We start from the raw sequence: 144,179 nt of genomic DNA, 5'->3' as shown, positions 1-144,179 counted from the left end.
GGGTGAAGTGAAGATTACTTTTCATTTATTATTTTAACTCATTTGGATTCGCTCAGCACCTGCCTCAGACACAACACAGCAATTAGGATTCAAGAGCCGTGGATAACCAGAGAAATTGTGGATCTTATCAGAAAGTCAAAAAAAGAGGCATACATAAGGTCCAGGCAGCTAAAACAGAGGAATACAGAGAAAAAAACAACTAGAAAAGAACTCAAACAGGGAGTTAGAAGGGCAAAAAGGGGTCACAAAATGTTTTTGGCAGACAGGATAAAGGAGAATCCCAAGGTATTTTAAAGATATGTTAAGAAGAAGAGGGTTGTCAGAGTAAGAGTGGGAACTCTCAAGAACAAAGGAAGGAATTAGGCTTAGAACCCAAGGAAGTGAGATCCTCCAAAGTAAACGAATACTTTGTATCAGTATTCACAACGGAGAGAGACACGTTGATTAGTAATGTCTCAGAGAGATGTGTAAACCCGTTAGAACAAATCACAATTGCAAGGGAGGTGGTGTTAGGTGTTTTAGGAAGCATTAACATAGACACATTCCCAGGGCCAGATAGCATCTGTCCTAGATTACTGAGGGGATCAAGAGATGAAATTGCTGGACCTCTAACAGAAATCTTTGTTTCTTCATTGGGCACAGGTGAATTCCCAGAGAGTTAGAGGATAACAAACGTGGTTCTGTTATTTAAGAACGACAGCAAGGATAACTCGGGTAATTATAGGCCAGTCCACTTGATGGCCATAGGGAAATTGTCGGAGAAGATTCTTAGAGATAGGATCTATTCTTAGAACTGAATATTCTCATTAGCGATAGACAACATGGTTTTATACAATGGAGTTCATGCCTCACAAATTTGGTTGAGTTTTTTGAGGTGTCAAAATGATTGACAAGGGAAGGGCCGTGGATGTTGTCTACATGGATTTTAGTAAAGTGTTTGATATGGTCCCTCATGGCCGGCTGGTGCAAAAGGTTAAATCTCACGGGATCAAAGGTGAATTAGCTAGATGGGTACTGAACTGGCTCAGCCATAGAAGACAGAGGGTAGCAGTGGAGGGGTCTTTTTCTAATGGGAGGTTTGTGAATAGTGGTGTTCCGCAGGGGTCTGTACTGGGACCTCTGTTGTTTGTGATACATATAAACGATTTGGAAGAAGATGTAGCTGATCTGATTAGTAAGATTGTGGACGACACAAAGATTGTTGGAGTTGTAGATAGTGATGAACATTGTCAGAGATTACAGCAGGATATAGATAGGCTGGAAAATTGGGTGGAGAAATTGCAGATAGAATTTAATCCAGATAAATGTGAAGTGATGCATTTTAGTAGATCTAATGAAGGAGGAAGCTATACAATAAATGGCAGGATAATCAGGAGTATAGAAACACAGAGGGATCTGGGTGTGCAAGTCCACAGATCCTTAGAGGTGGCAACGCAGGTGGAGATGGTCGTGAAGAAGGCATATGGCGCACTTACCTTTATTGGACAGGGCAGAGTATAAAAGTTGGCAGATGATGTTGCAGTTGTATAGAAGGTTGGTTAGGCCACATTTGGAATTCTGCGTCCTGTTCTGGTCGCTGCACTACCAGAAGAACGTGGAGGCTTTGGAGAGAGTGCAGTAAAGGTTTACCAAAATGTTGCCTAGTATGGAGGGTCTTAGCTACGAGGAGAGATTGAGTAAGCGAGAGTTGTTCTCCCTGGAAAGATGGAGGTTGAGGGGCGACTTAATAGAAGTTTATAAATTTATGTAGGGCACAGACAGGGTGAATAGAAAAAAGCATTTTCCTAGGTCGGAAATGACAAACACAAGGGGTCACAAGTTCAAGGTAACATGAGGCAAGGTTCAATATGGATATGTGGGGTATGTATTTTATAAAGAGGATGGTGGGGGCCTGGAATGCACTACCAAGCACGATGTTTGAGGCAGACACACTAGGATCATTTAAGACTTATCTGGATAGCCACATGAACAGACTGGGAATGGAGGGATACAAGCGGAATATCTAGTTGGGAACACATGGTCGGTGCAGGCTTGGAGGGCCGAAGGGTTTGTTCCTGTGCTGTATTTCTGTCCTTTGTTCAATTATGTTCTATTGGATCCTGGCAGCTCCTTCCCTGCTGATGCTACGCAAACATACTGGGCAATGGAAACTATAAAAATAATATAAAGACTTTTTTGCGACGAGTATTTAACACAAACATAGGCATTTTATGTTTCAGTGGTGCAGGGCACTGGATGGCACCACATCAAGAGTTCACTGTACAGAATCTGTCTCTTTCAGTGAAAACGGTTATATTTGTATTAATCATGCAGATAACATTTACCAGAAGGTTTATTTAACACTGGAACACTGGCATGTGCTGTTTCAAACACTGAGACCACTGGGGGTTCTCCTCGCTTTTAAACAATGTTCCTCCCACCTCTCATATTTCATATAATGTGCATCGTGGCTTCCTTTTCACGCTGCCTGCATTCCGACATTCTCGACTATTTTTTTGCAAGAGTAAAATTCTAACAGGACTAGGCAGGGTAGGTGCAAGAAGAATGTTCCTGAACACAGGACAGTGCAGAAACATGGGCAACCTTCTATATTTATGGAGTGAAACATATAAACCCGAGATGAGGAGGAATCTATTTAAACAGAGAGTGATGAGCCCTTGGAATTCTGACAGCAGAAAACAGCTTAGTCCAAACAGATTTTTTTCCAAGAAGAACAGCAAGCAAGAACAGATAATTTTATTGGATGATCATCCATGATAATAATGAATGGCAAGTCGGCTTGAAGAGCAGAACACTCGACTCCTGCTTCTTCTTTTTCTACATTTTTATATAACCCATCCACAAAAATACACAGTGACTTGCAAAATCAACCTCATCCCACATACCCTCACAGACTCACTGAATCAAACAAACTCCATCAGTTACAAAAGGTTTTCTCGGTCGCAAGCACTCACTCACACCGAATCCTTCCTTCACACGCAGCTAATCTGAATTGAAAAAGACTCACACAGTCTCACAGACTCGCACAACTCCACAGGGCAACTCAGACAGCATGTTTCACTCACTCCATTATTCACACTGCCTCATACAGATCTATTCGTCCACAGACTCAAACACACGTGCACAATGCAGGGCAACATATTATTTCCTTCTTTTCACTGCCTGCTGTACGTGAATGCTTAATTTTAGCATCTGTTGTACAAGACACCCATGTTGTTTTACCCTTTCCCCACTCCCAGTCTATAGCTCTCCAAACACTAATCTGCCTTAAACAACAACACAAACTGAAGCCAATTCTCAGCAGGTCTGGTCACATCGCTGGAGAGAGAACAGAGCTAATGTTTCACATTTGGATGACTTTGCCTCATAGTTGAAGACAATTGAACATAGGAGGAGATGAAACTCATTTTTGCCTTCCTGTTTTTGTGAGAAAAGTGAATACTCTCCCAATTATTCACATCATGTTGCAGTTGTCAAGCATTTGTGCAATATCTGAACGTGTCCCAGTCACAGTAAAACACCTCAGCTCAACTTTCGATCCAGGTTAGCGCAATCTGTAAATCTGAAGCTGCTGGGTCAGATTCTCCAGCCTCACTCTACCTAAAACCGAAGAAACACACCCGCTGTCAACCAGCTTTTCCCTGGTCCACTCCCTGCCCACTTCGATTCCCATAGAACATAGAACATAGAACATAGAACATTACAGCGCAGAACAGGCCCTTCGGCCCACGATGTTGCGCCGACCAGTTACAAAAACAATGACCCACTAGCCTATACCAATCCCTTTTCGTCCATAAACCTATCCAGAGATCTCTTAAACGCCCCCAAACTAGACGCATTTACAACTGCAGCAGGCAGTGCATTCCAATCCCTCACCACCCGCTGGGTAAAGAACCTACCCCTGACATCCGTCCTGTAGCTACCCCCCCTTAATTTAAAGCCATGCCCCCTCATGCTAGCTTTCTCCATCCGAGGAAAAAGGCTATCACTATCCACCCTATCTAAACCTCTAATCATCTTATATGTTTCAATAAGATCCCCTCTTAGCCGCCTTCTTTCCAACGAAAACAACCCTAGATCCCTCAGTCTCTCCTCATAGGACCTCCCCACCATACCAGGCAACATCCTAGTAAACCTCCTCTGCACCCTCTCCAACGCCTCCACATCCTTCTTGTAATGCGGGGACCAGAACTGCACACAGTACTCCAAGTGCGGCCGCACTAGAGTAGTGTACAGTTGCAACATTACACTGCGACTCCTAAATTCAATCCCCCTACCAATAAACGCCAAGACACCGTACGCCTTCTTGACAACCTTATCTACTTGATTCCCAACTTTCAGGGATCTATGTACACACACACCTAGATCCCTCTGTTCATCCACACTATTCAAAGTCCTCCCGTTAGCCCTATACTCGACACATCTGTTGCTCCTACCAAAGTGAATTACCTCACACTTCTCCGCATTAAATTCCATCCGCCACCTCTCGGCCCAGCTCTGCAACCTATCTAAGTCTCCCTGCAGACTATGACACCCTTCCTCACAATCTACCACACCTCCAACTTTGGTGTCATCAGCAAATTTACTAATCCACCCAACTATACCCTCATCCAGATCATTAATAAAAATTACAAACAACAGTGGCCCCAAAACAGATCCCTGAGGCACACCACTCGTAACTGCACTCCATGATGAATATTTACCATCCACCACCACCCTCTGTCTCCTATCTGATAGCCAATTCCTGATCCAACTTCCTAGATTACCCACAATCCCATACATCTGCATTTTCTGCAGAAGCCTACCATGGTGAACCTTATCGAACGCCTTACTAAAATCCATGTATACCACGTCAACTGCCTTACCCCTATCCACCTCTTTGGTCACCTTCTCAAAAAACTCAATAAGGTTAGTAAGGCACGACCTACCTGCTACAAAACCATGCTGACTATTTCTAATCAATTCATTACACTCCAAATAACTATAAATCCTATCCCTAATAATTTTTTCTAAAACCTTGCCCACAACAGAAGTAAGACTCACCGGTCTATAATTCCCGGCAAAGTCTCTGTTCCCCTTCTTAAACAATGGGACAACATTCGCTATCCTCCAATCCTCCGGGACAATCCCATGGCATGTGGAACAGGAGAATTCCGCTGTTTCACTTTGTTCTCTCTATTAAATCATTAATATATATTTCTGGGGTCCGAGCGCTCATCCTGCCGGTACACCACAAGTCACTGTCTGCCATTTGGAAAAGGAACGTTTTCCAAATGTGTATATGATACACATTTATGCGTATTTACTCATGATTACTCTGTCCACATCATTGCAAAGGCTCCCTGTATTAAGGCAAAAATCCTTCACGATCATCCTTTTTACGATCCTACCTTTTTTCTTCCATTTTTATGTAACCCTGTTGAATTTTGGCTCTTGTTTTCTCTGGCTATCCAGTTTTCTTTTTCCATCTCGTATCTTTTGAACTTATCATTGCACTGCCATCTCTGGCTTATTTCATGGGTTCCCATCAACATGCCAATAGAGTATAAACACTCCCCAATAACCCTAGCAAATACCTCCAGTGCAGCATAACTGACAGTTTGCACTGATGCTATTTCCCCCCAGAACAGGTCCCAGGAATCTGAAACCCTCCCACTATCACCATCTCTTCAGATATGTATTCATCTGATATATCCTGCTATATCTGTTGTGATGTGCAAGTGACACTTGCAGTAACCTGGAGACCATTGAGTTTAGGTTCTTCAAACGTCCTATCATAACGCTTTATATTCCAGTTTAATGAGCTAATCATTTATTTAAACACCCAGGCCAGATGTACAAAGGAATATCGGGAACACTGGTGTCTTTCACCAATTAGCTGGTTGGAAACATTACAATATAAATGTAAACAAGTGATTCAAATTACACTATTCCGTTCATCCCAGCAATAGATTAATTTGTGATGCAGGTGAATTTCGATGGCAAACATTCCAAGTAAATTACAAAATCTGCCCAAAATCAATACCTTGATTTTTGCCAACAGATCATTGCATTTGTCACACTGTGAGCCCACTGTGTCATTAAAATCATTTGTTTCATCATTGTTTCTTCCTCCATATCTGAAGATATCGCCCTGAAATTCTCTGCAACTGTTACTATCACCCTCCTGACTTCAATAACTGACCACCTTACTGATGTTAATAATTGACACTCTCTGCTTGTTCGCTGTGCTCAATACATCTGTGTCTCAGTGACAAGTGGCTCCCAAACAGATCACACTTCAGTGAAAAAAAGTAAAGGTCGCATATGCATAGACTCTGAATCATATTTTCGGACTGAAAGATTAAACTGTAAATTAGGCATAGCAGTGCACCATTAATTAATCTCAGTTAATCAATAAAGAATATTAATATTGAGCAATGGGCAGGATACAAATCTCTGCAGATGCACAGATTCTCACTGCAACAGCTGAGGGAAGGGAAGTGACCTGAACCAGAACAAATAGATTGTTTACATTAACCATATACAAGATAAATCTTGATTATTTTGCCAAGGGGTGGATATAATTCATTTAAGAAGTGAAGGGGGGATTTTTCTCCTCTGGAATTATTGACCTCAAATTGTGGAAGCTAAGTTTTTGAGTTTATTTAAGAAAACGCTCGGTAGATTCTTGGTGGAAAAGGCAATGGAAGTTTATCAGTAACAGTGGTGGAGTTCTCGTTTCAATCAGACCAGTCATGCTGTTATTAAATGGCAGAGAAGGTTCGAGGAGTAGCTCCTGTTACTAATTCCTCATTTTGTGTGTATAAATGTACTCCCTTGCTGTCTGATGAATTAGCACATGTTTCTGTTCCTACAATTTATGAAAAATATTGTTTTTTTTAAACTCACATAAACCTTTCCATTAAGTTGCCGAGAATGAACCTGCTATGTAACATACAGTGATTAGTTCACCTGAATAAATCACCCTTAATTTGAATAAGCTTCATTCATTCCGGTTCTTGACTCAAACTCAGCACAATTTTAAACTGGCAGAGATCACCACTAATATATAACCACAGGGTTCAATTCTACACTGTCAGGTATGACCAGTTATATATAGTTACCAGATCAGGTATTCCAGCCTGGAGACTGACCCACATTCAGTACAAAGCTTCATTCAAAAAAAAAACCCTGTACATGTCTCCACAATATTCTCCAGCCCTTAATCCTGAGTGAGATGAGATCACTTGGCAATGCATGTGGAATATTAACTTAGCAAGCTTAAAAAGAAACAATTGCTTTGGTCAGAAGAGTTTGGAACAACATTGAACTTTTGCACAATGCTGTTTAATGAAATGTTATTACTGACAAGTATCTGTGCAACTGTAATCAACAGACCAGCTTGTGACATTATCAGTCAGAGTGGAAACACAGCAGCTCATAAGTATCACTTACCAGGCACGCCAATAACTGCAAGGATCATGTAAAATATTTTCTGTGCCAAAAAAATTGGTTCCATTATTTCAAATGTGAGATGATTTTGTTCTCTCCAAACTGCAGGCAATCTCTCTGTCTTAAACTCTGAGGTGATACATTCCCAATGCTTTTCTTTTATACCCCGTAGAATCACCTCGGGGCCATGGAGGTTGCAACACTGCTCAGTGAAAAAAAAGTCGAACAATTAATCATCCAGAATTCATTGAGTCACTGTTGTGGAAAGAAAAAAACTAGCAAATTATTTTCAGAGATAGGTAAAACATGCAGAGACACTTACTGAAAGGGGATGATTCAGAAAGCACAGCAGAGATGCATTCTGATGGGTATTAAGTTTTCAAAAGTCAGGGACCTCCGTCCCTGGTAATCTAGAATTCTGAATGACAGTATCAATCTAAAAAAATAATCATGTGAATGCGCAAAGAGGCAGGTCAGAATATAAAACAGAATGAAAGGATCACCAAAATATAATGAGTAGGGAAGGAGAAATGGATTTGAGAATAAAAAGGCCAGGGATATATCAGCAGAAAGTAAAAAGTTTTTATAAACATTTGTCAAAAAACAAATAAAACTGGTTATAAATACAGCATTGGCCCTCTGAAATGTGATCTTGAGAATTTATGTTTGAAAATAATGGAGGTGCAGGTGAATTGTACAGATTTTTAAGACTTTTTAATGAGGATGCCAGTGGCATCCCTCAGGCAGCGAAAGATCTACCGATGCAAGAAAGGGAGCATCAAGTGAAACATACATCACAGGTGAAGTGGTCGTGAGAGAAAAAAAGTAGTTGGGGAGCTGATAAGAGGATAAGCATTAATAGTCTTCATCTAGGTTTCAACAGTGTTTGTGATTATTAATGGTGGAATATCTGTGGTGATCATCCACCGAGTTCCGATGCTAAGACACATTACGATCATGAGGTGATCGGTGCAGAATGATGAAACCACTGATTTTGCCACTAGGTTTACTGATGCATCCTATCGCTACCAATAGATAAGTAAATGCAAGTCGGCGTCTCAGAAGTTAGCGCAACACTCAATAGATTTGGGAAATAAAATTCAGAAGGAAGTGAGAGAATGCGTTTCTATTTATGTTTAGCATTTGTTCACAATTAGATGTTATTCCCTTTTGCAGAATTTGCAGGAGTGGCTTTAGAAGGGAGTCCAGTTGAACAAGGGAAAGCAAGAAAAGTGGGCAGGAAGTGCAGGAATCCCTTCTGTTTGGTTCCCTACAAAGCAGATATGCCATTTGGATACAATTGAGGAGGATGGCCATTTAGCGGAAAAGGACAGCAACCAAATCTGTTACAGAAGTGCTGATTCTGTTACAGAAGGGCGAGTAAGAAAGTGTGCCAGTGCAAGAGTTGTAAGGAATGAAGGGGAATCGATTGGCATTTCTGTGGCCACAGGAGAGACTCCAGGATGATGTGTTCCCTCCCTGTTGCCCGCATCAGTGATACCTCAGAACGGCTGTAGGACATTCTGAAGGCGGAGGGGTGGGGGGATTTCAGAAATTAGAAGTGCAGAGATAGTTGCGAGTTAGTTCAGGATTCTCTCAAGGTTTAATTCCAGGTTGAATTGCTAGTTAAAAAAAACAATTTTCATTCAGTTCGAGAGGACTACAATACAAAAGCAGGGATGTATAGCTGAGTGGAACACATTTAGAATTGGGTGAGCAACACTGGGATTCATATCTAAGGAAGGATGTGTTTGCCTTGGATAGGGTCCAGTACATTGTGATGAGAATGACCCTAGCAGTGAAAAGCCTGATGTATGAGGAGCATCTGAGTAATCTCATTCTGTACTCAATGTATCATGGACCGATAAGGGAAGGATCTGATTGAAACTTGCAGAATAATGAAAGGCCTGGATAGAGTGGAGATTGGGGCGATGTTTCAATTAAACTGGAGGTTAGGATTGGAGGACACAGCCTCAGTTTAAAAAGGACAACATCCTTGAACTGCAATGAGGAGGAAATTCTTCAGACAGATGGTGGTAAATCTGTGTCATTTCACTGCCAGGAAAGGTTGTGGAGGCAGAGTTATTGAGAACATTAAAGAAAAAGATAGATAAAATTATCAAGTTTTACTGGGAGAAAGTGGTCACAGCCGTATTTAAATTGTTAGGTTCAGCTGAAAGTTCCTTCCGGAATTTCTAAGAAAAACCCAAACATTCTGGTTTTTGAGCATTTCCTTTGTCATCGGCAATTTTTGGGTGACAATAAAAACATTGAGAGTTCTTGTGCTAAATTCAAAATAATTAATCGCAAGAACTGGACAACAACACTAATGTTTTATAATACAAAATCTTTACAGTCAACAAATGCACTTACCAACTTTAAACTGCAAGTTTCAAATCAATTTAGCAGATTTACATTACAAAATACAAACCGACAGCAGAATATGATTATTGTAAACACAAGCTAGCAAGGTCCCTAAGTCTGCCAGGAATGGAAAGGAATGAATCAATAAATTTCATATGATGTTCATGGTCAGATCTAATCTGATCGTTATCCTTTCTGGCCCTGAGGAATGGAAAATCGATTAGCCTGCAATGAGATACAGACACAGAGTTGAAATGTTATGAGGGGCGAACCACATCCTACAGCACAGAGTATTTACTTTCAGACAACTTGTTCTCCCCAGAGGCAGCCCCATCTCCAGCTCATTCACTCCAAGGGATGCAGACGTTAATGTCTATGGCTGGTCGAGTGGATGAAACAGGACAAGTTCAGTGAGTGCCACTCGCTACACAATTAAGCCATACTCACTGCTGCTTGAAACTGCTTACTATGCAATGTTTATCCAAGAATGCTATGATAATCCCGGATTCCCTTCTGTATGACAGTTTCTGAGAAGACAGCTTGCAGCCCACCAATACCACGCCTGCTCCTCATTACTCCCAGACAGTCTGAGGATATTCCATTATCTTCGTGTCAGAAGCAGATAAAACAATTTAACAGTTTGGATTTGCTGCTTTTCTTCCTTACCAATACATTCGCCTGACTGCTTTGAACATCCAACCATATCTTTCTCCACATTCATGTCAAAGGATTTGAAATCTCATTCAGCCATGAAGCTTACTTTCCAGTTTATTCTTTTGTTAACCAACATTTTTCTGGGAAAAAAATCATAACTATGTACATATTCAGAGTTCAGTATCAAAGTTGAGTATGACTCCATCTGAGCATTTACCTTTCTGTGTCCATGTCTCGGTTTTGATGAGGATATTGTGATTCTGCAACTGGATATAGGTGGATTGAGTGAAATCCTGGCAAATGGAGTTTAATTTGGGGAGGGATGATGTCATATATATTGGCATATTGGCAGGGGGGGTCAAGAGGCAGAATAGTATCTAAATGGAGAGGGGCTGCAGGTGAGTGAAGTGCAAAGGTATCTGTGTAACCTAGTGCATGAAACACAAAAACAAGTTAAGACAGTTCCAAAAATTAGTTAAGAATGCAAGCTAAGAGGTGTTCAGGCCTTCATTGGAAAATGGTTGAAGATTAAACAAATTTCAGAAGTTTCAGACTGAACGATTGAGGAAGTTAATTGGAAAATAAAGGAACGTCAAAGTTTCAGCACTCTGATCATCCACTGGGCCAAGTTATCAACCAATAGAGAGAATTCGAGAGTAGAGTAGGTGATGTGGAAATGGGGGTGCCAGAGATTGGGGAGTGGGAAGAGTGTCAGAGGGAGTGGAAGATAAATTAGTGCGGAACAGGGTCAGGGAGATGTTCCATTAGATGGCGGAGGTTCGGGAGAATGGGAGATTATCACTGAGAAGGGATTCCTGGGCAGACGATGAGTATAAATATATTGGCAGATGGATTGGGAGCAGGGAAGTGTTTCAGTGGGAATGGGATTACCTGGTAGGATCAGTGAGTGGGGACTTGGTTTGGGAGAGGGAAGTGTTTGAGGGGGATGAGGGGCTACGATGAGTTCAGTTGGGTGTGGAGTTAGGTTATGAGCGGGGAAGTGTTTCTGTGGGAGAGGGATCAGGGCTGGAATGAGTATAAACGGGTGGGGAGGGAATTATCGGAAGTGGAAGGTTGGAATGGCAGGCGGATGAATCAATGGTTGGAGAATGAAATGTCAAATTGTGTCTGAAACTCTTTTTTTTGATTAAATGCGAGTGAGAATAAACGGCACTGATTAGAAAACAGGACGTAATGGAACTGTGTCAGGAAACCAGGGTTCAATTTAACATTCTTTAATTGTTTAAGAAGGGGAACAGAGACGTTGCCGGGAATTATAGACCGGTGAGTCTTACTTCTGTTGTGGGCAAGGTTTTAGAAAAAATTATTAGGGATAGGATTTATAGTTATTTGGAGAGTAATGAATTGATTGGAGATAGTCAGCATGGTTTTGTAGCGGGTAGGTCGTGCCTTACTAACCTTATTGAGTTTTTTGAGAAAGTGACCAAAGAGGTGGATGGGGGTAAGGCAGTAGACGTGGTATACATGGATTTTAGTAAGGCGTTCGATAAGGTTCACCATGGTAGGCTTCTGCAGAAAATGCAGATGTATGGGATTGGGGGTAATCTAGGAAGTTGGATCAGGAATTGGCTAGCAGATAGGAGACAGAGGGTGGTGGTGGATGGTAAATATTCATCATGGAGTACAGTTACGAGTGGTGTGCCTCAGGGATCTGTTTTGGGGCCACTGTTGTTTGTAATTTTTATTAATGATCTGGATGAGGGTATAGTTGGGTGGATTAGTAAATTTGCTGATGACACCAAAGTTGGAGGTGTGGTAGATTGTGAGGAAGGGTGTCATAGTCTGCAGGGAGACTTAGATAGGTTGCAGAGCTGGGCCGAGAGGTGGCGGATGGAGTTTAATGTGGAGAAGTGTGAGGTAATTCACTTTGGTAGGAATAACAGATGTGTTGAGTATAGGGCTAACGGGAGGACTTTGAATAGTGTGGATGAACAGAGGGATCTAGGTGTGTGTGTACATAGATCCCTGAAAGTTGGGAATCAAGTAGATAAGGTTGTTAAGAAGGCGTACGGTGTCTTGGCGTTTATTGGTAGGGGGATTGAATTTAGGAGTCGCAGTGTAATGTTGCAACTGTACACTACTCTAGTGCGGCCGCACTTGGAGTACTGTGTGCAGTTCTGGTCCCCGCATTACAAGAAGGATGTGGAGGCGTTGGAGAGGGTGCAGAGGAGGTTTACTAGGATGTTGCCTGGTATGGTGGGGAGGTCCTATGAGGAGAGACTGAGGGATTTAGGGTTGTTTTCGTTGGAAAGAAGGCGGCTAAGAGGGGATCTTATTGAAACATATAAGATGATTAGAGGTTTAGATAGGGTGGATAGTGATAGCCTTTTTCCTCGGATGGAGAAAGCTAGCACGAGGGGGCATGGCTTTAAATTAAGGGGGGGTAGCTACAGGACGGATGTCAGGGGTAGGTTCTTTACCCAGAGGGTGGTGAGGGATTGGAATGCCCTGCCTGCTGCAGTTGTAAATGCGTCTAGTTTGGGGGCGTTTAAGAGATCTCTGGATAGGTTTATGGACGAAAAGGGATTGGTATAGGCTAGTGGGTCATTGTTTGTGTAACTGGTCGGCGCAACATCGTGGGCCGAAGGGCCTGTTCTGCGCTGTAATGTTCTATGTTCTATGTTCTATGTTCTTTGTAACTCCCCAAATCTTTTTCACTGTCATTCTGTTTTTCTCAAGTTTTGCTCACTCTCTCCTCCCTCCTAATTGCTGATCACTCATTCTTGCTGACACAATCTCTTTCTTTCCCTTCATTCACCTTGTCCTTTCTCCCTCTTTTCACTCATTGTCTCTAAACCACAATTGCTTCCAAATTTATTTGACTCTCCCGCTATCCCTCTCTCTTCCCCAGTTTCTCAGTCCACTTCTCTCTCCGGTTCTTCTCTCACTGATTCTCCACTCTCTCACTCACTCTTACACACACAGATATGGGCACATACACACGCACACACAAACCCACACATACACACACACTCACTTACACTACCTTTTTAGCTCTCTTCACTCTGTAACTCTGCATATCTTTCCTCAGTCTGACTTCCCTCTCTCTCTCAAACTGATTATCTCTCTTTACCATTTCTCTCCGCATTCCTCTGAATATCCCCATTTCGAGTAATATCTCTCCCTCTCTTACAGTTCATTTTTCTCTAACACCCTTGCATTTCCCACTTCCCCTCTATACCCACCCTCCTCTCTCTGTGTGCCTTCAATTCCAGCATCTGACTTTCAATTCCTCACTCTCGGAAACTCTGATTTCCTCTCTCTCCTCCCCATCTCTCTCTGTGACACCTCACTCGCCCCTACCTCTTTCGTTGACTGTCCCCTTTCTCACTCATCTCTCCTTGACTCTCTCCCTTACTCTGTGCATCTCTTTTCAACTCTCAGTCTATTCCATGCTCCTGCTCCTGTCTCTCTGTCACTCTTTCCTTCTCTTTCCCTCCAATTTGTAAGTGCGCCTAATTTGGGGGCGTTTAAGAGATCTGTGGATAGGTTTATGGACGAAAAGGGATTGGTATAGGCTAGTGGGTCACTGTTTTTGTAACTGGTCGGCGCAACATGGTGGGCCGAAGGGCCTGTTCTGCGCTGTAATGTTCTATGTTCTATGTTCTATCTGGCTGCCTACTATTTTCCATGAAAGATTATTGTCTTCACATTGATTCCAGTGCAGTGTCTGAATGTTTTCTATCCCACTTGCACACTCCCAATATTCCTCCTCATTTAATTCCCAATGACTTTGACCCATGTCTTGGCAAATCTATCGGGATATGTTTCTCTCATTCTATTTCACAACCCCCCTCTCCCATTCTGAAGGGTTTTTTTCATTTGGTGTTCAATATCATATTGAAAATGTTGAGTATTTGGCAGTAACAGAGGAAGATCAACATTCCTGAGTTAGACTGATATGTCAGCTGAGTAGAGTAATGCCAGCCCCTGAAAATCATGCAAATTTAACAGACCACCTAGAAGTTGGACAGAGGTGATTAAGGTATTCACTAAAAGCTTTGAATTAATTACAACACTAGGCCTGATAATTACCGCAGATTCAAACTCCCCAATTCCAGCACATTCTGACAGCTGCACATAAACAGACCTGAAGATCTGGGGGAAGAAATAGGGATGATAGTATTCTATATCTATCAGTGAACCCCCACCCCTCATCCGGTTTCAGAAGTACTGGAAGAATGGATCTCTGTTCAATCTTCCATTGGAAATCAAGAATGCTCGGTAACAAGAGCAGAATTAGGTGGAAATGTAACGGAAGTTGATAAGATTACAGAAATGTTTCAGATATTAAATGGTGATGTCAATGTAATCGACCCCCCTGACCTGCCATGCCACTCAGTAACGTCATTGCTGATTGGACTGTAAGGTCAAGCTCACATTGCCACCAGCTCCAAGAACTTTTTATCTCTTTGAGATTCAAGAATCTCTCGAGCTCCGAATTTAAAATATACAAACTCTGCTTTCACCCACTTTTGGGGAAATGTGTTTCAGAGGCTCATTGCCCTCTGAGAGAAAATACGATACTCAGTTTTTCCTTCTGCAAACGACTGACAATATATTTGCAAACTGCAATTCCTGGTTCTAAACCCTGTGAGAAGAGGAAACAATCCCCTTGCTCACATCCCGCAAACTCACACACACAAGATGTGGGCCAGAAAAATTTCTGTGATTGTGCATAACAATTTGGTATCAATGGGTATCAATGGGTGCTATTCCGGTTGGCGGTTGGTGACTAGTGGAGTGCCACAGGGATCGGTGCTGGGGCCTCAACTATTTACCATTTATATAGATGATCTGGAGGAGGGAGCTGAGTGTGGGGTGACGAAATTTGCTGATGACACGAAGATGAGTGGAAAAGCAAATTGTGCGGAGGGTGTGGAAAGTCTGCAGAGGGTTCTAGATAGGCTGAGCGAGTGGGCGAGGACCTGGCAGATGGAGTACAATGTTAGCAAGTGTGAGGTTATCCACTTTGGTAGAAATAATAGTAGGAGGGATTATTATTTAAAGGGCGGAAAGGTGCAGCATGCTACGGTGCAGAGGGACCTGGGGGTCCTTGTGCATGAGTCGCAAAAACCCAGTCTGCAGGTGCAGCAGGTGATCAAGAAGGCGAATGGGATGTTGGCCTTTATAGTGAGGGGGATAGAATATAAAAGCAGGAAGGTCTTGCTGCAACTGTACAGGGCACTGGTGAGGCTGCAGCTGGAGTACTGTGTGCAGTTTTGGTCGCCGCACTTGCGAAAGGATATATTGGCCTTGGAGGGAGTGCAGAGGAGGTTCATAGAACATAGAACATAGGACATAGAACATTACAGCGCGGAACAGGCCCTTCGGCCCACAATGTTGCGCCGACCAGTCTTATTTTTAAAAAAAAACATTGACCCACTAATCTAAACCAATCCCTTTTCGTCCATAAACCTATCCACCAATCTCTTAAACGCCCCCAAACTAGGCGCATTTACAACTGCAGCAGGCAGGGCATTCCAGTCCCTCACCACCCTCTGGGTAAAGAACCTGCCCCTGACATCCGTCCTATAACTACCCCCCCTTAATTTAAAGCCATGCCCCCTCGTGCTAGCTTTCTCCATCCGAGGAAACAGGCTATCACCATCCACCCTATCTAAACCTCTAATCATCTTATATGTTTCTATAAGATCCCCTCTTAGCCACCTTCTTTCCAGTGAAAACAACCCCAAATCCCTCAGTCTCTCCTCATAGGACCTCCCCTGCATACCAGGCAACATCCTGGTAAACCTCCTCTGCACCCTCTCCAAAGCCTCCACATCCTTCCTGTAATGTGGGGACCAGAACTGCACACAGTACTCCAAGTGCGGCCGCACCAGAGTTGTGTACAGTTGCAACATGACGCTGCGACTCCTAAATTCAATCCCCCTACCAATAAACGCCAAGACACCGTACGCCTTCTTAACAACCTTATCTACTTGATTCCCAACTTTCAGGGATCTATGTACACATACACCTAGATCCCTCTGCTCCTCCACTCTATTCAAAGTCCTCCCGTTAGCCCTATACTCAACACATCTGTTATTCCTACCGAAATGGATTACCTCACACTTCTCCGCATTAAACTCCATCCGCCACCTCGCGGCCCAGCTCTGCAACCTGTCCAAGTCACCCTGCAAACTTCGACACCCTTCCTCACAATCTACCACACCTCCAACTTTGGTGTCATCAGCAAACTTACTAATCCACCCAACTATACCCTCATCCAGATCATTAATAAAGATTACAAACAGCAGTGGCCCCAAAACAGATCCCTGAGGCACACCACTCGTAACCAAACTCCATGATGAATAATTACCATCAACCACCACCCTCTGTCTCCTATCTGCTAACCAATTCCTGATCCAAGTACCTAAATTACCACCAATCCCATACACCTGCATTTTCTGCAGAAGCATACCATGGTGAACCTTATCAAACGCCTTACTAAAATCCATATATACCACGTCTACTGCCTTACCCCTATCCACCTCTTTGGTCACCTTCTCAAAGAACTCAATAAGGTTAGTAAGGCACGACCTTCCCGCTACAAAACCATGCTGACTATCTCTAATCAATTCATTACTCTCCAAATAACTATAAATCCTATCCCTAATAATTCTTTCTAAAACCTTGCCCACTACAGGAGTAAGACTCACTGGTCTATAATTCCCAGGGAAGTCTCTGTTCCCCTTCTTAAACAATGGGACAACATTCGCTGTCCTCCAATCTTCCGGCACTATACCAGAGACCAACGACGACCTGAAGATCAGAGCCAGTGGCTCTGCAATCACCTCTCTTGCCTCCCATAAAATCCTAGGGTAAATCCCGTCTGGACCAGGGGACTTATCTATTTTCAACCCTTCTAGAATATCCAACACATCCTCTGTATCAACTGCAATACTTTCTATTTTACACCCCTTCACCCCATTGACCTCCTCAGCTACATTCATATCGTCCTGCGTGAACACCGAAGAGAAATAATGGTTCAATGCCTCTCCAATCTCTTCCGGTTCCACACACAACTTCCCCCTACTGTCTGTAACTGGCCCTAATCTTGCCCTAACCAACCTTCTGTTCTTGACATACCTATAGAACGCCTTAGGATTCTCCTTAATCCTATCAGCCAAAGTCATCTCATGCCCTCTTCTAGCCCTTCTTAACTCCCTCTTCAACTCCCTCCTAGCCAATCTAAAGCTTTCTACTGCACTACCCGAGCCCTCAAGCCTCATCCGAACATAAGCCTCCTTCTTCTTCCTAACCAACAAATCAACTTTTTTTGTGCACCACGGTTCCCTAGCCCTACCAATTCCTCCTTGCCTGACAGGGACATACCTATCACAGACCCACAGTAGCTGCTCCTTGAAAAAACTCCACATTTCAGACGTTCCTAGTCCCTGTAATCTCCTAGTCCAACCAATGCTTCCTAATTCTCTCCTAATGGCCTCATAATTACCCTTCCCCCAGCTAAAACTACTGACCCGAGGTTCATGCCTATCCCTTTCCATCACTAAGGTGAACGTAACCGAATTGTGGTCACTATCACCAAAATGCACACCAACTTCCAAGTCTAGCACCTGGTCTGGCTCATTTCCCAGCACCAAGTCCAATATAGAACATAGAACATAGAACATTACAGTGCGGAACAGGCCCTTCGGCCCACAATGTTGCGCCGACCAGTCTTATTTTTAAAAAAAAACATTGACCCACTAATCTAAACCACTCCTTTTTCGTCCATAAACCTATCCACCAATCTCTTAAATCTCTTATAGCCTCACCTCTAGTTGGCCTATCTACATATTGAGTCAAAAAACCTTCCTGCACACTTTGAACAAAAACTGACCCCTCTAACGAGCTAGAGCTATAGCAATTCCAATCAATATTAGTAAAGTTAAAGTCCCCCATAACAATTACCCTATTACTTTCACTCCTAACCAGGATCGTCTCTGCAATCCTTTCCTCAACCTCTCTAGAACTTTTTGGAGGTCTATAAAAGACTCCCAACAGGGTGACCTCTCCTCTCCTATTTCTAATTTCTGCCCATACTACCTCAACAGACAAGTCCTCATTAAACTTAATTCACTTAATTAAACTTAGTTCACCAGGCTGATACCAGAGATGAGGGGGTTGGACTATGAAGAGAGACTAAATAGACTGGGTCTGTACTCGTTGGAGTTTAGAAGGATGAGGGGGGATCTTATAGAGATGTATAAGATAATGAAGGGGATGAATAGGGTAGAGGTGGAGAGATTCTTCCCACTTAGAAAGGACAGCAGGACTAGAGGGCACAGCCTCAAGATAAGAGGGATGCAGTTTAGATTGGAGTTGAGGAGGAACTTCTTCACTCAAAGGGTGGTGAATCTCTGGAATTCTCTGCCCGTTGAAGTGGTGGAGGCTGCCTCGCTAAATATATTTAAGTCACGGGTAGATAGGTTTTTGACAGACAAGGGAATTAAGGGTTATGGGGAGAAAGCAGGAAAGTGGAACTGATCCACTTCAGATCAGCCATGATCTTATTGAATGGCGGGGCAGGCTCGAAGGGCTAGATGGCCTACTCCTGCTCCTATTTCTTATGTTCTCATGTTCTTATTTAACAAAATAATTAATTTCAACGGCAAACAGTGATGTAGATAATAAATGGGGATATCTTCAAATGTGGTTACTTGAGCCGAAAGATGGCATGCCAATAATACCAAAAGTCGAATTTTAAAACGAGCGTAGAATATAAAAGCACACATGATGCAGTGGGAACAGGAAAAGTCTAAACCTGAAGGAAAGGGAGTCTGAATGAGATGAAGCAGGTGTTGAAGTGTACAGTGAAGAATTGCCAATGTATACAGTTAATGGGAAACAGCAATAGATGCTGTTTCAGAATAAGGATGCACCGCTAACAATTAAACTGTACATTCACTGAGAGAAATAAGATGTGCCGGGACTGAGAATCAGTTGGTAGGCTTAACATTGGTGATAGAAAACTCCAGCTTGTGAAGAAATACAAAACAATCTGCAAATATAAACAATAAAGACGACCAAAAACAGATTTCAAAATGATTTCACTTTTGACTCAAGCCCATCGAAATATTTGAAGAGTTCTCGGAAAGTATAAAGGTTAAAAAAAATGTTGAAATGAAGCCAAATTCTGAAGTAACAGATGAAGGGTTGCAGTGATGAATTGGTCCTTTGTATACCTGGCGGCCCACACTCAGCAGGTGGGCAAATTGTCTCTGCGTCAGAAGGTTATTCGAAGACTGATAACATAATGTCAAGACAGGCCAGCAAATTCGAGGAGTTTTTTTGGAGATAGCCTAGACCCTAATGGACACACACTTCTAATTTGGTACAGCTGAGCAGAAGGTGTATTACTCCAGGTGTGATTCAAATGGTCCAAAAGGGAACTTTGTTTAAGAACACAGATAAAATATGACATAAAGAATTAGCATTTACCAATTAGAAGAATTAAGCACAATACGGTTTAATTTGTAATTATTATCTGTCTATGTTGTTCCACGTCAGCAACAGCCCACAACTTTCTTCAGACTTGCACTTGGAATGTTTCAGGAACAATAACAATCAGAAGACACCGGCAACAGACTGACAGCGCTGACAAGATCCAGCAAAAGCACACGATTAAAATGTATTCCTTAAACAAATCGTCACAATAAAAAACACCAAACATCACACTCCACTTCAGTGTAACTTGAGGAGGGTGATCAGTGGCAGTGATCTTATCTGTCATGTAAACTATTGGGTGAATACTGGATGTTTCTGTCGTGTACATTCAAGGTACAACAATATCTTCAATATTGAAGATTAAAGTTCATCGTTACTGTCCTAGCAACATAAGAAAAATAAAGATAAGCAGTAGGTGTCAGAACTGCTATCGGTAGTTATGACACTAGCATGGGTTTAAATGTGTTGAAATGTCTTGAGGGAATAGAAAAGAAAAACTGCAATGACATTACTTATAACGTCCAATTTTCTTTAGTGTGCAGTTTTGGGCGCCGCACCTGCGCAAGGATATTTTGGCCCTGGAGGGAGTGCAGAGGAGGTTTACTAGGCTGATACCGGAGTTGAGGGGGTTGAGCTATGAGGAGAGGCTGAATAAACTAGGCTTGTACTCGTTAGAGTTTAGAAGAATGAGGGGAGATCTCATTGAGACGTATAAGATGATGAATGGGATGGATAGGATAGAGGTGGAGAGACTCTTCCCACTCAAAAAAGACAGTAGGACTAGGGGGCACAGCCTCAAGATAAAGGGGGGGGGGGCGGTTTAGATCGGAGTTGAGGAGGAACTTCTTCACTCAAAGGGTGGTGAATCTCTGGAATTCTCTGCCCGTTGAGGTGGTGGAGGCTGCCTCGCTGAATATTTTTAAGACGCGGGTTGATGGGTTTTTGATAAGAGAGGGGATTAAGGGTTATGGGGAGAGGGCGGGAAAGTGGAACTGAGCCACGACAGATCAGCCATGATCTTATTGAATGGTGGGGCAGGCTCGAAGGGCCAGATGGCCTACTCCTGCTCCTATTTCTTATGTTCTTATGTTCTTATGTTCTTTAGGCAGTGGTGAATTTGGCACTGTTAAAATTTTGGGGTTGCCATTGACTGGAAACTGAAGTGGGCCAGCAGAAATATTTTTCTCTCTTCTTCAACAGGATATAAGTTTATAGGAATTCTTAACTAGAGGAGCAGCAGAATAAAAAAAAATAGTGCCTCCCCATCAGTTCTGAACGACAAATCGTGATGGACAATAAAGGCAGAACTGAGCAGCGATATAAATATTTTTGTAACTGGAACCTATGTGAGGCTGGCAGCTTGTGAATGAATGAATGAATCGCTGCGTTGTTATTCTGCAGTATAATAAGGATCACTAATAGTGAGGTGTTCAGCATGATGATATGAATGTGATGCATTCCGAATGGAGCATGTTTTCAACTCTTCCTGAGGGGGAGAAAAATCTGTGAAGTATTTGTGAACTGCATAGTGCCTTGTGCTGAAGTGTGCCATCACTGCCTGAGTGATGACACCTTTGCTATCAGAAGACATCACAAGAGTATTTTGCACAAGAACTCACCTGAAAATTAGTTTGAAAATAAACTGTGTGCAAATTTGCAACTTATATTTTATTACCAGTAGTTATGTGTACTAAAGTCCACTTTCGTTTTCAGTATCACTCGTAGCGATTTTAAAATGTTAATTGAAACATTACTTTGAAAAGGAAAATTAAACAAATACACAAAAAAAATTGTATTTGCACATTTAAATAAAATTTCAGCAAACATTTATCAAAAGGTATCCACAAATGAAACACAGAAACAAATCCTACTTTTACAAAACACTTTCTATAGATGTTAAATATAAATGAAATCAGATCATACGACCTCTCCTGGTGCAATAGGAAAGGTTTTCACCCGGTTATCCCTCTCCCATTCGTTAATGAAAAGCTAAGGCTTGTTATTGAACTTTGCATCCTGAAAATGGCGAGTGCTTTTCGATGAGTGCCTGGAGGTTACATTGTTTATATCATGGTTATCTCTTCACACACAATATTTTCTTGGTCACCATATGAATGGTGTCTCCTAAAACAGCTTTCATTCTTTTAGCATTTTCCCCTCTTTTTTAATCATTGGACACATTTTTCTTCTCCCACTTGGACGTTCCATTTCCCACAATATAAAAACATTCCTGTTGTGTTATGGCTGCCACGTTTAGATATAATGGAAGCGTAACTGTATGGAATGTTTTTATTCGTGGGAAAGGGTTGTTTATTTCCAGATTAAATCATATATTGATGGAACCGCAAAGCGATGGTAAGGAGAAGCATCTGGAATGTTTCTGAAGTTACAGGAGACACGGAATCACCTGTTTTTAACCAAAAAAAATGCACTTTTTAAAAAGATGCCAACGTTTAGAAACTGCAGCTGTGAGAAAGTTTGGTAGGCTAAGGGTGATCCTCTTTGAAACAGGGGAGACTGAAGTGGTTTCATTCAATACAACATGGTACAATATGCTGAGAGGCCAAAGTAGAGGAGGCAGGAAATTCCCCTACTGACAGCCCATGTGCCAGTGAGTACATACTTGAAGTGATTGGTAGAAGGATATAGGAGATGTAAAGAAATTATGTTCCACCCAGCGGATGTTTGGTGTTTAGAATTGGCTGACTGGATTGGTGGTGTAGACAAAAACTATCAACTCATTAACAGACTAGCTGGATAAGCACAGAAAGTGCCGAAAGCTGTGAGTCTACGGACATTTCCAGAAAATGTTATTAGCATGGACACCTGGACATTTATTTAATTATTGATTCATTCATTCATGCATTCATTCAATCATTTATTTATTTGTTTTCTGTGTTATATATTTATTCATTTATTTATTTGTTATATTTCTGCCAACCTTAACGTTATGTGCTGAAAGACTATGTTTGTGTCAAGACTTTTCAATGCTTCCGCAGTCCGATATCCTAGTTTTGACAAGTAGAGTAAAAGGATATTTGAATACATTTTTAAACTGCTCTCTGAACTTAGTCTGGGTAATGGCATAAATACAGGTGTTTGCACAACAACTCAGGAGTTGCAACATGTATCCCAATTCCACCATAAAAACCGGAATATATACAGACCTATACCCAAACCAGTACATTCGTAACCATATAGTATATACCATAATCGATGTCCATAACAGTATGAAATTCCAGGAGATTACAAACAGTAAAATAATGGATTTCCTTCGACTTTCCATCTCTGGGTCTCTAAGACTCTCGCCACTGCTGTTAGTCCTTAGTCGCCGACGGGCTCTGCTAGTCACTAAAATGTGTCTGATAGTTAGCACATTGAGGAGCAGAATCAGGATGAATGGGATTCCTGGTGTTAGGATGTAGTGAAGAAATTCAATTTTAACCAGACCCACGACATCATAACATCCATTTTCACAGAACAAAACCAAGGGTCGTTCACGAGCCAGTATTTCCCCGTGAACATGAAATACCAAAAAGTGTTCTTCAGACAGCTTAGCGCAGTCACTGTCCCCAGAACCACAGCTAAAATCTTCTCAGTGCAATATTTAAATTTCAACTTCTGGCACGAAATGGCCACAAATCGATCAAATGTGAAAAAGACGGTGAACCAGACTGAACAGTCAGTGGCTGCATAAAGCAGCACGGCGTGGATATTACAAATAGGGAGAAAACTGCGCAGGAAACGAAAATGTACACGATATACAATTGGAATCTGCCGGAATCTCAGGTCAAAGATAATTACCAGGAGATCAGCTGCTGCCATTGCCACCAGGTAACAGGAAACATATTTAGAAAGTCCACACTTCCCACGATAAAGGATCATAATTGTCACTGTGTTAACTGGAGGAAGTGTAAAAGAGAAAAAAGATCAGCTTGAGTGTAAGATTACAAAGTTACTTAAGAGGCAATTGAGGTTTGGAAAAAAAATTGAAAAAAATTGTTTAATCCAGAACAATGATTTCAACAATGCATTGGAATAAAAAAATCAACATAAGGTCACATGCAGAGCGAAGTAACTCAATGATAAAATTAATTGTTCGACCAATGTACTTAACAGCAAACAGTAATCCTGCAAAATGGAATTTTCACAAGTAATAACTTGATGATAATGACAAAAAGGAGGCTTACCAGGAACAGCAACAAGAGCAAGGAGAGGGTAGTAAATCTTTTCTACTTTAGTGAGGAAATTGTGTATGCTCCACTCCTCCACTGGGTCCCACTTTCTCATGGTGGTGATCATTGTTAATGCCGCTCACACTCTGTGCTAACACCATGAAGAAAGATCCATATTAATACAGGAGGATAATCCTCCAATGGCATTATTCCAATCCATGGAGATTGAAATTAATTAACTGTAAAAAAAACAGGTTGAATTAAATCTTCAAACAGAACGTTTCAGTATCATAACATATATTTCATCACGTGAATTTTCAACAACTGCCATTTCTTCAAATATCCATTAGACTTATCCTTCAAAATAACGGCAGAGAATTCCATTTAAAACTGGCCGTAGATTTTACATAATTTTTCTTTTAATATTTTTGGTTATAATAATTAAATTTACCAGCATGCATATTATTTACAATGAACATCTCCACATGAATTTAGTTTCCTCTGGCAATTGCTACTTTTATCCAATACCCCAGCCTCCCGAGATATGATAATGTGTTGGTGCCACATTGCAAGGCTCCTGTTCCTGAGATGAAATTAATACACAGGAAGCAAACTGATGAAAAAGAGACAAAGGGATTTACAGGAAAAAAATGCAGTTTTTTTCATGTTAGGCAGGGGCTAAGCAAACAGCAAACCTTAGTTTTATAAACACAATTTTATAAAAACACGTTACATAATGTTAAATTGATACAATCCGGATCAAACTTTATTACATGCAAATCGAAAAAGCAAAACACAAACAGAATTTCAGTTCATAAAAACAGAATAAACACGATCTGAACCAAAGTGCAGTTGCTATGACCAGAGTAAAAACAACCCAAATCAAACATGAAACACATTCTGGTGTTAACACGAGGTTCCGATCAGAGAAAAAGAAATACGATTGTTGTTAAATGCAGCTTTTCCAGAAACAATAAGCTCCAGGTCTTCTGTGGAGTTTTTTTTGTTTTCATTCCAAGATTGAGGGCTGCTCTTGGATGTTTCGAGAGTAGCCTAGTGCTTCACATTGTTAGTGTACGCTTAAACTGGACCAGCTGATGGGCAACACAACAGCTCAGTGACTAGCACTGCTGGCTGTGCAGATACATGGATTTGGGCCGGTGTCTGTGGGAGTTTGCGCATTCTCCCCGTGCTTACGTGGGTTTCCTCCGGGCGCTCCGGTTTCCTCCCACACCCCAAAGATGTGCTGTTAGGCTGATTGGTGTAACAAATTGTCCCTAAATTAGTGTCCCCTTAATCTGGTTTCCAACGTGGAGTGCCATAAACGTAGACAAAGGTCATAGGTAGAAGAAAGAACTCACAATGTTAAAATGGCGGCGCGGGCTCGTTGGGCCGAAGGGCCTGTTTCCCGGGCTGTATTATATATATTTCGGTAGGAATAACAGATGTGTTGAGTATAGGGCTAACGGGAGGACTTTGAATAGAGTGGAGGAGCAGAGGGATCTAGGTGTATGTGTACATAGATCCCTGAAAGTTGGGAATCAAGTAGATAAGGTTGTTAAGAAGGCATACGGTGTCTTGGCGTTTATTGGTAGGGGGATTGAATTTAGGAGTCGCAGCGTCATGTTGCAACTGTACACAACTCTGGTGCGGCCGCACTTGGAGTACTGTGTGCAGTTCTGGTCCCCACATTACAGGAAGGATGTGGAGGCTTTGGAGAGGGTGCAGAGGAGGTTTACCAGGATGTTGCCTGGTATGGAGGGGAGGTCCTATGAGGAGAGACTGAGGGATTTGGGGTTGTTTTCACTGGAAAGAAGGTGGCTAAGAGGGGATCTTATAGAAACATATAAGATGATTAGAGGTTTAGATAGGGTGGATGGTGATAGCCTGTTTCCTCGGATGGAGAAAGCTAGCACGAGGGGGCATGGCTTTAAATTAAGGGGGGGTAGTTATAGGACGGATGTCAGGGGTAGGTTCTTTACCCAGAGGGTGGTGAGGGACTGGAATGCCCTGCCTGCTGCAGTTGTAAATGCGTCTAGTTTGGGGGCGTTTAAGAGATTGGTGGATAGGTTTATGGACGAAAAGGGATTGGTTTAGATTAGTGGGTCAATGTTTTTTTTTTAAAAATAAGACTGGTCGGCGCAACATTGTGGGCCGAAGGGCCTGTTCCGCGCTGTAATGTTCTATGTCCTATGTTCTATGTTCTATTATTCTTTGTTCTTTGTAACGGTAAAATGTTCCAAATCATTTGTTGTGCTTGGATGGAGGTTTTGCCTCTCCTACGCCACACCCGCCCTCACCGTGCCCCCCCCCCCCCCCGTCCTGGGCTCTCAGTGATTGACCTCCTGGGATTCTCTGCTCCAGTCTTTCATTCCAATCTTTGAAAAAAAAGAATCCTAAAGCGTTCTATAGGTATGTCAAGAACAGAAGGTTGGTTAGGGCAAGATTAGGGCCAGTTACAGACAGCAGAGGGAAGTTGTGTGTGGAACCGGAAGAGATTGGAGAGGCATTGAACCAATATTTCTCTTCGGTGTTCACGCAGGGGGACATGAATATTGCTGAGGAGGACACTGGGTTGCAGGGGAGTAGAATAGACAGTACTACAGTTGATAAGGGGGATGTGCTGGATATTCTCGAGGGTTTGAAAATAGATAAGTCCCCTGGTCCAGATGGGATTTACCCTAGGATTCTCTGGGAGGCAAGAGAGGTGATTGCAGAGCCTCTGGCTCTGATCTTCAGGTTGTCGTTGGCCTCTGGTATAGTACCGGAAGATTGGAGGACAGCGAATGTCGTCCCATTGTTTAAGAAGGGGAACAGAGACTTCCCCGGGAATTATAGACCGGTGAGTCTTACTTCTGTTGTGGGCAAGGTTTTAGAAAAAATTATTCGGGATAGGATTTATAGTTATTTGGAGAGTAATGAATTGATTAGAGATAGTCAGCATGGTTTTGTAGCGGGTAGGTCGTGCCTTACTAACCTCATTGAGTTTTTTGAGAAAGTGACCAAAGAGGTGGATGGGGGTAAGGCAGTTGACGTGGTATATATGGATTTTAGTAAGGCGTTTGATAAGGTTCACCACGGTAGGCTTCTGCAGAAAATGCAGATGTATGGGATTGTGGGTAATCTAGGAAATTGGATCAGGAATTGGCTATCAGATAGGAGACAGAGGGTGGTGGTTGATGGTAAATATTCATCATGGAGTTCGGTTACGAGTGGTGTGCCTCAGGGATCTGTTTTGGGGCCACTGCTGTTTGTAATTTTTATTAATGATCTGGATGAGGGTGTAGTTGGGTGGATCAGTAAATTTGCTGATGACACCAAAGTCGGAGGTGTGGTAGATTGTGAGGAAGGGTGTCATAGTTTGCAGGAAGACTTGGACAGGTTGCAGAGCTGGGCCGAGAGGTGGCGGATGGAATTTAATGCAGAGAAGTGTGAGGTAATTCACTTTGGCAGGAATAACAGATGTGTTGAGTATAGGGCTAACGGGAGGACTTTGAATAGTGTGGATGAGCAGAGGGATCTAGGTGTATGTGTACATAGATCCCTGAAAGTTGGGAATCAAGTAGATAAGGTTGTTAAGAAGGCATACGGTGTCTTGGCGTTTATTGGTAAGGGGATTGAATTTAGGAGTCGCAGCGTCATGTTGCAACTGTACACAACTCTGGTGCGGCCGCACTTGGAGTACTGTGTGCAGTTCTGGTCCCCACATTACAGGAAGGATGTGGAGGCTTTGGAGAGGGTGCAGAGGAGGTTTACCAGGATGTTGCCTGGTATGGAGGGGAGGTCCTATGAGGAGAGACTGAAGGATTTGTGGTTGTTTTCGCTCGAAAGAAGGCGGCTAAGAGGGGATCTTATTGAAACATATAAGATGATTAGAGGTTTAGATAGGGTGGACAGTGATAGCCTTTTTCCTCGGATGGAGAAATCTAGCACGAGGGGGCATGGCTTTAATTTAAGGGGGGGTAGTTATAGGACGGATGTCAGGGGTAGGTTCTTTACTCAGAGGGTGGTGATGGATTAGAATGCCCTGCCTGCCGCAGTTGTAAATGCGCCTAGTTGGGGGGTGTTTAAGAGATCCGTGGATAGGTTTATGGATGGAAAGGGTTTGGTTTAGGTTAGAGGGTCATTGTTTTTTAACTGGTCGGTGCAACATCGTGGGCCGAAGGGCCTGTTCTGCGCTGTAATGTTCTATGTTCTATGTTCTAATCGCTGCCCACTCCTGTTTCTGTTGTCCCAGGCCATTTAACTGAATCCATTTTACAAACAGGCTCAAAACAGCTGGTCAGCTGCCTTCCCTTTGGCAGCAATATGTTACTTGATATTATTGGCCACACATTTTGTGAAATCACCACCTGTAGCTAACACTCACCATAACAAATGGTAATGTAGCCCTGACAACACACAGGAATTTCCAAAAGAGTGCAGTGTGCCACCCACTCTCTTTATTGATTCTCTATCTACTGCACTCTCCCGTTTCCATCTCTATGTACGGTATGTTGTATCTGTATAGTACACAGTAAACAATACTTTTCACTAGTATACTAATACATGTGAAAGTAATAAATCAAATCAAATCAAATCTATTATCCTTTAGCTGTTACTTCTGGATCACTTAACTCAATCTCTAAGGCATGGAGCACTCCTTATCATTACTCTATCTGTTTCTAGCCCATCCAGTTATCCTTCCTCACTCAATTTCGATCTGCCATTAACTTTGTCTCCTATAGACTGTTTCCTTTTGGTTCCGATTCATCCTTCCATTTTACTATACCTCTGTTCTCCGATTTTCCTGTAATCTCTTCCCTTTCAGTCACACTCATTCAATCTTTATCACTATTCATAACCTGGGAGCATCGGTCAAACTCTCTCCCTCGCTCCCGACTCCCCACCCTGGTGCAGGTTATACAGTCTTGTTATCAAGACCACCCGTTTTACAAATGGCCTCTAAGGAACAAACGGCGATGTGGAATGCATGCTGGCTGATCCGGCTGTGAGCAAATCCCATGAATGAATGAACAAGTGAAAAACAAACGAGTGTTCTCCTATGTTCTGGTGTCACTGCGATTCCAGAATACCTCTATTGTGGAAGACAATTCACCATTAGTCACACATCCTCATATCAGTTGCACATCCCCGCCTGCATTTCATCAAGAAGACAGAGGGACTAATTGACATCAACCAATGGAAAGCAGATCTCCGCTGCAAAACACTTCCCAGTATCATTCTGGGATCTCAGGTCAAAGTCAGGAGAACAGGTATGTTGATGAGAAAACAAGAATCTGACATCACCTTACTCAGCGAATCGTGCATCTGTATGACAAACCAAACCCCTCCATCACAGTCTGCGTGCCTGCTTTCAGAGCCACAGGACTGTCCCTGGAGAGTTGGTAGCACAGATGTACACAGTAGGATGGAAGTTGTCTTTTGGCGTTTCCAAATAGAAGTGAGGCCACAGAAAGTCTCTTCGGATCGGCACAAATAACATAGACAGGACAAGCGGAAGAGCTTCTGCCAATTTAATTCAGGGAGTTAGGAAAGGAGCTAAAATCAGGTCCCGAAAGGTAGTAATCTCAGGATTACTCCCCGTGCCAAGGGCTAGTGAGGCTTAGAACGGAGAGATTGTAGAGTAAACACGTGGATAAAGAAATGGTGTAAGAGTGAGGGTTTTGGATATATGGATCACTGGGTTGTCTTCTGGAGAATGTAGGATCTGTACAACAAGTAAGTGCTGCACCTGTATTGGAGGGGGAGCGACATGCTGGGCAGGAGGGGTGGGACAGAAACAGCAGGACTGTAATGTGGTGGGGGGGGGAAGCATGGGGAGGGAGGCAGTGGGGATCTGTCCAAGACAATGAGACTGAAATAAACACGGTGTAAGAGCAGGTTAAGGGACATCACACGGAACTGCAGGGATGAATGTCTGGAGAGCATTTGTTTGAATGCACAAAGTATCAGATGCAAAACAGATGAACTGAGAACCTGAATTATTGCATGGATTTAAGATGTTTTTGCCGTTACAGAGATATGGTTAAAAGAGGGACAGGACTGACAGCTGAATACTCTACGATATTCCTGCTTTGGACAGGACAGAATGAGAAGCAAAGAAGGGGTGGGGGAGCTGTATTGCTGACTGGGAGCATATTGCATCTGTGTATGAGGAGGATATATTGCAGTGACCTTGCAGTGGCATTATGTGTGGAGCTGAGGAAAAGGTAGGCAAAATCACAACATTGGGAGTGCACTATAGAATCTCTCGTGGCCCCAGGATACAGGGTAGCAGATGTGTAGTCAGATAATGGAATGGTATAAAAAAAAGGGTAGTTGTGGAGGGTGACTATGATTTCCCCCCACATTCACCAGGCTGCCCTTTGAGTCAGGACTCGATAGATTACAGAATATAGGGCTGATGGAAGGACTCTTAGTAGTGTTGATGAGCAGAGAGATCTCAGTGTACATGTGCATAGATCCCTGAAAGTTGGCACCCAGGTTGTTAAGAAGGCATACGGTGTGTTAGCTTTTATTGGTCGAGGGATTGAATTTCAGTGCCGTGAGGTCATGTTACAACTGTACAAAACTCTGGTGCGGCCGCACTTGGAGTATTGTGTGCAGTTCTGGTCACCGCATTATAAGATGTGGAGGCATTGGAAAGGGTGCAGAGGAGGTTTACCAGGATGTTGCCTGGTATGGTGGGAAAGTCTTATGAGGAAAGGCTGAGGGACTTGAGGTTGTTTTAGTTAGAGAGAAGAAGGTTAAGAGGTGACCTGATTGAGGCATACAAGATGATCAGAGGGTTAGATAGGGTGGACAGTGAGAGCCTTTTTCCTCGGATGGTGATGGCTAACACGAGGGGACATAGCTTTAAATTAAGGGGTGGTAGTTATAGGACAGATGTCAGAGGTAGGTTCTTTACTCAGAGGGTAGTAAGGGCGTGGAATGCCCTGCCTGCAGCAGTTGTGGACTTGCCAACTTTAAGGGCGTTCAAATGGTCAGTGGATAGGCATATGGATAACATTGGAATAGTTTAGGTTAGAGGGTCATTAGATTGGTTCCACTGGTCGGCGCAACATCGAGGGCCGAAGGGCCTGTACTGCGCTGTAATGTTCTATGTTCTATGTGCAATTTGTTATGTGTCCAGGGGTGGTTTTTGATGCAGTACGTTGACTATCCAACCAGGAAGGGGGCCAGACGTGGCTTGGGATTGGAGAAGGAGCCAGGCCAGGTGATCGGTGTTTCAGTGGGGAAGTGTTTTTTGCTTAGTGACCATAATTCCATAAGATATCGGGGAGTCATGGATAAAGACAGAAGTGACCCTCAGATCAGGGTTCTAAATTGGGCGAGAGTGAAATACATCCAAATGAGACAGGAACTGAAACCATTGCCCTTAATGTACAAGGTGAAGCCTCGCAATCAGGCAGCAATGAGAGCTTTGGATAAAGATGAATCAATACATCAACATTTAGAAAGTATTTTTGACATTCTTTACAATATCTCACTCTCAGTTATCCAATACCATGACTGTTTCACACACTGTAAATTGTGTTTAAACAATTTAACTCGGGTGGAACGAATATACCATAATAATTTACTATTCCAAGAAAGTACCTCATTCGTGTCACATTCTTTGGTCAGGGTGCTTCTAAAATAACATGCACCTTTTCTGATGCTTTATGTAATGATTATAAATAATGTGACACAAGTACTAAACTGCTGGCAGGGAAAGGTCACAATTGTCTTTCTGGGCAGACAGGCCGTGTGCTGAGGACGTTCCAAATTTGCTTCTAAATTATTCAAATTCTCCCCTTCACATGGCCCTATGATTATAAAGTCACACAAAATGACATGGTGCACTGTGCACGACCTCAACAGTCTCAGCAATCTGCACAATCTTTGGAATCGGCCTATTGTGGATGTGATTCCAAAATGTAACCATTTCTAACAGGAGTGACAATGATCGAGATTCAGTGGCGACATTCATCTGCATTTCTACTGAATTCTGCTTCACCTGATAACCAAGAAAATAAATCTTCAATTAAAGGAAGGAGTTATTGATCAGCACTCAACACTGAATATGTGTTTGCTTTCAGACCACTGCAGTTATGGAATGAACAAACTGGTTTCATAAAGGCAATGATCAGGGTGTCCCAGACAGTGTGTTACTGGGTCAGACACACCAATTCTAACAAGACAAACTAAGTCTCATTCCATCTTGGGGAGAATTGCATGTGGCACAGCTGCTGCTTTGAGATATTCGACTATTCGACTTTATCTTGAGTGTCACTTGAACTCACTTGTTTAGCCAAGTGTCTCTTTGAATGCATTGTTTTATTTATCCAGGAGATATTTTGACATCGCCCAATCTGTTGATATGACGCAAACACAGCTTTATCTTCTCCAACCATAATTTCCCAAACAGTGCTGCAAAACTATCACAGGCTCCCTGGAGAGGTAACTCCTCTGTTTGCCCAGTAAATGCGATGTTGACCATGATGTACCAGTTTAATGGCAAAATCTCTTCCGTGCATGCCTTAAAAGCATATAGGCTTGTTTTAAAGCAGATGCTTCAACCTGTGATGGTATTTAGTCTCATGAGTTAAAACTGCTCAGAATTAACATACATGTTAAAAAAATGTCCCCTGAACTCACCCAGGTCTTTAGTGATCCAACCTGAATAACGCTAGGATGTTTGGTCGGAACTCTTCACCATGTGTCTGAACATTATCTTCTTCACGTGGTAATTATTTCCTTCCATGTTGGAAACGCTCCTTGTAAAAAGCAACTTGGTCTTCTTTGTGGATGCACCCAGATTCTTCACCTGAATATTCTTCAGAAAAGAATCTGGCTTCACCAAACACGCTTTTAAAATTTGACACATTTTTGCCACAATTTTTGCATTGAACACACCTGCTCCAGCATTTACTAGCTGAATGCATCATTTTGGTGCAGCCATGACAGGCTGGTGCCTTTTCTTAAAACTTTTGTGCAAGGTTCCCAGCTTCCGTATCTTCATTTCTGCACTGAACTGTGAAAACTACTTAGCAGTCAGTTCGACTGACCCTGCAAGTTATATTGCTTTGAAGTTAAAGTATGGTTAGTAAACGATCTTCTCTGGAGATCACAGCCTAGACAATCTCAAATTTTATTTTCTAATGACTTCCCAAACTCACAATGTTTAAGGTTGTCTCAGACTCTGCCATGTTTTCACCATCCAATTTATGCCATCGATAGAAGGTGAACAATTCCATGATGATACGTATTGTTCCACGTACATCTCTTCAAGGATCTTTGACAACAGGTTGCATCTTTTGGTTCCTGACTTTGCTGAATGAACCAAGTTCTGTGGAAATTCAAGGTTTTCCATCCCACTGCAGTGAGAAAAGCTGGTCCGAGCAACTCGTTTACAGTTTCATTCACTTGTACAAATAACAGAAACAGTGCATTGGAAATTCCATGATTCATTTTCTACATTGAAATGACCTGTGGATCCTGATGGACATTTCTGCAGGCATTGAGGAGTTGAGACAGCTCAGCATATTCTTGACTACTGTCTTCACTGTCCTTCCCTATGTTATACTGGAAGACAATGATTTTATATGTTCTTTCTTTTCTTTCAAACCACCACAGCCATAAAGGAAAGCTAGTTTCTTTTTCTTCAAATGTGCCATATGCAGCCTGGAATGTCACTCTTCCCTGATTGGAAAAGAACCCCTCTGTTAAATCACAGAGATAATGTTATTATTGCCTGCCTACACTGGCACTTCATGCTTCAATGCTGCTTCTCGCCATACCGACTAATATTCAAAGTGTGATGCCCCAAAATGTTTTATCTCCTACTCAGCATCTTGAGGTTGTCGACGGAAGAACATCTCGACTCGTGGCCAGTTTTATTTTTGTAATGGCCTCTCTATGTTAGGTGCTGAGGACTGCACATAAAATAAATGCATTATTTAGCAAACAGCAGCAGGAATTCATGCTGCTGGTAATTATTTCCATGGCGTTTGATAAGGTTCACCATGGTAGGCTTCTGCAGAAAATGCAGATGTATGGGATTGGTGGTAATTTAGGTACTTGGATCAGGAATTGGCTATCAGATAGGAGACAGAGGGTGGTGGTTGATGGTAAATATTCATCATGGAGTTCGGTTACGAGTGGTGTGCCTCAGGGATCTGTTTTGGGGCCACTGTTGTTTGTAATTTTTATTAATGATCTGGATGAGGGTATAGTTGGGTGGATTAGTAAATTTGCTGATGACACCAAAATTGGAGGTGTGGTAGATTGTGAGGAAGGGTGTCATAGTCTGCAGGGAGACTTAGACAGGTTGCAGAGCTGGGCCGAGAGGTGGCGGATGGAATTTAATGCGGAGAAGTGTGAGGTAATTCACTTTGGTAGGAGCAACAGATGTGTTGAGTATAGGGCTAACGGGAGGACTTTGAATAGTGTGGATGAACAGAGGGATCTAGGTGTATGTGTACATAGATCCCTGAAAGTTGGGAATCAAGTAGATAAGGTTGTCAAGAAGGCGTACGGTGTCTTGGCGTTTATTGGTAGGGGGATTGAATTTAGGAGTCGCAGTGTAATGTTGCAACTGTACACTACTCTAGTGCGGCCGCACTTGGAGTACTGTGTGCAGTTCTGGTCCCCGCATTACAAGAAGGATGTGGAGGCGTTGGAGAGGGTGCAGAGGAGGTTTACTAGGATGTTGCCTGGTATGGTGGGGAGGTCCTATGAGGAGAGACTGAGGGATTTGTGGTTGTTTTCGTTGGAAAGAAGGCGGCTAAGAGGGGATCTTATTGAAACATATAAGATGATTAGAGGTTTAGATAGGGTGGATAGTGATAGCCTTTTTCCTCGGATGGAGAAAGCTAGCACGAGGGGGCATGGCTTTAAATTAAGGGGGGGTAGCTACAGGACGGATGTCAGGGGTAGGTTCTTTACCCAGCGGGTGGTGAGGGATTGGAATGCCCTGCCTGCTGCAGTTGTAAATGCGTCTAGTTTGGGGGCGTTTAAGAGATCTCTGGATAGGTTTATGGACGAAAAGGGATTGGTATAGGCTAGCGGGTCATTGTTTTTGTAACTGGTCGGCGCAACATCGTGGGCCGAAGGGCCTGTTCTGCGCTGTAATGTTCTATGTTCTATGTTCTATGTTCTATGGTAGGGGGATAGAATTTAGGAGTCGCAGCGTCATGTTGCAACTGTACACTACTCTGGTGCGGCCGCACTTGGAGTACTGTGTGCAGTTCTGGTCCTCACATTACAGGAAGGATGTGGAGGCTTTGGAGAGGGTGCAGAGGAGGTTTACCAGGATGTTGCCTGGTATGGAGGGGAGGTCCTATGAGGAGAGGCTGAGGGATTTAGGGTTGTTTTCGCTGGAAAGAAGGCGGTTAAGAGGGGATCTTATTGAAACATATAAGATGATTAGAGGTTTAGATAGGGTGGATAGTGATAGCCTTTTTCCTCAGATGGAGAAAGCTAGCACGAGGGGGCGTGGCTTTAAATTAAGGGGGGGTAGTTATAGGACAGATGTCAGGGGTAGGTTCTTTACCCAGAGGGTGGTGAGGGACTGGAATGCCCTGCCTGCTGCAGTTGTAAATGCGCCTAGTTTGGGGGCGTTTAAGAGATCTGTGGATAGGTTTATGGACGAAAAGGGATTGGTTTAGATTAGTGGGTCAGTGTTTTTTTTTAAAAAACTGGTCGGCGCAACATCGTGGGCCGAAGGGCCTGTTCTGCGCTGTAATGTTCTATGTTCTATGTTCTATGCCTGCACAGAATACAAACTGAAACTAAATCAAGAGTCTGTCAAACATCTGTGGCATCACCATTTAAACATGTGACCTGGTCTTAAATCAATCAAATAACACACTCTCTCACACTCTCCCTCAAACACTCTCCCAGTTTCAATCACATAAAAACCCTTCCTCAAACTCTCTCATTCGGTCTTATACTCCCTCTAAAACTTTCTCTCACAGACCATCGCATGAAATATCTCACAATCTCTGACATTTTCACTATTTGTCAGACACTGTTTCACATATTTTATCACAATCTCTGACTATTTGTCTCACTATTCTCTCACTATCTGTCAGACACTTCCTCACACTATCTCACATATTTTATCACAATCTCTCATTTTGCTTCTCTTACACCCCCACACGCTCTCTCACACACTACCTTATGCTCACATTTTATTTCACTCACAAAATTTCACACATTGTTTCACATACTTTCTCACTCTGTCACACAGAATCCTTCTCACAATCTCTCACAGTTCCTCTCAAGATTTCTCGGACTCTATCATGCACTCTTTCAATGGCAATCTCACGCAATCAAGCTCTCCCTTCCTCCACAGTCTCTGAATCTCTCAATCACTCCCTCTCTCACACTATCTGTTAGGCTCTGCCACACAGACTCTCTCTCGCACCCTCTCTCCCACTTTCTCTCGCTCTCTCTTACACTTACTCTCTAAAAGTATCTCCCCACAATCTTTCTTATTCATTTTATCGCACACTTCCCCATTCTCTTTGTCCCACTCTGACACATACCATTACAATCTTGCTCTCTCGGTCACTCTCTCTCTTTCAGAGACTCTCAGACTCGCTCTTGCCTTTTCTTTCAAGCTTTCACGCACACGTTATCACACACTCAGTCCCTCTCTATCCTACATGCTCGCCCTCTCTCAGACACGCTCTTCTCTCATCGCAAAATCTATTTCGTTCAATCGCTCACACGTTCACAATTCATCACACTCTCACAAACTCTCACACACTCTCTGACACATTTTTCTCACACTTCCTCTCACAGGTTCTCTCGCACTCCCCCTTACACTCAATCACTCCTTCAAGATCTCTCCCTAAACTCTCTCATTCTCCCTCACACAATCTCCAATTCTCTGTCACTTTCACTTACATATCCATATACTCTCTCAGTCTGTTGCACAAGCTCACACACACACATTATTTCAGTGTCCCTCACATTCCCTTTGAAGCTCACTCACACATCTACCCCACACTTTCACAATCTCCCTCTCTGAGACACTGGCCTGTGTCGCTCATACTTAATTCCACACTCTCTCACACACCCTCACAATCTCTGGCGCAATATCTTAACTTCTCTCTCAATCTTTCACATTGTCTCTCTGACATTTCCTCATGCTGTCTCACACTCTCTCATAGTCATGCTCTCAAAATCTCTCTCACGCACTCTCCATCTCACCCATACTTTCTCACAAACTCTCCACCTTTCAAACACTCACTCACACTTGATCACACAAACAAAATTTCACAATCTCTGTCACGTACTGTCTTACAAAATCGCTCAAAATCTCTCTCTCACATGCTCTCTTCATCTCGTCCATGCTTTCTCACGTACTTTCCAATCTCAATCTCTCACACATTCTCACTTCCACTCACACTCCACACATGGTGAGATTTTGGGTCAATCCCTGCTACACAGTCTCTCTCCCACAGTCTCTCACATTCTCCTTCAAGCTCTCTCACACTGTATTGTAAAGTGTCCTTTAGCTCTCACTCACTCAATCACATTCTCCTTCCCTCACACACCTAGTTTGGGGGCGTTTAAGAGATTGGTGGATAGGTTTATGGACAAAAAGGGAGTGGTTTAGATTAGTGGGTCAATGTTTTTTTTAAAAAATAAGACTGGTCGGCGCAACATTGTGGGCCGAAGGGCCTGTTCCGCACTGTAATGTTCTATGTTCTATCTCCTTTGATAACTCAGTCTATCATCATCCATGGCAGGCTTTGCCACGCCGTCTCACACTCCCTCCTTTGTCTCACACGCCATCTCATGCTTTCACTCACAGTCCTTCTTACACTAACAGAGATGCAGAAACTGTGCAAGGGAGGGAGATGTTGATTGTGTGAGATTGACATTGAAATAGCGCGTGATAGAGTCCGAGAAATCTTGAGAGAGATGAAAAGGCCCCAGTGTGTCATATGGTCTCAATCTGATGTCTCTCTGCCTCAGAATGATTCAATACTCGGCTCGGAGTGTGTACATCACCAGAATCAAACACACGCCGCTGTTCTTTACATCCAACTCTGTAGCTGGGCCTGGTGTCCCCTTCACCACATCAGGGTGTGGGGGCTGAGTTTGGATCTCTCCATCACACTGGGACTCACCGGCAATGTCCAATTTCAGGAGAATCCAATGATGTTTAACCTTGGACTGCACCCGTTGTTTGAATGTAGACCTGGTCACTGTGAGAAACGCAGCTCACAGACAAACAATTTAGTTGAGTCACGTTCCGAAGGAGCAAGATATTTTATTTAACGTTCTTGCAAGACCGGGTGTCCAAAAGATAGGCACACCTTACATCGAGTTTAAGCAGGGGTTTTATACTATTTCTACAAGCATGTTAATCAGTTACACAATACATTGTTCTCCCCTAACTGGTGGTCCCTGTCTCATTTATGTGTTGTCATTCCCCTATTGGCTTAAGGTACCCCTAGTTACAGGTTGTGCTGTGTGTTGGCTCATGTCCCAAGCCCCTCTGCTCCCCTCTAACCATCTTTTTCTGTTATTGCAAGAGTGCATATTGTAGGGTTGTTTCAATATCCTTACTTGATTAGTTCTTATGAGATTCATCCGTCTTATCAATGTTCCCCGGAGAACTGTTAACAAGTCCAGTTCAGACCGGCTGTATCCAGTCTTCTGCTAACTTAATCGCTGATGTCCCTACTATCTCAGTGACCTTTTATCCCCCTGTAGCTAGAAGATATACTCAGTTGCAGTAACAACACATCTTGCTTACTATTTGTTTCACAATCTGGACATTTTACATTCCTACAAGATGTGATGTACATGTTTTACTTCACTCTGCACGTCTGGTGTTATCCCGACACAATAGGCAGTTTTCTTCACTGTCCTTGACTGTAGTTCTGTCTAGCTTCAGCAACTTTCATCCCCTGTATTAGTGATTAAAACCACAGTTGTTCCCATAATGTGGGTTGGCAATATGCCGAATCGTAGGTTTCTGTCCTGCTTAGTTTGTTCTTATGAGATAACATTCATTCCCCCTCATCCTTGCCCTGTGTTGTTTAAACTATGTCTGTTTGCTGTTGTACAGTTACAAGATCCTAGTTCTATTTCTCAGTCATAATTTTATGTTTACCACATATTCATCTCTAACATCACTGACCATCACTGAGATTGACCTGAACATGTCAGTAAATGTCCCATTGTTTTATAAATAAACATTGGGACATTTGCAGCGTCTCTGCCTCTGGTTTGTGTCTCTGTTGGTTTGTTCACATTTGGCGATGGGTCCAATGTTAAATGGACAGTTTAATGGGATTGGATAAACATTTAGATTTAGAAAAGTGTTGCTGGGCAGACGGCCCTCCACCATCTTGCCGTTGCCAAGGGAGACGGCCCTCCGCCATCTTGCCGTTGCCAGGGGAGACGGCCCTCCGCCATCTTGCCGTTGCCAGGGGTTTCAATGCGGCGGCGGTCCGCGCGCAGCCCTCTGGGAGAATCCCCCTCCCGCACATGCGCACCGGCAGGTAGATGTTAATCTTCTTTTAAATGTTGATGATTTTTATTCCTAATCCGCTCCCGGCAGAATTTCTGTTCCTGCTCTATTCGGGAAGGTCGCTTCTTGTTTTTTAATTTTTTTTAATCCTGATCCGCGCGGTGCAGTCTGGGAGAACACAGCGCGCAGGCGCGGTCCCGCCCCGGCCTCTGGATATAAATATGGATTTGATTTAATTTTGATTGGGTTCCTGGCGGGGTTTCCGGCTCGGAATTTCTTTCCGAGTCTCTGGTGGTCTCTGGTGTAGTCCCGGAGGATTGGAGGATAGCGAATGTTGTCCCATTGTTTAAGAAGGGGAACAGAGACTTTGCCGGGAATTATAGACCGGTGAGTCTTACTTCTGTTGTGGGCAAGGTTTTAGAAAAAATTATTAGGGATAGGATTTATAGTTATTTGGAGTGTAATGAATTGATTGGAGATAGTCAGCATGGTTTTGTAGCGGGTAGGTCGTGCCTTACTAACCTTATTGAGTTTTTTGAGAAGGTGACCAAAGAGGTGGATGGGGGTAAGGCAGTTGACGTGGTATACATGGATTTTAGTAAGGCGTTCGATAAGGTTCACCATGGTAGGCTTCTGCAGAAAATGCAGATGTATGGGATTGTGGGTAATCTAGGAAGTTGGATCAGGAATTGGCTATCAGATAGGAGACAGAGGGTGGTGGTGGATGGTAAATATTCATCATGGAGTGCAGTTACGAGTGGTGTGCCTCAGGGATCTGTTTTGGGGCCACTGTTGTTTGTAATTTTTATTAATGATCTGGATGAGGGTATAGTTGGGTGGATTAGTAAATTTGCTGATGACACCAAAATTGGAGGTGTGGTAGATTGTGAGGAAGGGTGTCATAGTCTGCAGGGAGACTTAGATAGGTTGCAGAGCTGGGCCGAGAGGTGGCGGATGGAATTTAATGCGGAGAAGTGTGAGGTAATTCACTTTGGTAGGAGCAACAGATGTGTCGAGTATAGGGCTAACGGGAGGACTTTGAATAGTGTGGATGAGCAGAGGGATCTAGGTGTATGTGTACATAGATCCCTGAAAGTTGGGAATCAAGTAGATAAGGTTGTTAAGAAGGCGTACGGTGTCTTGGCGTTTATTGGTAGGGGGACTGAATTTAGGAGTCGCAGTGTAATGTTGCAACTGTACACTACTCTAGTGCGGCCGCACTTGGAGTACTGTGTGCAGTTCTGGTCCCCGCATTACAAGAAGGATGTGGAGGCGTTGGAGAGGGTGCAGAGGAGGTTTACTAGGATGTTGCCTGGTATGGTGGGGAGGTCCTATGAGGAGAGACTGAGGGATCTAGGGTTGTTTTCGTTGGGAAGAAGGCGGCTAAGAGGGGATCTTATTGAAACATATAAGATGATTAGAGGTTTAGATAGGGTGGATAGTGATAGCCTTTTTCCTCGGATGGAGAAAGCTAGCACGAGGGGGCATGACTTTAAATTAAGGGGGGGTAGCTACAGGACGGATGTCAGGGGTAGGTTCTTTACCCAGCGGGTGGTGAGGGATTGGAATGCCCTGCCTGCTGCAGTTGTAAATGCGCCTAGTTTGGGGGTGTTTAAGAGATCTGTGGATAGGTTTATGGACGAAAAGGGATTGGTATAGGCTAGTGGGTCATTGTTTTTGTAACTGGTCGGCGCAACATCGTGGGCCGAAGGGCCTGTTCTGCGCTGTAATGTTCTATGTTCTATGTTCTATGTTCACTTTCCCCATTGCTCAACACTCACTTCTTCCTTTTTATTTAAAAAGAAACGGCGGGGGAGGGGGCGGGGCCTCACCGTGACATCACGGCAGCATGGCAGAGGCCCCGCCCCCTCCACAGGCCCCGGATGTTCCGCCAATGAGCAGCAGCCTGGCCAGATGCGGCAGGAGGTGACACTGGGAGGAACAGCAGCTGCAGCACCAGCCGGGATGGTTACAGCGACCCCTGGTGACCGGGAGGGGAAACAGCAGCAGCACCATCTCTGCCCAAAGGCTTCCCGTGTTCAGCTGCTCAGGGACACTGGGAACCTCTTCAAAGAAGAGGTGGTGGAGTGGCTCTGTTGATCAGGGACAGTGTCATGGCTGCAGAGGAAGAGGATGCCGTGGAGGGACTTTCTACAGAGTCTCTGTGGGTGGAAGTTAGGAACAGCAAAGGGTCGAAAACTTTGCTGGGTGTATTCTATAGGCCGCCCAATAGTGACAGGGAAGTTGAGGTTCAGATAGGGAAACAGATTCTGGAGAAATGTATTAATAACAGAGTTGTCGTGATGGGAGACTTCAATTTCCCAAACATCGACTGGAATATCCCTAGGGGAAGGGGTTTGGATGGGGAGGAGTTTGTTGGGTGTGTTCAGGAAGGTTTCCTGACACAGTACATGGATAAGCCTACGAGAGGAGAGGCTGTACTTGACCTGGTGCTGGCGAATGAACCAGGACAGGTGATGGATCTTTCGGTAGGGGAGCATCTTGGAAATGGTGATCATAATTCTATCTCCTTCACAATTGCATTGGAACGAGATAGGATCAGGCAGGCTAGGAAGGTGTTTGTCTGGAGTAAGGGGAGATACGAAGAAGTCAGGAAGTTACTTGGACAAATAAACTGGAAGGAGGCATTCTTAGGGAAAAGTACCGAAGGAAGGTGGCGGATATTCAAGGAATGTTTGTCTGGCTCTCTGCATGACAACGTTCCGATGAGACAAGGAGGTTTTGGTAGGTCGCGGGAACCGTGGTGCACGAAGGCTGTGGTGAACCTAGTCAGGAGGAAAAGGAAGGTGTACAAAAGGTTTAGGGAACTAGGAGAGGTTAAGGATCTTGAGGAGTATAAGGACTGTAGAAAGGAGGTTAAAAGGGAAATTAGGAGAGCCAGAAGGGGTCACGAGAAGACCTTGGCGGGTAAGATTAAGGAAAATCCCAAGGCCTTCTATAAATATGTGAAAGGTAAAAGGATGAGAAGGGATAGGACCTATAAAAAGTGAAGGGGGAAAGGTCTGTGTGGAACCAGAAGAAATGGCAGAGGTGCTTAATGAGTACTTTGCCTCAGTATTCACAGTGGAAGCTGATCTGGGAGATTTTAAGAACATAAGAACATAAGAAATAGGAGCAGGAGTAGGCCATCTGGCCCTTCGAGCCTGCCCCGCCATTCAATAAGATCATGGCTGATCTGTCGTGGCTCAGTTCCACTTTCCCGCCCTCTCCCCATAACCCTTAATCCCCTCTCTTATCAAAAACCCATCAACCCGCTTCTTAAAAATATTTAGCGAGGCAGCCTCCACCACTTCAACGGGCAGAGAATTCCAGAGATTCACCACCCTTTGAGTGAAGAAGTTCCTCCTCAACTCCGTTCTGAACTGCCCCCCCTTTATCTTGAGGCTGTGCCCCCTAGTCCTACTGTCTTTTTTGAGCGGGAAGAGTCTTTCCACCTCTATCCTATCCATCCCATTCATCATCTTATACGTCTCAATGAGATCTCCCCTCATTCTTCTAAACTCTAACGAGTACAAGCCTAGTTTATTCAGCCTCTCCTCATAGCTCAACCCCCTCAACTCCGGTATCAGCCTAGTAAACCTCCTCTGCACTCCCTCCAAGGCCAAAATATCCTTGCGCAGGTGCGGCGCCCAAAACTGCACACAGTACTCCAGCTGCGGCCTTTTGCTATGGATTTGCAGCAGATGGAAAAGATTGAGTACGTGGATATTAAGGAGGAGGATGTGTTAGAACTTTTGAATTCTATCAAGATAGATAAGTCGCCGGGACCAGATGGGATGTACCCCAGGATACTGTGGGAGGCGAGGGAAGTGATTGCAGAGCCCCTGGCGATGATCTTTGCATCGTCAATGGAGACGGGAGAGGTTCCGGAAGATTAGAGGATTGCGGATGTAGTCCCTATTTTCAAGAAAGGGAACAGAGATAGCCCGGGAAATTACCGACCGGTGAGTCTGACCTCAGTGGTTGGTAAGCTGATGGAGAGGCTTCTGAGGGACAAGATTTACGAGCATTTGGAGAGGTTTGACATGATCAGAAATAGTCAGCATGGATTTGTCAAGGGCAGGTCGTGCCTTACGAGCCTAGTTGAGTTCTTCGATAATGTGACTGAACACATTGACGAAGGAAGTGCCGTGGACGTAGTGTACATGGACTTCAGCAAGGCGTTTGATAAGGTCCCCCATGCAAGACTTCTTGAGAAAGTGAGAGGGCATGGGATCCAAGGGGCTTTGGCCTTGTGGATCCAGAACTGGCTTGCCTGCAGAAGGCAGAGTGTGGTTGTGGATGGGTCTTTTTCGGAATGGAGGTCAGTCACCAGTGGAGTGCCCCAGGGATCTGTTCTAGGACCCTTGCTGTTTGTCATTTTCATAAATGACCTGGATGAGGAAGTGGAGGGATGGGTTAGCAAGTTCACTGATGACACGAAGGTCGGTGGTGTTGTGGATGGTCTGGAAGGATGTCAAAAGTTGCAGCAGGACATAGATAGGATGCAGGAATGGGCAGAGAAGTGGCAGATGGACTTCAACGCAGATAAATGTGTAGTCGTCCATTTTGGCAGAACCAACGGGATTAACGAGTACACTATCAAGGGCAGGAGTCTTAGTAGCGTTGAAGAGCAGAAGGATCTCGGGGTCCGGGTCCACAGGACTCTTAAATCGGCCTCGCAGGTGGAGGAGGTGGTCAAGAAGGCGTATGGTGTACAGGCCTTCATTAATCGAGGGATTGAGTTTAGGAGCCGGGAGGTAATGCTGCAACTTTACAGGACCCTTGTCAGGCCTCATTTGGAGTATTGTGCGCAGTTCTGGTCGCCTCACTATAGGAAAGACGTAGAAGCTATTGAAAGGGTACAGAGGAGATTTACAAGGATGTTGCCTGGACTGGGAGGCATGCCTTATGAAGATAGGTTGAGGGAGCTGGGACCCTTTTCCCTGGAGAGGCGAAGGTTGAGAGGTGACCTGATGGAAGTTTATAAAATGTTGAGAGGAATAGAAAGGGTGGACTCTCAGAGGCTATTTCCCCGGGTTGAAATGGTTGCTACGAGAGGACACAGGTTTAAGGTGCGGGGAGGCAAGTACAGAAGTGATGTTAGGGGTAAGTTTTTCACTCAGAGGGTGGTGAGTGAGTGGAATCGGCTGCCGTTAGTGGTGGTGGAGGCGAACTCGCTGGGGTCTTTTAAAAGACTTCTGGATGAGTATATGGGGTTTAATGGGATTGGGGGTTATAGATAGGTCTATAGATTGGTGGGGTTGATGTGATCGGCGCAACTCGAGGGCCGAAGGGCCTGTTTGTGCTGTAGTGTTCTATGTTCTAAATGTAAACTGCAGCTCTCAAATTCTCCATCCATCCACCTCACCCTCCCCACATCGCCTTCACCCTCCCTCTGCCCACCTCACTCTCCTTCCCTCTCATGCTCCATCCCTCTCCTACAACAAGAACCATTCATTCGCAACATCTTCCCGCTCATTCCCCCAGTCTGTATTCCAGCCTTTATCAAATCCACTCTGCTCCCAGATACTTTACACCATCAGATACTACAATTCAAACATTATCAGCTCTCCAATTTAATATGTCCAAGGCGATCACAGACAGACTAAGGAAATTTGGCATGCCCACTATGACTCTCAGGGACTTTGACAGATGCACCATAGAAAGCATTCTTTCTGTTTGTCTCACAGTTTGGTCTGGCTCCTGCTCGCCGTCTGAGGTCCCGATTCAAGAACAGCTTCTTTCCAGCTGCCATCAGAGTTTTGAATGAACCTATCTTGCGATAGTTCACCGTAGTGCATTGCTACACCCGAGCTGTGACTGTAAAACTACATTTTGCACTCTCTCCTTCTCTATGAACGTTGTGCTCTGCTTGTCTAGTGCACAAGAAACAATACTTTACACTGTAAATACATGTGACAAATAAATCAAAAGATAAATCATCAATTAAAATCCCAGTAGATGAGAAAGCGACTGGAAGCTGTATCTGAATCTCCTGTTAGATCAACCATGACAGACCAATCTGGGACATTGACATGCAATAAATGATTTTATCAGCTGAGTTTTATTGTTAACTTCAAGGTCTTTGCCACATTTAGAAATTAAAATAATTTGTGCCACCAAAACCAGGGATGTACTGCTGAAGCTTTATCAGGCTCTGGTCAGACAACCTTTGGATTATTGTGAGCAAATTTGGGCCTGTATTAAAGAGAGAATGTGCTGGTCCTGGAGAAGGTCCAGAAGACGTTCACAAGAATAATCCTGGGAATGAAAAGCTGGGTGTAGGAGGAGTGTTTGAGGACTCTGGGTCTGTACTCAGAGTTTAGAAAGATGAGGGAGTCCTCACTGAGACTTACAGAATACTGAAAGGCCTGGATAGAGTAGACGTGAGGAAGATGCTCCCATTTGTAGGAGAGACTATGATCCAAGGGCACAGCCTCAGAATAAAAGGAACGACTGTTTTGCACCGATATGAGGAGGACTTTCTTCAGCCAGAGGGTGGTGAATCTGTGGAATTCATTGCCATAGAAGGCTGTGCATGGCCAGTTCACTGAGTGTATTTAAGACAAAGATAGATAGGTTCTTGATTGGTTAGGGAATCAAATATTATGGGGGAAAAAATGGGAGATGGGGTTGGAAACTTATCAGCCATGATTAAATGGTGGAGTAGACTTGATGAGCAGAATAGCTGAATTCTGCTCCTGTATCTTATGGTCTTTTCAGTTTCATGCTCACTGTTAGTTACAGTATTTATACTAGTCCCCCACTCTTTATTAGCTTGTGTACATATTAGTTTCAGCATTCCAATGATTCCCAATTACAATTTGATAAATTAACCAACTAGCATTTGATTTCAAATACCAACAGTGATACAGATGATAAAATTAGGAATATCCATTACAATTACAGAGCAGCAGCATTAACCCTTTCTCTTTCAAAACTCAATAACACAGATCATGTCACATACTGAGCAGTGTTCAGTTAAAACTAGCACAGACCAGACAACACAATAAAGTTAGTTTAAATTGCAATAATAGATGATATGAATAGTTTGTTCTGAAGAAATGATACTAATTTGAAAGTGATTAATTCATAGGCTTTGAAGAATTTCCCTGATTCAATGTGATGTTTTTAAAGGTATAGAATATCTCTCCACTTTTCAACGCTGACATCTGAAACTGCAGATGGATGAAAAACAACAATCTGACAAACCCCATCTGTCATGGTAAAATAAACAGTTTGATAAATAATGGTAATATCTGACATCATGCATCTGTCCTGAGATCTTTGGGATAATCCAAAATAAATCATTCATTCAGAAATTAAATAAAGCTGAGGTGAGTGTGCAGGGACAGAGTGAAATTGTGAATTCTAGCTTTCTGTGCTATAGCTCTGCATCTGCTCAGTGAGATATAAGGAACACGGAAAGAGGAAACTGTATTTCCCAGGCTCCAATCCTGTGCGATGCTGCACCAGTGTTCCTTTTTTTGCTTTTGTTCCAGGGATGTCGGTTTCAGAGGAAATGTTATCACTTGTTGTCCATTTTAATTTTCATTTGGCAACGCAGTGATTAACCACTGTAGTCCAAGTGTTTGTTGCTTGTTGTGGATTGTGATGTGTTTCTGTGGGTATATGGCTACATGTTGTGTGTCTTTGAGAGATTCTCTGTTTTCTCTCTCTGTAAGTCTCTCTGTGTGTCAGTATGTGGATTTGTATGTGTGTGTTCAAGAGGGTGTGGGTGTCTTTTTCTGCCCCTCTGAGCAGATGTATGTATGTCGGTGTGTGAATGAGTGTGTAGGTGTCAGTTTGTATGTGTGTCTGTGTTTGTATGTCTGAAGGGATGTGTAGAGGATGTGAATATGTGTTTGATGTGTGTATGTCTCTGTGAGACAGTTTCCATGATTGTGTGTGACTCTGTGTGAGATTATGCTTGTGATTGTGTGTTTTTATGTGGAGATGTCAGTGCCTGTGTGAGATTGAGATTATAAAACAGAAACACATTCCACCTTTGGAATGGAATCACTTTAACCAACCTGTGCATTCGAGATGTTAACAGTTCCAGAAATAGTGTGGATGAACAGAGGGATCTAGGTGTATGTGTACATAGATCCCTGAAAGTTGGGAATCAAGTAGATAAGGTTGTTAAGAAGGCATACGGTGTCTTGGCGTTTATTGGTAGGGGGATTGAATTTAGGAGTCGCAGCGTCATGTTGCAACTGTACACAACTCTGGTGCGGCCGCACTTGGAGTATTGTGTGCAGTTCTGGTCCCCACATTATAGGAAGGATGTGGAGGCTTTGGAGAGGGTGCAGAGGAGGTTTACCAGGATGTTACCTGGTATGGAGGGGAGGTCCTATGAGGAGAGACTGAGGGATTTGGGGTTGTTTTCGCGAGAAAGAAGGCGGCTAAGAGGGGATCTTATTGAAACATATAAGATGATTAGAGGTTTAGATAGGGTGGATAGTGATAGCCTTTTTCCTCTGATGGAGAAAGCTAGCACGAGGGGGCATGGCTTTAAATTAAGGGGGGGTAGTTATAGGATGGATGTCAGGGGTAGGTTCTTTACCCAGAGGGTGGTGAGGGATTGGAATGCCCTGCCTGCTGCAGTTGTAAATGCGCCTAGTTTGGGGGCATTTAAGAGATCCGTGGATAGGTTTATGGATGAAAAGGGATTAGTTTAGGTTAGAGGGTCATTGTTTTTTAACTGGTCGGCGCAACATCGTAGGCCGAAGGGCCTGTTCTGCGCTGTAATGTTCTATGTATAATTTACCATGTGAATGTGTGTTGTGGGTTAAGGAATGGTCACCCTGCTTCAACACAAAAACTTTCCCTAATAAATATGTGGGAACTTTTGTTGAGGTTGATAATTGGCAGGGTAAACGGGAGGGGGTGAGAGGGGAATGAGGACATTTAGATTCCAGCTGCTCTCTGTATCACCGAAACCTGTGGAATTGTAAAGCAAGAACTTTCCTTCAATGTGGAGACTAAAACTACAACAGTTTTCCAGCTGGGAAACCAGGTAAGCAGGGAAATCACTGCCAGGCTGGAGGGGCTGATGGAATAGGGAGGGAGAGGGGCAGGAATGAAGGGTTTGGAAGGAGCTGTCGAAGATCTTCACAATTCAGGATTTCACTGCAACAGTGAAGCAACATTGTTCATCGAAGGGGGAACAGTTTGTTTAGAACTTTTCTGTTCAATTACGGATAATATGCGATTAAAGGTTGCAATTGTGTCTTAAAATGTTTGTGTTTCTAATTTTCAAAGAATCAGTCTGTGAAATTGAGACAATTATCTTGGAAACATTAAAAGAACCATTAGCAAGATCCACTGTAGAAGATTAAACACTGAATGTCTGACACAGGAATTACAGAGTGCAGCACAGTTTACCCACTCCCATTCTGAATGGGATTAGTGTCTAATAACTGCACCAAATGTACACATTACAGTCTGAGATCATCCCTAACGACAATCTCCAGACAATATCTCCCATAGGGAATGAGGGCACAGAGTTCATGTACAGTGTCTGGTGATAAAAGGGTTAATTCACCAGCCGAGGTTCCTGCTGTAAACTCCAATCCCTGTCAATATTGTTCAATATTCACACTGCAGTAACCGGTTCCCAGATGCAGACATGGGACTGACTGAACTTGTCTGAGGCTCACACAGAGCAGGACCTGCAGTAGGTGTGAGCCGCCAGCAGATGGTGGCATTGTGTGACTTTAATCCCCAGATAGTGAAAGAGGTTTTGAGGAGAGGCTGGTGGAGCCTTTAATTCATTCACAGAGACAGAGAGGAAACTCTGACAAGATTGACCAATCTGTCCTCTGCTGGGGACTGTCAGAATCACACACACTGTTCCCTCTCTCTGGAGAATGATCTCTGCTGCTCCATTTTGAAAGGAGGATGAAGACTCTGTTGCTGAGAACACTGACAACACATTGCTGCTTAAACAATGGTTTGCAGCAATCTTTCCTTCAATGTGGAGACTAAAACTACATCAGTTTTCCAGCTGGGAAACCAGGTAAGCAGGGAAATCACTGCCAGGCCGGAGGGACTGATGGAATAGGGAGGGAGAGGGGCAGGAATGAAGGGTTTGGAAGGAGCTGTCGAAGATCTTCACAATTCAGGATTTCACTGCAACAGTGAAGCAACATTGTTCATCGAAATTCAAATGTTGACACTAACACTGCCAGTCCCGATCTGGATTCCTGCAGAGACTCCAGCTGTCTCTCTCCATTTGGACTGAACTGATTATCCCACAGCCTGAAACAGATTAAAGATGAAACAGGAAATAAACAGATTGAACAACAGGGTAAATAACAGGAGACTGGAGTTAGTGGGACAAATCTTCTGGTCTCTGGATCACCAGAGACCCAGACACACAACTGAAGATGAGCATCGGGACCCTGTGGATGTCCTGACACACTGATCTACCTGGGAATTGTCCCAGAGGTAGTAACTACTATTGGGGAATTCCCCTGCTGCAGTTAGAGTCAGAGACTTGGGACAGATCCACAAAATTTACCTGGATAGTTACTCAGGTAATGTTAGACAGCTCACCACCTGGGCTAATACCTGAATAGCACAACCGAGTCCCCCAATCACTTCCCACTGATCCCCCATACTACACCTCCCACAATCTGACTAGACCCACTCATCCCTACCTCCCCTCCAGCCTGGCCACCTCCCATAAGCCCTTAAACTAATCGGATTAACCCTCCCAACTTGGCCTCATCCTGAGCCAACCTCTCCTCACTTGACATAGAAACATAGAAGATCGGAGCAGGAGGAGGCCATTTGGCCCTTCGAACCTGCTCCACCATCCATCACGTCTGATCGTCCAACTCAATAGCCTCATCCTGCTTTCTCCCCATAACCTTTGATCCCATTCACCCCAAGTGCTCTATCCAGCTGCCTCTTGAATACATTCTTGACTGAACCTCTGACTGAAACTCATTACCCCAGAACCAACCCCACCCCACTGCCCTCTTCAAAGCTATTAACCAACCCCAACCCCCCACCACACAACCACATCTGTTTAGACCCCAACAACATGACCAACTCCCAGCCACCATCCAAACTCCCGATTAACCCTCCAACACAACACAATACAACTCGTCCACTCCCCCGACACCCAGAACTAATCCTCCAACCTCTCCCCAGCTCCCTGACAAACCATTCATCCAGCTACACACTAACCCATTCACTCCCCCCATTAACTAACACTTATGGAGCTCCCCGGGGTCACTGTGCTGTAAATAGGGTGTGTGCTCTCTCTTCCCAGACTCTGCTCTGATGGAGCTCCCCGGGGTCACTGTGCTGTAAATAGGGTGTGTGCTCTCTCTTCCCCGACTCTGCTCTGATGGAGCTCCCCGGGGTCACTGTGCTGTAAATAGGGTGTGTGCTCTCTCTTCCCCGACTCTGCTCTGACGGAGCTCCCCGGGGTCACTGTGCTGTAAATAGGGTGTGTGCTCTCTCTTCCCAGACTCTGCTCTGATGGAGCTCCCCGGGGTCACTGTGCTGTAAATAGGGTGTGTGCTCTCTCTTCCCCGACTCTGCTCTGATGGAGTTCCCGGTGTCGCAATGCTGAAGATTCTGGGAGAAATATGCAGCAGTTTCAGGTTGGGGGAATTTTCACACATTCCGGCAATCTGCTTACCATTGCTGCTGCTTGGAAGATTCCGGCCCATTTACATTTTAAATCCATTTATACTTTAATTATTACACTGAAAATTAACACAAACACTCACTCTATCCTCTCCAGACTCCTGCAGGTCTGTATGAGGCGGCGGAGAGCAGGGACAGATTGATCTGTGAAGGAGTTTAATTCCAGGTTCAGAACCCTCAGTGACTGGTTTGTACAGAGAGCGGAGGCGAGATCCTCAGCGCAAGAATCTGAGAGAGCGTTCTCACTGAGACTGGAGACCAGAGAGAGAAATAACAGGAATCAGGCTCAATCCCCAGTGTTTTATATAATACTGTTAATAACAATAATAATGTATTGTAGGAGACATTCCAAAAACAACTTGCATTTCTGTAGAATGAGGAAATACTCAATGCTGAAAATGAAATATAAATAAAGTGGAAATGTTCAGCAGGTTAGGGAAATATTTGTGAAGAGAGAAACAGGGGTAAAGTTTGAGCTTCCATTGGAACTGGGAACTGGCAGTGAATTGACAGGTTTGAAGGGACAGCGGTGGGTGGCTGGGGATGAAACAAAGAAAGGACAAACTGGAATGACAGGAGTGATTAAATGGTAAAAGTGATGATGGGACAGGACCATAATCACAGGATCCCCATGTCCTTACTCGGAGTGGCTCGGGAGGGACATGGGATGGTCAGTGGTTTGGGAATGCAGTTTGTGGTGAGGGTGAAGATAATGGCTGTGATTTTACCAGAAGCTCTGAATTCCCAACATGGGGATTGGAAATGGGTGGTGTGTCCGTGTGGGCAGGATAGGCAGAGTTATGAAGGTGATATTGTCAGAGGCGGACAATTAACGGCTGGCAGGCAGGGGGAGCTGCCCACTGAGGCAGCCTGGGCAGGGGGCAGTCCCGGTTCAGGCAATTCTGGCACCATCTCCAAAGGCAGCCAGCAGGACTTTCAAACACAGCAGCTCTGGGGGGAGCAGCGAGGGAGCTCTGCTTACTGAATGAGGGGCTGAAATGTCAGAAAGCAGAGCAAGGGTTACCCCCCCAATCACTAATTCCTCCCTGGAGGGACTCCTCCCGGCTGCTCAGGCTCAGAGGGAGGTCCTGTTCCTTCAGGATGGGAGGAGGTTATCCCATCATTACAAGCCAGTCTGGATGGAGATTGCTGGGAGGTGAGCAGGTTTCAGACACGTGGTTACAGTGTGGAAAAGGATCAATGTCCTGATGTGTTCTGACACGGTGAGTGCAGCACAGCCTGATATGTGAATAAGGATGAGAGTGAAATTGGAGAAAGAACATCTCCACCCAGACACTGGCAATGCAAAGGCAGCAGCATTGACTGTCAGAGACATGTCCGTTAGGCTGGCACCAGCATAGGCTAGAGCAGGGTTCACCAACATATTCACTGGGCAAACACACAGCAATGTTTTTCTCACTCAAGGGGCCGATGAGTAAATTTCAGAATGATCAAGTTTGGCACAGCAGAAATTTCAATTAAAAACTAAACTGAGATATGAAAAGAAACAACTTGCTGAGCACAATAATGAGGAATAAATAAAGATGATGATTAGAGTTTAATCCTCATCAATCACAAATTGTTTCTCTCCCACATTTGCTGCAGTTTGGCTCAAAAACCCATCAGCAGCAAACATGGGAAATATTGTGATTGGAGGAGCAGCTCCATACAGATTCTTCCATTCAAACTGAACTGTGTGACTGAGATTCTGGAAACTCGCTCCGGGGGTCGCATTGAGGGGCTTCGAGGGTCACGTTCACTCCTTGGTCCACACGTTGGACAACTCTGGGCTAGTGCATGTGTTTGATGAGTGAGGAACAATTTGTGTGTTTGGAAAGAGAGCAAACATCATCAGGGAATGAGTGAAGAAGAGTGGAGACATCCAGGTCTTGCCATCCTTACACCAATGGAAGATGAAGTGCTGGATCAGGAAGGCCTGGGGGCAGAGTGGGTCATTACTGCTGGTGAGATGGGTTGAGTGGGTGGCCCAATGAATAGGCACAGGAGAGAGTCTGGTGAGGACAAAACATAGAGCTTGTGTATCCATCACTGGTCACAGAGAGCAGTCTGAAGGACGTATTGGGATAAGAACAAAATAACTAGGAGCAGCAGAAGGCCATTCAGCCCCTCGAGCAGACTCCATCACGGCTGATCTCATTGTAGTCACAATTATTTTCCCGCTCGCTCCTCTGTAACCCTTGATTCACTTCTGAATCCAAAATCATTCTTAACTCAGCCTTGAATAAATTCAATGACTCTGCCTCCACTAGTCTCCAGGGAAGAGAATTCCACTGACCAGCAACCATCAAAAAAATAAATTTCTCCTCCTCTCAGTCTTAAGGGACTGACAATTACATTTGAAAATCTGTCCCCTTGTTCTGGTCTCTCTTACAAGAAGAAACAGCCTCTCAGCAACCACCCTGTCTCATCCCCTCAATACGATCACCTTTTAATCTTCTGAACTTTCACAGATATTGCTCCAATCTGCTCAAATTTTCCTCATAAAATAAACCTCTCCATCCCAGGAATCGGCCAAGTGAATCAGTGTTTGGGTCTCAGCTATGCAGGATCTGTATCAATGATATCGATGTGAGGATCAAATATAATATTTCCAAATTTGTGATGAATAGAAAACCATGTGGAAATCTGAATTGTGAGGTGGATGCAGTGACATTTGAAGGGGATGTGGAGAGGCTCAGGGAGTGGCCAAATGTTCTGAACTGGTTCTAATACAATTCTATCGTTTTTTTTCAGTAAATAGCTCAACCCTATACACATGACTCCAGTTGTGTTCTAATGAAGGTCGTGTAAAGCTGCAGCAAAACCTTCCTACTCTTACCTTCCATTCCTATTGCAATAAGAACATTAAGAAACAGGAGCAGGGATCATCCATTCTGTCCTTCAAATCCACTCCATCATTCAATGTGACCATGGCTGATCCTCTGCTTCAACACCATTTCCAACATTATCCCTGCATTCCTTGATTCACCAGCATTCTAATGGAAATCAAATACCCCTCATCTCAGCCTAAATAACTGCCCCTTATTCTCAGACTGTGTCCCAGGTTTCAGATCCTCCAACAAGGGGAAACATCCTTTCTGCATCTGCCCTATTGAACCCTGTAAAATAGTGTAGGTTTGAATAAGTTCAGCTATCATTCTTCTAAAGGCCTGAGAATAAAGTGTTTTTGTTCCTCAGAGGACAACCCATCTGTCCCTGGACCTATTTTAGTGAACCTTCTTTACATGCCAAGTACATCTTTGCTTCAGTCAGGAGACCAAAACTGTCCACAATACTCCAGGTTGGTCTCAGCAAGGCTGCATAGAATTACAGGAAGACATCTTTTTCCTCAGCTCAAATCCTCTTTGAATAATGGCTAACATACCATTTGTTATCTTAACTGCTCTCATCTTCACTTAGTGCCTCATGAACAAGGACATCAAAATATCTTTATCATGGTGAATCCATCTACCATGCATATCTTTGGAGTGAGAGGGGAAACCGGAGCACCCAGAGGAAACACACACAGACACTGGGAGAATGTAGAAACTCCACACAGTCACCCAAGGCTGGAATTGAACCTGGGCCCCTGGCTGTGATACAACAATGCTAACCACTGTGTCACCATGCCAGCCTTTCATAAATCCATGCTGGCTCTGTCTAATCCTGCCATTAATTTTGAAGTGTTCTGTTCTCACTTCCTTTATTACAGATTATTATAGGATCTTCCATGCTCTCACTGTCAGACCAATAGATCTGCAGTTGCCCGGTTTCCTGTAACCCCACATATTTATGTTGCTAATCCCCCCACCTGCACATCTTGGACACTAACAGGTAATTTTGCATGGCCAATCCACCACACCTACACATTTTTTGGACTGTGGGAGCAGGCGGTAGAACCCACACAGACACGGGGAGAACGTGAAAACTCCACAGACTGGAATGAATCCGGGTCCCTGACGCTGTGAGGCAGCAGTGCCAATCCCAGTGCCACATCTTCACTTGATCTAATACAATCCTTGAATTAGTAACAGTTGGAACACTTCTGCTGCTGATTTTTCAAATGAAAGGAATCTATTTTTGTTGGAAACACCACACATTTACACATCACCGTGTCTAAAACAGCTTGTTTTGTGATTGGCACTGGAACGTACTTCTCTAAGAAATTACTTGAATACATTGTGTGAACTAATCTTCTATTCAACTTTTGACAATGAGTGATTTAAACAGTAAATGGAAGAACCCATAGGAGCATAGGCATACAGAGGGATCTGTGTGTACAAGTCTACAGATCCCTAAAATGGCAACACAGATGGATGAAGTGGTCAAGAAGACACACAGCATTGACTGGGGCATCGAGTATAAAAGTTGGCAAGTTATGTTCCAGCTGTATGAAACTTTGGTTGGCCACATTTGAATATTGGTTGCAGTTCTGTTTGCCACACTACCAGAAGGATGGGGATGCTTTGGAGAGGATGTAAAGAAGGTTGACCAGAATGTTGCTTGGTCAAGAGGGGGTTAAGTTTTGAGGAGAGGTTGGATAATATGGATTGTTTTCTTTACAAAAAGGGAGGCTGAGGGATAACCTGATGGAGGTATACACAATTATGGAAAACTTTTCACACAGGGTGGTGGGTGCCTTGAATGCACTGCCAATGGAGGTGATGGAAGCAGGCATGCTACCAATGTCCAACATGCATCTTTATAGATACATGAACAGGAGATAAACAGAGGAATATAAATTGGGCAGTAAATACTGGGTTTGCATAAGGATTAAGAGTCGCCGCAGGCTTGGTAGGCCGAAGGGCCTGTTACTGTGTTGTGTGATTCTTTGTATATGGAGATTAAAATCGCCTGTGATTGTTGCAGCTGTTTTTACAAGACCCCATTATTTTTCCTGTGTACTGTGACAGAGATTCTGAATATTGTTAGGGGCGATTAAATGATTCCCATAAGTGATCTTTTAACTTTGTTAATTCTTATCTCTCCCCAAACTGATTCTGCATCTTGATCATTGGAACTAAGTTCACCTCTCGCGCTACTGTACTGTCATCTGTTACTAACAGCGAGACTCCACCACCACGTCCTGTCCTCCATTTACTGTCATCTATTCACTCTCCCCACTTTCACAAATCAATGGATGCTGTGTCCGGGGAGAGCTGTGCACATCTGAGGAGGAGGAGAGAACCTCAGAGGGTGCATCATAACATTATTCCCCCACACCCTCAACATAAGGATTTGTGGGACTGACATCCCATTGCTCAGGGATCAGAGAGAGAAGAAACAGGAGTCAGAGGAAAAGCAGTTTTCCTTATTCATAACTGACACCAATAGTAATGGGCAGTGTTTTTATACAAATACTAGCGGTGGAATTATATTGTTGAATATTCAGTTATTATAAACACAATCTCACACACTCTGCTACTTACTCCAGTTCCTGTATTTTACAGTCTGGATTCCTCAGAGCCACAGACAGCCGTTTCACTCCTGAATCTCCCAGTTTATTGTAACCCAGATCCAGATCTATCAGTGAGCAGTTTGTACTGAGAGCAGAGACCAGGTCCTCGGCACAAGAATCGGTGAGATCATTACCATTCAGACTGGAGATCAGAGAGAGAAAAATAGCAGGAATCAGGGTAAATCCACAGTGTTTTTAAGAATAAGATCATTAACAATAATAATGTACAGCGCGGGACATTCAAGAAACACAACTTCAGTTCATACAGAAGGCAAAATTATATTAATGCTGCAAATCTGAAATATGAATAAATATGTTGGAAACTCTCATCAGGACAGATAATATCTGTGAAGATAGAAACAGATTTAGTTTCAGTTCAATTAGTTAAAATTAGAACTTGGAAGTAGCAGCGAATTAAATTGTTTTAAGAGACAGGGAGCTGGGGATGGGCGGGTGACAAGGAAAGAACAAAATGGAAGTGCCGGAGTGATTAAATGGCAAAAAGGATGATGGTGAAAGGGAAGAGCACAGGATTCCCATGTCCTTACCCTGAGTCACAGGGAGGGACATGGGATGGTCAGTGGCTCAGGAATGGAGTGTGTGGTGGGGTTGAAGATAATGTGAGAGAAACCTTTTTCACACTGCCAGTGGTTCGGGTCTGGAATTACAGCCGGGAAGTGTGGTGGAGGGAGGCTGATTCGAGGCATCACAGAGGGCAGTCGAGGAACATTCAAATGAAACAATGTTCAAAGATACGAGGAGAAGGCAGTAGAATGAGACAAATTCCTAATACTAGTTTGGTGAGCCGGGGCAGACACATTTCACCTCGTGGTGCTCTGTAATAATTCTGTGAAGATAATGGTTGGAAATGTATCGATATTTTAACTGGAAGCTGGTGATGTTGCAGTGTTAACAGGGTTAGGTAATTTAACCAGTGTCCACTAAGGGCCATTGGTATCTCTCTCAGGTAGAATCACAGAATTGTTACAGAGCAGAAGGAGGCCATTCGGCCCACACTGTCTGCACTGACTCTCTGAATCAGCAATTTACTCAGTGTCATTCCCCCAAATTCTCCCCGTAACCCTGCACATTCTTCCTTTTCAGATAATAATCTAATTCCCTTTGGAAATTTTCAACTGAACGTGTCTCCACCACACTCTCAGACAGTGAATTCCAGCCGTTAACCACTCGCTGCAGGGGATGTCCCGGTTCAGGCAATGCTGGTACCAGCAGCAATTTCATAGGCAGCAGCTCTGGAGAGAGCAGTGAGGAAGGCCTGGTCACTGAACACAGGGCTGAAATAGGAGGAGGAAGATTAAACTCAATTCAGTGATGTACTTGGCAACACTTGGTCGTGTTCCCCAAGGCTGCGTGAGTTTGGAGCAAATTCCTGTTCTCTCAGAACTGGAGAGTATCTGCCACATCAATCCAAGTGTAACGGGATGGAGATTGCCGGAGACCTAAGCAGGCGTGGGTTATATGGTTGCAGTGAGGCAAAAGGATGAAGAACCTGCTACGTTCTGACAAGGTGGTGAAGCATCTTATAGGATGTAAACTGAGGCATATGGGGTCAAATGAGGATGAAAGTGAAATTGGAGAAAGGTCATCTCCACACAGACACTGGCAATGCCCAGGCAGCAGCATCAACTGTCAGAGGCATGTCAGCCTCTCTCTGCAGGGTTCTGGTTAGTCAGATAACTCTTGCACTGTGAGAAGGAGATGGTCACAGGCTTTCCCTGTGTAGACACGACGGTCAGTCAGGTTGTCACGAGCACAGGCTTGTGTCTTTGATGGGAGAGTAACAATGGAACTTTATATGCCTGTAGAAGAGAGCACAAAATGTCAGGAAATGAATTCAAAATGGTGACAGCGTCCAGATCTTGACATCCTTACATCTAGAGTTCGCAGTACTGGAACTGTGTAAACAGCAGGCAGGGCGGGAAATCACTGATTGTGATATTTGTTGTGGAGCTGAGAGCGAGCGGTTGAATGGATGGGCCCAGGAGACTCTCTGGTAACCGCAGCACCAGGGCAGGTGTGGGTTATACGGTTGCACGAGGCAAAAGGATGAATAACATGCTTTGTTCTGACAAGGTGGTGAATCATTTTATAGCACATCAGGTTGAATCAGGGTAAATCCATCTGTTTGCCCATCACTGGTAACATGGAACCAGCTGAAGGACGTGTTCGAATGTACATTTTGTTACAAACTATACCCTTAAGAAATATACTGAATATTGAAGGATATTGAATTCGATGACCAACCATGAACAAAATGAATGGTTGAGCAGGCTCGAAGGGCCAAATGGCCGACTCCTGCTTCTAGTTTCTATTTTAATCATGTTTCTATGCAGGTTATACTGTCCGCACTGTGCTATCTGTAGTCGGTTTTCTTTATTGTTACTGAAGCAGTATAATTGACATCATGTTGATTTTAATCTGAACTAATGCAGTGTTCTGTTGTTTCAGTGTTCCCCTGGGATGGCAGAGTAGAGCTTGATTGCGGGTGATTGACAGGTTATGTCATGTGACTGAGGGACAGCTATTTTTCACAGAGCATTCTAGTTTTTATTCTGCTTTCGGAAGCTGCTTGAAGTTAAGACCAACAGCAGTGCTGTTTCCCTCTCTGAAGTTGGAGTTTTTGCTGTTGAAGTGTTGCTGTGTTGGAAGCTGTCAGAGACTGGGGTTACCTCTCTGCGATTGGGCTGTTCAGAGGCTAAATCCTTCTCTGAAAACAATTGTCAGTTGGCTGTCTGGAAGTGTTAAAAAGCTGGAAATTGGCAACATGTGAGCATACTTGTTTTTGTGCTAACTAATGTTGGAGAAGGGTGTGTGTCTGTGGGTATTGCTTTATATTGGAACAACAGAGATAGCTGGCTGTTATGAGTTATACTGTGTTATGTTTATGTTTTGCAATTGGTAAAGTTATGCTAATTCTTGTTGTTACATTCTAACAGCATTCTTAAATAAACTGTGTTTGATAAAAGTATCCTCGTAGGTCACTTGATTCATACCTGGAGTGAAACACCTCATGCTCATCAATACCAAAATCAAATGTAAAACCAAAGGTCCAGGCTAACTTCACAGAACACCTTGGATTTTCTGGCCTGCGTTTTAACAATTGCCTCCATTCACGCTTTTCTCTTTCTCACAAAAGAAGGATTGTGAGACTGGGTGACACCTGTCACATGTGAACGGTTCCTCATGGGGTCACCGTTACATTATTCCCCTACACCCAGGGCACAAAAATCAAGTGATCGACATTCCATTGCATTGGGATCTGACAGAGAAATAACAGGGATTAGTGAAGATTCAGGTTCTGATTCATAACTTCCAATCCCTGGGCCTTTATAGAGGTTTTCAGCACAGAAAGAGGCCCTTCGGCCCACCGTGTCTGTGTCAGCCATCAAGCGCCAATCTATTCTAATCCATTACCAACACTTGCTCCATAGTCTTGTACGCTGCGGCATTTCAAGTGTTTGTCTGAATGCTTCTTAAATGTTGAGAGTGTTCCTGACTCCACCACCCTTTCAGACAGTGAGATCCAGATTCCCACTACCCTCTGGGTGAAAAAACATTTCCACAGAACCAGAGAATCCCCACTGTGCAGAAGGGGCCCAATCGTCCCATCCACTCTACACTGACTCTCCGAAGATGCATCTTAACCAGACCCACACAACTGCTTATCACTGGACATTTACCATGGCAAATCCACCAAAACTACACATCTTAGGACACTAAGGGATAATTTAGCATGGTCGATCCACCTAACCTACACATCTTTGGACTGTGGGAGAAACCAGAGTACCTGACAGAAACCCGCACACACGGGGAGAACGTGCAAACTCCACAGGCAGTCACCAGAGGCCAGAATTAAACAAAGGTCCCTGATGTTGAGAGGCAGCAATGCTAACCACTGAGCCATCTTCAATTCTCCTCTCAAACTCCTGTTCAATGCCTTAAATTAATACAACTGGTTATTGACCGTTAAAATGAAGGAGTAAGGTTTCTTTCTATAATTTGATAGAACTCCACATGGTTGTCCCCCAGCTTTCTCTGAGTAAAACACCAGGAGCATTGACATACAGAGGGATCTGTGCGTACTTGTCCACTGATCCCCGAAAGTGGTAACACAAGTGGATAACTTGGTCAACAAGGCATGCAGCATGCTCGCTTCATTGGCCGGGACATTGAGTAGAAAAGTTGGCAAGTTATGTTACAGCTGTATTAAACTTTAGTTAGGCCCAATATGGAATATTGTGTGCAGTGCTGATCGCCAGACAACCAGAAGGATGTGGATGCTTTGGAGAAGGGGAGAGTGAATAGATGACAGTAAATGGAGGACAGGACATGGTGGTGGAGTCTTGCTGTTAGTAACAGATGATGCAAGTAGAGAGAGTTGAACTTAGTTCCAATGATCAAGATGCAGAATCAGCTTGGGTACAGATAAGAATTAACAAAGTTAAAAGATCACTTGTGGGAATCATTTATAGGTCCCTAACAATATTCAGAACCAAAGAAGGTTTACAAGGATGTTGCCTGGTCTGGTTAAGGTATGAAGAGAAGTTGAATAAACTCGGATTGTTTTCACTGGAAAGACAGAGGCTGAGGGGTGACCTGATAGAGGCATATATATGGTTGATAGTTGGAGTCTCTTTCCCCCAGGGTGAAAAGGTCAACTACAGGACGGAACAGTTTGAAGGCAAGAGGGGGAAAGTTTAGAGGAGATGTGTGGGGAAAGTTTTCACAGAGAGGGTGGTGGGTGCCTCGAATGCACAGCCAGTGAAGTTGACAGAAGCAGGCACGTTCGCAATGTTCAAGGTTTATCTCGATAGAAACATGAACGGGAGATGAACAGAGGAATAGAAACTGCGTATGAGCAACAAGTACTGGGTCTGAAGAAGAATGAATCACTGCCGCAGGCATGGTGGGCCAATACTGTGCTGTATGGCTCTTTGTTCATCTTTGTACGTGAATGTTAAAATCACCTGTGATTATTGCAGCATGTTATTTACAAGACCCCATTATTTTTCCTGTGTATTGTCAGAGATTCTGAATATTGTTCGGAGCGATTAAATGATTCCCACAAGTGACTTTTTAAACTTTGTTAATCCTTTATCTCTACCCAAACTGATTCTGCATCTTGTTCATTGGAACTAAGTTCACCTCTCGCTACTGTACTGTCATCTGTTACTAACAGCGAGATTTCACCACCACGTCCTGTCCTCCATTTACTGTCATCTATTCACTCTCCCCACTTTCACAAATCAATGGATGCTGTGTCCGGGGAGAGCCGTGCACATCTGAGGAGGAGGAGAGAACCTCAGAGGGTGCACCAAAACATTATTCCCCCACACCCTCAACATAAGGATCTGTGGGACTGACATCCCATTGCTCAGGGATCAGAGAGGGAAGAAACAGGAGTCAGAGGAAAAGCAGTTTTCCTCATTCATAACTGATGCCAACAGTAATGGGCAGTGTTTTTATACAAATACTAGCGGTGAAATTATATTGTTGAATATTCAGTTATTATAAACACAATCTCACACAGTCTGCTACTTACTGCAGTTTCTGTATTTTACAGTCCGGATTCCTCAGAGCCACAGACAGCCGTTTCACTCCTGAATCTCCCAGTTTATTCTCACCCAGATTCAGATCTATCAGTGAGTGGTTTGTACTGAGAGCAGAGGCCAGGTCCTCGGCACAAGAATCAGTGAGAGCATTATCATAGAGTCTGGAGATCAGAGAGAGAAAAATAACAGGAATCAGGGTAAATCCACAGTGTTTTTTAAGAATAAGATCATTAACAATAATAATGTACAGTGTGGGACATTCAAGAAACACAGCTTCAGTTCACACAAAAGGCAAAATACCATTGATGCTGTAAATCTGAAATATGAATAAATATGTTGGAAACTCTCATCAGATCAGACAATATCTGTGAAGAGAGAAACAGATTTAGTTTCAGTTCAATTAGAACTTGGAAATAGCAATGAATTAAATTGTTTTAAGTGACAGGGAGCTGGGGATGGGCGGGTGACAAGGGAAGAACAAAATGGAAGTGCCGGAGTGATTAAATGACAAAAAGGATGATGGTGAAAGGGAGGAGCACAGGATTCCCATGTTCTTATCCTGAGTCACAGGGAGGGACATGGGATGGTCAGTGGCTCAGGAATGGAGTGTGTGGTGGGGTTGAAGATGATGAGAGAGAAACCTTTTTCACACTGCCAGTGGTTCGGGTCTGGAATTACAGCTGGGAAGTGTGGTGGAGGTAGGCTGATTCAAGCAGTCAAAAAGGAATTAGATGATTATTTGAATATAAACATTGAGCGAGGATACGAGAAAAAGGCTGGAGAACGACACACATTCCTAATGCTAACTTGGTGAGGTGGTGCAGACATAATGGGCCAAATGGCCTTATTGTGAACCGTAACAATTCTGTGAAGATAATGGTTGGAAATGTATTGATATTGCAACTGGAAGTTGGTGATGTTGCCGTGTGGACAGTGTTAGTAGCCGTAGTTCCCAATGAAATGTTAATATTTCTCTCCAATAGAGAGAGAGACAATTTGTTACATGTAGCTTCAGGGACACAACTTAATAAACATGGGACACTGGAAGGAGTTGGGACTGCATGAACCCCACAGCCGGTACGAGGACCAAACCCTCAACATTAGCATCATTCCACATCACACTCCAGACACCAAACCAACTGAACTAACCAACTCCACACAGAACCAGAACGGGCACATTAATAGAACATAGAACATAGAACATTACAGCGCAGAACAGGCCCTTCGGCCCACGATGTTGCGCCGACCAGTTACAAAAACAATGACCCACTAGCCTATACCAATCCCTTTTCGTCCATAAACCTATCCAGAGATCTGACAGGTTAATATCTGACAGGTTAGGGGAATCCGTCCACTCAGGCAGCACAGGCAGAATCACAGAATTGTTACAGAGCAGAAGGAGGCCACTCGGCCCATTGTGTCTGCACTGACTCTCCGAATGAGCAACTCACTAAGTGTCATTCCCCCACCTTCCCCCAAAACCCTGTGCATTCCTGAGCTTAACCACTGGCTGCAGGGGAAGATCCCATTCAGGCAAAGCTGGCACCAGATTTAAAGGCAGCCAGCAGCACTTTTAAAGGCTCTGAAGGGAGCAGTGAGGGAGCCCTGGTTAATGAACAAAGGGCTGAAATGGCAGAAGGCAGATTAAACCTAATTCACTGACACTTCCCTGGAAATTCTCAAGGCTATATCGGTTTGGAGGGAGGTTCTGTTCCCTCAGGACTGGAGGAGGAGACCTGTCACATCAACCCAAGCAAGTCTGGATAGAAACTGCCGAGGGCCAGAGCAGGCAGCACGTGGCTGCAGTGAGGCAAAAGGATCAATAACCTGATATGTTCTGACAAGGTGAGCGTTAAACTTACAGGCTGATATGTGAATAAGGATGGAAGAGAAATTGTGGAAAGAACATCTCCACCCAGACACTGGCAATGTCCAAACAGCAGCATCAATCTTCAGGAACATGTCAGCCTCTCTGTGAAGGGTTCCGGTCAGTCAGAGATGACTGCTGTACTGCCCACACTGAGTGACCATCCTGGTGGTCCCATGATGGGCAGTCTGGCAGCACCAGAGGCTTGTGTGTGTCTTTGATGGGTGAGTAACAATGGAAATTTATGTGCTTGTAGAAGAGGGCACAGAGCGTCAGAGAAGGAGCCAAGAGTGACAGTGTCTGGATTGTGTTATCCTTCTGCCAATGGAAGATGAAGTGCTGGAGCTGGGAGACCTGGAGGCTGGGTGGGCAATTGCTGATGGTGAGATGGGTTGTGGATCCAGAGAGAGAGTGAGTGAGAGTGACGGGCACAGGAGAGGCTCTGCTGCTGAGTCCAAAACCTGGTGTTTGTGTGTGTCCTCCATTGGTCACATGGAGCTCTGGGTTAGGAACAGTCTCCAGGACATGTTGGAATGTGCATTACCCTCTAACAATCTTCACCCTCTCACAGATCAACAGCTGTGGTGAGTGGGAGACGGGTGTGCACCTCTGAAGATGAGGAGGGGTTGTCAGAGGATGGATTGTCATATTATTCCCCATAATATCCGCCAGAGCAGATACTGTCTCTCACGAGTAGCAAAGGGGTTACAATCCGGCAGCACAGGACAGCACACACAAACCCGAGCAGCTGATGGAGGCAGTAATAGCTGAGTTCACTCACACTCTTGAGGGGAGAGGGCAGAGCCAGCTTGTGGAAGGTAAAATGTAACTGGAGTCTTTAACAATGCAGCAGATACTGGAGCTGCAGCGTAAGGTACTTTAACATCCGCTGGAGTTTCCAAAGGCTGTGTGTATCCATACACAAAGGATGGGGGAGTCAATCCAGACCAGCAGTGTTACCATGTCTCAGGTATGAGCACAAATAACATCCTCCACAGAGAGATTGATGACCTTTATGGAGAGTCACATCCAGCCTATCACCCACAGCAAATACACATGAGCTGCATGTTCTCACCACCTCCAGGAGCTCTGTGGAACACAGACTGCGGGAGGGATGGGAAAATGTGCCTGGAGTCACTGTCAGGACTTTCCAGCTCAGCAAAGGACTCAGGAAATCTGAGGACAAAGGCCACGGTCATTGAAATTCCCAGAGGAGAGAGATAAAGATCCTGCCTGTAGCTCAGGGGAAAGTGCGGGGATGGGGGTAGTTGTCATGGTGGGGTTGCTTCCTTGGGTTTCACAGGGTTATACTTTGTTGTTACCGGTCACTTTGTTATGTTTGTATTTTCAGCAAATTCAGAGATGGAACACCACTAAATAAATCCTTCACCATATTACTGGGTCTTTAACCGTTCACTGAGAATGTGAGATGGGAAATACAGCACTGAATGAGCTCAATACAATTCCAGTGCCTTTGTTTCATGTAGTGACGGCTCCAGGGAAATTATAAAACATTCACAGAAACAGTAACAGTGCTGGAGATGGTAGAAGATTTATTACACTGAATGGCTGTGTGAGTTAAGGTCCATGGAAAACATGTCTGTATTACTGAATCTCCATCCTCCCTGACACATACCCTATGGTCCCTGGCCTGTGGTCCATGGGGTTCCTCATCATGAAGCATCTGGTCAACATTGTATTGCATCACACTTTGTTCAAAGCTTCTCCACTCTAACTCCAGGTTGTATAGAACACAGCACAACACCAGGACATTGAGACCCTCGCTGAGTATACTGAAGGGTTCCATCGATCTATCTTTAGAAACCCTCTGGCCTGCTCAATGATCACTCTAGTTGCACTGTCGCAGCTGTTGTGTTTCTCCTCTGTAACTGAGTTTGGGTTACACACAGGCACAATTACTCAATCCTTCAGTGGGTAGAGCTGGTCTTCATTTTTTCATGGGATGATGGTTTCACGGGGAATGCCAACACTTGTAGCCCATTTCCAATTGCCCTTGGTGAGCCACCTTAAATTCTGCAGCCACCTGGTGCAATGCCATTCGGAAAGGACATCCAGGATTATGATGCCACAGTAGTGATGGCAAAGCAATATTTTCCAAGTCAGCATGGTGTGTGGTTTGGAAAGGAATCTGAAGCTGATTGATGTTCCATTCTTCTGATATCTTTGCCCATCTCGGTGATAATTAGTACACATTTGGAACATGCTGTCTCAGGAAATTTGGTGAGCTGCTACAATCCACCTTGTATGTGGTACACACTGCTGACACTGTGTGTCAGTGATGGAGAGAGTCAATATTTAATTTGGTGGATGGCCTGCTGATCCATTCAGCTCCTCTGACACGGATGAGCTTCTTGAATATTTCTGAAGCTGCATTCATTCCAGCAAGATGAGAAAATCCCATCACACTGCTGACTTGTGCCTTGTTGATGGAGAACAAGCATTTGCGAGACAGGGGGCGAGTTCCTCATCTCTGAATTCCCAGGCTGTGATCTACCCTTGGAGCCACAGTGTTTACAGTTCAGTGTCTGTTCAATGGTCCCAGTGCACCCCCACCACCCAGTTGTTGATGGTCGAGGATTCAGTGATGGTGCTGTCATTCAATGTAAAGGGAATGTGGTTAGATTGCCTTCAGTTTGAGATGGTCCTCTCCTGGCACACAACATACTGAAGCCAAACTTGCTATTTATCAGGTTAAGCTTGAATGTTCTTCAGCCCCGAGCTCCGATGAAAAGTCATCCAGATTCGAAGGGTTAGCTGTTCTCTCTCCACAGAAGCTGTCAGGCATGCTGGGATTTTCCAGCATTTTCTGTTTTGTTCAGGTCTTGCTGTTTATGGACATGAACTGCTTCAGTCTGTGAGGAATTGTGAACAGTACTGAGCATTGTACAATTAGTGAGCATCCTCACTCTGACCTTATAATGGAAGGCAGGTCATTGATAAAGCAATTGAAGGTGGTTGGGCTTCGGACATCACCCTGAGGAACTCCTGCAGTGATGATCATGAGGCACTGGAAGGATTCCACATTTTCTGATGATCAAGAGCAGACTGATGGAGTAGTAAATCACCAGATTGGATTTGTTCTGCTTTTTTCCACATTGTGGGATAGATCCAGTGTTGTAGCTGCACTGGAATATCTTTGTGAGGGGAATGGCTAATTATGGAACACAATTCTTCAGTACCATTGCTGGGGTACTGCCAGGCTGACAGATTTTGCAGTACGCAGTGCCTTTTTTTCTTTACCTCACATGCAGTGAATCAAATTGACATCTGTAATGCTGGGGACCTCAGGAGGAGACCGAGATTAATCTTCCTACTCGTCACTTCTGGCTGAAGATGGCTGCTAATGTTTCAGCCTCGTCGTTTGTACTGATGCTCTGGGTTCCCTCATCAGTAACGATGGGATTCTTGTGGCTTGTTTCTGGAATCATAGAATTCCCAGAGTGCAGAAGGAGGCCATTGGGCCCATCGAGTCTGCACCAATTTTTTGAAAGAATATCTTACCCAGGCCCTGTCTCTAAAACTCCACATATATGGCCCACTGATCCCCCTAACCTTCACATCCTGAGTGTGCTTGGGACAACTTAGCATAGCCCATCAACCGAATCTGCAGCTTTGGATTGTAGAAGGAAACCGGAGCACTTGGAGGAAACCCACACAGACACGGGGAGAATGTGCAAACTCCACATGTACAGCCATCCGAAGCTGGAATTGAATCATGGTCCCTGGCACTGGTGAGGTAGCAGTGCTGACCACTGTGCCATCATGTCGCCTAATGTTAGCGGCATGTCCAACATTTGTTCCATGTCTAACACTATTTATGGCTGGATATGGCAAGACTGCAGATCTCTGATCTGATCCAGAGCTCGGTCTATCATATGCTGCTTCCTCTCTCTGGGCTGCAAGTGGCCTTGTGCTGGAGCTTCACCAGGTTCACATCTCATTTTTAGATACACCCAAGTCTAATTTGTTAATATATGTAAAGACAATTAGCCACAGTAACACTGTACTGATTGCTGGGAAAAGCCACTGTAAGCTTCCTCTAACTGAAAGAGTACAGTTCACCCACTCCTGTCTGTCTCACAGATAACTTCATATCCATGCTGCCATTGTCTGTTTTATTTCATGGTCTTTAATTTTACTGCCAAGCTGGTTATGTGTCTATTAACAGTGGACAGTGTTTCTAACACGAATATTGATAGCTATGGTACTTGTAGTATTATTATTTGTGTTATTAAAAACACTGCCCATTATTAATAGGGATATAATTCTGATTATTCTGTACTGTGATTATTACCATTGACAGCTGAGCTGAGCCTTGAGCTCATTAATTCACGAGTTCATAAGATACAGGAACAGAATTAGGCCATTCAGTCCATCGGGTCTGCTCCGCCATTCGATCATGGCTGATATGTTCCTCATCCCCATTTTCCTGCCATCTCCCCATAACCCTTCAACCCATTACCAATTAAAAATCTGTCTAAATCCTTTGTAAGTTTACTCACTGTCCCAGCATCCACCGCACTTTGGGGTAGTGAATTCCACAGATTCAGAACCCTTTGGGAGAAGTAGTTTCTCCTCAACTCTGTTTTAAATTTGCTGCTCCTTATCCTAAGATGAGGATTTCTCATCCTAGAATGTCCCACCAGTGGAAGCTACTTTATCCATACCTTTTACTATCTTCCATATTTCAATTTGATCTCCCCTCATTCTTCTAAATCCCAGAGGGTCTGAGCCTAAACTGTTCGATCTCTCTTCATACGACAAACCCCTCACCTCTGGAATCAATCTAATGAACCTCCTCTGAACAGCCTCCAATTCCACTACATCTTTCCTCAAATAAGGGGACCAAAACTGCACAATACTCCAGGTGCAGCCTCACCTTGTATAGATGCAACAATACTTTCTTTAATATGATATTTCTTTAGCAATAAATGTCAACATTCCATTCACTTTCTTTACTATCTGCTGTAGCTACATGTTAGTTTACTGGGACTCATGAATGAGGACATCCATATTCCTCTGCACCATAGCACCATGAAGTCTCTCCCCATTTAGATAATAAGTCACTCTGCCATTTTTTGAACCAAAATGCATGACCTCACACTTATCCACATTAAAGTCCATCTGTCACATTTCGGCCCACTCTCCTAACCTATCTATATCCATTCTTATTTCCTCATTGCAACTTACTGTCCTGTCCCCCTGGGGTGTAAATAGTCCTGAGCTGTAAACTCTGGAAATCCCTTCCTAATCCTCTCCACCTCGATCTCTGCCTTAACTTTTAAAATGATCCTACAGCTCCGTTTAACACACATTTTGGTACTGTTTCTGTACTGTTTTAATTGGTAATGGGTTGAAGGGTTATGGGGGAGATGGCAGGAAAATGGAGAGGAGGAGCATATGAGTCATGATCGAATGGCGGAGCAGACCCGATGGGCTGAATGGCCTAATTCTGTTCCTGTATCTTATGTACTCGTGAATTAATGAGCTCAAGGCTCAGCTCAGCTGCCAATGGTAATAATCACTGTACAGAATAGTCAGAAATCTGCTGATTAATGATAATATCAGGGCGATAGCAAGGGAAGGTATAGGCTCCAAAGAGCAGAACGTGGAATCGTTGTGGGCGGAGATAAGCAACAGTAAGGGGAGGAAGACGCTGGTGGGTGTGGTCTATAGGCCCCCAAATAATAACTTGGCTATAGACAAGCAAATAAATGATGCGTGCAGAAACGGAGCGGCGATAATTATGGGGGATTTCAATCTACATATTGATTGGTTGACCCATGTCGGACGCGGTGGGCTTGAGGAAGAGTCTTGGAATGATGTCGGGATAGTTTCCTTGAACAGTGTGTGACGGAGCCGACGAGAGAGCAAGCTATCTTAGATCTGGTGTTGTGTAACAAGGCAGGAAGAATTAGGGATCTTGTTGTGAGGGATCCTCTTGGGACGAGCGATCATTGTATGTTTGAGTTTTTGATGCAGATGGAGAATGAGAAAGCAGCGTCCCGGACCTGTGTCCTCTGTTTGAACAGAGGGGAGTACGATAGGATGAGAGGGGAATTGGCAAATGTAGATTGGGGGCGCAGATTGGTCGGTAGGACTGCTGAGGAACAGTGGAGGATCTTTAAGGAGATCTTTTTCGGTGCTCATATATTCCAATGGTAAAGAAGGAACGTAGGAGAAGGGATAACCAGCCGTGGTTATCGAGGGAAATAAAGAGTATTAAATTAAAAGCTGATGTGTTTAGAGTGGCTAAAAGTAGTGGGTGAGTAGAAGATTGGGAGAGGTTTAAAAATCAACAAGGAATGACTAAGAAGTTGATAAAGAAAGGAAGGATAGACTATGAATCTAAACTAGCACTAAATATAAAAAGGACAGTAAGAGTTTTTACAAATATATAAAGAGGAGGAGGCCGGCTAGAATGAATGTTGGACCCTTAGAGGATGAGAGGGGGGATTTAGTGGTGGGGGATGAGGAAATGGCTGAGGCTTTAAATAAGTTTTTTGCCTCGGTCTTCAAGGAGGAGGATGCGAATAGTTTGCCGGCTATTAAAGATAGAAGGATGGTAGGAGTTGAGGGCCTGAATGAGATCATTGTCACTAGAGAGGTAGTGCTTGATCGACTAGCGGGACTGATAGTGGACAAGTCCCCAGGACCGGATGGAATGCATCCCAGGGTTCTGAAGGAAATGGCAGAGGTGATAGTAGATGCCTTAGTGATTATTTACCAAACTTCGCTGGATTCCGGGGAAGTGCCCGAAGATTGGAAAATGGCTAATGTTACACCGCTGTTTAAAAAAGGTAGCAGGCAAAAGGCAGGGAATTATAGGCCGGTTAGTTTAACGTCTGTTGTTGGAAAAATGCTTGAATCTGTCATCAAAGAAGAAATAGCGAGGCACCTAGAAAAGAATGGTTTGATTGAGCAGATGCAGCATGGATTCGTTAAGGGGAAGTCGTGTTTGACGAATTTATTGGATTTCTATGAGGATGTGACTAGTGCGGTAGACAGAGGGGAACCGGTGGATGTGGTGTTTTTAGATTTTCAAAAGGCGTTTGATAAGGCACCTCATAAAAGGTTGCTGCAGAAGGTTAGGGTGCACGGAGTTGGGGGTAAGGTGTTAGTGTGGATAGAGGATTGGCTGTCTAATAGGAAGCAGAGTGTTGGTATCAATGGGTGCTATTCTGATTGGCAGTTGGTGAATAGTGGAGTGCCACAGGGATCGGTGCTGGGGCCTCAGCTATTTACCATTTATATAGATGATCTGGAGGAGGGGGCTGAGTGTAGGGTGTCGAAATTTGCTGATGACACAAAGATGAGTGGAAAAGCAAATTGTGCGGAGGGTGTGGAAAGTCTGCAGAGGGATCTAGATAGGCTGAGCGAGTGGGCGAGGACCTGGCAGATGGAGTATAATGTTAGCAAGTGTGAGGTTATCCACTTTGGCAGGAATAATAGTAGGAGGGATTACTATTTAAAGGGCGAAAAGCTATAGCATGCTACGGTGCAGAGGGACCTAGGGGTCCTTGTGCATGAGTCGCAAAAACCCAGCCTGCAGGTGCAGCAAGTGATCAAGGCGGCAAATGGGATGCTGGCCTTTATAGCGAGGGGGATAGAATATAAAAGCAGGGAGGTCTTGCTGCGACTGTACAGGGTACTGGTGAGGCCGCAGCTGGAGTTCTGTGTGCAGTTTTGGTCGCCGCAATTGCGCAACGATATTTTGGTTGCCGCACTTGCACAACGATATTTTGGCCTTGGAGGGAGTGCAGAGGAGGTTCACTCGGCTGATACCGGAGATGAGGGGGTTGGACTATGAAGAGAGACTAAATAGACTGGGTTTGTACTCGTTGGAGTTTAGAAGGATGAGGGGGAATCTTATAGAGATGTATAAGATAATGAAGGGGATGGATAGGGTAGAGGTAGAGAGATTCTTCCCACTCAAAAGGACAGTAGGACTAGAGGGCACAGCCTCGGGGGGGGGTAGTTTAGAACGGAGTTGAGGAGGAACTTCTTCACTCAAAGGGTGGTGAATCTCTGGAATTCTCTGCTCGCTGAGTATATTTAAGTCACAGGTTGATAGGTTTTTGACAGAGAAGGGAATTAAGGGTTATGGGGAGAAAGCGGGAAAGTGGAACTGAGCCACTTCAGATCAGCCATGATCTTATTGAATGGCAGGGCAGGCTCGAAGGGCTAGATGGCCTACTCCTGCTCCTACTTCTTATATTCTTACATTTGAGAATGAATCTCTCGGGATCGAACTCATCAGATAATGTCATTTGTTAACTGCCTTTCCGATATACAGCAGTTTTATACTTTTAATCAAACTGACAAGCTTAAACATCTATAATCGGAATGACAAATTAACTAAATTGAACATGTGACCTCCCATCTATGGTATTTCTATAAGCATTTAATTGTTTTGTTTATCTTTTATTCTGATGAATGTTTTGAGAATAATTATAAATGAACATTTAAAGCTTTCACTCCTGAATCTCGCTATTCATTGTAATTCAGGTTCAGACACATCACTGACTAGTTTGTACTGTGTGGGGGTGAGAGAGATCAGAGAGGGAAAGATTACAGGAACCAGAGTAAATCCGTGGTGTTTAACAATAACACTAATACTGACAGGAATGATGTGTAGTGATTAGTAATGACACTATTACTGATACTGATAATAATTTACACTGTCCCCCAATTATTACAAACAATCTCACAAAGTCTGGCACTTACCTCAGTGCCTGTATTTTGCAGTCTGGATTCCTCAGAGCCGCAGACAGTACCTTCACTCCTGAATCTCCCACGTTATTGCGATCCAGTCTAAATGGATAAAGTAAAAAAACACATTAAAATCAGCTGAATTTTCACCAGGAAAAGAAACTGGGCCTATTTTTGTGTCAGAAACTTAGCACCAGTGGGGAACTGATTCAAGTTATGATACTAAACCTTAACCAATTGTCATTTCAGCTGAATGGAAAAAAAGCATTAGCACTGGAAAATTATGAAAAAAATCACTATCACTGGTTTGCCTCCTGATGAAAATCAGCTTTACACCTTTCAAAATATGTATTTTTGTTTAATTGCTCATGGATATGGGTGTCGCTTGATAAACCAGCATCTGTTGCCCACTGCTAATGTCTCCTAGAGGATTTGAGGGTAATCAGGGATGGACAATGAATGCTGGTCTCGCCAGCAATGTCCACATCCTGTGAACAAGCAAGTAATTTTAAACATATCCCTCATTCTGGTCTAATGTCCTGATCATCAGAATTACTCTCCTGAATGTGACTGACCTTGCTGAGTTTCCGGAAATTCAAATCATTTCTGCTGTTCCATAAATCCAGGATTTTATGGAAATTGTACAATTTACTGAGAGTTAAATGATAAAGCTGTGATTCCCTGTACTTCATAACTCTTGACATTAGATTAATCTGTATAATATCTCAGGGTGAGTTAAATTGTGAAGCTGTGCTAACGTTTGGTGGAAGATCCATCCCCTGAATTTTATACAATAAGATTACTCTCCCATTGGAAAGCTAAATATTCCAGTTTGATTAGTTTATAGGGGAGGGGTGTCTCCAACATTATTCCATATTAAACAGGCTCTACATTTTCTGCTGGTATGGCTAGTGTTCGATCTCTGGGTATTACCGGGAATTCCGTCTTCCCAGGAGATCTTCACATAGGAAAAGGATTATCCGAAAACCCTGTTTCATATCACTGACAGTTTGACTGGAGATTTTCCAGCAGCAGGTTTCCTCATTCAGGAAATTCTGGTTTCCTCGGCTCAGATCTAAGCTCTGCAGTCCTGCCACATTTAACTGTGAATGGTAGTGGATGACATAAGAACATAAGAAATAGGAGCAGGAGTAGGCCATCTAGCCCCTCGAGCCTGCCCCGCCATTCAATAAGATCATGGCTGATCTGTCGTGGCTCAGTTCCACATTCCCGCCCTCTCCCCATAACCCTTAATCCCCTCTCTTATCAAAAACCCATCAACCCGCGTCTTAAAAATATTTAGCGAGGCAGCCTCCACCACTTCAACGGGCAGAGAATTCCAGAGATTCACCACCCTTTGAGTGAAGAAGTTCCTCCTCAACTCCGTTCTAAACCACCCCCCCCTTTATCTTGAGGCTGTGCCCCCTAGTCCTACTGTCCTTTCTGAGCAGGAAGAGTCTCTCCACCTCTATCCTATCCATCCCATTCATCATCTTATACGTCTCAATGAGATCTCCCCTCATTCTTCTAAACTCTAACGAGTGCAAGCCTAGTTTATTCAGCCTCTCCTCATAGCTCAACCCCCTCAACTCCAGCATCAGCCTAGTAAACCTCCTCTGCACTCCCTCCAAGGCCAAAATATCCTTGCGTAAGTACGGCGCCCAAAACTGCGCACAGTACTCCAGCTGCGGCCTCACCAATGCCCTATACAGCTGCAGCAAGACCTCCCTACTTTTATATTCAATCCCCCTCGCTATGAAGGCCAGCATCCCATTCGCCTTCCTGACCACCTGCTGCACCTGCAAGCTGGGTTTTTGCGACTCATGCACAAGGACCCCGAGGTCCCACTGCACCGTCGCCTGCTGCAGTTTCTCGCCACGTAAGTAATAATCCTTCCTACCAAAGTGGACCACCTCGCACTTGCCAACATTAAATTCCATTTGCCCTTTCCTGGCCCATTCGCCCAGCCTATCTAGATCCTTCTGTAGACTCTCCACACCCTCCGCACAATTTGCCGTTCCACCAATCTTGGTGTCATCAGCAAATTTTGACACCATACACTCGGTTCCCTCCTCCAGATCATCTATATAAATGGTAAATAGCTGAGGCCCCAGCACCGACCCCTGGGGCACTCCACTAGTCACCAACCGCCAATCCGAATAGCACCCATTGACCCCCACTCTCTGCCTCCTATTTGACAACCAATCCTCTATCCACGCTAACACCCTACCCCCAACTCCATGTCCCCTGACCTTCTGCAATAACCTCTTGTGAGGTACCTTGTCAAACGCCTTCTGAAAATCAAGGAAGACCACATCCACCGGCTCTCCTCTATCCACTGCCCTAGACACTTCCTCATAGAACTCCAGTAAATTTGTCAGGCACGACTTTCCTTTAACGAAACCGTGCTGCATCTGCTCTATCAAGCAATTCCCCTCAAGATGCCTCGCTATTTCCTCCTTGATGATGGATTCTAACATTTTACCTACAACAGACGTTAAACTAACCGGCCTATAATTCCCCGCCTTTTGCCTGGCACCCTTCTTAAACAACGGCGTAACATTAGCCGTTTTCCAATCTTCCGGCACTTCCCCGGAATCCAGCGACATCTGGAAAATAACCACCAAGGCATCCACTATCACCTCCGCCATTTCTTTCAGAACCCTCGGATGCATTCCATCCGGTCCTGGGGACTTGTCCACAATCAGCCCCTCCAGTCTGTCGAGCACCGCCTCTCTAGTAACAGTAATGTCATCGAGACCCTCCAGTCCTACCAACTTTCCATCTCTAACACCCGGCAAATTATTCATGTCCTCATCCGTGACGACCGAAACAAAAAAGTTGTTCAAGACCTCAGCCATATCCCCATCCCCTACCACTAAGTCCCCCTCCTCATCCTCTAAGGGACCAACGTTCACCCTAGCCAGCCTCTTCCTTTTTATATATTTATAAAAACACTTGCTATCCTTTTTTATATTAAGCGCTAGCCCAGCTTCATAGTTTCTCCTACCCTTCTTTATCAACTTCTTTGTCAATCTTTGTTGACATTTAAACCTCTCCCAATCCTCTTCTCGCCCACTACTCTTAGCTACTCTAAACGCCTCTGCTTTTAATTTAACACTTTCCTTCACCTCCTTCGTTATCCACGGCTTATTACCTCTCCTCCTATGGTCCTTTTTGACCATCGGAATAAATTTCTGCTGAGCACCAAGAAAGATCTCCTTAAAGATCCTCCACTGCTCCTCAGCAGACCTACCTTCCAACGCGCTCCCCCAGTCCACATTCGCCAATTCTTCTCTCATCCTACTGTACTCCCCTCTGTTCAGACAAAGGACGCGTGTCCGGGAACCCACTTTCTCCTCCTCCATCTGCACCAGAAACTCCACCATACAATGATCACTCTCCCCAAGAGGATCCTTCACTGCAAGGTCCCTAATTCTACCCGCCTCATTACATAACACCAGATCCAAGATATCTCGCTCTCTCGTCGGCTCCAACACACACTGCTCAAGGAAACTATCCCAGCAGCATTCCAAGAACTCCTCCTCGAGCCCACCGCGTCCAACATGGGTCGACCAATCAATACGTAGATTGAAATCCCCCATAATTACGGCCGTCCCATTCCTGCACGCCGCACTTATTTGCGCATTAACAGCCCACCCCACCTCCAGATTATTATTCGGGGGCCTATAGATGACACCCACCAGCATCTTCCTCCCTTTGCTGTTCCTAATCTCTACCCACAACGATTCCACTTTGTTCGTTGGCTCCAATATCATCCCTTGCTACCACCCTGATGCTATCCTTAATCAGCAGAGCTATGCCCCCCCCTTTTTCCTCCCGCCTATCCTTCCTAAACACTTGATACCCCTGGACATTCAGCTCCCAGTCCCTGTCACCCTGCAGCCATGTCTCTGTAATGGCCACCAGATCATGTCCATTTGTGCTTATCTGCGCCACCAGCTCATCCACTTTATTCCGAATGCTTCATGCATTCAGATACAGTGCCTTCATCCCAGCCTTCACCTGGACCCTATTTGCTGGAACGCCACCAACCATACTCACGCCCCCTACTCCCTTTATTATTGGGACATCCTCAGCCTCTACCCTTACCTGTACCGTCTCCTTAACTTTAGACCCCGTAATGTCACCTACCCTTGCACCCCCCCCCCCCAATTAGTTTAAAGCCCTGTCTACAGTCCTCTTTACACGATTCGCCAGGACTCTGGTCCCAGCACGGTTCAGACCAACCCCATCCCGCCCGAACAGGTCCCACCTACCCCAATACTGATGCCAATGGCCCATAAATTCAAACCCATTCCTCCCACACCAATCCCTGAGCCACCCATTCACTTCCTTAATCTTATCAACCTTACGCCCGTCTGCACTCGGTTCAGGCCCAGAGATAACCACCTTGTCGGTTCTACTTTTTAATTCCATTCCCAGCTTTTCATACTCCCTCCCCAGATCCTCCGTTTGCATTTTGCCTACGTCGTTGGCACCCACATGTACCACAACGACCGGATTCTCACCCTCCCACTCCAGGTTCCTCTGCAGCCCAGATGCGACATCCCAGACCCGAGCACCAGGCAGACAACACACCCTTCTGTGCACTTTGTCATTGTGACAAAGGACAGTGTCAATACCCTTAACCCCACTATCCTTAATTACAACTACGTTCCTTTTCACCTTCTCCTTGTCTATGCCCTGCTGCATCACTGTACCGTGTGCAGTTTGCTCACCAACCTCACCTCCCTCGTCCAGACTGGAAGCAAGAACCTCAAACCTGTTATGCAGATTGAGAGGCTGAGGCCTCCTCTCCCCACCCCCCTCTTGTTCCTGACCCTTAGATTTAGCCAGTCCAGGGGGGATGGATGTCACTTGCACCCCACTGACAATGGCACCCTCCCTCCCCCTGATGAGCCTCAGTGTCTGTAGCTCAGAGGCCAGCTCATCTACCTCGAGCTGGAGCTCCTCCAGCAACCTGCACTTACTGCAGACATGGTCACTGGGAAGGACCCTGGGGTCCACCAGTTCCCACATCACACAGAAACAACACATCAAATCCCCCTCCATTCTTCACGAAAATTTCCACACCAACTTACCTGGCCCCTTTTCCCCCAAGCCCTTTTGATCTTAAGCCCTAATAGCTCACTCTGCTTCCCACTCACTCCACTGCCCGCTCTGACGCTGTCCGCTGTCTACACCAGGCCTCCTTTTAAAACTGGCGCTGATTTAAAGCCTGCTGGCCCACACTCCCTTCTAAGCACTCCCTCAGAATTCTTAAAGCGGTAATGCTTTTAAATGATTTAAACAGTTCTACAAGGTTAGTTCTTACTACAAAGTGCTTTAAACTTATTTAAACAGGTTTTTAACAGGTAGTTTCTTATCTGTCCCTCTGTTCCTTCACTTGTCTGCTCTAGCAAACAATGGAAGGCTTCACCGTGTGATCACCTGACGGAACAGCAAAAGGAGGAGGACATACAAATATCCCATCCTCATGATGGAGACGACTCACATATCAGTGCAAAAGATATGACTCAAATATTAGTAACTAACTTCAGTGGCTGAACCATCCAGAGGTCCCCAACATCACAGATATGTCTTCAGCTAATACAATTCACTCCAAATGGTGTCAAGAAATATCTCATGACACAGGACACTGCAAAGATAATGGGTCTTGACAATATTCCAATAATTGTCCTGAAGATTTCTGTTCCAGAAGTTGTTCTGTTCCAAGCCAAGCTGTTCCTGTACAGTTACACCACTGAACTTTACCCAAAGTGGGAAATTTCCCAGGTATGACCGTATACCAAAAGAGAACAAATCCAATCTGTCCATTTACTATCCCCTCAGTCTACTCTTGATCATCAGCACAGTAATGGAAGGCATCATCGAGACTATCAAGTGACACTTAATTAGCAATGATCTGTTCGCTGACTCTGGGCTTGTGCTTACTCAGGGTCACTCAGTCCCCTACCTCATTACAGCCTTGATGCAAACACGGACAACACAGCTGAACTCAGGATGTGAGATAAAAATGTCTGCCCTTGACATCAAGGCAGAATATGATCACGTGTAGCAAAAAGGAGCCAGAGAAAAACTGAAATCAATGGAAATGAGCAAAAAACCTTTCTGCCGGTTGGAGCAACACCAGCACAAAGGAAGGTAGTTGAGGTTGTTGGACCATCTACAAGACAGCAACTCACAAAGGACAAGGGCAGCAGATGAATGGAAACATCTCCACCTGGAAATTCCCTTCCAAGATACACACCATCCTGACTTGGAAATATGTTATTGTTCCTTCAGTGACTGGGTCAAAATCCTGAGACTCCTTCTTACAGCACTGTGGGTGCATCTACAACACAGGAGTCCCTAAATGCAATGATGATGATATAATAGTGAGATTGATGTGGATATCACCTGACGAAGAGACAAACCCGAAAGCTAGTGAGTGTACTATCAAATAAATCGGTTGGATTTAAACCCCTGTTGTTGTCAGACATTTTATGATATAATAGTGAGCACAGTGGCTTTCAAAGCAGTTGATACTGGTTTAATTTCCAGTTATCTGTTTGTTGGAGTGGATGAAGAGGGGGCCAGGAACCAGTAACCACAACCTAAAAGAGTGGGTCAATCCAAATTAGTCAAGTCTGCGGTTCCAGACTGGAGCAGTATTCTTCAACTTAGCTGATTGTCGGACGGATGTTGGATCATTTAACTATCCTAAGCCGGCCCACACTGAGTTCAGAAGGGAAATGGTGAATCTATTAGTGACACAGAGGAAACTAAATTCATTGGTTGGTAAATAAATGCCGTTTGTGACAGGTTTTATATTGTTGTGAATTGGAGGAACAGAAAGGGTCAGTGATGGTTCTGCTGTTGATGTGGTGTACACGGATATTCAGAAATCATCTGATGCAGTGACAACAGACTTGTGGCATAAGCTCATTAAATAAATGGGAAAGTATTAATGTGGATACAAGATTGGATGAACAAAGAGTAATGGATATTTTCCAGGCTGGAGAATGTCTGTAGTGGAGAACCCTCGCAGTCAGTATTGGGATTCCTGCTTTCCCCTGATATATATGAGTGATCTCGGGGTTTACAGTCTTGAGGAAAATTTCAAGATTTGTTGATCACAAAAATCTTTTGAGGCATCGGAAACTGTGAGGAGGGGAGCTTGGGTCTGAAAAACAGACCATGGTGGAGTGTACAGGTAGATGGCAGATTAAGTTCAATGCAGAGACGTGTGAGGTGAGACTTTCAGGAAACATGTACATGAGAAAGCAATATAAAATAATCGGTAGAATTGTTAACGGATTGCAGGATCAGAGGGACTGAATGTATATGTACATCGATCATTGCTGTTAGCAGGGTAAGTTAATAAAGAATACAGCATCTTGGGCTTTACTGTTACGCAATAGTTTAAGTTTGTGGGCATCAGATAATAATCCCTGAGTTTAAGCTTAATTTGTGTTTCTGTGCTTGTGAGCTCAGAAAGGGCCAAAACTTTAATTTCACTTCATGTTAAACAAAGCTGCCTGCCTGGTTTCACTTTAAACTGTCCCTGCATTTTAATTTAACGGTTACAATACTGTAAGAGTTATAGAGGTTAAGAAAATGGTTGCTTATATTCAGAGACCCACAATGAATGATAGAAATACTGAGTTTCAGTTGCAACCAGTTAACCCAAGAAGACAGTGTTCGCAGAGGCTGCCAGTAGAGGCAGGGCAATGCAGGCATTCAGAAACCAACCCTAACTGAGGATGTCACCAGTGATCACGTGTCTTATAAAGGGACATTGTCCCAATATAACACACACCTACTGTAATACATAACAGAGGTAGAGCTCAGTAAAATGTGTCTAGGGCAGCGGATAGAGGAGAGCCGGTGGATGTGGTCTTTCTTGATTTTCAGAAGGCGTTCGACAAGGTACCTCACAAGAGGTTATTGCAGAAGGTCAGGGGGCATGGAGTTGGTGGTAGGGTGTTAGCGTGGATAGAGGACTGGTTGTCAAATAGGAGGCAGAGAGTGGGGGTCAATGGGTGCTATTCGGATTGGCGGTTGGTGACTAGTGGGGTGCCCCAGGGGTCGGTGCTGGGGCCTCAGCTATTTACCATTTATATAGATGATCTGGAGGAGGGAACCGAGTGCAGGGTGTCGAAATTTGCTGATGACACCAAGATTGGGGGAAAGGCAAATTGTGCGGAGGGTGTGGAGAGTCTGCAGAAGGATCTAGATAGGCTGGGCGAATGGGCCAGGAAATGGCAAATGGAATTTAATGTTGGCAAGTGTGAGGTGGTCCACTTTGGTAGGAAGAATGGTAGGAAGGACTATTACTTACGTGGCGAAAAACTGCAGCAGGCGACGGTGCAGAGGGACCTCGGGGTCCTTGTGCATGAGTCGCAAAAACCCAGCTTGCAGGTGCAGCAGGTGGTCAGGAAGGCGAATGGGATGCTGGCCTTCATAGCGAGGGGGATTGAATATAAAAGTAGGGAGGTCTTGCTGCAGCTGTATAGGGCATTGGTGAGGCCGCAGCTGGAGTACTGTGTGCAGTTTTGGGCGCTGCACCTGCGCAAGGATATTTTGGCCCTGGAGGGAGTGCAGAGGAGGTTTACTAGGCTGATACTGGAGTTGAGGGGATTGAGCTATGAGGAGAGGCTGAATAAACTAGGCTTGTACTCGTTAGAGTTTAGAAGAATGAGGGGAGATCTCATTGAGACGTATAAGATGATGAATGGGATGGATAGGATAGAGGTGGAGAGACTCTTCCCGCTCAAAAAAGACAGTAGGACTAGAGGGCACAGCCTCAAGATAAAGGGGGGGGGGGGGGGGGGGGGTTTAGATCACAGTTGAGGAGGAACTTCTTCACTCAAAGGGTGGTGAATCTCTGGAATTCTCTGCCCGTTGATGTGGTGGAGGCTACCTCGCTAAATATTTTTAAGACGCGGGTTGATGGGTTTTTGATAAGAGGGGATTAAGGGTTATGGGGAGAGGGCGGGAATGTGGAACTGAGCCACGACAGATCAGCCATGATCTTATTGAATGGCGGGGCAGGCTCGAAGGGCTAGTTGGCCTACTCCTGCTCCTATTTCTTATGTTCTTAAAATGATCCTGATAATAATTAAACACAAACTGTAAGCTGTACCAAACAAGAGAAACTAATTTCTATACAGCATCATACATAATCAGATGGTTTCTGTTGGGAGATGGAAAGATCCTTTTTCAGATTTTGGAGGGAGGCCTTTACAGCTCTAATTATTTAAAATTCATCCCAATAATGTTTTTATTCATTCAAGGAACGTGGTATCACTGGTGTTGCCAACACTTATTGCCCATGGCTATTCGCCTACGAGAATCTGCCTTTTTGAAATGATGTAGTTTTATCAGAGAATCATAGATTTATTACAGGTTCAGAATGAGGCCAATCGGCCCATCGTGTCTGCAGCTGCTCTGAAACGAGCATTATTACTTTGTACCATTCTCCCACACTTTCTCTGTGACCATTGGACATTATTTCCCTTCTGACTTCCTCAACTGAACATGCCTCTGTTTTATTAGAACAAAGGAAATGGCTTATGAAAATATCCACTATGAGACCAAACAAACAGTTACCTCAACCCCTGACACTTGTGCAGAACGGGTCCCAGCCGCCGGAGCCCTTCACCCCGAATGTGGCATTCCTCTAGATCGAGGTGTTTTATTGTATCACAGAGTCCAATGACATGAGACAGGACCACACAGTCAATCGGGGTCAGTCGCAATCCACGAAATGAAAGTGTTTTCATGGATCCCACTGTGTTCTGAGCCAGTGCTCTATTCTGAGACTCAAACAGGTAGTGGAATTTGTTCAGGAGGTTCCTTTTCCCAGTTTCAGTCTCTGCGTTTCCAATCTGCCCTTCAACCTTCTCCTTCACCCAGTCAATCACTCGGCAGGTTGTGTGATGAAGAAACGGACCCAGAAACTCCTCCAGGGGTCGAGCTGACTGTGGGGAGGAGAGACCAGCAACAAAACGGAGAAATATCTCAAATCGCCCATCTTCCTCACTGTGGGCTTCACTGAGGAGTTTCCCAATCTCCCGGGGATCTGGAGTCAGGAATTGTGTGAGTGCAGCTACAAACTCTTGGATGGTGAGATGTGGGAATGTATAAACCACACTCTGGGCAGAATCATCTCTCTCCAAAAGTTCCATCAGGAACCCAGACAGGAACTGGGAAGATTGTAGATTGTACTCAATCAAATCTCCATTTCTAAACACAATCTTCTTCTTGGAGACTCCTGTGTAGGCCATCTCACCAAGCTTCAGTAACACATCACGGGGGTTTCCACTCTCTCGGCCATGGTTTTTCAGAATGTTGTAAATATAGTAGGAATATAGTTGGGTGATGGTCTTGGGAACTTGCTGCCGGTTCCTGTCTCTTTGTGTAAAGAAGGGACCCAGTGACAGAGCGAGGATCCAGCAGTAGGAAGGGTTGTAACACATGGTGTACAGGATCTCGTTCTCCTCCACGTGTTTGAAAACAGCTGCTGCCACCGTCTGATCTTCAAAAAACTTGTTGAAATATTTCTTCCGTTCATCACCAACAAATCCCAGGATTTCAGCCCAGACACTGATCTCAGCCTTTTCTAATAAATGTAATGCAGTGGGGCGGCTGGTCACTAGCACTGAACATCCTGGGAGCAGCTTGTGCTGTATTAAACTGTACACAATGTCAGACACTCCACACCGGAATTCGGGATCTGTGCACATGGACTGAGGTTCTGTATTTCTCCGATTGTCAGCAAAGTCAATCGTGTCCTTGAATTCATCCAAACCATCGAATATAAACAGCAATCCCTCTGGGTTCTTCCAGAGCTCTCCCAGAATATTCCCAAAGTAAGGATACTGATCCGATATCAGTTTCCTCAGGTTTATTCTACCGTTAATAGTGTTCAAATCCCGGAATTTAAAACTGAAGACAAATTGAAAGTGTGGGTATATTTTCCCAGTGGCCCAGTCATAAACAATCTTTTGAACCATTGTTGTTTTTCCAATTCCCGGGACTCCGCTCACTGCTGCTGAATTCCCAGATTTGGATTTTCTCTGGGAAAAGCTGCTCTGGAACAATTGATCAGGTCGGATTTTTTCCAGTTCTCTCCGGAGATGTTTCTCTCTCCATTTTTCATGGTCTCGGCCTCTTGCCAGCAGTTCATGTTCGACAAGTCTCCGATCTCGAACACTGGAAATAACCGTTAGCTCAGCGTATCGATCAACCAGCTGGAAAATCTTAACCTTCTCCTTTATGAGGATAGTGTTCACTCTCAGAGTTTCAGTTTGTACCCGGAGTGTCTCCTTGTGTTTCTGTTGGAGATCTTCAATCAGAGTAGAGAGAAAATGTGAGTTGCATTAAGACACTGTCTTTGCTGATTTGAGAGATTTATTTTACACTGTCAGTCAAGGTTTGAGTAGGATATAAAATTGAGTTATTGAAAACTTCGTTTGACAATGATTAATTTCCACTTAAAGTTTCAGATCGTCAATTAATTCTAATGTTCCTATAACATGCTGGGGGCGATTCTCCCAAAAAAAAGAATCTAAGTGTCGAATTTGTTTAAAAACTGGAGTAAATCATGCTGGAATTTTCAGTGGGAGTTTCAAAATGAATCTCCCACAATCTGTGCACAGCAGAGTGCACGAGCGTGAATCAGGTTGAAAATCAGTGGGCGGACCGTATTCCGGCTGGAGAGGCCGGCAGCATCGCGCTGAGCGGCCACTGTGAGTGATGATCTGTTAGCACAGAGATTGGCGCATACCTCGTGGCTCCACAATGGCAGCGGCCAGCATTTCTCCCCCTCTTACACAGTCCTGACGTCCTCTCCTCCCTCATCCCAACAGACTGATCCCACCGTAATCTTGACACCCCCCCCCCCCCCCCCCCAAAGCAGGCTGATCCCCCCTCCCCACCCTGATGGCCAGCCCCGATTGCTGTCCTCCCTCCCTCAGCTCGAATTCAGAGTGAAAGCGGGACTCCCCACCCTCGCTGATCACTCTCACAGGCTCGATCCCCCTTAGACCCTGAACCCTTGGTACTGCTCAATACCCAGGAGTGCCAAGATGTCCTGGACATTAGCACTTTGCCCCTTTGGCAGTGCCAGGGTCCCAGACTGGCAATGCCCAGGTTATCCCAGCCACCCCCAACCTCCTGGAGACCTCAATGTCATCCCCTTTACTCCAGCAGGGTCTGTTCAACAGCTCCCTGCAAATAGGAAGTTATATCAAACCCCTCCTGATGTGAGGTGGTGGTGGGGCGAGAGGGTCATGGGCCTGGAAATTTCAGTGCTGGGCTCGCTAATGACTCTTAAGCAGATTCAAATGCACATTGTAATAATTTATACAGCTCCACGCCGATCTCTCTGGCACAGAGCTGACGGTGCCTGAAATCCAGCTGCTGGAGACACATGCAGGCTATGGCCCCCAGCGGGGAGTCTATGAAACGGCTCTGCACCGGTCTCCTGCGCTATAAAAGCAGCACAGCGAGCTGGGAGAATCACCCCCATTGATTTTACAAAGGTGATGTTTTAACTCTGGTGGTTAATACTTTCCTCCCTGCCCTTATTATCAACATCTCATTGGTAGATCTTGATTATGTTGTTTCTTGGGAGCACTGAAGAGAGGCAGTGATTTGTAAGAGGAGAGCTTGTGGGTAAGTTAAAGCGATTTTTAAAATTAACTTTGCTAGTTTTTTTTTTTAATTTTTATTCTGGAAACCGGAAGTAGTTTGCAAAGGGACTTGGGTAGTTTTCTTTCCCTTACCATAAATTGGACTGTTCTCGGTGTGTGGAGCTGCAGTCCCTAAGGGACCAGGTTAAGGAACTGAAACTGCAGCTCAAGGACCTTTGTCTCATTAGAGAGAATGAGGAGATAATTGATAGGAGCTATCGGCAAGTGGTCACACCGGGGCAACGGGAAGGCGGCACGCGGGTAACGGTTAGGAAGGGGGAAGCTCACGTGATGGAGAGCACGCCGGTGGATGCCCCCCTTCAAAATAAGTACTCCTGTCTGAGTACTACTGGGGGGGACAGCTCACCTGGGGAATGAAGCGGTGGCCAGCTCTCTGGAGCTGAGCCAGTACTTCAAAGAAGTAAGAAAAAGAGCAGCAAGGCAGTGTTAATAGGGGACTCCATAGTGAGGGGATCAGACAGGCGTTTTTGCGGACGCAGACGGGAGTCGCGGATGGTGGTTTGTCTCCCTGGAGCTGGGATCCGGGATGTCTCTGGGCGGGTCCCAGACATCCTGAAAGGGGAGGGTGAGGAACTGGAGGTTGTGGTTCATATAGGTCCTGCTGACATAGGCAGGAAGAGGGAAGGGATCATGAAAAGGGATTATAGGGAATTAGGTAGACAGCTGAGAAAGAGGAATGCAAAGGTAGTAATCCCAGGATTGCTGCCTGCGCCACGGGAGAATGAGGGCAGGAATGGAATGAGGTGGAGGCTGAATGCATGGCTGAGGGACTGGAGCCAGGGGCAGGGATTCAGGTTCCTGGATCATTGGGACCTCTTTAGGGGCAGTTGCGACCTGTTCAGTAAAGACGGGTGGCACTTGAATCCCAGGGGGACCAATATCTTGACGGGAAGGTTGGCTAGGGCTACTGGGGGGGCTTTAAATTGGAAAGGTTGGGGGGAGGGAATAGAGATGAGGAGACAGAGCAAGGAGGTTAGCTCCCAGGTAGAGAAGGACTGTAGGCAGTATGAGAGGGAGGTTATACAGGTTATAACCTCCCTCTCATAGGGAGAAGGGAAGTGCCCAGGCCGAGGGTCTGAGGTGTGTCTATTTTAACGCCAGGAGTGTAGTGAACAAAGTAGATGAGCTTAGGGCGTGGATTGCTGCTTGGGAATGTGATGTGGGGGCCCATTACGGAGACTTGGATGTCTCAGGGACAGGACTGGGTACTTCAGGTGCTGGGATTCAGATGCTACAGGAAGGACAGGGAGGGGGCAAAAGAGGTGGCAGAGTGGCACTGTCGATCAGGGACAGTGTCGTGGCTGCAGAGAAGGAGGATGCCGTGGAGGGACTGTCTACGGAGTCTCTGTGGGTGGAAGTTAGGAACAGCAAAGGGTCGATAACTTTGCTGGGTGTTTTCTACAGGCTGCCCAATAGTGACAGGGAAGTTGAGGTACAGATAGGGAAACAGATTCTAGAGAGATGTTGTAATAACAGTTGTCGTGATGGGAGACTTTAATTTCCTAAACAGTGACTGGAATATCCCAAGGGTAAGGGGTTTGGATGGGGAGGAGTTTGTTAGGTGTGTTCAGGAAGGGTTTCCTGACACAGTACGTGGATAAGCCCATGAGAGGAGAGGCTGTACTTGACCTGGTGCTGGCGAATGAACCAGGACAGGTGATGGATCTCTCGGTGGGAGAGCATCTCAGGGATGGAGATCATAATTCTACCTCCTTCACAATAGCATTGGAAAGAGATAGGATCAGGCAGGCTAGGAAGGTGTTTGTCTGGAGTAAGGGGAAATATGATGACATCAGGCAGACAATTGGACGAGTAAACTGGAAGGAGGTTTTCTTGGGGGAAAGTACTGAAGGAAGGTGGCAGATATTCAAGGAATGTTTGACTGGAGCTCTGCACGACAACGTTCCAATGAGACAAGGAGGTTTTGGTGGGTCGCGTGAGCCATGGTGCACGAAGGTTGTGGTGAACCTGGTCAGGAAGAAAAGAAAGGTGTATAAAAGGTTCAGAGAGCTAAGAGATGTTAAGGATCTAGAGGAGTATAAGGCTTGTAGAAAGGAGCTTAAAAAGGAAATTAGGAGAGCCAGAAGGGGTCATGAGAAGGCCTTGGCGGGTAAGATTAAGGAGAATCCCAAGGCCTTCTACAAATATGTGAAGAGTAAAAGGATGAGAAAAGAAGGGATAGGACCTACAAAAGGTGAAGGGGGAAAAGTCTGTGTGGAACCGGAAGAAATGGCAGAGGTGCTTAATGAGTACTTTGCCTCGGTATTCACGGTGGAAAGTGATCTGGGAGGTTATACAGACTGAAAAGATTGAGTATGTGGATGTTAAGGAAGAGGATGTGTTGGAACTTTTAAATTCCATCAAGATAGACAAGTCGCAGGGACCGGATGGGATGTACCCCAGGTTACTGTGGGAGGTGAGGGAAGTGATTGCAGAGCCCCGGCGATGATCTTTGCATCGTCGATGGAGACAGGAGAGGTTCCGGAGGATTGCGGATGTGGTTCCTATTTTCAAGAAAGGGAACAGGGATAGCCCGGGAAATTACCGACCGGTGAGTGTGACCTCAGTGGTTGTTAAGTTGATGGAGATGCTTCTGAGGGACAAGATTTATGAGCATTTGGAGAAGTTTAGAATGATCAGAAATAGTCAGCACGGCTTTGTCAAGGGCAGGTCGTGCCTTACGGGCCTAGTTGAGTTCTTTGAAAATGTGACTGAACACATTGACGAAGGAAGAGCGGTGGACATGGTTTACATGGACTTCAGCAAGGCGCTTGATAAGGTCCCCCATGCAAGACTTCTTGAGAAGGTGAGAGGGCATGGGATCCAGGGGGCTTTGGCCTTGTGGATCCAGAACTGGCTTGCCTGCAGGAGGCAGAGTGTGGTTGTGGATGGGTCTTTTTCTGCATGGAGGTCGGTCACCAGTGGAGTGCCCCAGGTATCTGTTCTAGGACCCTTGCTGTTTGTTATTTTCATAAATGACCTGGATGAGGAAGTGGAGGGATGGGCTGGTAAGTTTGCCGATGATACGAAGGTTGGTGGTGTTGTGGATAGTCTGGAGGGATGTCAGAAGTTGCAGCGTGACATAGATAGGATGCAAGACTGGGCGGAGAAGTGGCAGATGGACTTCAACGCGGATAAATGTGTGGTGGTCCATTTTGGCAGGACCAACGGGATGCAGGAGTACAATATCAAGGGTAGGAGTCTTAGCTGGGTTGAAGAGCAGAAGGATCTTGGGGTCCATAGGACTCTTAAGTCGGCCTCGCAGGTGGAGGATGTGGTCAAGAAGGCGTATGGAGTACTGGCCTTCATTAATCGAGGGATTGCGTTTAGGAGTCGGGAGGTAATGCTGCAACTTTACAGGACCCTTGTCAGACCCCACTTCAAGTACTGTGTGCAGTTCTGGTCGCCTCACTACAGGAAGAAAGTGGAAGCTATGAGAGGGTGCAGAGGAGACTTACAAGGATGTCACCTGGATTGGGAGGCATGCCTAATGAGGATAAGTTGAGGGAGCTCGAAGAGAGACGAAGGTTGAGAGATGGCCTGATAGGAGGTTTATAAAATGTTGATGGGGTGGATTCTCGGAGGCTATTTCCCAGGGCTGAAATGGTCACTACGAGAGGACACAGGTTTAAAGTGCTGGGAAGCAAGTACAGCGGAGATGTTAGGGGAAAGTTTTTCAGAGGGTGGTGATTGAATGGAATCGGCTGCCGTCGGTGGTGGTAGAGGCAAACTCGCTGGGGTCTTTTAAAAGACTTCTGGATGAGTATATGGGACCTAATGGGATTGGGAGTTACAGATAGTTCTATGGTTTGGTAGGTATAGATGTGATCGGCGCAACTTGTGGGCCGAAGGGCCTGTTTGTGCTGTAGTGTTCTATATAGCAAGTCGACAGTCTGTGAACGTCGGAGCTCCTAACCTGCTGCAGAAATGGTAAGTGGGATATTAGACACTGTGTGGGAGCGGGAGAGACTGTAATTGTTCAGGAGTCTCACTGTTACTGTACTTAAACTTCAATAGGTTCTCTGTCATATTGTGTGTATTAGAAAAGGAACAGTTTTGAACATGTGAAGTTCTGCTATTCTATCAGGCTGTTACCGCATTAAACGAGTTATTGGGGAGCCGTTTGGCTCAGTTGGAGAGAAGCTTGATGTGGTTTATGTTCTAACAACAGCCTGGCGATCGATCCCTGTTCTTTCTAAGGTGAATTCAGGACCTCGCTCGTTGCCCTGCCCATGGTGGAGATATAACCTGCCTTTAGACAGAGAACTCAAAACGAAACCTTCCCGTTTTATAGTGTCAGTAATCACTAATTATACTTCAGGGATTGTACACACAGATTTAACAATTCTGCTTTCGTAACAGTCGAGCCACGACAACAACAAGAAACAGAACAACAAGCCACTTTACGAAGTGTAATATGAAAGCAGTAAACAAAGTTCATTTGAACTGTTTACCAATAATTTTAATGTTTTGATTCATTCTGTCTCCTGTTTCTTTGTAATGCAAAAATGTCACTTAGTTCTCACACTGACTTCAAACATAACCTCTGAATTAAAGGATTGCTGAGTAGACCAGTGTGCTCTCTTTCACTGCTATTCAGAAACAACCAGTAGATTTGCATCAAGCCCAGATATTCCCTTATCCTCAGATTTCTGCTTCAAATCAACATTCAATTGCACGAACATCAGTTAGTCTTATTTATCAAATATTTTTGATGGCAAATTCTGTTCTGTGAAATGGTAAGGTTCAATATTAATCATTTCTTCGCCTTTTTCCCCCTAAGCATTTCACCCGACATGGGGTAAATCAGAGCTTGCAATGTATACACTTAACAGCCTGTTGTATATTGTCTAGTGGATGATCCAAGGGAAAATGTAAGATATTCTTTCTGATCATTGGGAAAAGGGAGAGACGACTAACAACTCACATTCTACAATAAATAGATTGTGCTGGGATTTATTGAGAAATTGAGTCTACCAGTGGATTTGAGAATCCGGTGGGCATTGTCATTCTAGACTGTTAAGATTCCTCGCACAAAGTCATTGTGAGACAGTGTTATTGTTTCAGTGGAAATGAGAAAGTCTGGATTTGGAATGATCTTCAATGTCATGATTGAAACTTAACTGATTAAAAGATGTGGTTCAGTTTGCAGACATGTTACAAACGAGTTTCCCTGAGAATTAGTCCAACACACATTACTCTTAACGGTCCGCATTCATGAGGTGAACAAGATTGAACAAGCTCGGAGCAGTAATAGAGTATTAGCTGTACAGTAAATTTGCCAATGAAAATATTAATAGGATGATTAACACTGAAGAAAACGATCATATAAAAATGAGTGAGTGCAGCGAGAACACATGGGCAAACAGTGTTCCACTAAGATAAATGTGTCTCAAATGTAGTTGTTGAGGCAATGTTGAATAGGGACATCACTTATCAGGAATAATACAGAGACAGAGTGAGAGGAGAAAAGAGCTTGGTGTTACTGGGGGCAGCACAGTGATTAGCACTTCTGTCTCAAAGCGCCAGTGACCTGGGTTCAATCCCGGTGCTCAGGTGACTCTTTGTAGAGTCTGCACGTTCTCCCCATGTCTGCGTGGGCTTCCTCCAGATACTCCGGTTTCCTCCCACAGTCCAAAGATGTGCAGGCTAGGTTGACTGGCCATGGACAAATGTTTGCATACATCGGGCAGTTGTTTTACTTTGCATTCTGTAATGAAGTAAGTTCCTTTTCAATCTGGTTTCCCGAGTCATTACATTCAGCCAGCATTTATTGTCCATCCCTAATTCCCGTGAAAAGGTGCTCGTCAGCTGCCTTCTGGACCCGCTGCAGTCCACATGGTTTAGTTACACCCACAATACTGATACAGAGAGCGTTCCAGGATTTTGATCCAGTGACAATGATAGGTTTAAGGTACGGGATCAGAGGAGAGCTGGGTAGATGGGTACACAACTGGCTTGGCCACAGAACACAGTAAAAAGTCTGACAACACCAGGTTTTAGTCCAACCGATTTATTTGATAATACTCTCAAGCTTTCAAGGTTTCCCTCTTCGTCAGGTGAATGGAGAGTTCTGGCCTCAGACAGAGCATATAAAGCACAGACAGTTTACAGATTACTGATTAGAATGCGAATCCTTACACCTAACCTGCTGTTCAAGACCTGAAGTGGCTGACAATGTGAGTGAAAGGAGCACTGATCACAGGTTACAGAGATGTGTATTGTCTCCAGACAGTACAGAAAGTGAGGTTTTGCAAACCCAGGCAAGTCACGGCGGTTACAGATAGTGCGACATGAACCCAAGATCCCTGTTGAGACCGTCCCCATGTGTGCGGAACTTGGCTATCAGTCTCTGTTCAGCGACTCTGCGCTGTCGTGTATGCCCATGACCACTGAAGTGCATTCAGCCTCTGACCTTCGGGTAAGCATTCTCCAAGGCGGCCTTCACGACACACGACAGCGTAGAGTCGCTGAACAGAGACTGATAGCCAAGTTCCGCACACATGAGGACGGTCTCAACAGGGATCTTGGGTTCATGTCGCACTATCTGTAACCCCCGTGACTTGCCTGGGTTTGCAAAACCTCACCTTCTGTACTGTCTGGAGACAATACACATCTCTGTAACCTGTGATCAGTGCTCCTTCCACTCACATTGTCAGCCACTTCAGGTCTTGAACAGCAGGTTAGGTGTAAGGATTCGCATTCTAATCAGTAATCTCTAAACTGTCTGTGCTTTATATGCTCTGTCTGAGGCCAGAACTCTCCATTCACCTGACGAAGAGGGAAACCTCGAAAGCTTGAGAGTATTATCAAATAAACCGGTTGGACTAAAACCTGGTGTTGTCAGACTTTTTAAACTGTGTTTACGCCAGTCCAACGCTGGCATTCCCACATCTTGGCCACAGAAGACAGACAATAGCAGCAGAGGGGTGCTTTCATGAATGGGAGTCTGGGACTAGCGATATTCCACAGGGATCAGATCTGGGACCTTTGTTATTCATAGTATATATTAATGATCTGGAGGAACAAGTAGTTTGCCTGATTAGTAAGTTGGCAGGCGACGCAAAAATTGGTGGAGTTGCAGATAGTGAAGAGGATTTTCAGAGGATACAACAAAATATACTCCTATTGGAGACTCGGATGGAGAAATGGCAGATGAGTTTAATCCGGATAACTGTGAGATAATGCATTTTGGAAAGTCCGACGCATATCGGAATTACACAGAAAATGGTAGAACCTTTGGAATACTGACAGTCAGAAAGATCTAGGTGTACATGTCCACCGATCACTGAAAGTGGCAAAGCAGAGGGATAAGGTAGTCAATAAAGCATACGGCATGTTTGTCTTTATTTTTTGGGTCATTGAGTATAAAAATTGGCACGTTATACTGCAGCTGTACAGAAACTTAGGCCTCATTTAGAATATTGTGTACAATCCTGGTCACCACACTACCAGAGGATGTGAATGCTTTGGAGAGGGTACAGAAGAGGTTGACCAGGACGTCAACTGGTCAGGAGGGTATTAGCTATGAGCAGAGGTTGGATAAACTGGATTTGTCCTCACTGGAACAACGGAGGTTGAGCAGTGGCCTGATCGAAGTCTACAAGATTATGAGCGGCATGGACAGAGTGCATGGTCAGATGCTCTTTCCTGGGGTAGAAAAGTCAAGTACTCAGGAACATAGGTTTAAGGTGCGTGGGGAGAAGTTTAGAACAGATGTGTGAGATAAGTTTTTACAGAGAGTGGTGAATGTCTGGGACGTGCTGTCTGGGGAGGTGGTGGGAACAGATACGATAGCAGCATTTAAGAACATAAGAAATAGGAGCAGGAGTAGGCCATCTAGCCCTTCGAGCCTGCCCCGCCATTCAATAAGATCATGGCTGATCTGTTGTGGCTCAGTTCCACTTTCCCGCCCTCTCCCCATAACCCTTAATCCCCTCTCTTATCAAGAACCCATCAACCCACGTCTTAAAAATATTTAGCGAGGCAGCCTCCACCACTTCAACGGGCAGAGAATTCCAGAGATTCACCACCCTTTGAGTGAAGAAGTTCCTCCTCAACTCCGTTCTAAACCGCCTCCCCTTTATCTTGAGGCTGTGCCCCCTAGTCCTACTGTCTTTTTTGAGCGGGAAGAGTCTCTCCACCTCTATCCTATCCATCCCATTCATCATCTTATACGTCTCAATGAGATCTCCCCTCATTCTTCTAAACTCTAACGAGTACAAGCCTAGTTTATTCAGCCTCTCCTCATAGCTCAATCCTCTCAACTCCGGTATCAGCCTAGTAAACCTCCTCTGCACTCCCTCCAGGGCCAAAATATCCTTGCGCAGGTGCGGCGCCCAAAACTGCACACAGTATTCCAGCTGCGGCCTCACCAATGCCCTATACAGCTGCAGCAAGACCTCCCTACTTTTATATTCAATCCCCCTCGCTATGAAGGCCAGCATCCCATTCGCCTTCCTGACCACCTGCTGCACCTGCAAGCTGGGTTTTTGCGACTCATGCACAAGGACCCCGAGGTCCCTCTGCACCGTCGCCTGCTGCAGTTTTTCGCCACGTAAGTAATAGTCCTTCCTACCAAAGTGGACCACCTCACACTTGCCAACATTAAATTCCATTTGCCATTTCCTGGCCCATTCGCCCAGCCTATCTAGATCCTTCTGCAGACTCTCCACACCCTCCGCACAATTTGCCTTTCCCCCAATCTTGGTGTCATCAGCAAATTTCGACACCCTGCACTCGGTTCCCTCCTCCAGATCATCTATATAAATGGTAAATAGCTGAGGCCCCAGCACCGACCCCTGGGGCACCCCACTAGTCACCAACCGCCAATCCGAATAGCACCCATTGACCCCCACTCTCTGCCTCCTATTTGACAACCAATCCTCTATCCACGCTAACACCCTACCCCCAACTCCATGTCCCCTGACCTTCTGCAATAACCTCTTGAGAGGTACCTTGTCAAACGCCTTCTGAAAATCCAGAAAGTAACTAGATGAATACATGAATAGGATGGGAATGGAGGATACGGACTCCCTATGTGCAGACGGTTTTAGTTTAGACAGACATCATGATCAGCACAGGCTTGGAGGGCCAAAGGGCCTGTTCCTGTGTTGGATTTTACTTTGTTTTTGAACAGACAGATATTTCCAAGTCAGGGTGGTGAGTAACTTGCAGGAAAACAGTGGTGTGTCCCTGTGACTGCTGCCCTTGATCTTCTGGATGGCAGCAGCCTTGAGTTTGGAAAGTGCTATCTAAGCAGCCTTGCTGTGTTTGGCAGTGCATCTTGCAGATGGTAAAACCTGCTGCATTTTTGGTTGGTGGTGGAGGGGATAATTTTTGTGGGCGGGTATTAATCAAACAGTCTACTTTAAACTGATATGTGAGGAATTCCACGTGTGTCGTTGAGCTGCACTTTACCCAGGGTGAGGGCAGAGAATCCCATCACACTTCTGACTTTTACCTTGTGGATGGTGGAAAGTTTTCGGGGAGTAAGAGATGATTTTCACACTGTAGAATTCTTAGCAGCTGATCTGTTCTTGTAGTCACACTATTTATATATCTAATCCAGTTCAGTTTCTGGTTAAGGGTAACCCTCAGGTTGCTGATAGTGGGGGATACAGCAAACAGTAATGACATCGATTGTCAAGGGGCAACGGTTGAATCCACTCTTGTTGGAGATAGTTACAGCTTGGCACTTGTCTGGTGTGAAATTTACACACAACCTTGTCAGATCAAACCTAGATTTTGTCGAGAACTTGCTGCATTTGGACCTGAACGGCTTCAGTATCTGAGGAGTTATCAATGTTACAGAACATTGTACAGTCATCAGTGGACATCTCCGTTTATGAACACTGAGCCCTGGTGATCTGGGTTTGGCTTAATGGGCCATCTGGAATTTTGCTACTCACTAATTGTGAGAGTTTACAGTGGGAATGATTTCTCAGGTGCAGCAAAACCTTCACACCTGGCTCAAGGCCCAACTCTTTACTGTGAGCCTAGAACTTAAGAATAGGGGCCGGAAGAGGCCATCCGGTCTCTCAAGCTTGCTCTTCAATTCAATAAGATCATGGTTGATTTTTTTTCACGGACTCAGCCCCACTTACCCACCTGCTCACCGTATCACTTAATTCCTTTACCGTTCAAAAATGTATCTATCCTTGCCTTAAAAACATTCAATGAGGTAGCCTCAACTGCTTCACTCGGCAGGGAATTCCACAGATTCATAACCCTTTGTGTGAAGAAGTTCCTCCTTAACTCAATCTTAAATCTGCTCCCTCTTATCTTGAGGCTATGCCCCTAGTTCTAGTTTTACCTGCCAGTGGAAACAACTTCCCAGCTTCTATCTTATCGATTCCCTTCATTATCTTATATGTTTCTATAAGGTCTCCCCTCATTCTTCTGAATTCCAATGAATATAGCCCCAGTCTACTCAGTCTCTCCTCAAAAGCCAACCCTCTCATCTCCAGAATCAACCTAGTGAATCTCCTCTGCACCCCCTCCAGCGTCAGTATATCCTTTCACAAGTAAGGAGAGCAAAACTGTACACAGTACTCCAGGTGTGGCCTCACCAGCATCCTATACAGCTGCAACATAACCTCGCTGTTTTTAAACTCCATCCGTCTATCAATGAAAGACAAAATTCCATTTGAGTTCCTAATTCCCTGCTACACCTATTAACAAATGACACCCAGGTCCCTCTGCACAGCAGCATGCTGCAATTGTTAACCATTTGAATAATAGTCTATTTTGCTGTTATTCCTACCAAAATGGGTGACCTCACATTTACCAACATTGTACTCCATCTTGCCAGACACTCGCCCATTCACTTAGACTATCTATATCCCTTTGTAGACACTCAGCGTCCTCTGCACACTTTTCTCTGCTACTCATCTTTGTGTCATCTGCCAATTTTGACACACTACACTTGGTTGCCAACTCTAAATCAATGTAAATCATAAACAATTGTGGTTCCAACACTGAGATACACCACTAGTCACCAACCAGAAAACACCCATTTACCCCCTCTCTTTGCTTTCTGTTAGTTAGAACACCCAGGCACACAGGAGCTCTGTACTGAGATTCACACAGTACCGGGTTTCGGCCAGGTGTGTACAAGACTTCAGAATTAATAGCAATTAACAGCAGGGTTAATTGAAAAGATGCAATGGTCACACATTTTTGGAAAAGAAAACGACAGATGATATGAATTGTAATTTGAAGCAATGTATGGTTGAGTAGTAATGATAAAACCGAATCATGCTCTACCCAATTTCCACAGTCTTTAATTTTCAATATCCCAGAGTTTCACAATCTCTTAAAAAAGGCTCCAGTCATTCAGATTCTCAGAAGTGAAATAGTTTATAATCTCCATTTCCTCTCTTACCTTTCAGCTGACTGGATAATTCAGATAAACCACGTGCGATGTCCATATAATCAATTGGATCAGCACCTGTTTAAATAAATGAACTTCCATGAAATCAGCTCTATGTAACATTACAGTGATATCGACAGTGTTTAAATGTGAAATTGAATTCACTGTGATTTTACCGTACCAAGCTCCTGTATTTCTTTCAGTATTTTATTCAGCTTTGGGACTCCGTGACACATTCTCACAAAGGATTCCCACATCACCCTTCGAGCCCGAGATCCTTTTCCCATCACCAGACGGAGGAGAAGTTTGGAACTGTCCGCCCGGTTTCCCTTATCCACGAGCTCAGTGACTTTCTATGAAGAATAATAATGAAGAATAATGAGATACAGAATGAAAGATAAACACTGAGAATGAGAAGGAAAGGATCTGCTCAGTGATGGGATTTCCCAGTTGTTTTCAGCTCAGAAATCAGTCACTGGGCTGGGTCCTGATCCATTCAAATCTCGTTCCAATCATTAACAATAAACAAATGTGAATAAACTAAACTAGAAATCACGTGATTCGTTGTCTGTCCTTCAGTGTCCAACATGATGGGATGGCACATTGGCACAGTGGTTAGTGCTGCTGCTTCACAGCTCCAGGGACCTGTATTTGATTCCTGGCTTAGGTCACTGTGTGTGGAGTCTGCACATTCTCCTCATGTCTGTGTGGGTTTCCTCCAGATGCTCCGGTTTCCTCCCACAGTCCAAAGATGTGCAGGTTAGCTTGATTGGCCATGCTAAAATTGCTCCTTAGTGTCCTGAGATACGTAGGTTAGAAGGATTAGCGGTTAAATGTGTAGAGATGGGGGGTAGGGCCAGGGTGGGATTGTGGTCAGTGCAGACTCGATGGGCAGAATGGCCTCTTTCTGCACTGTCGGGTTTCTATGATTCTATGTCATTCGATTACTGATTGACAACATGATCCACTTTTTCCACACACTTAAATCTGGATGAGATGTGGCTATGTTTTTTTTTCCAAACCCCTCTTCCTGAAACGGTGGTAGGAACGGAGAGGGGGATGGCGTCTTGGTAAGCAAGGAGTTATGGGTATCGTTGGATAGACAGTCTGCAGAGTGGAGACTACAATCAAATCAGACATGATATTTATTAAAACGCGGGACAGACTCGAGGGGCTGAATAGCCTACTCCTAGTCACACAGTGGTTACCATTGCTGTCTCACAGGTTTGATCCCGGCCTTGGGTGACTGGTGGTGTGGAGTTTGCACATTCTTCCCATGTCTGGGTTTCCTGCAGGTGCTCCTGTTTCCACTGTCTAAAGATGGGCCTGGGTAAACTGCTCTTTCAAAGAGTTGGTGCAGAATGATGGGTCTCCTTATGGACTGCAGGGATTCCTACTCTCCATGTATAAGTAAATTAAACAGCAGCGAATCAGAACTCAGACGGAGGGAAATAATGAGTCTGATCCTTAAGTTATTGAAATGGAAGCAATGTTAAAATGAAATTTGACTGACAAATTGGCACTGACTAATTCAAATACCGACTGCTAATTTAGGTCAGGAGAATGAGCCACTGACAATGGTGAAAAATCTAATGTAAACTTTACCACTCAGTAACTCAAATTACAGAAACAAAACATTTTTCATTTTCAAATTACTGGTTTGAAATCTCGGTAAAGAGGAGAGGGGAGATAGATAGGATTTGAGAGATAGTAACACAGTTACAAGTGGGGTGTGAAGGAGGGGCTGGGCAAGATGTCAGAGTCATTTAATGGAGAATTTCTTCACAGGGTCACCACTGGAATCCTCCATGTAGGATCAAATACTGTAGATTGATCTTTCTATATCCAGGCTCTAATCTGCCTTGCGGAGACTAGAAAACTCTCCAAATGATTTACTGTCATCACGACCTGATGCAATGCTGATAAAGGAGACAGGCTTGTGGGCAATGGGAGGTGACTCAGTGAATTGGCCATTTGGGTTCCAGACTGGTGCTGTACAATATTTGTAGTTTTTCGAGGAAGTGACGAAGACGATTGATGAGGATAGGGCAGTGGATGTTGTCGATATGGACTTCAGTAAGGCCTTTGACAAGGTCCCTCATGGCAGACTGGTGCAAAAGGTGAAGTTGCATGGGATCAGAGGTGAGCTGGCAAGGTGGATACAAAACTGGGTCGGTCAAAGAAGACAGAGGATTAGCAGTGGAAGGGTACGTTTCTGAATTGAGGGCTGTGACAACTGACGGTAGTCAGAAATCAGTGCTGGGACCTTTGCTAATATATATATATATATATATATATATATATAAATAAAAATGATTTGGAGGAAAATGTAACTGGTTTGATTAGTAAGTTTACTGACGAGACAAAGGTTGATGGATTTGTGGATAGCGATGAGGAACAGAGAATACAGCAGGATATCGATCGGTTGGAGACTTGGGCGGAGAGGTGGTAGATGGAGTTTAAACTGGACAAGTGTGAGGTAATGCATTTTGATGGGTTTGATGTCTAATACAGAAAGGAAATACACAGTAAATGGCAGAACCCTTAAGAGTATTGATAAGCAAAGGGATCTGAGTGCACAGGTCACTGAAAGTGGCAATGCAGATGGAGAAGGTAATCAAGGCAGCATCGGCACGCTGGCCTTCATCGCCTGGGGCACTGAGTTTAAAAATTGGCAAGTCATGTTATAGAACCTTAGTTGGAATATTGTGTTAAATTCTGGTTGCCACACTACCAGAAGGATATGGAGGTTTTGGAGAGGGTTCAGAAAAGATTTACCAGGATGTTGCCTGGTGTGAAGGGCATTAGCTATGAGGAAAGGTTGGAGAAACTTTCTTCTCACTGAAGTGATGGAGGTTGAGTGGCGATCTGATAGAAGTTTACAAGGTTATGAGGAGCATGAACAGAGTGGATCATCAGAAGCTGTTTTTCCCAGGATGAAGAGTCAATTGCTAGGGGGCACAGGTTTACGGTACGAGGGGCAAGGTTTAAAGGAGATGTACAAGGCAAGTTTTTTAAACAGAGGGTGGTGGGTGCCTGGAACTCCCTGTTGGGGGAAGGTAGTGGAAGCAGATACGATAGTGGCTTTAAGGGACATCTTGACAAATACATGAATAGGATGGGAACGAAGGGTTATGGTGCCCGGAACCATAGACGGATTTAGTTAAGTCAGGCAGCATGGTCGGTGCAGGCTTGGAGGGCTGAAGGGCCTTTTCCTGTTCATTTGTTCTTTGGGGGTAGCCATTTACCAGTAATTCTATAATTATGAGGGCAGCCTTTGTTGTGGTAATGTGATTCCCTTGTATATCTCTGACTCTGGAAGAAGGAATAGCACCATGGTACGGTCAGGTATTGGCCATGGTTTCTTCACTAGGCAGCACACATTTTACCGATTTCTGTAATTTCACCTTGGCTGTGCCCTTTGGCAGTATTTGTAATAATTTATTGTCTGGCATCCGCAGCTCTCTGGCATATGTTCCCTAACACTCTTAGGGTCATCACTGCCTTTCGTTGATGGTCTTTTAAAGTTCCAGTCTTGCAAAGGGTCCTTTAACACCTGGTTTACACAAGCCCTCTCTATTAAAGACTGTTTACACAATGACACTCTCCCCAGTTGGATGACTTTGCTGCCTGATGCCCCTTGTAGTTCCTGAGCACCTCTGACATTAGGTTATTGGAATTATTTGTTGTAAATCCAGACTGAGTTATACCAACAGCTTCTTTTGTCTAGTTAGGTTATTGATGCTGCAGACCAATCTATATCACCACAATTCATCTCGAGGCAGCATGACTTCACAAATGTTCTGCTAATTTTCATCATCCAGACAGGAATTGGGTGACAGGTTCCCTACAGGTTTCTCAGCCACGTTGAAGTGGTATCTCTGGAGTGTAACAGAGGGATTCGGGTCATGGAGGTTTTCCCCCCGGTCTACTAGTTCATCAATAGTTTAAGTCAGGAACATGCAGCAAGGTCAAACTTTTTAAATCATACTGAATGTCAGGGCCTTGCATGCTCTCAACAATATTACATTTGTTTTCATCTCCTTCAATGTTGCTAACATGAAATTAGTAATGCATGCACTCTGTACACTCTTATCATAGGGCTCAGGTTTCACAAAAACAAACATATTTCCTTTTCATTACTGAAGCTACTTGATGAATGGTGGTCGTCCGCAGAGGCGAGTCCTCATCACCAATGCAGTAAGCCTCCAAATCCACTTTCCCATCACCAGAAACCATTTATTGAAAATCAAAAGGAAGAGCAGCAATCACGACATACAGCAAGCAAGTCTGTATCCCAGTACCAGCAGTCCAGCTAAAGATACTGCTCAAGCAGGAAGTTTGTACTTCAAAAAGCTAACAGGAGATTTAATGACCATCTCCCATGTCCTTTATGGCCATCATAACACTCGTCTACACAACTCAATGAACCAGGACTCGGCCTCTGGTTTGATTATAATGGTGGAGTGATGGATGTGTGATGTTATTATCGAATAGATTGAGGTGATCAGCAATGCTGTACCTGATAAATCTATTACATTTCACAGGGGCATAGCATTGCGCAACACCACACTCACTCCTCAGTTTAAAGAAGGAACTTCATCTCTAACACAGACTGTGCGCTGAGAAAACAAACACTGTCATGAACAAGTGAATCTGCCACAAGTTCAGTCTGGATAGTTCAGTCAGTAATCGTGCTGCCAAGACATCCTTGATTGGAGAAATTAAGCTGCTTTGCCTCTTTTTCTAGACCATTTCAGAGGACAATGAGTAGTCAAACGCATTTGTGTGTGTCTGGATTCACGAACAGGCCAGCTTGAGTCAGGACAGCAGGTTTCCTCAGCTAAACTCACAGGTAAGATGTCTGAAGATTCAAGGGTGGCAAATGTTGTGCCTTTGTTTAAGATGATCTTATAGAGATCTTTGAGGCATACAAGACAGGGTAGAAGCAGAGAGATTTCCACTTAGAAAGGAAACAAGAACTAGAGGGCACAGCCTCAAAATAAGGGGGAGTCAATTTAGAAGAGTTGAGGAGGAACTTCTTCTCCCAGAGGGTGGTGAATCTTTGGAATTCTCTGCCCATTGAAACAGTGGAGGCTACCTCATTAAATGTGTTTTAGTCACAGGTAGATTGATTTCTGACCAATAAGGGAATTAAGGGTTATGGGAAGCAGGTGGGTAAGTGGAACTGAACCACTATCAGACCAGCCATGACCTTACTGAAGGGTGGGGCAGGCTCGAGGGGCTAGATGGCCTACTCCTGCTCCTATTTCTTATGTTCTTAAGGGCTGCAGGGAAAAGTCTGGGAACTACAGGCCAGTGACCCTCAATTTGTAGTGGGTACATAGAACATTACAGCGCAGAACAGGCCCTTCGGCCCACGATGTTGCACCGACCAGTTAAAAAACAATGACCCTCTAACCTAAAGCAATCCCTTTCCATCCATAAACCTATCCACGGATTTCTTAAACACCCCCAAACTAGGCGCATTTACAACTGCAGCAGGCAGGGCATTCCAATCCCTCACCACCCTCTGGGTAAAGAACCTACCCCTGACATCCGTCCTATAACTAACCCCCCTTAATTTAAAGCCATGCCCCCTCGTGCTAGCTTTCTCCATCTGAGGAAAAAGGCTATCACTGTCCACCCTATCTAAACCTCTAATCATCTTATATGTTTCAATAAGATCCCCTCTTAGCCGCCTTCTTTCTAACGAAAACAACCCCAAATCCCTCAGTCTCTCCTCATAGGACCTCCCCTCCATACCAGGCAGCATCCTGGTAAACCTCCTCTGCACCCTCTCCAAAGCCTCCACATCCTTCCTGTAATGTGGGGACCAGAACTGCACACAGTACTCCAAGTGCAGCCGCACCAGAGTGGTGTACAGTTGCAACATGACGCTGCAACTCCTAAATTCAATCCCCCTACCAATAAACGCCAAGACACCGTATGCCTTCTTAACAACCTTATCTGCTTGATTCCCAACTTTCAGGGATCTATGTACACATACACCTAGATCCCTCTGCTCATCCACACTATTCAGAGTCCTCCCATTAGCCCTATACTCGACACATCTGTTATTCCTGCCAAAGTGAATTACCTCACACTTCTCCGCATTAAACTCCATCCGCCACCTCTCGGCCCAGCTCTGCAACCTGTCCAAGACTCCCTGCAAACTATGACACCCTTCCTCACTATCTACCACACCTCCGACTTTGGTGTCATCAGCAAATTTACTAATCCACCCAACTATACCCTCTTCCAGATCATTAATAAAAATTACAAACAGCAGTGGCCCCAAAACAGATCCCTGAGGCACACCACTCGTAACTGAACTCCATGACGAATACTTACCATCAACCACCACCCTCTGTCTCCTATCTGCTAGCCAATTCCTGATCCAATTACCTAGATTACCCCCAATCCCATACATCTGCATTTTCTGCAGAAGCCTACCATGGTGAACCTTATCAAACGCCTTACTAAAAATCCATATATACCACGTCAACTGCCTTACCCCCATCCACCTCTTTGGTCACTTCCTCAAAAAACTCAATAAGGTTAGTAAGGCATGACCTACCTGCTACAAAACCATGCTGACTATCTCCAATCAATTCATTACTCTCCAAATAACTATAAATCCTATCCCTAATAATTTTTTCTAAAACCTTGCCCACAACAGAAGTAAGACTCACCGGTCTATAATTCCCGGGGAAGTCTCTGTTCTCCTTCTTAAACAATGGGACAACATTCGCTATCCTCCAATCTTCCGGCACTATAACTGAGACCAACGACGACCTGAAGATCAGAGCCAGAGGCTCTGCAATCGCCTCTCTTGCCTCCCAGAGAATCCTAGGATAAATCCCGTCCAGCCCAGGGGACTTATCTATTTTCAAACCCTCAAGAATATCCAGCACATCCCCCCTATCAACTGCAATACTGTCTAGTTTACACCCCTGTAACCCAGTGTTCTCCTCAGCTACATTTATGTCCCCCTGCTTGAACACCGAAGAGAAATATTGGTTCAATGCCTCTCCAATCTCTTCCGGTTCCACACACAACTTCCCTCTGCTGTCTGTAACTGGCCCTAATCTTGCCCTAACCAACCTTCTGTTCTTGACATACCTATAGAACGCCTTAGGATTCTCCTTAATCCTATCAGCCAAAGTCTTCTCATGTCCTCTTTTAGCCCTTCTTAACTCACTCTAACTCCCTCCTAGCCAATCTAAAGCTTTCTAGTGCACTACCTGAGCCCTCAAGTCTCATCCGAACATAAGCCTCCTTTTTCTTTTTAACCAGCGAATCAACTTTTTTAGTGCACCACGGTTCCCTTGCTCGACCATTTCCTCCTTGCCTGACAGGGACATACCTATCAAGGACTCGCAGTAGCTGCTCCTTGAAAAAACTCCACATTTCGGACGTTCCCAGTCCCTGCAGTCTCCTAGTCCAACCTATGCTTCCTAATTCTCTCCTAATAGCCTCATAATTTACCCTTCCCCCAGCTAAAACTACTGACCCGAGGTTCATGCCTATCCCTTTCCATCACTAAGGTGAACGTAACCGAATTGTGGTCACTATCACCAAAATGCACACCAACTTCCAAGTCTAGCACCTGGTCTGGCTCATTTCCCAGCATCAAATCCAATATAGCCTCACCTCTAGCTGGCCTATCTACATAAAAAAACCTTCCTGCACGCTTTGTACAAAAACTGACCCCTCTAACGAGCTAGAGCTATAGCAATTCCAATCAATATTAGTAAAGTTAAAGTCCCCCATAACAATTACCCTATTACTTTCACTCCTAACCAGGATCGTCTCCGCAATCCTTTCCTCAACCTCTCTAGAACTTTTAGGAGGTCTATAAAAGACTCCCAACCGGGTGACCTCTCCTCTCCTATTTCTAATCTCTGCCCATACTACCTCAACAGACAAGTCCTCATCAAACTTCCTCTCTGACACTGTGATACAATCCTTGTATCACAAGGGTAAGTTGTTATAAGGTATTTTGAGAGACAGGATCTACAGGTATTTAGACACGCAATGACTGATAGGGGAGTCAGCATGGTTTTGTGTGAGTGGAAAATCATGTCTCTCAAATTTGACTGAGTTTTTTTGAAGGGGTAACCAAGAAGGTTGTCGCCAAATGGGCCAGCTAAAATGGAGTTTTGTAAAGCACTCTGGGACAATTGGGCAAGAAACTAAACTGTCAGGCTGCAATTTAAAGACAGAGACAAACAGGCTGCAACCCTAACGAGTGAATAAACAGGATATAGGTCATCTCCAGGATGAAAGGGACTTTACAGTCACACTGGCTTGTTTCATCTCCAGGATGGGTTGCGTATCAGACATAAGGGCTTTGTGAATCCTTATTTAGGAGGGAGGTATGTGACCTATGTACCTCCAACACCTACAGACATGCCTGCTGGGGTCACACCCAGAGATCAGTGTGGTAGTACCTGCTTGGACTCTTCTCAATCAGGGGAATTATGTCCTGATCAATTGATTAGCAATGGCCAAAAAAGGGGTGTGAAACCAAATGGGGTATAAAAGGGTGCTGCACAACCAGGAATCTCTCTCTGACCCCACAAATGAGCTACAACAATGGGGAACATTGCCAGTGACAACCAGCACAAGGAGAGCCACCACACCCGAGAAAGAAGGAAGACAGACCAGAGCCAGAATGCCAGACTACGCAGATGACTACTGAGACCAGTGCACAGATAAAGGCCAATATCTGCTTGGGTACTTGCCAGTCACACAAAGTGAAGTCAAGGTCTTGTATTGGACTTGAATTCTAGTATTTTCATTAAGATAACTTATTGTTGATTGGGTGGGTTTAAATAAATACTGGTTGTACTAATAAGACGTCTACTCATAGTTATTTGCCCACTGTATAAGGGTTAAAACAGACTGAGCAGCAGGCAACAAGGTAGATAAGGGGAGTGCAGTTGGTGTTGTTGATATGGACTTTAGCAAGATCTTTGACAAGGTACCACATGGTAGGTTGTTGCATAAGGTTAAATCTCACGGGATCCAGGATGAGGTATCTAAATGCACACAATTGGCTTGATGACAGAAGACAGTAGTTGTATAGGGTTGATTTCCAAACTGGAAGTTTGATTTTCCCCTCAGTCCATTAGTTCATCAATAGTTTAATTCAGGGACATGCAGCAAGGTCAAACTTTTTAAATCGTACTGAATGTCAGGGCCTCGCATGCTCTCAACAATATTACATTTGCTTTTCATCTCCTTCAATGTTGCTAACATGAAATTAGTAATGCATGCTCTCTGTACACTGTTATCATAGGGCTCAGGTTTCCCAAAAAACAAACATATTTACTTTTCATTACTGAAGCTACTTGATGAATGGCAGTCATCTGTAGAGGGGACTCCTCATTGCCAATGCAGTAAGCCTCCAAATCCACTTTCCTGTCACCAGAAACCATTTATTGAAAATCAAAAGGAAGAGCCACAATCACAACTTACAGTCCAGTTAAAGCCCGTGCTCAAGCAGGAAGTTTGTATTTCAAAAAACCGCCAGAGAGATCTAATGACCATCTCCCGTATCCTTTATGGCCGTCGTAACACTTGTCTACACAACTCATTGAACCAGGGCTAAGCCTCTGGTTTGATTATAATGGTGGAGTGACGGATGTGTCATGCTATTATCGAATAGATTGAGGTGATGTGCCTCAGGGATCAGTGCTGGGTCTCATGTTATTTGTCATTCATATTAATGATTTGGATGAGAATTTAGTAGGCACGGTTAGTCAGTTTGCAGACGATACCAAGATTGGTGGCAAGGCGGAGACAGTTATCTAGCATTACAACAGGATCTTGATCAAGTGGGCCAGTGGGCTGACAAATGGCAGATGGAGATAATTTAGATAAATACAAGGTGATGCATTTTGGTAGATCGAATCAGTTAATGGTAGGACGTTGGTGAGAGTTACAGAATAAAGAGATCTAGGTGCACAAGCTCATAGCTCCTTGAAAGTGGACAGAGTGGTGAAGAAGGCATTGGCATGCTTGGTTTCATCGATCAGAACATTGAGTACGGGAGTTGGGACGTCTTGTTGAAGTTGTACAAGACATTGGTAAGGCCACACTTAGTGTCCAGTTCTAGTCACCTGATTATAGAAAGTATATTATCAAACTAGAAAGAGTGCAGAAAAGACTTACTAGGATGCTACTGGGTCTTAATGGTTTGAGTTGCAAGGAGAGGCTGGAAGACTGGGACTTTTATCTTTGGAGCTTAGAAGGCTGAGGGGTGATCTTATAGAGGTCTATAAAAGAGAGGTGCACAGATCAGCGAGATAGTCAACATTTTTTCCCAAAGGTAGGGGAGACTAAACTAGAGCTAATAGGTTTAAGGAGAGAGGAGAGAGATACAAAAAGGGTCCAGAGGGTATTTTTTTTCCCACACAGGATGGTGGCTATCTGGAACAAGCTGCCAGATGTAGTGGTAGAGGCAGGTACAACTTTGTCTTTAAAAAAGCATTGAGAGAATTATGAGACAGGTATAGAGGGATATGGGACAAATAGGGTAATTGGGACTAGCTTTGGCGTTTAAAAATGACTCTATAAAAGGGCCCTAGCAAAACAAATTGATGTTAACAAAAATTGAATATTAATGTACAAACTGCCACAGTGAAATCAAAGTACGTTTCATGGTGTTTTAAAGCTCTGATCTCTCGAGGGCTTCCTTAACACAAGTACCCCAATGGATTTCGAGACCAGATCTCCAATTTGTATATCCAGTAATCTCCCAATAAGCTTTGGGGCGAGCGCAGCCGAGCTGCTGTCCCCGGGTGTGGGGCGAGCGCAGATGAGCTGAGTATCCAAAAGGATCTCCAGATCCCCAAATTCCCAACCTCTGAGGTTTCCCTCTCCTCATACCTGGGTCTGGTATAGACTTACAGACAGGAATATTATTAATCAATTATTATTAGTCCATTATCAATGCAGCATGTGATTCCGTGTATGCCAGAAGATTATCTGGGCAGAACCTGTTCTTTTACCATCATTTGTCAATATATCCTGAAAGTTTTGCACTGATTGAAATAATTCATTCTGTGTTCCTCTCACTTACCCGATGTTCTTGTCCAGTGAAAATCCTCTTGTTTGTTAACAATAAGCTGACTCCATCCACTCTTCCTTCCATCGCCTGCTCTAGTCTGTCCCGGTAGAATTTTGTCAATTTGAACAGTTGGTAATCATCACAGTTTGTCAGGAACTCAGGGATTGTGGAGTTTGGATCTGTGAACACAAATGGAGAAAAAGAAACTTGTCAATGAGTTTCTATGTTGTTACACTTCACTTTACAAGAAGCAACTGAAGCCCCCCCCCCGTGAACCATATTATCAGACACCTGGGAACACAGAAACATTCAGTGAAAGTATATTTGACCTTACCCCTGTAACAAACTTAGCCCCAAATCCATGAACATCCATTGTTAAGAGGCTATTGATTCCAAATATAAAAATCAACATTTTGTTTTAAATTGTTCACTGGATGTGGGGGTTGCTGGTAAGGTCTGAATTTGTTTACTTTCCTAAATTGCCATTGGAGGGGAACTTAGTGGTCTTCCCATATATCTGCTGCCCTTGTCCCTCAAGGGTGACAGAGGTCATGGATTGTGAAATGTTGAAGGAGCTTTGGTGGGTTGCCGCAGTTCCTCCTGTAAATGACGCATATTCCTATCACCGTGCATATATTGCACTGGAAGGGAATGGTTCAATCAAGCAGACTCACCATGGATTCATGAAGGGGAAGTCTTGTGTGACGAATTTACTGGATTTTTATGAAAATGTGACTAGTGCAGTTGACAGAGGGGAACTGGTGGATGTGGTGTTTTTAGATTTCCAGAAGGCGTTTGATAAGGTGCCTCGCAAAAGGTTGCTGCAGAAGATTAGGATACACCAAGTGGGGGGTAAAGTGTTAGCATGGATTGAGGATTGGCTGTCTAATAGAAAGTAAAGAGTTGGAATAAATGGGTGCTTTTCTGGTAGGCAGTTGGTGACTAGTGGCATGCTGCAGGGATCGGTGCTGGGGCCTCAACTGTTTACCATGTACATAGATGATCTGGAGGAGGGGGCTGAGTGTAGGGTAACAAAGCTTGATGACACGAAGATGAGTGGGAAAGTGAATCGTGTGGAGGACGCATAAAGTCTGCAGAGAGATTTGGATAGGCTGTGAATGGACAAGGACCTGGCAGATGGAGTGTAACGTTGGCAAATGTGAGGTTTCACTTTGGAAGAAATAATAGTAAAATGGAATATTACTTAGTGAAAAATTACAACATGCTACTATGCAGAGGGACCTGGGGGTCCTTGTGCACGAATCGCAAAAACTCAGTCTGGTGATCAAGAAGGCGAATGGAATGTTGGCCTTTATAGCGAGGGGGATAGAATATAAAAGCAGGGAGGTCTTGCTGCAACTGTACAGGGCACTGGTGAGGCTGCAGCTGGAGTACTGTGTGCAGTTTTGGTCCCCTTATTTGCAAAAGGATATACTGACTTTGGAGGGAATACAGAGAAGGTTCACCAGGCTGATGCCAGAGATGAGGGGGTTAGCTGATGAGGAGAGATTGTTTAGATTGGGCCTGTACTCGTTGGATCTTAGAGACATAAGATAATGAAGGGGATAGACAGGATAGAGGTAGAGATTCTTTCCACTTAGAAAGGAAACCAGAACTAGATGGCACAGCCTCAAAATAAGGGGCGGGGAGAGGTGATGGTGCCAGCTTAGAACAGAGTTGAGGAGGAACTTCTCTCAGAAGGTAGTGAATCTCTGGAATTCTCTGCCCATTGAAGTGTGGAGGCTACCTCGCTAAATATATTTAAGTCACGGGTAGGTAGGCTTCTGATAGACAAGGGAATTAAAGGTTATGGGGAGAAAGCAGGAAAGTGGAACTGATCCACTTCAGATCAGCCATGATCTTATTGAATGGCAGGGCAGGCTCGAAGGGCTAGATGGCCTACTCCTGCTCCTATTTCTTATGTTCTTATGCATTGGAGGCTAAGGGAGTGAGGTGCTGTTCAATTGGGCTATCTGTCCCTCTGCAACAGGAACAAGAACTGTATCCAGGCATGGGCAGATAAGTGGCAGGTAACATTAACACCAGACAACTGCCACACAATGAGCATTGCCAACAGCGGAGAATCTAATCATCTCATGGCATTCAACAAAATTATCACTGAATCTTCCACTGACCATATTCCCTGGGTTTCCATTGAGACAAAACTGAACTTAACAAGCAATATAAATTCTGTGGCTATAAGGGCAGGTAAGAGGCTGGGAATTCTGCAGCAGATATTTCTCATTTCCCGATTTCCTAAAGCCTGTTCGCTGTTTAAAATGCACAAGTCAGTAAAGTGATGGAATATTCATCTCTTGCCCAGAAGAAACCAGCTCCATTGACATGCAATAAGCTCAACACTATTAACGACAAAACAACATGCTTGATTGCCAACCACTAAAGCACCTTCCAAGCCCATGACCTCTATCCACCAGCATGGTGGCATATGTATGGGAACATGACCACATCAAAGTTCTCCTCCTCCCTATCCTGACTTAGAATTATGTCCCACTTCTTTCATCAAAATCCCAGGACTCCCTTCCTAATATACTCAGTGTAACTGCACCACATGGACTGCAGAGGTTCAAGTCAGCAGCAGCTCATCACCACCTTTCAAGGGAAGATAAGATGGGTAATAAATACTGGTTTTACCAACAAGGATCAAACCTCTATAATGAATCTGAGGAAAAAAGCCTCACCTACTTTGTTTAAAACGCTGCAATGAATCTCATCTCTGATTCAACATTAGATTCCTGGAGATGTCTGGCATGTTGTTCCTGAATTCACTGTAAATTCTGATGCAAATTTGACATTTGACATATCCCCATTTCCATATTTTCACTGACAATATCACTAATCAGTTTTCACAGGGTCTACATTATTACTGACCACCATCTGTTCCCAAATGTAACTGAAAAAAAATTGTGTTGATTTAATATCGCTTACAAGTTTCATTCCATGCTCTTGAAATATGTTTGTTTCACTTGTTGCTGTTCTTTTCAGGTAACAGTATCTATATTAATTTTGTATTGTGTAAAAGGGGTGTAAGGGGTACATAACTATGCTGGAGTAAGACAGTGACTGAGAGCAGCAAATTAGCTTCAAGTGGGATTTCAGTGCATGGGAGAGGGGTGTGGTATACAGAGGAATTATTCTGAGTTAAATAAATGAGCAATCAATTTAAGTGAATAACATAAGTAGCAACAGCATCACTGGTGCTATGTTGCAGCTGTAGAAATGTGGGAGCTTTTGGATTACAAGGCGATTTGCTGATGTATTTGTCAGGAAAAGTATAAGCAGCTGAAGGAAATTCATATTAGGATTACGGATCTGGAAGCTGAACTGAAGACACTGTGCAACATCAGGCAGACAAATAGCCGGGCACTTTGTTCCAAAAGGATATAGTGAGGAGGAATGACACTGTTCACTGCAGTAAAAATTAGGTTTTTTTTCTTTCAGAGGCTGTAGATTTTGAAACACAAATTGATCAGTGATGATCCCACTGAACGACAGAAGCAATGAAGGGGCCGAATGGCCTCCTTCTGCTCCTATTTCAGATGTTCGTATGAATTGTTTGTTCTCACTTTTCCACTTATCTTTCCATTGTCCTTGATGGGTTCATGGTACAGTTGGGGCCCTTTCTTCTGAAGCCGAGAATGAGAAACCCCACTCCTGTTCCAGCCTTACAGTTTCACATTGACCAGCCTCTTATTTCCCTCCTGACCTGACCCAGCACAGAATAATCCCGATATCACTAACTCATGCTTTGTTTTTCATTCCAGTGCTTCAGTTTTAACAGCTCCTCTGTGAACATCTTTCCATCTGTGTCACTACTTCAAAACATGGATCTTTTCTGGTCTTTCCTCCTTCTCAAAGACGATCCCACCAGTTCCAGGATATTCTTTCCTCTGGTACGAGGGGGTAACTTACCATTCGTGATGTGCCAGGGCTGTAGAAGAATCTGTCTATTCCCCTGACAGCAGAATCTCCAGCCACTATCACTCCTATTTCTGTGGCCCATGTCTCACAGTTACTCAGGAACACAATGTTTGAGTCACCCTTTGTCAACCTTACAAAGCCCAGCTGTCGATTGGACAGTTTGAGGATGTCGGGGCTCCCTCCACCTGTAAATGTGATCTCACTCTGGATCAGGCTTGTTCACCTTTACAACTTGAGGTCATTTATGCATTTTTAATCACTCAAGAGGCCGAATCTTGGAGAGATAACGGGTGAAATGTCCTGATTTTTTTTGTCTGTTAACTCAGCTGGAAAAGTGGGATGTAGACCACCAGCAGCATTGGCAGATTTTCATGTCAGATTTTTTTGACAATTAGCAAAGCAAAACAGGAGACGGTTCCCAGAGAACCAGCTCTCAAAATACTGGCATCCTGCTGTAAAAAATACAAAAGAAAGACGGACCCCCACCCCACTGAGACACAGAGCCCTCCCCACACTGAGACAGTGCGACCCCATTCCTTGCCAAGGAGGCAGAGAACCACCCCTTGCCTGAGAGACAGAGCTACCCCCACCCCCAGTGACACAAAGCAATGCAAATGAGACACAGACGCTGATACTCACCACAGATTTTCTCCCTTTTACAAACATGGAACTCACTTATAGATACAGAAGTCATGGCATGCACTCTCCTCCCCCTGAGACGGTGCCCTCAACAGTGATGTGGAGTGAGTGGGGACGAGTGTGAATACATACGCTCAATCTCAATTTTCTCTCTCACTCTCATCACCCCACACAGATACATGGTCACTCTTTCTCCTACACACCCTTTCCCATACACTCATTCATTCACACATCCCTTTAGTCACTGTTACACCCATGGTCTCATGAAAATGACAAACATTCCGTCTTTATCCCCGATTCGATTTTACCCTACTGACCTGCCAAGACTTCACCCACCCCGGCCCTGCCAGGCCTGTTCCCTCCCACCAGGCTCCAGCCTCACTGCAGTTTCCCCACCCAGAGATACCTTTGCTTCTTTTTCACACCAGCCTTCAGCACGCTGTTCACTGTCACCAATCATGGATAGTTTCTCCCATTCACACTCACTAGTCAGTCAATCAGCAGCAACGGCAGAGAGAAACAGCCTCTGATTAGAGGAACAGCTCCAAGCACAATCTTGGGTTTCCTCCGGGTGCTCTGGTTTCCTCCCATACCCCAAAGATGTGCTCTTAGGCTGACTGGTGTAACAAATTGTCCCTAAATTATTCTCCCCTCAATCTGGTTTCCAATATGGGTGCCATAAGCGTAGACAAGGGTCATGGGTGGAAGAGGGAAAGCACAATGTTAAAGTGGCAGCACGGGCTCTTTGGGTCGAAGGGCCTGTTTCCTGTGCTGTGTTGTTCTTTGAATTCAAACTCAGCTGTTTGACAACAATTTGAAAACTGCCTCCAGGGACACAGAGGAGATTCACAAATCACACCCAGCCCCTGGGCTGAACTTTGGATAAACCTGCTCTAGATGGTGCCTCACTCCCACTTTCTACTCAGTCCCTGTCCTGTTCCCTCTTCCTGTGTGAGCAGCAGACAAGACAGAAATTATATCTGTATTTTTTGTGATCCTACCTGTGTCCAATCTCATTCTTTTTGGAGATGTCGAACATTCTCCCCTGTTTGAATCTTCAGCCATGATATTGACAGACGTTCCCTGATTCTGAGACTCTGTAATAACGATAATATCAATGTCAGGGTCAGATGTAAATATGAAAATCTGAAGCAGAGCGTTAAGATCTTCACTGTGGTGTAAGATATATTTCAGAATATTACAATTACACATGTTACCGCGATATTAGTGGCAGCTGTTTCACAAAATACCAGTCACCCTCATCAGGTCCCTTGAAAAATCCACCCTTCACCCTTGCAATCCTGTCCCATTCCCAGTTTCCACTTCCCGCTCCAAAGTCACTGAACATGTTGTTACCTCCCAAATCCAGGACTATTTTTGCAGAAGCTCCATACAGTCAAGTTTGTACCCTGTCACCGCTGTTAAAAATCACAAATACTATCCTATCCGACTCTGACAAAAGTCAGTGAAGTATCTTCATTCACCCAACTGCAACCTGCTGACCATGTCATCCTTCTCCAACTCCTGCCCCTTGTGCAGCTGAGTGGAAATGCAAAGGCACTTGGTTCAATTCTTATCTATTACTTTACATCCAGAGAATCAGTGACATTGCTTTCTCTTGCCACCCTCACACCATTATCGCTACCATTGTCCCTCTTCTATTTCTCATCGACATGCTGCCCCTCGGTAACCTGGCAGCAGGGTCAATATGCAAACTGCTGGTATCCAGCTCCATGTTCTCACCGCTCTGAAACTCTGCTCACAAAATCTAAACTAATTCACAGCACTTCACAGTTCATTCACCTGTGTTCACCAACCCACACTGTCTCACAGCCTGACAACACCTCAATTCTAAAATACTTAAGCTAGCTTTTCAATCTCTCCATGGCCCCTCTCTTCCTATTCATGTAGCAAACAGCAGCCCTAGAAACCAGCGACATCTCTACCTTGCTCAATCTGACAAGTTGCGTATCTTTAAGATAATTTGTCCATAATTCAGGCCAACAATCCCCTGGGGCTGTTCCCCTCCAGAATAGGTTTTCGGTCCTGGAGGCTACAGTTGAGGAAGAATCGACTGGGGATAACCGAAGGGAGCAGGTCTCTGGGGGTGAGACTAGTGTGAAAGCTCAGGAGGTTAGGAGATGTAAAAGATTGGGCCTCGTGATTGGGGACTCTACAGTTAAGGGGACGGATAGGAGAGTCGGAAGTAATGGTAAGGACTTGGGGCTGGTGTGTTGCCTACCAGGGGCTGGGGTCCGGGATGTATCGGAAAGGGTATTCAGGACTCTTAGGGGAGAGGGAGATCAACCCCAAGTTATAGTTCATGTGGGGACATGCAAGTTCAGAAATGAGTCCGTGATAGGTATGTCCCTGTCAGGCAAGGAGGAATTGGTAGGGCTAGGGAACCGTGGTGCACTAAAAAAGTTGATTCATTGGTTAAAAAGAAAAAGGAGGCTTATGTTCGGATGAGAATTGAGGGCTCGGGTAGTGCACTAGAAAACTTTAGATTGGCTAGGAGGGAGTTGAAGAGTGAGTTAAGAAGGGCTAAAAGAGGACATGAGAAGACTTTGGCTGATAGGATTAAGGAGAATCCTAAGGCGTTCTATAGGTATGTCAAGAACAGAAGGTTGGTTAGGGCAAGATTAGGGCCAGTTATAGACAGCAGAGGGAAGTTATGTGTGGAACCGGAAGAGATTGGAGAGGCATTGAACCAATATTTCTCTTCGGTGTTCACGCAGGGGGACATGAATATTGCTGAGGAAGACACTGGGTTGCAGGGGAGTAGAATAGACAGTACTACAGTTGATAAGGAGGATGTGCTGGATATTCTTGAGGGTTTGAAAATAGATAAGTCCCCTGGTCCGGATGGGATTTACCCTAGGATTCTCTGGGAGGCAAGAGAAGTGATTGCAGAGCCTCTGGCTCTGATCTTCAGGTCGTCGTTGGCCTCTGGTATAGTACCGGAAGATTGGAGGATAGCGAATGTTGTCCCATTGTTTAAGAAGGGGAACAGAGACTTCCCCGGAAATTATAGACCGGTGAGTCTTACTTCTGTTGTGGGCAAGGTTTTAAAAAAAATTATTAGGGATAGGATTTATAGTTATTTGGAGAGTAATGAATTGATTGGAGATAGTCAGCACGGTTTTGTAGCGGGTAGGTCGTGCCTTACTAACCTCATTGAGTTTTTTGAGGAAGTGACCAAAGAGGTGGATGGGGGTAAGGCAGTTGACGTGGTATAGATGGATTTTAGTAAGGCGTTTGATAAGGTTCACCACGGTAGGCTTCTGCAGAACATGCAGATGTATGGGATGGAGGGTAATCTAGGAAATTGGATCAAGAATTGGCTAGCAGATAGGAGACAGAGGGTGGTGGTTCATGGTAAATATTCGTCATGGAGTTCGGTTACGAGTGGTGTGCCTCAGGGATCTGTGTTGGGGCCACTGCTGTTTGTGATTTTTATTAATGATCTGGATGAGGGTATAGTTGGGTGGATCAGCAAATTTGCTGATGACACCAAAGTCGGAGGTGTGGTAGATTGTGAGGAAGGGTGTCATAGTTTGCAGGAAGACTTAGACAGGTTGCAGAGCTGGGCCGAGAGGTGGCGGATGGAGTTTAATGTGGAGAAGAGTGAGGTAATTCACTTTGGTAGGAATAACAGATGTGTTGAGTATAGGGCTAACGGGAGGACTTTGAATAGTGTGGATGAACAGAGGGATCTAGGTGTATGTGTACATAGATCCCTGAAAGTTGGGAATCAAGTAGATAAGGTTGTTAAGAAGGCATACAGTGTCTTGGCGTTTATTGGTAGGGGGATTGAATTTAGGAGTCACAGCGTCATGTTGCAACTGTACACCACTCTGGTGCGGCCGCACTTGGAGTACTGTGTGCAGTTCTGGTCCCCACATTACAGGAAGGATGTGGAGGCTTTGGAGAGGGTGCAGAGGAGGTTTACCAGGATGTTGCCTGGTATGGAGGGGAGGTCCTATGAGGAGAGACTGAAGGATTTGGGGTTGTTTTCGCTGGAAAGAAGGCAGCTAAGAGGGGATCTTATTGAAACATATAAGATGATTAGAGGTTTAGATAGGGTGGACAGTGATAGCCTTTTTCCTCGGATGGAGAAAGCTAGCACGAGGGGGCATGGCTTTAAATTAAGGGGGGGTAGTTATAGGACGGATGTCAGGGGTAGGTTCTTTACCCAAAGGGTGGTGAGGGATTGGAATGCCCTGCCTGCTGCGGTTGTAAATGCGCCTAGTTTGGGGGCGTTTAAGAGATCCGTGGATAGGTTTATGGACGAAAATGGATTGGTTTAAGTTAGTGGGTCATTGTTTTAACTGGTCGATGCAACATCGTGGGCCGAAGGGCCTGTTCTGCGCTGTTCTATATGTTCTATGTTCTATAACTCCTGAGCTCTGGAATTCCCTCTCGAAACCTCTCGGCTGGTTTCCTTTTCCCTCTTCTCAGATTCACCTTAAAAAGATTAACAATCTGACTAAAATTAATCACCTGTCCAGCTGCTCCTTCCAATGTTTTATGCCTTTTGTTTCCCACTGAATTTTTCTCTTGTCGAGTGTCTTGGGATGTTTTGCTATGTTAAGATGCTATACAAATGCACGTGGCTCCATATTCTCCACTCGTGTGGATGTGTCAGTGTCTGTGTCCCTATACCTGTACCCCCTGATCAAACTCAGCTGATGTCCTCTCCTTTCTCCAATATGGAAATGGAAAAGTGATTCAGACATTTCATTCCTTCACTTGAGAACTCAAAAGTTATTCAACAGCAATAATTTACAACCAAGGTTTAAAACCAACAATGTAAAATGCAGCTACCCATTTCATTCTTAATCTCACACAACAACTCATATTTTCAGTGTGTCTGATTTTGTGGAAAAAAATCCCAAAGCACAAATTCATTCTCCCTTATGGGTCTCTTCAATTTAACACTAAATTTACAATATCATTCCAGCGAGGCTCTGGTCATCTGAACAGATCCGGATTTATTCCTCATCAACCCCAATGACCCGTCCTCGCACACACTGAGCCGGCATCAGTTATGGGGTGAAGCCACAGTGACTTTCAATGCATGGAAATGGCTGCAATGTAAAAGACTGTTCAAGGAAATTATCCCGGCAGCATTCCAAGAACTCCTCCTCGAGCCCACCTCGTCCAACATGGGTCGACCAATCAATATGCAGATTGAAATCTCCCATAACTACTGCCGTCCCATTCCTGCACGCCGCACTTATTTGTGTGTTGGAGCCGACGAGGGAGCGAGCTATCTTGGATCTGGTGCTATGTAATGAGGCGGGTAGAATTAGGGACCTTGCAGTGAAGGATCCTCTTGGAGAGAGTGATCATTGTATGGTGGAGTTTCTGGTGCAGATGGAGGAGGAGAAAGTGGGTTCCCGGACACGCGTCCTTTGTTTGAATAGAGGGGAGTATGGTAGGATGAGAGAAGAATTGGCGAATGTGGACTGGGGGAGTGCGTTGGAAGGTAGGTCTGCTGAGGAGCAGTGGAGGATCTTTAAGGAGATCTTTCTTGGTGCTCAGCAGAAATTTATTCCGATGGTTAAAAAGGACAGTAGGAAGAGAGGTAATAAGCCGTGGATAACGAAGGCGGTGAAGGAAAGTGTTAAATTAAAAGCGGAGGAATTTAGAGTAGCTAAGAGCAGTGGGCGAGAAGAGGATTGGGAAAGGTTTAAATGTCAACAAAGATTGACAAAGAAGTTGATAAAGGAGGGTAGGAGAAGCTATGAGGCTGGGCTAGCACTTAATATAAAAAAGGATAGCAAGAGTTTTTATAAATATATAAAAAGGAAGAGGCTGGCTAGGGTGAACGTTGGTCCTTTAGAGAATGAGAAAGGGGAGCTAGTGGTAGGGGATGGGGATATGGCTAAGGTCTTGAATAACTTTTTTGTTTCTGTCTTCACGGAAGAGGACGTGAATAATTTGCCGGGTGTTAGCGATGGAAAGGTGGTAGGAATGGAGGGTCTTAATGACATTACTGTTACTAGAGAGGTGGTGCTCGACAGACTGGAGGGGCTGATTGTGGACAAGTCCCCAGGACCGGATGGAATGCATCCGAGGGTTCTGAAAGAAATGGCGGAGGTTATAGTGGATGCCTTGGTGGTTATTTTCCAAACGTCACTGGATTCCGGGGAATTGCCGGAAGATTGGAAAACGGCTAATGTTACGCCGTTGTTTAAGAAGGGTGCCAGGCAAAAGGCGGGGAATTATAGGCCGGTTAGTTTAACGTCTGTGGTAGGTAAAATGTTAGAATCCGTCATTAAGCAGGAAATTGCGAGGCATCTTGAAGGGAATTGCTTGATTGGGCGGACGCAACACGGTTTCATTAAAGGGAAGTCGTGTCTGACAAATTTACTGGAGTTCTATGAGGATGTGTCTAGGGCAGTGGATAGAGGAGAGCCGGTGGATGTGGTCTTTCTGGATTTTCAGAAGGCGTTTGACAAGGTACCTCAAGAGGTTATTGCAGAAGGTCAGGGGACATGGAGTTGGGGGTAGGGTGTTAGCGTGGATAGAGGATTGGTTGTCAAATAGGAGGCAGAGAGTGGGGGTCAATGGGTGCTATTCGGATTGGCGGTTGGTGACTAGTGGGGTGCCCCAGGGGTCGGTGCTGGGGCCTCAGCTATTTACCATTTATATAGATGATCTGGAGGAGGGAACCGAGTGCAGGGTGTCAAAATTTGCTGATGACACCAAGATTGGGGGAAAGGCAAATTGTGCGGAGGGTGTGGAGAGTCTGCAGAAGGATCTAGATAGGCTGGGCGAATGGGCCAGGAAATGGCAAATGGAATTTAATGTTGGCAAGTGTGAGGTGGTCCACTTTGGTAGGAAGAATGGTAGGAAGGACTATTACTTACGTGGCGAAAAACTGCAGCAGGCGACGGTGCAGAGGGACCTCGGGGTCCTTGTGCATGAGTCGCAAAAACCCAGCTTGCAGGTGCAGCAGGTGGTCAGGAAGGCGAATGGGATGCTGGCCTTCATAGCGAGGGGGATTGAATATAAAAGTAGGGAGGTCTTGCTGCAGCTGTATAGGGCATTGGTGAGGCCGCAGCTGGAGTAGTGTGTGCAGTTTTGGGCGCCGCACCTGTGCAAGGATATTTTGGCCCTGGAGGGAGTGCAGAGGAGGTTTACTAGGCTGATACCGGAGTTGAGGGGGTTGAGCTATGAGGAGAGGCTGAATAAACTAGGCTTGTACTCGCTAGAGTTTAGAAGAATGAGGGGAGATCTCATTGAGACGTATAAGATGATGAATGGGATGGATAGGATAGAGGTGGAGAGACTCTTCCCGCTCAAAAAAGACAGTAGGACTAGGGGGCACAGCCTCAAGATAAAGGGGAGGCGGTTTAGAACGGAGTTGAGGAGGAACTTCTTCACTCAAAGGGTGGTGAATCTCTGGAATTCTCTGCCCGTTGAAGTGGTGGAGGCTGCCTCGCTAAATATTTTTAAGAAGCAGGTTGATGGGTTTTTGATAAGAGAGGGGATTAAGGGTTATGGGGAGAGGGCGGGAAAGTGGAACTGAGCCACGACAGATCAGCCATGATCTTATTGAATGGCGGGGCAGGCTCGAAGGGCTAGATGGCCTACTCCTGCTCCTATTTCTTATGTTCTTATGTTCTTAAGACCAATGGTGGTGAGCAGAAGGCGGCACTGCATCATCCTGCGGGAGGATCATTACTGAAGGGAATAGATAGAGTCAATAGTGAAAGGCTGCTCCCTAGACTGGGTACAATTACGAGAGGTCATGATCTAAGGGTGAGGGGGGAGAAGTATAATTTGGATGTGAGAGGAAGGTTCTTCACGCAGAGGGTCCTGGGGGTATGGAACGCGCTACCGAGTAGGGTGGTGGAGGCAGGAACGTTGGACTTGTTTAAGGTTTACTTAGATAGACACATGAGCGAAACAAGGATGGAGAGTTATAGTAGGGGGTATTAAATAGGGTCAGAGCCTCAGGAGACACCAGAAATGCAGACTTATATGTTAACGTTTGTCTTTTTATTCCGCAGGTGGAGGTCCACCTTGTTGTCAAACAAGGGGCATGCACACAGTGGGTCGTGCGTGGGCTGCTCTTGGAGGTTCCGGGAGTGGCCTAGTACTTGTCGGTGTGTGTGCTTGATCCTGGACCGGTAGACGGGCGCCGCAACAGCTCAGTGACTAGCACTGCTAGCTGTGCAGATACATGGATTTGGGCCTGTGTCTGTGGGAGTTTGCGCATTCACCCTGTGGTTGCGTGGGTTTCCTCCGGGCGCTCCGGTTTCCTCCCACACCCCAAAGGTGTGCTCTTAGGCTGATTGGTATACCAAATTGACACTATTCTCCCCTGAATCTGGCTAAGTTAGGGGTTCCACTCGCAGACACGCAGGGCAGGTGTAGGAGGATGCGGCGGCGCGGGCTCATTGGGCCGAAGGGCCTGTTTCCCGTGCTGGGTTGTTGTTCTTCTTTGAAAGCAAGAGGCAGCAAGGAGAAAGGTGAAAGCAATGGAATGTGTCAGGTGTTGAGGGACACACTACGTGAATCATTGTAAATGTTTTGATGCTGTTTGTTATCACTGCAAAAAAAAAAGTGGGCATTTATCAAAGAACTGCAAAGATGCCAAGAGCAAGTCAAAGGCGGAGCAAAGGAATTCAAACTTGAAAAAAAGCATCAGTCAGCTGCACGTCACCTGGAAAGCTCAAAGAAGATACAGGAGCAAAGGATTCCATATAATTCCAAAAGACTTTGGATAGTAATAGATAAGGACAAGAGTGACCCTCGGTTCAATTGGACAAGGGCCAAATACATCCAAATTAGACAGGAACAGGGGAATGTGGATTGGGAGCAGCTCTTTGAAGACAAATCCACCTCTCTCATGTGGGAAGCTTTTAAAGGCCAATTGATTGAAATGCAGGGCATGCCTGAGCCGGAAAAACGAAGGAAAGAAATGCCAGAATTCGGAAACTATGGATGACCAGGAAAATTGTAAGCTTAGTCAAAAAGAAAACATACAATAGGTCTCAGCAACTAAAAAACTGACAAAGCCCCTGAGGAGTATAGAGAAAATAGGAAGGAACTTTAAGGCCGAATTAGGGGGGCGAAAAAGGGCCATAAAACATTTTCAGCAAACAGGGTGAAGGAGAATCCCAGGTCTTTTATGCCTGTATTCGGAGCAAGAGGGTAGCCCAAGAAAGAATAGGCCCACTCATGGGCAATGGAGAGAAGTTGTGTGGACCAAAGGAAGGCGGTGAGATCCTTAATGAGTACTTTGTATCCGTATTCATCAAGGAGTTGTGCATGAAGAATGGTGAGGCCACTCTAACGAATGTCAATATATCGAAGGAGGAAGAGGTAGCTCTCCTAAATTGCACTAAGGTAGACAAGTCCCCGGGGCCAGATGGGATCAACCCAGTTTACTGTGGGAGGAAAGAAATAGGGGAGTAAAAAAAATCTTCACATCCTCTCTAACCACAGGCGAGATTCCAGAGGACTGGAGAATAGCCATTGTTGATCCCTTGTTTCAGAAAGAAAGGCATATTCCAGGAAATCAAAGGTTTGTGAGCCTAATCTCTATGGTGGTAAAACATTTGCTGAAACTACTTAAAGACAGGATACGTATACATTTGGAAGAAGTTGACGAGCTTGTGTCAGGCAGCACGGTTTGTAAGGGGAAGTCACGTCTCACCAAATTGATCGAGGTTTTCAAAGAAGTGGCAAAGATAATTGATGAGGGAAGGGCTGTGGACATTGGTTATATGGACTGTAAAATCCAACCCAAGGTCAACGGGCCTTTCCGTGATCCACCCCTCCTCGGCTTTGATTCCCATGGTGAGCAGAACGGGAAAATTTGTTCCAGAAAGCAGCAGGGCAAGGGTATTTTTTTCTTCAAAATGTTGATCTGTAGGCAATAGTGTTCTGCAGAGGCCAGTGACGGGGCCTATTTTATTTGTAGGAAAACGTGGATGTCCTGATTAGAAAGTTTGCGGGTGAGATGAAGATTGGTGGAGAGGGTGATAGTGCTGAGTTTATAACAGGATATAAGAACATAAGAAATAGGAGCGGGAGTAGGCCATCTAGCCCTTCGAGCCTGCCCCGCCATTCAATAAGATCATGGCTGATCTGTCGTGGCTCAGTTCCACATTCCCGCCCTCTCCCCATAACCCTTAATCCGCTCTCTTATCAAAAACCCATCAACCCGCGTCTTAAAAATATTTAGCGAGGCAGCCTCCACCACTTCAACGGGCAGAGAATTCCAGAGATTCACCACCCTTTGAGTGAAGAAGTTCCTCCTCAACTCCGTTCTAAACCGCCTCCCCTTTATCTTGAGGCTGTGCCCCCTAGTCCTACAGTCCTTTCTGAGCAGGAAGAGTCTCTCCACCTCTATCCTATCCATCCCATTCATCATTTGTATGTCTCAATGAGATCTCCCCTCATTCTTCTAAACTCTAACGAGTACAAGCCTAGTTTATTCAGCCTCTCCTCATAACTCAACCCCCTCAACTCCGGCATCAGCCTAGTAAACCTCCTCTGCACTCCCTCCAAGGCCAAAATATCCTTGCGTAAGTACGGCACCCAAAACTGCACACAGTACTCCAGCTGCAGCCTCACCAATGCCCTATATAGCTGCAGCAAGACCTCCCTACTTTTATATTCAATCCCCCTCGCTATGAAGGCCAGCATCCCATTCGCCTTCCTGACCACCTGCTGCACCTGCAGGCTGGGTTTTTTGCGACTCATGCACAAGGACCCCGAGGTCCCTCTGCACCGTCGCCTGCTGCAGTTTTTCTCTACGTAGATAGACTTGGGCACAGAAATGGCAAATTAAAATTAATTTGGACAAATGTGAGGTAGTACATTTTGGAGCATGAAATTTATGCGTGAATTGTACTGTAAATGACAGAACCCTTTGGAACATTAAGACACAGACCGATCTGGGTGTGCAGGTCCACAGTTCCCTAAAAGGTGGCCATTGTGATTAAGCCATATGCCCAGGGCATTGAGCACAAGCATTGGCAAATAAAAACTTGGTTAGGCCGCATTTGAAGTATGGCGCGCAGTTCTGATCGTCACAAGACCAGAAGAATGTGGAAGCTTTGGAAAGCGGAAATAAGGGTCACCAGGATGTTGCCTGGTCTCAAGGGTGTTGGCTATGGTGAGAGGTTGAATAAATGAGAATTGTTTTCACTGGCAGGCAGAGGCTGAGTGGAGACCTGATAGAGGTTTAGAAAATTATGAGATGTACAGGTATGGTGCATATTTAGAAACTGTTTCCCCAATGTGCAACTGTCAATAAAAGGGTTCAATGTGAGGGGGTAATTTTAAGAGAAATGTGCAGGGGAAATTTTTCCACACAGAGAATGGTTGGTGCTTGGAACATGCTGCCTAAGGAGATGGTTGATGCAGGCACATTCGTAACACTTAAAGGGCATCTGGATGGGTACACGAATAGGGAATAAATAGAGGGATACAGACCGAGTAAGGGCAGAAGGGCTTTTTAATTCAGTTAGCGCATCATAATTGGCACAGACTTGGAGGGCCAAAAGGCTTGTTCTTGTGTACTTTTCTTTGCTCTCGGAGCACTCTTACAACATGTTTAATGCGAGTGAGGGGCATGTGAAACCTATCTATGGATGATATTGGAATAGGGTAGGTTAATTGGGCTTTAGATTGGTTTCACAGGTTGGTGCAACATCAAGGGCTGAAGGGCTGTACTGCGCTGTAATGTTCTACGTTCTATGCAATAGTGGAGATCGGTGGAAAACAAACCAAAATTGTGCTGGACACGGGAGCGTCTGACTCCGTAATCAGTGAAAGGACCAGCAAGATAACTTGGGATTCTGACAAGGCACCAGCCCTTATTCAGTCAGCGATCAAACTTCAGATGTACACCAGAGAGCCCATATCATTGTTTCAGGTGTTAGAAATGGGCATTACATGCAATAGAAAAGAAAAACACATGTCCTTGTGGTAAAAGGGAAGGAACCTTATCTATAGAACATGGCTGGCTCAGTAAAATTCTGTAGAACTGGGATGAATGGTAAAGTGGAGGAGGAGGAGTTTGATTCCAGCCTTTGCAGCCACTCGATGAGTCCATTCAGTTGGGGAGCATCAAATATCCCTGTTATTAAAAATGATGATACTGTGCGAAGACATGATTACCTGGAGGCCTAAAGTTTCTATTTTCAAACCGTGCTGGGAACAATGGATAATCTGTGACAAGGTTTTCCTCCTGTAGTAGTTCATTTATAGGACATCTAATTATAGGGAAAACTGAGGAGAAGCACCTCAGCACCCTGAATCAAGTGTTAAGAGTCTTCAGAAATAGCATTGCATCTCCAGCACGGCATGTGAATTAATGGTGTTGGAAAAAATAGTTCAAGAATGTGTCTGAGCTCAGGTCATTTTTGGGTTTGGTTCACTATTACGGGAAGTTTTTGCCAGACCTTACAGCAGTGTTGGGACCACTGTATATACTACTTCACAAAGAAACCAAATGAAAGTGAGGGGTTCAGCATAAAAGAAAGTTTTCAAGGATGTGAAGGCTCTGTTGCAATTAGTTAATCTGCTCAATCGCTGAACAAGCCAGAAACTCTCACTACCATGCAACGTCTCATTGTTGGGGTAGTACTCCCTCATCTGATGGAGGACATTGGTTTTACATCTTATATGCTGACAGAAGCTGAGAAGGTATAGTCTCAGTTAGACAAGGAAGGTGTAGCCATCAATTTCACTGTGAAACATTTCCATCAGTATCTTTATGGTCTTTCATTCACCATACGTACAGACCATAAGCCACTGATGAGTCTTTTCAGTGAATCCAAGGGCATTCCTGCCATAGCCTCAGCGAGAATACAGCACTGGGCTCTCACACTGTCGTCTAACCAGTATAACATCGTGCACAAGGCTGGCAGGGAAGGACAATGTAAACACAGACACAGACACATGTAGTCTTCCTGTACCGATGTGGCAGAATGATAGGGAGTGGGATAGCCTGATCTTGGGTTTTGACATAACATTGAGAGCTGACAGGCCTCTACTGTGCTGTACTGTTCTACGTTTCTGTGCCAACCAAAAGAAGAAAATACTGCTGAGGCAAAGAATGCCAGTGGACTCTACTTTTGGAGTGGATGAAAGGCATTCCTGTTTGGATACTCAACCTACTCCTAAACCATAAATCCAGATCAACTGTAGATGCTGTTTCCTTAGATCCGACACAATCCATTAGCCATTATTGGAACACATTCCTTTCTGGGAATGGCTCAGTATTCTTTCAAATAATTCATTCCCCACACATTAGTACTAATTAGGTTTCACTGAGTCTGTATGTAGATGCATTACCCTTCTTAAACACACCTCGAACTTCCTGATATACCTGAAATTCACATTCCATCTGCTGCTTGGTGACCTACAAACACTTCACACCAATGGTTTTTGCCCCTGGCTGTTTCTTAGGGTCGCCCAACTGATTTTATACTTTGATCTTCAAGAACTAAAGGTCATCTCTGACTACACGACTAATGCCCTCTTTAATTAACATTATTGCCCCATGTTTAGCCTTGCTGCTTTGTCACTTGCCATCTCAGTTTCAAACTTCCTTGCCTGTCTGCATTAGTCTCTCTCCACCTCTCTGCTTCTCCTTCACTCCTGTCTGTTTGCCCTGGTCTCCCTCTCCTGCTGCCTTGCATATCTGATTGCTTTCGTCTATCTCCAAAATCCTGCCTCTCACATGAGCCCCCACCCATCCAATTCCTCTCTACGTATGTGCCCATACCTCTGCCTCTCATATTGAGATCAGTCAGATTGTTACCCTGGCAGAGGAAATCCATCAGCAAATATAACTGAAAACGGGAACAACAAAACCACCATCACACTCTCTCAGTTAAGAGAAAGATTAATCCCAAAACAGTCAAACAGTTTGTCTTTAATTAACTCTGAAGCTGCGATTTCAAAATGGTGCAACTGATATAACAAGACCAAACACTGCAGTTTTATTAAAGTTTAAGGAGACAAAAACTAATCCGCTTGACAGTAAATAACACTTTATCCTAGATAATTGGACTCAGTGCTCAGACCCTCCATATCTCTCACTCAGCATTTCTGATCTCACCTGATTACCTTTGTGTACTGTCCACAGGACGAGAGTAAATGCAATTTTCTCTCGCCTTCCTCTCCAAATATATGGAAGTTCTTTCAATCTCAAGGTCTCTCTCTGGTTGGCACACTCAATCCTCCACTGGTTCACCTCTTACAGTCCAGCAGTCCACACCCCTTGCTTACTTCCAGCTGTGGATTTTCTCAACTAATCCAGCATTCATCGGAGATCTGATTAAAGCAGGAGAGAAAAAAAGTGACAAATAGTGCCAGGTGAACAAGAATGACAATTTTCCTCATTCCCAGGCCATCCCATAAACTAGACCTGAAAGAAAGATTGAATAAGACTGTTGGAAATGTTTCAATTAGAATGACAATTTCCTCAATCCTGGGACAGTCCATCCAGTGAAGTGAACAGGGAATTTCAATAGGAGTGTTGGAAATATTTGAAGTACTATATTTTCATTGGACACATTAATAAAGGTTACAAAATGTCTCAGCAGACTATCCTAATTTTCAATCTGGGGCTTCACAGAATCCTGAGAGTGAAGAAGGGGCTCATTTGGCCCATCGCGTCTACACTGACAATCCTACCCAGACCCTATTCTGGTAACCCCATATATTTACTCTGCTAATCAATTTAGCATGACCAATCAATCTAACCCGCACATCTTTGGACTGTAGGAAGAAACCCACACAGACATAAGAACTAGGAGCAGGGGCAGGCCATCTGGCCCCTCAAGTCTACTCCGCCTTCAATAATATCATGGGTGATCTTTTCATGGACTTGTCTCCACTTACCCACCCACTCACCATAACCCTTAATTCCTTTACAGATACGGAGAGAATGTGCAAGCCTCACCCAGACAGTGACCCGAGGACAGAACTGAACCCGGGTCCCTGGCACGTGAGACATCGATAGTAGTCATGATGTGAAGATGTAAACAGTAAAAGTCTGACATGCCAGGTTAAAGTCCAACAGGTTTATTTGGTAGCAGAAACCAATAGCTTTCAGAGCGCTGCTCCTTTGTCAGGTAAGTGGGAGTTCTGTTCACAAACAGGGTATATAAAGACACAAACTCAATTTACAAAATTATGGTTGGAATGCGATACTTTACAGGTAATCAAATCTTAAAGGTACAGGCAACGTGAGTGGAGAGAGTGTTGACTGTCTGGTTAATTCTCTCTATTCAGCCTAGAATCACCCAGATACACTCTGTTATAATGCTGTCTCTGTATTCAGGCTTGATCACCCAGATCTATGAGCGGCACGGTGGCACAACGGTTAGCACTGCTGCCTCACAGCGCCAGGGACCCTGGTTCAATTACTGGCCTTGGGTCACTGTCTGTTTCGAGTTTGTACATTCTCCGTGTGTCTGCATGGGTTTCCTCCGGGTACTCCAATATCCTTGCACAGTCCAAAGATGTGTGGGTTAGGTTAGTTATGATGTGGGTATGCCGGCGTTGGAGTGGCGTAAACACAGTAAAAAGTCTGACAACACCAGGTTTTAGTCCAACCTATTTATTTGAGTATATTATCAAATAAATAGGTTGGACTAAAACCTGGTGTTGTCAGACTTAGGTTAGTTAGCCATCCTAAATTGACCTTAGTGTTAGGGAGATTAGCAGGGTAAATATGTGGGGTTACGGGTAATAGGGCCTGGATAGAATTGTGCTCAGTGCAGACTCAATGGGCTGAATGGCAGAATTCCTGCATTGCAGGAATTCTATGATTTAACGATATGTTCTGTATTCAGACTAGAATCACCCAGATATACTCTATTATAATGCTTTGTCTATTCAGTGTAGAATCACCTAGATATACTGTGTTGATGCTGTTTCTATTCTAACACTGTTCTCTCTCACACACAGTGAACAGGCTGGTGCATGCACATTGCCGGCTGTGACATTCTGCGCATAGACATTCTGCGTCACTAAGACCGGAGCTTCGATGCTTTCCATCTCCTCATTGGTGGATCCAGATGTCAATCATTCTCCCTTATCCAATGAGGCTCACATCTAATAATTCTCATTGATGGACACAATTAAATCCAGGAAATATTGGACAGAAAAACAGAGCAAAAGAAACAGAGCATGGAAACAGAGGGAGAGAGGATTAAAACCATAAAGAAAATGGTTCAGGGAGAGAGAGAGTTCTTCCCTTTCTTCCAAACACCTTGTGACTCACTCTCTCCCTTTGTTCCAAACACCTTGTGACTGACTCTCTCCCTATCACTTCAATCTTCCCCAGTCACTTCTCCTATTCTCCATTGTTTTGACCAATGTGTGGGACAAGATTACTTTTCGTTGATCAGACTCTGTTCCAACATCAGCAGGAACCTCATCCCATCAAGGAACCACACCAGGTATTTACAAACTTACAGGAACAGGAGTTAACTGAACACTCCAGAATGTTTGTACTTTCATTCAATGAGATTATTGTTCATCTGTTACTGAACACAATATACCAGACTGACAATTCACTGAACATCCACAGCTTAGTTTGCTCAAAATTACTACAAATTTCAAAACTGTAAATTTGTACAAATGTTTTTTTTCTAACCACTGCAAACTACAATTCATTCTCCCTCCACCTCTCATTCCATCTCAACCTCCCCCTAACCCGTCCCTTCTCCCTCCATCACTCACCCTTCCCAGGGGAGCAGCAACTGCTGACACAGGAAAGCCCTCTGCTCTTTGCTAAAATGGTTGAGGGGCAACTCTGCAATGTGACTGACTGTTGGCATCAGAGAGAAAGGTTCAGAGATTGAGATGCCAGTGACATTTTACATCTTAACCAAATAAACCAAATCAATAAATTGAGGCATCAATTAAAATGCCGCATCATAAAAATGAACAGAATCTCAAAGTAAACTTAAAAAAAAGAAACGTGATGAAAGGAGTTAAGAACATAAGAACTAGGAGCAGGAGTAGGCCATCTAGCCCCTCGAGCCTGCCCCACCATTCAATAAGACCATGGCTGATCTGTCGTGTCTCAGTTCCACGTTCCCGCCCTCTCCCCATAACCCTTAATCCCCTTGCCTATCAAAAACATATCAACCCGCATCTTAAATATATTTAGCGAGGCAGCCTCCACCATGTCAACGGGCAGAGAATTCCAGAGATTCACCACCCTTTGAGTGAAGAAGTTCCTCCTCAACTCCATTCTCAACCACCGCCCCCCCCCTTTATCTTGAGGCTGTGCCCTCTAGTCCTGCTGTCCTTTCTGAGCGGGAAGAGCCTCTCCACCTCTATCCTATCCATCCCATTCATCATCTTATATGTCTCAATGAGATCTCCCCTCATTCTTCTAAACTCTAACGTGTACAAGCCTAGTTTATTCAGCCTCTCCTCATAGTTCAACCCCCTCAACTCCGGTATCAGCCTAGTAAACCTCCTCTGCACTCCCTCCAAGGCCAAAATATCCTTGCGTAAGTGCGGCGACCAAAACTGCACACAGTACTCCAGCTGCAGCCTCACCAGTGCCCTATACAGCTGCAGCAAGACCTCCCTACTTTTATATTCAATCCCCCTCGCTAAGGCCAGCATCCCATTTGCCTTCCTGACCACCTGCTGCACCTGTAGTCCAATATAGTCCAATTCCTGCAATGCCCCCACATAAGGGGAATCTCTATGTTGCCAGCAGAGATCGTACGCTCCCTTTCACCTGGCAGTGAACATAGTTGCGGTAGATGGGTGAACAGTCGGGATGGACGGCCCACTCAGCTTGGACCGATTAATGGCCAGCTTGGCCAAGCCCAGGAACAGGCACGAGGAGCTTCTCCTCCATTCCCGTCCCCCTCCATAACGGGTGCCCAAAGATCGGTGCTTCGAGTGGAATTCCCATCAGGAGACTAAAAATGAAGTTAGCCTTTGACAACCCACAGATATGTTGTCTATCGACTCCCCGAGGTTGCAAAAGTTACAGACATAATTTTGGTCTATGAACCAACTCAACCTGTGATTATATGCTGTTGCTGCATGCAAAACCCTCCACCCTAGGTCCTGATGATAAAGGGGGAGGACTCACACATGAATGGCCATCTACTGGGGCCCATAGCCGACAGACAGCAACAAGGCATGCCAGGGTGTGTCCAGACTGCAGACAAAGGCAAGGAGAAATTTACACAATTTAAGCCCAGAAAGGGCAAAAGGGTGGGGAGGGGATTTCCATGACGCACAGACATTGTGGGTGTCAGTCCATCTCTCTCTGTCTTTAGAGATAGAGTTTGGGATTTGGGGCTGCTGTGACAATACACGTGTTGCACTATGAAAGTACACATATCCTCATATTTAATCAAGCTCTCAGTCAGTTTCCTTCCATTTGCTGAACGTGCAGCTGTAAAAGTAATTTAGTTTCCTGTTCTGCAAATGGTCATACCGGGCCCAGACTGATATAACTGAGGTTGCTGTCTTTACTCATACAATTTAGATGGTGTTTACAGGTACAAGGTAAAGATTGTAATAACTGGGATCCTTCTATGAAACAGAGAATCATCCAATTGCTGCAGTGCAGGAGGCGGCCATTTGGTCCATCCAGTCTGTACTGACCACAATCCCAGCCAGACCCTATTCCACTGTTTACCCTCCCCCTGAGCAGTAACTGATCCTGCCCAGTGACCCTATGCTGCTGATGTTTGGAGAGTGTGAGGAAAGGCTCCCCCCGCAGACACGGGGACAACGTACAGACTCCACACAGACACTGAGCCCAAGGCCGCCAATTGAAGCCGGGGCCTCCCTGACGCTGTGAGAGCGCAGCACCAACCACTGAGCCCCCACCGTGCCGCCTCACAGTGTAACTGACCATCCCACCCCCCCCCCACCGCCGGCTCTGTTAATATTATACAGAGACACGCTGTATTTACACAGTAAATCACCATTTTAATCCTGAAGCTGAATTTTGAAGTTGAAACTTTTTCTCGGCACCCAGCCTGCAGGTGCAGCAGGTGGTCAGGAAGGCGAACGGGATGCTGGCCTTCATAGCGAGGGGGATTGAATATAAAAGTAGGGAAGGTCTTGCTGCGGCTGTACAGGGCACTGGTGAGGCCGCAGCTGGAGTACTGTGTGCAGTTTTGGGCGCCGCACCTACGCAAGGATATTTTGGCCCTGGAGGGAGTGCAGAGGAGGTTTACTAGGCTGATACCGGAGTTGAGGGGATTGAGCTATGAGAAGAGGCTGAATAAACTAGGCTTGTACTCGTTAGAGTTTAGAAGAATGAGGGGAGATCTCATTGAGACGTATAAGATGATGAATGGGATGGATAGGATAGAGGTGGAGAGACTCTTCCTGCTCAGGAAGGATAGTAGGACTAGAGGGCACAGCCTCAAGATAAAGGGGGGGCGGTTTAGAACGGAGTTGAGGAGGAACTTCTTCACTCAAAGGGTGGTGAATCTCTGGAATTCTCTGCCCGTTGAAGTGGTGGAGGCTGCCTCGCTAAATATTTTTAAGAAGCGGGTTGATGGGTTTTTGATAAGAGAGGGGATTAAGGGTTATGGGGAAAGGGCGGGAAAGTGGAACTGAGCTATGACAGATCAGCCATGATCTTACTGAATGGCGGGGCAGGCTCGAAGGGCCAGATGGCCTACTCCTGCTCCTATTTCTTATGTTCTTATGTTAATTCCTTACCGTTATTCACAAATCCCCGCACTGACAAACGGCACTGCTCCGGCGCGCAACCCTCCCGGAGTGAAGTCGGCGCACGCGCACTCGGGGCGCCGGCGGCCGCTGGTTTCCGTCCGGCCCGCCCGTTGTTCAAATCCCGGTCACGTGACGTCAGGCGACCGACCCCCCCGCCACCGCCGCGCGCAAAAACGGTTTAACGGCCCCTTCACCAAACGGGCGGGGACCTCATTCTGTGAACATTCCTCATTGGTAGTTTCCTGCTCACCGATTGGTCAGCTCCGATCACGAGGCGACCGTCGTGACATCAGACCCGCCCCGCCCCGCCCCAACAGCGCGCAAAAGCACTGACCGCGCTCTTTCACCAACTGGACGGGACCTCACGGCACCCTCATTCCCTATTGGTGCATTCTGCTGTCCGTCAACTGAACACAACCAATAAGAACCCGCCTCAGCAGAATGATTGACAGCCAGGCACGGTGGGTCCACTCGGGTAGATTGCGATGCAGCAGTGACTCGCCGTGAATTCGCTACCATTGGGGACACTCCCAGCCAGCGAGAGACGGCGCCTTTGAAGTTGAGACTCTTTCCTCGCATTTAATTCCTTACCTTTATTCACAAATTCGGTCTTCTCGCTGTTCGGAAACCACCGCCTGCGCCGCAAAAAGCGGCACGGCGCCCGAACTCCGCGCTTCGGGCGGCGGCTGCTGGCTTCCGGCTCGCCTATTGGCCAGCGCAGGTCATTTGCTGTGCGTGAGCAATGACGTCAGAGCGTCCCCTCAAACTACGTCAGAGTGGGCGGGACCTCATTGCGTCATCACTCAGAATCATTGAGGTTTCCAGCGTGGAAACAGACCCTTCAGCCCCACATGTCCCTGCTGCCCCTTTCTATAAACCCCTAGGCTCATCCCAATTGGCAGTGTTTGGCCCATATCCCTCTCTACCCATCGTACCCGTGTAACTGTCTAAATGCTTTTTAACAGATAAAATTCATAGAAACCCTACAGTGCAGAAAGAGGCCCTTCGGCCCATGGAGTCTGTACTGAACACAATCCCACCCAGGCCCTGCCCCCATATCCCGACATATTATACCCACTAATCCCTACACATCCCTGGATTCTAAGGGGCAATTTCTTAGCATAGCCAATCAACCTAACCCGCACATCTTTGGACTGTGGGAGGAAACTGGAGCACCCAGAGGAAACCCATGCAGACACGGGGAGAATGTGCAAACTCCACACAGACAGTGACCTGAGCCGGGAATCGAACCCGGGTCCCTGGAGCTGTGAAACAGCAGTGCTAACCACTGTGCCACCTAAAAATTGTACCCACTTCCATCACTACCTCTGGCAGCTTGTTCCAGACACTCATCACCCTCACTGAAAAAAATTGCCCCTCTGGACACTTTTGTATCTCTCCCCTCTCACCTTAAACCTATGCCTTCTAGTTTTAGACTCCCCTACTTTTGGGAAAAGATATTGACTATCTCGCTGATCTGTGCCCCTCATTATTTTATGGACCTCTGTAAGATCACCCCTCAGCCTCCTATGCTCCAGAGAAAAAAGTCCCAGTCTATCCAGTCGGTCCTTGTAACTCAATGCAAGTCCTGGTAGCAGCCTAGAAAAGCAGTCTTTTCTGCACTCTTTCTAGTTTAATAATATCCTTTCTGTAATAGGGTGACCAGAACTGTACACAGTATTCCAAGTGTGGCCTTACCAATGTCTTGTACATCTTCAACAAGATGTCCCAACTCCTGTATTCAATGTTCTGACCGATGAAACCAAGCTTGCCGAGTGCCTTCTTCACCACTCTGTCCACCTGTGACTCCACTTTCAAGGAGCTATGAACCTGTACCCCAAGATCTCTTTGTTCTGTAACTCTCCCTAACGCCCGACTATTAACTGAGTAAGTCCTGCCCTGCTTCAATCTACCAAAATACATCACCTCCCATTTGCCTAAATTAAACTCCATCTGCTGTTCGTCAGCCCACTGACCCAATTGATCAAGATCCCACTGCAATTGGAGATAAGAACATAAGAACATAAGAAATAGGAGCAGGAGTAGGCCATCTAGCCCTTCGAGCCTGCCCCGCCATTCAATAAGATCATGGCTGATCTGATAGTGGATCAGTTCCACTTTCCCGCCCTCTCCCCATAACCCTTAATCCCCTCTCTTATCAAGAACCCATCAACCCGCTTCTTAAAAATATTTAGCGAGGCAGCCTCCACCACTTCAACGGGCAGAGAATTCCAGAGATTCACCACCCTTTGAGTGAAGAAGTTCCTCCTCAACTCCGTTCTAAACCGCCTCCCCTTTATCTTGAGGCTGTGCCCCCTAGTCCTACTGTCTTTTTTGAGCGGGAAGAGTCTCTCCACCTCTATCCTATCCATCCCATTCATCATCTTATACGTCTCAATGAGATCTCCCCTCATTCTTCTAAACTCTAACGAGTACAAGCCTAGTTTATTCAGCCTCTCCTCATAGCTCAATCCCCTCAACTCCGGTATCAGCCTAGTAAACCTCCTCTGCACTCCCTCCAGGGCCAAAATATCCTTGCGCAGGTACGGCGCCCAAAACTGCACACAGTACTCCAGCTGCGGTCTCACCAGTGCCCTATACAGCTGCAGCAAGACCTCCCTACTTTTATATTCAATCCCCCTCGCTATGAAGGTCAGCATCCCATTCGCCTTTCTTCATAACTTTCTTCATTGTCCACCATGCCACCAATCTTGGTGTTGTCTGCAAACTTAGTAACCATGTTTCCTATAATTCTCATTCACGTTATTAATATAAATGACAAATAACAGTGGACCCAGCTTTGATCCCTGAGGCACACCGCTGGTCACAGGCCTCCAGTTTGAGAAACAACCCTCTACAATCACCCTCTCAAGCTAATTTTGTATCCATTTAACTCTCACCCAGATCCTGTGAGATTTAACCTTAAGCAACAACTTACCGTGTGGTACCTTGTGCAATGAATCAATGAGGCTTTTGACAATCCATCAGATGAAGACAGCCAATAGGAAGCTGCTCCAGCAGAGTGATTGACAGGCAGTGTGGGTGGAGCCGGGCAGATTGCGATGAAGCAGCCGTGGATTCACTGCCATTGGGGACAATCCCAGACAGCGAGAGGCAGCACCTTCCATCCCCAAGAGCAGCATTCGCACCGTCCCACTTTCTCCTCCATTTGGGCAGCGTCACAAACAGCTTCTTGTTATAGCGTCACAAACAGCTTCTTGTTATTTCTTCCGTTGGCAGCACCCATGGGTGCTCTTGGTGCTCCCGTTCCAGCACCTTTCCTCTTAATGATGGGGGAATGAGGCTCTCATCGCCCAGAATAATTAGGAGCGCCCTGTCCATTAGGAGTGTCCCCCCTGTCCATTAGGAGTGTCCCCCCCCTGTCCATTAGGAGTGTCCCCCTGTCCATTAGGAGTGTCCCCCCTGTCCATTAGGAGTGTCCCCCTGTCCATTAGGAGTGTCCCCCTGTCCATTAGGAGTGTCCCCCCCTGTCCATTAGGAGTGTCCCCCCTGTCCATTAGGAGTGTCCCCCTGTCCATTAGGAGTGTCCCCCCTGTCCATTAGGAGTGCCCCCCTGTCCATTAGGAGTGCCCCCCTGTCCATTAGGAGTGCCCCCCTGTCCATTAGGAGTGTCCCCCTGTCCATTAGGAGTGTCCCCCCCTGTCCATTAGGAGTGCCCCCTGTCCATTAGGAGTGCCCCCCTGTCCATTAGGAGTGTCCCCCTGTCCATTAGGAGTGTCCCCCCCTGTCCATTAGGAGTGTCCTCCCTGTCCATTAGGAGTGCCCCCTGTCCATTAGGAGTGTCCCCCCTGTCCATTAGGAGTGTCCCCCCCCCTGTCCATTAGGAGTGTCCCCCTGTCCATTAGGAGTGTCCCCCCTGTCCATTAGGAGTGTCCCCCTGTCCATTAGGAGTGTCGCCCTGTCCATTAGGAGTGTCCCCCCCTGTCCATTAGGAGTGTCCCCCCCTGTCCATTAGGAGTGTCCCCCCCTGTCCATTAGGGGTGTCCCCCCCCTGTCCATTAGGAGTGTCCCCCCCCTGTCCATTAGGAGTGTCCCCCCCCTGTCCATTAGGAGTGTCCCCCTGTCCATTAGGAGTGTCCCCCTGTCCATTAGGAGTGCCCCCCCTGTCCATTAGGAGTGTCCCCCCCTGTCCATTAGGAGTGTCCCCCCCTGTCCATTAGGAGTGTCCCCCCCTGTCCATTAGGAGTGCCCCCCCTGTCCATTAGGAGTGTCCCCCCCCTGTCCATTAGGAGTGTCCCCCCTGTCCATTAGGAGTGTCCCCCCTGTCCATTAGGAGTGTCCCCCTGTCCATTAGGAGTGTCCCCCCCTGTCCATTAGGAGTGTCCCCCTGTCCATTAGGAGTGTCCCCCCTGTCCATTAGGAGTGTCCCCCCTGTCCATTAGGAGTGTCCCCCTGTCCATTAGGAGTGTCCCCCTGTCCATTAGGAGTGTCCCCCCCTGTCCATTAGGAGTGTCCCCCTGTCCATTAGGAGTGTCCCCCCTGTCCATTAGGAGTGTCCCCTGTCCATTAGGAGTGCCCCCCCTGTCCATTAGGAGTGTCCCCCTGTCCATTAGGAGTGTCCCCCCTGTCCATTAGGAGTGTCCCCCCTGTCCATTAGGAGTGTCCCCCTGTCCATTAGGAGTGTCCCCCCTGTCCATTAGGAGTGCCCCCCCTGTCCATTAGGAGTGTCCCCCCTGTCCATTAGGAGTGTCCCCCCTGTCCATTAGGAGTGTCCCCCTGTCCATTAGGAGTGTCCCCCCTGTCCATTAGGAGTGTCCCCCCCTGTCCATTAGGAGTGTCCCCCTGTCCATTAGGAGTGTCCCCCCCTGTCCATTAGGAGTGTCCCCCCCTGTCCATTAGGAGTGTCCCCCTGTCCATTAGGAGTGTCCCCCCCTGTCCATTAGGAGTGTCCCCCCTGTCCATTAGGAGTGTCCCCCCCCTGTCCATTAGGAGTGTCCCCCTGTCCATTAGGAGTGTCCCCCCCTGTCCATTAGGAGTGTCCCCCTGTCCATTAGGAGTGTCCCCCCCTGTCCATTAGGAGTGTCCCCCCCTGTCCATTAGGAGTGTCCCCCCCTGTCCATTAGGAGTGTCCCCCTGTCCATTAGGAGTGTCCCCCCCCTGTCCATTAGGAGTGTCCCCCCCTGTCCATTAGGAGTGTCCCCCTGTCCATTAGGAGTGTCCCCCTGTCCATTAGGAGTGTCTCCCCCTGTCCATTAGGAGTGTCCCCCCCCTGTCCATTAGGAGTGTCCCCCCTGTCCATTAGGAGTGTCCCCCTGTCCATTAGGAGTGTCCCCCCTGTCCATTAGGAGTGCCCCCCCTGTCCATTAGGAGTGTCCCCCCTGTCCATTAGGAGTGTCCCCCCCTGTCCATTAGGAGTGTCCCCCTGTCAATTAGGAGTGTCCCCCGTCTCGATTTGGGGTGCCCCCCCGCCGTCTCGATTTGGGGTGCCCCCCCGTCTCGATTTGGGGTTGCCCCCCCCCCCCCCCCCCTCCCCGTCTCAGTCCCAGCATCCTGCCATTCAGCGTACATTACCCCTTTTTCACCTCGAGCTTTGTCCCCCGGTATATCGGCTATCCGTTCTATCTGTGCCTCTCGTAACTTACCAGGTTGCCCTTCGACCTCTGTTGCTCCAATGAGAACAAACCAGGTCTCTCCGACCTCTCCTCGTGGCTAATACCCTCCAAACCAGGCAACGTTCTGGTCAATCTTTTCTCCACATCCTCCTGGTCGTGCGGTGACCAGAATTGTACACAATATTCTGAATGAAGTCTAACTAAGGTTCTGGACAGCTGCAGCACCACCTGCCAGTTTTTGTACTCTACGCCCTGACCAATGAAGGCAAGCACACCTTCTTGTCCACCAGCCTGGCTAGATCACAGAACTACAGTGCAGGAGAGGACCTCCCACCCATCAAATCTGCACTGACACATTAAACTCCTTGACCTGCCCACCTACTCCCACTTTGCAGCACTCTGCCCCACAGCCCTGAATGTTATCAGAGAATGACAGAAACCCTACGGGGGCAGAAAGAGGTCATCTGGCCCACGGAGCCTGCCCCCATCACAACCCCACTCATACCCTATATATTCACCTGCTAATTCCTCGAACCTTCGCATCTCAGGACACTAAAGGACAATTTCTCAGCATGGCCAATCAACCTAACCCGCACATTTCTGGACCGTGGGGGGAAACCGGAGCACCCGGAGGAAACCCACGCAGGCACGAGGAGAATGTGCAAACCCCACACAGGCGGTGACCCCGAGCCGGGAATCGAACCCGGCTCCCTGGAGCTGTGAAGCAGCAGTGCTAACCCACTGTGCTACCGTGACGTGCCAAGTACTCATCCAGGTACTTTTTAAAGGATCTGAAGCATACCGCCTCCACCTCCCTCCCACGCAGCACATCCCAGACCATCTGGGTGAAGATGTTTTTCCTCCAATTCCCCCCAAAACCTCCCACTCCCTCACTATTAACCTGTGTCCCCTCGTAACTGACCCTTCAACCCTTATCCACTCCGTCCATGCCCCTCATAATCTTGCACACCTCAAGCAGGTTACCCCTACTTCAGGGGAAAAAAAAACCCAAGCCTATCCAACCTCTCTTTGCAACTTAAATGTTCCATCAAAGGTGAATCTGTCCTGTACGCCTTCCCCTTATAGTCCGTCCTGTAACGCGGTGACCCGAACTGCACACAATACTCCAGCTGTGGCCTCATCGGAGTTCTATACAACTCCTCCTGTAAGGTAAGGCTCTCCTCCTCACTTTCTATAATCCTATCAATTTTCGTTTCATCCACAAACTTACCGATCAAACCTCCTACAATCAAGTCTTTAGTTAGGGCGTCATAAACTTTCTCCCTCTCACCTTCAACCTGTGCCCCCCCCTCTATAATTGTCACTTCCACCTTGGGGAAAAGTGTCTATCTATCCGCCCTATATTGCCTCTCCTAGTCTTTCTTTATTTTTTTTTGGGATATGGGCTGGCCAGTGTTTAGTGTGAGAAACCTCACAACGCCAGGTTAAAGTCCAACAGGTTTATTTGGGAGCACGGGCCACCAAGTGGTTTTTGCCACTTCTACAAGGTTCCCCCCCTCATTTTTCTGAATTCCAGTGAGTATAGACCCTTACAAGTGGCTTTTGCGACCAAATAAACCTGATGGACATTAACCCGGTGTTGTGAGACTTCTTACTGTGTTTACCCCAGTCCGACGCCGGCGTCCCCACATCACAGCGTTTATTGCCCGTCCCAAGTTGGCCGAGGGCATTTGAGAGTCAACCACATTGCTGCGGCTCTGGAGACACAAGTAGGCCAGACCGGGTAAGGACGGCAGATTTCCTTCCCTGACGGATATTAGTGAACCAGATGGGTTTTCCCGACAATCGATGATGAGTTTCACGGTCCTCAGTAGACTCTTAATTCGGATCTTTTTCTATTGAATTCAAATTCCGCCAGCTGCCGTAGCGGGATTCGAACCCAGGTCCCCAGAACGTTAACGGAGTCTCTGGATAATACCACTCGGACATCGCCTCCCAGCTGGTACAGACACCTCAGGATATTTCGGCCTTGGAGGGAGTTCAACGATGACAAGAATGATAACCCGGTCTTTAGGGGTTAAGTTACAAGCAGAGATGAGACAAATTTGGCCTTTATTCCCTCAAAGTTGGAAGGTTCAGGGTGAGCTGATAGAAGTGCAGGTCACGTTTGACTAATTTGGTGGTATTCTTTGAGAACATGCGCAGTGACAGTGGGGAACCTGTGGATGTGGTGTATCTGGATTCCAGAAGGCATTTGCCGCACCAAAGACTGCTACATAAGGTAAAGGTGCATGGTGTTACAGGTAATGTATTAGCATGGATAGAGGAACATAAGAACATAAGAAATAGGAGCAGGAGTAGCCTGCCCGCCATTCAATAAGATCATGGCTGATCTGTTGTGGCTCAGTTCCACATTCCCGCCCTCTCCCCCATAACCCTTAATCCCCTCTCTTATCAAAAAGCCATCAACCCGCGTCTTAAAAATATTTAGCGAGGTAGCCTCCACCACTTCAACGGGCAGAGAATTCCAGAGATTCACCACCCTTTGAGTGAAGAAGTTCCTCCTCAACTCCGTTCTAAACCGCCCCCCCTTTATCTTGAGGCTGTGCCCCCTAGTCCTACTGTCCTTTCTGAGCAGGAAGAGTCTCTCCACCTCTATCCTATCCATCCCATTCATCATCTTGTACGTCTCAATGAGATCTCCCCTCATTCTTCTAAACTCTAACGAGTACAAGCCTAGTTTATCAGCCTCTCCTCATAGCTCAACCCCCTCAACTCCGGTATCAGCCTAGTGAACCTCCTCTGCACTCCCTCCGGTTGGCGATCAGTGAGGACCAAGTGTAACGTGTCAAAATTCGCAAATGACAGTAAGATGAGGCAGAGCAAAATGTGCAGAGGACGCTGAAAGTCTGCAAAGGGATATAGATAGTCTAAGTGAGTGGGTGAGGGTCTGGCAGATGGAGTACAATGTTGGTAAATGTGAGGTCATCTATTTTGGTAGGATAACAGCAAAATGGACTATTATTTAACTGGTAAAAAATTGCAGCATGCTGCTGTGCAGAGGGATCTGGGTGTCCTTGTGCAGGAATCTCAAGGAGTTGGTTTGCAGGTACAGCAGGTAACTGAGAAGGCAAATGGACATTTTGTCCTTCATTGCTAGAGGAATGGAGTTTAAACCAGCGAGGTTATGTTGCAGATGTATAGGGTGCAGGTGAGGCCACACCTGGAGTACTGCGTACAGTTTTGGTCTCCTTGATAAGGATGCATTGGCACTGGAGGGGGTGCAGAGGAGATTCACTAGGTTGATTCCAGAGTTGAGTGGGTTGCCTTATGAGCAGAGACCTAGTAGACAAGGGCTATACTCATTGGAATTCAGAAGAAGAGAGCAGGGCGTTATAGAAACATGTAAGATTATGAAGAACATAAGAAATAGGAGCAGGAGTAGGCCATCTAGCCCTTCAAGCCTGCCCCGCCATTCAATAAGATCATGGCTGATCTGAAGTGGATCAGTTCCACTTTTCCGCTTTCTTCCCCATAACGCTTAATTCCCCTGTCTATCAGAAACCTATCTACCTGTGACATAAGAACATAAGAAATAGGAGCAGGAGTGGGCCATCTAGCCCTCGAGCCTGCCCCGCCATTCAATAAGATCATGGCTGATCTGTCGTGGCTCAGTTCCACATTCCCGCCCTCTCCCCATAACCCTTAATCCCCTCGCTTATCAAAAACCCATCAACCCGCTCCTTAAAAATATTTAGCGAGGCAGCCTCCACCACTTCAACGGGCAGAGAATTCAGAGATTCACCACCCTTTGAGTGAAGAAGTTCCTCCTCAACTCCGTTCTAAACCGCCCCCCCCTTTATCTTGAGGTTGTGCCCCTAGTCCTGAGAATAGATAAGGTAGAAGCAGGGAAGTTGTTTCCACTGGCGGGTAAAACTAGAACTGGGGGCACAGCCTCAAAATAAGGGGAAACAGATTTAGGACTGAGTTGAGGAGGAACTTCTTCACCCAAAGGTGGTGAATCTGTGGAATTCCCTGCCCAGTTGAGGCTACCTCATTGGATGTTTTTAAGGCAAGGACAGATAGATTTTTGAGCAGTAAAGGAATTAAGGGTTATGGTGAGCGGGTGGGTAAGTGGAGCTGAGTCCACAGAGAGATCAGCCATGATCTTATTGAATGGCGGAGCAGGCTCGAGGGGCCAGATGGCCCACTCCTGCTCCTAGTTCTTATGTTCTTAAGTCTACAACATATTGACAGGAAGGATAGTGTGGATAAAGACAAACTGTTTCCACTTAGAAGGCTCCGGAATCAGTTTAAAGTTTACTTTTTAGTGTTGCAAGTCGGCTAACATTAACACTGCAATGAAGTTACCACGAAAGCCCCCCACTATTAAGAAATAGGAGCAGGAGTAGGCCATCTAGCCCTTCGAGCCTGCCCCGCCATTCAATAAGATCATGGCTGATCTGTCGTGGCTCAGTTCCACTTTCCCGCCCTCTCCCCATAACCCTTAATCCCCTCTCTTATCAAAAACCTATCAACTCGCGTCTTAAAAATATTTAGCGAGGCAGCCTCCACCACTTCAACGGGCAGAGAATTCCAGAGATTCACCACCCTTTGAGTGAAGAAGTTCCTCCTCAACTCCATTCTAACCGCACCCCCCTTTATCTTGAGGCTGTGCCTCTAGTCCTGCTGTCCTTTCTGAGCGGGAAGAGTCTCTCCACCTCTATCCTATCCATCCCATTCATCATCTTATACGTCTCAATGAGATCTCCCCTCATTCTTCTAAACTCTAACGAGTACAAGCCTAGTTTATTCAGCCTCTCCTCATAGCTCAATCCCCTCAACTCCGGTATCAGCCTAGTAAACCTCCTCTGCACTCCCTCCAAGGCCAAAATATCCTTGCGCAGGTGCGGCGCCCAAAACTGCCACACTCTGGCACCTGTTCGGGTTACCCTGAGGGAGAATTTAGCATACAGACCAGCACAGCTTTGGACACCAATGGCCCGGTTTTACCGTCGATTTGTTCCCGTTTCCGGGTGTGAAAATGTGTAAAGTCGGGGTGTGAGGCCTTTACCGCGACCTGCACCCGAGCCCGTGCAGATCGCCACTCTACCGAGGCCCGGGAGTGGCGGGGAACCCTTCCGCGCCTGATCGGGCCCAGTGAACTGCCCGCCCAGTCCTACCCAGCGTCTCCAACCCCGTTTCCCAGTCAGGAACTGCTGAATAAAACTCTGAATCGGGCGCTCCAGCCTCTGAGGGGCGCGTTCCGAGCTTCCAACTGCTCTCTGACCCAGAGCGAGGGATGGGGATGGAGACGGGTCAGATCACTCTCTGGGGGAGTGAGGGGAGTGAGGGAGGAGGAGGAGGGGAGTGAGGGAGGAGAAGGGGAGTGAGGAGGAGGAGGAGGGGAGTGAGGGAGGAGAAGGGGAGTGAGGAGGAGGAGGAGGGGAGTGAGGAGGAGGAGGAGGGGAGCGAGGGACGAGGAGGGAGCGAGGGAGGTGGAGGGGAGCGAGGGAGGAGGAGGGGAGCGAGGGAGGAGGAGGGGAGCGAGGAAACTTCATTGTCAGGGTAGGTGGGGGGGGGTGGTGAGGCCAGTTTGTTGTCTTGGGGAGAGGAAGGAGGGAGGCTGCTCAGATGGATCTCTGGTGGGGGGTGGGGGGGGGGGTGCGGGGGTGGTAAGGGGCAGAGTGGGGGGGGGGTCCGCTGCCACTCTGCGAATGACTGGTGGGGGTGAAGGGGGGGGGGGCAGGGGTGGCGATCAGTCTGGGTAGTAGAGGGGTGGATAAGGGGTGGCAGTGGCGTGTGTATGTGTGTGTGTGTGTGTGTGTGTGTGTGTGTGTGTATATACCCCTTATCCACCTCCCCCCCACACACACACACACACACACACACACACACACACACATCACAGCCTCCCTTATCCACAGTCCCATGACCCAGACCGATCGTCACCCCTGCACCCCCTCCGTCTGCCCCCCCCCACACCAGAGATCCGTCTGCCCCCCCTCCTCCCCACAGAGATCCATCTGCCCCCCTCCCCCAACAGAGATCCATCTGACCCCCCTCCCCCACAGAGATCCATCTGACCCCCCTCCCCCCACAGAGATCCATCTGCCGCCCCTCCCCCTGAGTAACATTTTACCCGCCTCCCCCCCAACCCTGAGATACACCCTCACTCCTGCTTGCCCGCACCCCCCCCAACTGCCCCACCCCCCCACCCCCCCCGGGCAGCTTTCTGTGCCTCTGACACTTTTTTAAACATTTTTTTTCTACCTGCGCGTGA

At 45.4% G+C, this 144,179-nt stretch overlaps 1 protein-coding gene across 5 annotated transcripts; it reads right to left on the bottom strand.

Annotated features, from left to right (window-relative positions):
• Positions 1–48,868: 48,868 nt before the first annotated feature.
• LOC145337643 (NACHT, LRR and PYD domains-containing protein 3-like) lies at positions 48,869–133,054 on the bottom strand. 5 transcript variants are annotated; one of them, XM_080182458.1, is made up of 12 exons: positions 132,954–133,054; positions 126,742–126,956; positions 113,645–113,740; positions 108,078–108,244; positions 97,167–97,338; positions 96,998–97,063; positions 82,505–84,242; positions 72,902–72,988; positions 62,277–62,447; positions 56,685–56,855; positions 51,339–51,506; positions 48,869–49,851 (listed from the first exon to the last, which is right to left on the bottom strand). In XM_080182458.1, the coding sequence occupies exons 3-12, from the start codon at positions 113,706–113,708 to the stop codon at positions 49,746–49,748; spliced, it is 2,910 nt and encodes a 969-aa protein (XP_080038584.1). In that variant the 5' UTR covers positions 113,709–113,740; positions 126,742–126,956; positions 132,954–133,054; the 3' UTR covers positions 48,869–49,745. The 5 variants fall into 5 exon arrangements, with proteins under 5 accessions (XP_080038584.1, XP_080038583.1, XP_080038585.1 ...); XM_080182457.1 differs by lacking the exon at positions 132,954–133,054 and adding an exon at positions 132,351–132,422; XM_080182459.1 differs by lacking the exon at positions 132,954–133,054 and adding an exon at positions 132,351–132,422 and having other exon boundaries at positions 126,750–126,956.
• Between the last annotated feature and the right edge of the window lie 11,125 nt (positions 133,055–144,179).

The sequence above is a fragment of the Carcharhinus amblyrhynchos genome, unplaced genomic scaffold, assembly GCF_965287045.1.
Source record: "Carcharhinus amblyrhynchos unplaced genomic scaffold, sCarAmb.v2.hapA scaffold_55, whole genome shotgun sequence".
Taxonomy (NCBI): Eukaryota; Metazoa; Chordata; class Chondrichthyes; order Carcharhiniformes; family Carcharhinidae; genus Carcharhinus; species Carcharhinus amblyrhynchos.
The sequence above is the reverse complement of the archived record's forward strand: the minus strand, read 5'-3'. Positions and strand labels throughout refer to the sequence as shown.

What these genes read in the sequence shown, in the direction of transcription:
- LOC145337643 (XM_080182458.1), bottom strand. Translation starts at nt 113,708, where the DNA reads ATGGCTGAAGATTCAAACAGGGGAGAATGTTCGACATCTCCAAAAAGA. An exon ending in TCACTGGACAAGAACATCGG is followed by an intron (nt 97,339 to 108,077) that starts GTAAGTGAGAGG and finishes TATTCTTCATAG; the next exon opens with AAAGTCACTGAGCTCGTGGA. An exon ending in GAAAGAAATACAGGAGCTTG is followed by an intron (nt 97,064 to 97,166) that starts GTACGGTAAAAT and finishes TTATTTAAACAG; the next exon opens with GTGCTGATCCAATTGATTAT.